This window comes from Manduca sexta, chromosome 16, assembly GCF_014839805.1.
Source record: "Manduca sexta isolate Smith_Timp_Sample1 chromosome 16, JHU_Msex_v1.0, whole genome shotgun sequence".
Taxonomy (NCBI): domain Eukaryota; kingdom Metazoa; phylum Arthropoda; class Insecta; order Lepidoptera; family Sphingidae; genus Manduca; species Manduca sexta.
In genome coordinates, this window is record NC_051130.1 from 9,611,574 (window position 1) to 9,755,752 (window position 144,179).

At 34.5% G+C, this 144,179-nt stretch overlaps 8 protein-coding genes across 12 annotated transcripts in view; 6 read left to right on the forward strand and 2 right to left on the reverse strand.

The window, feature by feature from the left end:
* The window catches only part of LOC115446511 (ninjurin-2), an 11,634-nt gene extending 11,312 nt beyond the window's left edge, over window positions 1–322 (forward strand). The window contains exon 3 of the mRNA XM_030173186.2: window positions 1–322. This exon is cut by the window's left edge and continues 363 nt beyond it. The gene's annotated coding sequence lies outside the window, so the exon portion shown is untranslated.
* Window positions 323–1,433: 1,111 nt separating this feature from the next.
* On the forward strand, window positions 1,434–2,901 carry LOC115446510 (dihydropteridine reductase). The gene has a single exon (XM_030173177.2). The coding sequence runs from the start codon at window positions 1,683–1,685 to the stop codon at window positions 2,385–2,387; it is 705 nt and encodes a 234-aa protein (XP_030029037.2). The 5' UTR covers window positions 1,434–1,682; the 3' UTR covers window positions 2,388–2,901.
* A 2,434-nt stretch (window positions 2,902–5,335) lies between these two features.
* Window positions 5,336–66,775, reverse strand: LOC115446505. The gene is made up of 5 exons (XM_030173173.2): window positions 66,407–66,775; window positions 21,884–22,090; window positions 16,992–17,112; window positions 10,896–11,018; window positions 5,336–6,740 (listed from the first exon to the last, which is right to left on the reverse strand). The coding sequence occupies exons 1-5, from the start codon at window positions 66,627–66,629 to the stop codon at window positions 6,548–6,550; spliced, it is 867 nt and encodes a 288-aa protein (XP_030029033.2). The 5' UTR covers window positions 66,630–66,775; the 3' UTR covers window positions 5,336–6,547.
* On the forward strand, window positions 27,241–28,391 carry LOC115446506 (glucose 1-dehydrogenase-like). The gene has a single exon (XM_030173174.2). It carries the CDS (start codon window positions 27,437–27,439, stop codon window positions 28,190–28,192), a length of 756 nt encoding a protein of 251 aa, XP_030029034.1. The 5' UTR covers window positions 27,241–27,436; the 3' UTR covers window positions 28,193–28,391.
* LOC115446507 (uncharacterized oxidoreductase TM_0325) lies at window positions 30,218–31,166 on the forward strand. Its single transcript, XM_030173175.2, has one exon. The coding sequence runs from the start codon at window positions 30,252–30,254 to the stop codon at window positions 31,002–31,004; it is 753 nt and encodes a 250-aa protein (XP_030029035.1). The 5' UTR covers window positions 30,218–30,251; the 3' UTR covers window positions 31,005–31,166.
* A 27,161-nt stretch (window positions 66,776–93,936) lies between the features above and the next one.
* Window positions 93,937–106,439, reverse strand: LOC115446520 (uncharacterized oxidoreductase YjmC). Of its 3 annotated transcripts, none has more exons than XM_030173200.2 (9): window positions 106,376–106,439; window positions 100,801–100,956; window positions 98,691–98,879; window positions 98,000–98,115; window positions 96,773–96,871; window positions 96,097–96,183; window positions 95,573–95,681; window positions 95,011–95,171; window positions 93,937–94,151 (listed from the first exon to the last, which is right to left on the reverse strand). In XM_030173200.2, the coding sequence occupies exons 1-9, from the start codon at window positions 106,422–106,424 to the stop codon at window positions 93,993–93,995; spliced, it is 1,125 nt and encodes a 374-aa protein (XP_030029060.1). In that variant the 5' UTR covers window positions 106,425–106,439; the 3' UTR covers window positions 93,937–93,992. The 3 variants fall into 3 exon arrangements, with proteins under 3 accessions (XP_030029060.1, XP_030029061.1, XP_030029059.1); XM_030173201.2 differs by lacking the exon at window positions 106,376–106,439 and adding an exon at window positions 102,010–102,094; XM_030173199.2 differs by lacking the exon at window positions 106,376–106,439 and adding an exon at window positions 101,897–102,060.
* Window positions 106,440–107,636: 1,197 nt separating this feature from the next.
* LOC115446521 (uncharacterized oxidoreductase YjmC) lies at window positions 107,637–114,232 on the forward strand. Of its 2 annotated transcripts, none has more exons than XM_030173202.2 (9): window positions 107,637–107,775; window positions 109,962–110,126; window positions 110,601–110,789; window positions 111,170–111,285; window positions 111,743–111,841; window positions 112,365–112,451; window positions 112,972–113,080; window positions 113,347–113,507; window positions 113,996–114,232. In XM_030173202.2, exons 2-9 carry the CDS (start codon window positions 109,976–109,978, stop codon window positions 114,158–114,160), a joined length of 1,077 nt encoding a protein of 358 aa, XP_030029062.1. In that variant the 5' UTR covers window positions 107,637–107,775; window positions 109,962–109,975; the 3' UTR covers window positions 114,161–114,232. The 2 variants fall into 2 exon arrangements, with proteins under 2 accessions (XP_030029062.1, XP_030029064.1); XM_030173204.2 differs by lacking the exon at window positions 107,637–107,775 and adding an exon at window positions 108,863–109,023.
* Window positions 114,233–116,466: 2,234 nt separating this feature from the next.
* The window catches only part of LOC115454885 (probable beta-hexosaminidase fdl), a 122,122-nt gene continuing 94,409 nt past the window's right edge, over window positions 116,467–144,179 (forward strand). For both annotated transcript variants that reach the window (XM_037439110.1, XM_037439113.1), the window contains exon 1: window positions 116,467–117,030. The gene's annotated coding sequence lies outside the window, so the exon portion shown is untranslated. The remainder of the gene's footprint in view (window positions 117,031–144,179) is intronic.

Consider the following 144,179-nt stretch of genomic DNA (forward strand, 5'->3'; position numbering starts at 1 on the left):
GTAAAACAATAATATCAAAATTATCTTTTGGCGTCAAATGTATTGGTAACATTTCTATATCTACTATACCACCGCACTATAATCTTGGTGATGTTACAATTCAATTATGATTCACGAGTCATCTTCGCGGTCTGATAATTTTAAAAATACTTTAGAGTAAATTTTATACTTTGCTAATAAAACAATAAATGAAAAGTCGTCTGGTCTATCCCGTGATGAAATAAGTACTTACCCAATATTCTAAATAATAAGCCTTTATCATCGCCTTTGTACCTTTGTTTCTATGTACCTACTTATTTAGTAATAAATGAATTTTGTTATATATTTTGTGTTTAATTTTTAAATAACTTATTATACACTTCGTATACATAAAAGATATACAGGCAAATTTATTGCTACGGGCATTCGCACGTAGTCCTCTTTGGGGTAATTTAAATTTATTTCTTAATATAAATCAAAAAAATAGAATATAGAACTTAAACAATGGAGAGACTAAATACTCCCTTAATACGTGTTGAACGACTATCTACATAATATCTATCTAATTTGTAATATCATTTATCTGAACGCGTTTTCTATCTATAGGTATAAAGGGGTGACTAGACAGACAGAGTGAAGGGAGCACAAATGGTGAATTTCTCGTCATGTCTCGTGTACACTTTTAAATCGGAACATTGCTATGTTTATGACCCGTATAGTTAATTGTAATTACTTATTGAAAATATCATATACATTTTATAGTTGTCCTTAGGAATCGAACCTCGGAGTCCAATAAGTACTCAAGAATGACTCGCCGCCAGCAAACCTATGAGGTGACGTCATGTGGACTCGTTTTAATTTTTCTTTTTAATTTCTAATATGATTTTACTTTTGTTAAAAATGTTATTGTGTAACTATTTCTTTTACTTTTTTGTTAAATAAAATTGTGTTATTATATTTTTTTATTCTATATTCATAGTAGCGGATGTCCTGCACCCGTCATGCGTGAAATGGAACGGTACTTGTCACTCGGCTGTCATTAGTCAGCTGTACTGTCTAGTGTGACCAAGCTTAGAAAGATTCTATGGTTTTAGTAGAAACGAATATTTAATCATTTTTGTGATAGGTTTAAAAAATATATTTTCCATCTTTTACAGAGTAAATAGAAACTGTAAATCTTACGTGAATAAAAAGAAATGTCGAGTTTAGCATACCACCAAAGTTTACAGTAAGTTTTAGTAACAGATATAATAATGTGTTTTACCCGAATTTCAAGACGAGATATCATTAATGAAACGGATATGGATATGTTCATTATGATATTAAAAACTATGTTATTTCTTTTATAAAACACAAATTACACACCATTTATGTAACTAGTAATAAATGTGGTCACACTGGTACTGTCAAATGTCAAAACAATTGTCATATGACATTTGACATTGACATAAAATCAATAACCTGTTGGACACTGTTGGAGTTGTTATATTATTAGGTATAACTTTATAAAACTTGATTGTACGCTGCATAGTCACGCACAAGACCCTACACTAACCGCTCGGCCGGCCGCGCTATAACCTTCATTGTTTACGCTAATTTACCTCAGGCGTTTTTGTGATAATAAAGTGAGAGGTTACCGCTAGAGCCTACGGTACATTACGTTATTAGTTACTCCCTAGCACTGAAAGTGTACAGACGTTATTATGGCCAGCGGAAGAATCGTTGTGTACGGCGGCCGAGGCGCGCTCGGCGCAGCCTGCGTCAACCACTTCAAATCGGCTAATTGGTGGGTCGCTAACGTCGATCTGAACCCGAACGAGAAGGCCGACGTCAACATCACCGTGCCTAAGGACGGCTCGTGGGTGCAACAGGAAGAATACGTCGTGAACGAACTCGGAAACGCCCTGCAAGGTCAGAAAGTGAATGCTGTGATTTGCGTGGCGGGCGGCTGGGCCGGAGGGAATGCCGCTAAAGAGCTTAGCAAGCAAGCGGATCTTATGTGGCGCCAGTCCGTGTGGAGCTCCTCTATTGCCGCGACTCTGGCCGCCAAATACCTGACTCCAGGTGGACTCTTGGCCCTTACCGGTGCTAAAGCAGCCCTGGAAGGTACCCCAGGCATGATTGGTTACGGCATGGCGAAGGCTGCTGTCCACCAGCTTACAAAATCTCTGGGTGCCAAGGATTCTGGTCTTCCAGAAAATTCTTTAGCAGTTGCCATCATGCCAATCACATTGGACACAGAAATGAATAGAAAATGGATGCCGAAAGCTGATTTTAGTTCGTGGACACCACTGACCTTCGTAGCTGAGTTGTTTGATAAGTGGATCAAGGGTGACGAACGCCCGGCGAGTGGCAGCTTGGTTGCTCTTGTCACTAAAGACAATGTCACTAACTTAATTGTACAATAGACAATAAGATAGCTATAAGGGAAAATGTATTCTATTTAATTAAGGCATTATTTTGTAATGTTTTATTCCTAAAATGTAATGAGAATGATTCTGAATCGTAATATTGTTTGGGAAAGAAAGTTAAACTTGTTTTTTATGTGGTCAAATTTGAATGTTAAGTATTTGTTTGTCATTGTTATATACACATTTAATGTAGGTTGAATTCATTGTCTTTATAAATATTATATTGTATTATGTCACAAATGTTAAAATAAAAAAAAAATATCAATGCATTTATTTGCATTTTTTGTCTCTAAAATTATTTTCTTTTGTATAAAAGAGAGTACTTACCTAGATACAACATATTATCTCTATTAAATCTTGCCAACTTTATTTGTTATAGAATTCTTGATTCTAAATGTATCCAAAATAATATATGACAATAAAGAATGTAATCTCAAAATAATAACTGATGTATGGTGCATATAATATGTGTTAGATATGATAATAAAAATATATAAAATTGAAGCAAGAATACTGTGTTTTTTTATCAGACTATTGAGTGTAAAAGGTTATCTTGCTTAACCAATATTCAATTATAATTTATACAGTGATAATGCTTATGATAATAATTATTAATTTGGTTTGATTGTATGAAGCTTAAAGTTATTGGTTTATAATAAAGAATCATATGAAATTAGACTTAAAATAAGTTTATAGGAATTTTTGTAATTGTTATAATTTATATTATTTGTGAGATACAGGAAAGTTTTTGTGAATAAAAGACAGAGTAAATTATTTAAAGACGTGATTTGCATATTAAATAGTTTAAAAAATACGCGGAATTTTCTATCCGTTATGACGCATATTACGAACAGGTAATTCCTATAAACCCAAGTTGTTTTCCTGGTGTCAAGTGGTTTTGTAAATTATACAGATCTTTCTTTATAAATATCATTGCCAACTTAGTGTGTCGCCTATTTTAAAAATAATAAAACACTGATGCTCACGTGGCCAAGCCATGAAGGCTGCAGTCTTCGAAACGTCGGGAGAAAATAATAATGTAAATAACCGTGAAAAAATCTGTAACTAGTTTTACTTCAATGTCTAACATTCGCGTAATCATATGAAATAGTTATAATACTTAATAATCGATAGAATATGCCTATACATACGTCAAAGCTTAATAAAGTTTTTTGCGGCAGATTTTTTTCGAGTTAAATAATTAAACTAATTGTTTGAATGTCTTAATTGAGGATTGTTTCGCTTTTCTTTTGGTATAAATAATATAACTTGTGTTTACAATTTCCAGCCGTAAAAATAAACGTTAAAAATATGTAAAAATAATCTTCAAGACCGTGCAGTTGAGCAGTAAATAGTAATAATTAAGTTTTTGTCCACGTTTTCGTTGTGGTGACTTCGAGCGTAATATACTTTCACTTTTTAAACGTAGGTAAGTAGTTGGAAAGTAGAGCTTGTTACATTTTGATGTGGTAAAAAGTTTGCTCAATGTTACGTCATAACTATCTACTATTGAGTAACACCGCAGATAATTTTATATAATAATGTGATCAATTTGCGGTCATTGATAAATGACTACAATACCAGCATAATGATAAACATTTTGTATTGTGGATGCATTTTATGTCGATGTTGAGTTTATACCTACTTAATTATATTGTCATTTAGCAAATGAAAAGTTAACTACAAAACACGAGGACCGGGTTGAGACTTGAGATGAGGTCAAGGCGGTTCAAACATGCTTTCCGTTTCTTGTGATATAATAACTTAAACTTTTCAATTAAATTGATACATAAATTCATTTCCCTTAAAACCAACATAGATACAGAGTTTTGTTATTCCTTACGGACCTATTCATTAAAATAAAAAAAATATTTTGCCTAATTTTGTAAAAGCGCCTGTATAGTAATCGACATGAATAATTGCTACAATGTTTTTACAAGGATTCATGAATTGCTAAAGCTAAGCTTACATTTTGTGCTCGTAAGCCAAGTTAGTATAAATCATACTACACGAATATTTGTATTTTAGGGAATGACGCAAAAATCCATCTACGAGTGGTGTCGTGTACCTGATATCTTCTAGGTAGAGCTTGAATACTTTATGGCTGCCGTATGGTACTTACTCGCATGCATGAAGCATGCATACCACTACACTTGGCGTATTTGAGCGATTTTTTATATGCCAAATGCAGTATCATCTTTGTACTTAAAATACACAAAGTCGATATTGCTTTGTCGGAAAAGCGCAAATATTTTGACGAATAGACCAAATGTAGTATGAATTCTGGACTATGTTTATTTGAATTATTTAACAGCAGTGTACACGCATGAATGCGTAATACCACGTACAAGTAATCTAACATTTCAGATTCAGTAAAGGATGTAATGTCATCCAGTATTAGATGTTGCTAGTGTTTATTGGCAGGCGTTACGCAAACCATTGAGCATACGACGTATTGTAAATCATGTTTTAAACAAAGAGACCACATCAAAATACGTCCATTCTTCTGCTATTTTTGATGCTACAGTCATACAGATACAAAGGACACCCTAAATGCATAGGGACCGCCAAGATTAGTTTTAGTGAGGTGCATTATCATCGCACTTACATAATATCATTAAGCTTATTTTTAAAATTCAAATTGCGCGGGTTTTCGAAAATGTTTTATCGTTATTTATATTGGGCGATAGTTCCCATTGTTACATATTTATTTTGTGACTTATATTTTTGTGATTTCTTTATTTATGGGCAGTGGGGGTGCACATGCACCTATCAGCAGCCCCCTCCCGGCGTCTATGTTCTGGTGGATCATTGGATGGTCTGATTCTTAATTGTTTTTCACAAATAAGAACCTTATTTGTGAGTGCTATAGGCGACTTTTCCCCAGAAACAGTTCTTTATCCGAGGCGTGAACAGAAGGAATAGTAGGTTAATGAAAAACAAAATTGATATAAAAGCATTTATTTAGTCATTGCACTGACTCACATCGTATAAAAATCAAATTATATATTCGTAAATGTATCACTTATTCGATTTATAACTAAATATAAATAATTTAACACTTAAATGTACATGACGGGTATTATATGTAATGAGAATATGTCTTACGAACTATGCTAATAACTATGTTTCTAACCTGTGTTTAAAAATTCTAAGTTGCTAAGAAGTTCTATAAAAATGAGTTCGTTTTAAAGGTATATTGGAACATTCATTTCTACAATAATGTTTAATATAACATTTCTATTTAATGAATCTCAAATCATTTTAAAGTATTAACCAACTATTAATTTATTTATTTCACTTTTGATTCATTTTTTTTTTAATTCCGAAAATTTCGGTGGTATTTCCACTAAGTTACGATAAAATCTCACATGTTTCATTACAACAAAATCTTATTTAGCGCTAGTACGAGCGATAAGTAAACTATATAGAAAAAAATCAGACAAAAATAATCTCATTGTGTTAGCTTTGACGGTACAAATAGTCATAAGATTGTATCATATTTTCTTTCTTTCATATTTTTATAGTGACGAAACTGACAAGCGGACCCAGATACGCAAAAAGCCCACAAAATTACACTTTTAATATAGTGAAGATTGAAGTTTAATTCGTATTTTTCCTCATTGGTATTATATTTTATATTTTGTTAATAAAAAGTTCAAATTAACATATTTTGATTAAATTTTTTTACTAATGGAAAATATAGTCCTTATAGGCTAGAACTAATTTGGCATACTCGGCTCATTTTCGACCATTTGGGTTGGATCATTTTTGCGTATCTACGTATTGCTTCTGAATTTTTAACAAGGACATCTGAACTATGAAAAATATTTTAACGGCAAATTTTTTGGTCTGAAGTTTTCCCTAACTTAATGAGTAAAGCCACCCTTTAAAAACAACTTCGACGTCAATTGCCTCTACCTTCATTGCGAACCTAAGGATCACTGCCCTTCTTATAAAGACGAAGAAAAGCAGTTTATCTGATGGTAACTTGGTTTAATTCATATCTGGTGACAGTAACTAAAAAAAACCTGCGTTGCTTTTAAGGAACATACTGATTTCTCAAATACTCCTAAACATAAAAACAAGAAGCTAAAATTGGCACACATTTCAATCTAGCTCGTCTCAGCGCTAATAAGGCAAGCTGTTCATCGTATTTACCGTCCAACAACAGCCCGCACTGTGTTCTTCAGTATGTCGGTGACGAGTTCGGTCGTTCGGATGATCTTGATGCCGATTTGGTCGATGAACGTGATGGCGGTGGAGTAAGGTATAGGCAGATCGGACGTGGACGTCGGACGCAGTGTAAAACGCGTTGGCATAGCGTTACTGCCGGCCCATGTCGTTGGTCTGAAAAAGGTGCATTGTATTATTAGTTAGGTAAGTATTTATTTATTAGGTTTTCCAGTTGAATTAACTCTAAGGACTCGCCGTATACAACCTACTGACGTCAAAGCTGTCTACTTTGGTTAGCCGCTTAGATACAGCTCTTTACAAATCTATAAAGGTTTTTAGCTTTCTAAAGCCAGTCTTATTTTTCTTAATGAAAAGACAGAAACATTCATTTAGATAATGCTATATATCTCATTTTACATGAAATATATGTCAGAATTCTCTCAACAGAATTCTAGCGTATGCGATAAAAATAAATGACCAAGTTGAAATTGTTACATTCCTTTCCCACCAAAGTGATAATTAAATGATAGATGCGCCCTTTGTGGTCACGTATAACAATTATTATTTACCACACGCAACATAATTTTGATAATTTTCTATCAATATTTATACTGATTTAGCATCAACATTTTATAAGGACAGAATAATTTTGTCCCTTATTAAATAGGCCGCCGCTATAGCTGCTTATATGGGTATATTAACTTTAAACTTATATAAGCGGCGATAGCTTATTTAACTGTGAAACGGACTGGCGAAACGGATGTCTGCAGGTTCATAACTCAAGACCACACAGCTCTGATTTTTCTGAAATAATGCGTGTATTGTTTGCGAATCATTGCTGGTTTCAACGGTGAAGAAAACACCCCGAGGAAACCTGCATACCTGAGAAGTTCACTATAAGAATTTTCGGGGTATATGCCAATCATCACTAAAGGAGCGTGTTTGACCATACTCCTCTCAGTAGTAGAGGAGGCCCCTGCCCAGCAGTGGAGTAGCATATAATGCAGGGCTGATATTATAATAAATTAACACCGAGATTTGGGATACGCTGTGTATTTTCGACCTACGAATTAATTACCAAAACCCAAACTAAGCATTTTTAACAACTTCATGCTAGCTTCTCTAGGTAATAAATAACAATGCACTCAGCTATGTTAAATAGAATAATTACACGTGTGCACTTATAATATAATCAGATACGAAAATAATTTACGATATGAGCAGAAATATGCGAAGAGCCTCGTAATTAATGGTAATAAAACTAATTATATTATGATTACCTTTGATGTAGGAAAAGCAACGTCTAAATAACCGCGGAATTATTTTAGGGTTCTGTATAAAAACAGTATTAAATAATTAGGAGGGGGGGGGGGTTCTTGCCGTCTAAGGTAGATTCAAAATTAGGCGTCCGTACAAGGCAGGAGTAAAAAAAGTTATTTTAACAAATAAGAATTATGCGTGCGCTCCCTAGTCATTGGAACAAACGACAAAAATAATTATTTTGTATAGATTTTATTTTATGCATTTTGCCGCCCTGCTGAAAAATGACAACTATACTATAAAATAATAAAATCTTTTGAATAAGTCGTCTAATAGTGTTTTGTCTAAGAAATATTTTCGAGGTGTTTTTTGAGCACGTCCCTTTGAAGTAAAGCCTCTTCAAATTATCCGTTTAAGCTCTACGAGTACCATACATTGTATTGTGATTTTCCATTAGGAATCGTATTACCTACTTTTTGCTACGGATACAAGCTTTAATCAAATCGGTGAATAGGTAAACTTATTATTAATAATAAAAGCCGGAAAAATGTTCGTAGGTTTACACCATTTTTTGTTAGTACGGAATCCTTAGTCACTAAGGCTTATTGTGTTGGACTGGTTGGTATTTGGCAATTTTTTTATTCTATAGTTTTACTAATAACTGATATAATTGGACATATTATGCGGTTTTGGTGTTGCTATTTTAAAATATTTCTCAGAAGATGAAAATATCAGTATTTCCCAAGATACATAATGTTTTGAGGATGTAGTTTCTGGAATTTTTGAGATACTAAATACAGCAGGAAAGAATCATCAGATTTTCAGACCTTCCTTCCCTAATCCCTATTCTTTTCCCAAAGAGAGTGCAGCCATAATACATTTAGGTTTTATGGGCAGTAGATATCATCAATCAAAGCACTTAACATCAAATGTAGCAATTGGTCGTTTGTTAAAAAACTTTCATATTGCTAACCAGCAGTGGCGAAGGGAGAAATTTTTCAAAAGGTAACCCGAAGTAAATAAAAATTGCCTTAGTTAACATATCGCGGCCAATTTCACAGAAAACCAAAACTAAGACAAAAGTAAATCAACCTAAAAGGGAAGCCGGTAGGAATCGAGTTATATGGACACTTCGCCACTGCTAACCAGTGGCGGCCTTAGCAGGCACGAGGTTCCGAGCGGGAGCAAATAAGTCCTAGATTCCAATAATGTCATAGGTGGTTAAACTGACTTAGTTGGTTAACGGGGTGATGATCTAAAAAAGGTTATCTAGGCACTGCGCGAGGCCTTGAACCGCGGCCCCCAAGATTGCTTCTGTTGCTAACTTAGATAAGTACCTATTAAGTTACATCCTAGAACAATCTTGTAAAATGCGTAAAGAATTACATCGTAGTATCACAAGGTTTATGAATTTATGCATAAATTCCAAGCTTGTTCATGTTTTTGTAATCAAGCACCGTCTACTCACATAGTAGATAATTGCAGTGTAAGACGCACAATAATTCGCCATATAGCCGTGGGAATATATCATTGCTCAATAAAACGCAAGCGACTTCGTATTCATAACTTTTGACCGTCGATTTGATTTATAGAAATTACTATAATGTCATTTGATTTATTGAGTTATGAGCGATGATTCTCTTTGATTTCATTTAGGAATTTTAAAATGTAGGGAGTGCCGTGTTTAGTAATAATTGACCAATACTTATCTTAAATTGACACGGTTTTTATTGCTATTAAATTCTTGATAACATATTTTGTTTGATCGATAATTTCATATGTTGTAATGATTTCTTATGTTTACGCGATATTGATATTAAAATAAAACTGTTTTAGGGGTTTTATTCCGGTTATTTTATATTTTTCTTCGTGTCGATTCAAAGACTTTGAAGCCTTCGTAGTCATGGGGGGACTGAGGTGTTGGTCATGCGAAAAGTCAAACTTACCATATCTACGTACGTTTTACAATTATGCAATTTTAATTTTGTTTGCTGTTGATAGTCCGATTTACGCATGTATTCATATTATGCTTTGTCACCTATTTACAGACTATTTCATACTTATTATTTTTATTAAATGTACTACGTACGTATACTATTTCGTATGTAGGACGAAATCCATTAAGTAAACTATCTTTCTTCTTTATAGTAATTTAATCTCGGCCGGCGTCCTATTGTGTTTGTTACAATGAAGTGCACTCAACTACTCGAAGGATCCGCAACTAAGCCACTTCGAAAGCTTTCTAGAGATAAATAACTAAATAAAAAAGTCTTAAGGCCTTCTACTAAGCAAATGACCTTGAGAATTCGTTCCATACATTTACAGTGCATAATAACGGGAAGAATATGCAAATATTTACTAATAAAGATGGCAGGAAAATCAAATCGCTGAACGCAATCAAAAATGTTAATATATGTTAATGATTGCTAAAAAATATACTATTTGACGTTTTGGTTAATGCCTCGATTAATTCTAATGTAGCAAAAACTTACAAATGATCTATTTGGCAACGGTTAGGTGAAGGCCGTGATACGAATTAATATGGATGTATACGATTTATTTTATTTTTTCTGACATGCAAAGACCCTGGGCGAACAAGTGAATAGTAGGCTGATATTTGATGACTCTTAACATTATGTTGAGTTTGAGAAAGATTTGCAGTGATTTATTGGGATGTTGATGTTATAAGTTTAGGGGTTACCTATGAAACTAGTGCCCCGATTTTAAAATTTCAAAAATTCCTTTCCTGATATGAAACGAAGTACGTAAATTTATTTTAGTAACACTAGATGGCACTGCCGTGATTCCTTCAAATTTTAATTTACCTAAAAGTAACTTATAGAGATCTTCTCAGGTATGCAGGTTTCCTCACGATATTTACTTCAGCGTTAAAACAAGCGATAGCTCACAAAGAATACACACATAACTTTAGAAATTCAGTGGTGACCTTAAGTTCAGTACCTGCGGATATTCGTCTCGGCAGTCCATTCCAGCTTCAACCAGAGTACCGCCTGAAGTAATCTAATCTATAACCACGCAAACGCGCATAAGCTCAGGCATAAGTATTACCTAGTCGGCATAGCTGGTCGCATAGTCGTAGTCGGCTTCATGGTGGTCTGCGGAGATGTTGGTCGAGGAGTCGCGACCCCTGAAGACGAGCTGCCCACCATCAACTCACCATCGCTACCGAATCTGAAATTAATAAACAGCATGAATTAGTCAATAGGTAAAGTCTAAAAAACTATAAAGATATTGTATATCCGGTTTCAAACAAGCCGGCATAATTGTGTCGACTTGCGAGGTATAATCATCTCTCGTCAGTCGACAATCTGTCTGGACCCTACTATAAAGTGTACGTCGATCAAGACAATTTTATCTACTTTCAAAAAGGCCTACATAGTTACGTGGAATGCTGAAGGGTAATCATCTCTCGTCAGTTGATTCTATCTGAACCCTACTCCAATTAACATCAGGTGCAATGAGATCACTTTGCCGTGTCCATTAAAAAGATATTGTATTGTAAAATGGATGCGGATTGTTTAAAAAGGGTTTGGCAAAATGCACACTGCACCAGATGGCAGCCCCGGATCTTGAATTTTTTCGAGGCGGGGCAAAAATTGGAAAATGTCGCCCCCACCCAGCTATATTTTTACTTTCATCATCATTATTTCGCGTCCAGCGGGAAATAATTTTAGTATTGAATGTACTGGATGTCTCAATAGTCAAAGTTGCGTTAATGATGAGTTATGTATTCGTCTGCCAAGTTTGAATTTTGCCGCCCTTTCAATTCGCCGCCCGGGACATAGGCCCCGACTAGTTCCGGGGCTGCCAGATGGTAAGTGGAGTTCTAGATAGGTACCTACTACCTAGCTAGAGGATCGTCTTACTAGGCAGACTATTCCTCGCAGTAAATACAACTTCAACTAGATTCTTCTGAATCATAATCAAACATGTTCAAATTGTTGTATATATTTGTGGCTTCAGTTTAAATAAATTTTAAGAAAAATCTCGTATTCTGGTCAAACCATTGTACAAACCTAAAAATTAGGATTAGCAATGGTCGTGACTGACCGCACACGTCCCATTAGTCATTGTAACACCTATTAATGATCATCACGGCACTAAATCAAAACAAACATCATTGTAAACCTCCATCCAGGGTCGCCACGAGCTGTATTTCCTGACGTTCCTAATATTTAAAAAAAAAGTTTCTCGCTGTGTTTATTGGACTATAATTCATCTATATATAATTTAAACAAAGTCCCCTTTTTTGGCTGTTTGTATGTTATCGATTTTCTCAACATCTACTGAACGGATTTTTATGAAATTTGGTATGGAGATAGTTTAAGATCCTTGGAAGGCTACTTTTATTCCAGGAAAATATATAGCGGGATTTATATCCCGGAAAACTCTTTCACGTGGGCGAAGCTGCGAGGAAAGGCCAGTGTATAATAATAATTATTATGACTTCATTAGCCTTTTAGTTCTTCTTTTTTTTTAAAAAAAAATCCTCACGTCAGTTTTGACTTAATAATATTATAATGAATGCAACTCAAAGTATTATAATTTTAGATTGGAAGAAAACTTGCAAGTTCACTTCTGCAAGAAATTTTTACCGTGCAAACAAACACGGCAGTCCGCCATTTTCAAATTTTGAATATTGCAGGACTTCCGTCGAATAAATATGTATAGAATTATAGTAATATTGCCGCTAGTGTAAACTCATCTGGAACTTTCCATGCAATATTTCTATTGCTGCGAGAACTTGCTAATCTAAATGTAGTATATTTGTCATAGACCCCAAACATAAAAAGCGTAAGTGTGTATTTTTAAAATTCAAAGTCTAGTGTCGAATGAGGGTCAATTTCAATCCCTACCTACTTACGATTATAATTAGCGAATAGCTATGGCATATTTTAAAACAGATATTCATCTCTCATCAGTCGAAATTCTATTGGAACCCACTCCACTTACCATCTTGTACAGTGGGATCATTTTGCAGTAGCCGAATAAAAAAAGCTAATATAGTTAAGTCTTTATTCAATGTAATTCAATTGACTTTAAAATGAATACATATTTAATTATCACGCCGATTAATCACACTTCATGTATTAATTTAGATTTATATTACACGTGATTATAAGGAATAATTTGTTTTGATTGGCTAGCAATTATTATCATCTTGTATTTATGTTATTGTGGGATGGTTGCATTGTATTGCAGCACTTATTTTTATAATACATACAAAAAATAAAGAAATACTTTTTATTTGGATAATTGGACCTACTTATGCAAACAGGAACCAATACACACATGTGCCAAAATCGAGTTAAGTATGTAGAGAGCTTTCAAAATGTACCTTCTATCCTCTCTGTAAAGATCAAAATGATATGACAATTTTTACTGAACAAACCGTTTTCAACACAAGTTTACCAACCCACATAACACTAGTTGTTGAATAAACTAACAAGATCCAAGCCCCATGGTAACCGGAAAATCTAAAAAAATCTACGAAATTGTTTTGTTTTACAAAGAACCATCCCATAAGACTCACATGATTTTTACGTCAAGCTTGACGGAAATGCAAATATAGAAGACGATCTGGAAGGTTTTTCGGGTCAGTCTGATTTTGAAGTAGAATAATATTTAGATTAAGTAATTTTGATATTCCACAAAACATTTTAATATAAGAATTTTTATTTTACATAACTATTGTACTACGCTATTGTATTGGGTATTACCTGTAAAATAGTTGTATGTGGAAATAAATAAAAATATTTTTTTCAGTAAAATATATTAAATAAATATGACATTTTATATTTTTATTATAGAATTATTCCAAGATAAAAAAATTAACAAGAGATCAATCCACACAGAAATAGTTTTGCTAAAAGGAACCATTGAGTTATTTTTAAATTCCTTAATTATGTTAAATGATTTTCATCAATATTATATTTGTATAGATAGAATAAAGTATTTTTTACAATATTGTAAATATTTTTCGTCCAAAATAACAAACAATTGTCTTGTATACAAAAATTGGACAAAAACAGCTTTTTCTCAAAACTATCATTGTGTGGGTTGATTCCCTTTTGCGTAAGTAGGTCCAATTAATTTTTCATTTTTTAATAACACATCTCGTGTTTTTCGCAGGAACTAATTACGTACTGATGTTGAGGGTCCTTTGTGTTTTATAATTGTTTAACAATATTAATAGTCAACATATTTTAAATATTTTTCAATTGTTAAATGCGGTTTGTGTTCACTCGTTATTTACTCGTTATTTTGTACATTTGTAATTGAATTATTTTTAAGTGTAAGATAAGTGAATTATCAAGTTGTGATCCAATAAAAAACAATATAACATTCATATTTTTGGGTTATGCTCATTTCAGAAAATATATTTTAAATAGTAGCATAAATATCTAATATTTTTTGGTGTATATATTTTCTTTCCTTTTGTCAAAATAAAGACGTAGTTTAAAAAGGTTTTCATATTTTCATCGATGCCAGGAGTCAGGGGACTTAATTATTATTGTTCTTGAGGGAAATAAAATTATTATTGTACAATATTATGTTAATTAACATCAAGCCAAAACATTATTTCTTTTTAAATAAATTTGAATAATATAGCGATCTTCTATAATCTCTTGCAAAAATATTCAATATTATAATATTTTTATGAATTTATTAATTCCGTACTTATGACGTGAGAGATTGTAATTATTAACGTCAGCGTAACTACAATAATTCTTAAAAAATAAGTAAATTAAAAAGGATGAAGGATGTATGAATGTATGGATAATAATTGTGGTAATGTTCATTTTAAAAACAGAGTTTTTTAATACTTTAAATGATGAGACAAGCTTGTTTTTCCCCTCATGGTAAGCGATACGACCGCCCATAAATAAACAGTAGAAGCACCATCCAACAACTTAAATTACAAAGTATTGTTTGGTATTTCATTGCGCTCGCCATTCTGAGACATGAGGTGTTAAGTTTTTATGCCAGTAATTACACTGGATACAATATCTTTCAAACCAGAAAACAACAGTGACTACAACACACTGCTGTTTGGTGGCAGAAATAGACATTGCGTTGGTACCTACCCAGGCGAACTCTTACATATGAAATGATTTATTTGAATCCGTAAAATGTTATACATTAATTAGAGAGAATATTAACTCTATCACCACTTCGGAAAGCAGTTCTCACCAGAGAAGGACGGGTAAGAAACACCAGTGTTGCTCTTTTCAAAATCAGTTAAAGGTAAAGACTACAGTACATGATAAAGAGAAGCGAAAAAAAAAAATACAATTGGTTTTATATTGTTGTTTAGAGCAGTTCATTTATATGCTTGTAAAATAAGGAATAAATTAATTTAAATTTTCATATGAGTGCACAACTCTCTCAGGAATCATGTGGGAACTACCACCAGTGGCCAGTTATGACATTAATATCCAACAACCAGACCAAACAATATTTCTTACAGTTAAAAGTTTAATAACAATATGACCTGATACAAGCAATGTTATTGTCACTCCAATCATAGCAACAATTGTACAAACACGTGTTTCTTGCAATAACTAGTTGCCAAGCCGATAACTAGAGTTTGAAACTAGTACCGTGACCGTGTTTCGCTAAAGAAATGTCGATTATGCCGCGTTAAGCACGCGAATCGAAATTGGTACGAATAATAGTGATGTAACTGTGAATTTAATCGGCATATTAGCTATTTGGCGATTAGTGTGTTTGCGTATACGCTTAGATTACAGCAGCCTTTGAATTTTAAATACTAGTTCTTTCTTATTAAGAACATTTAAGTACACGGTGATTTCGCGCCATTTTTCCGTTTTGAACCAGAGGCAAAAATGTTAATTCTAAGCATATATTTTCAAATTTATATTTCCCAGAAGCAGATTAAGGTCAATAATCCAGCTCAATAATCATTACTTAAAACCAAGACACTTATTATGTACCCAATATCATAAAAAAAAATACTTTTTACGTACATTTCGCCAGCCATGTTAAGGCCCGAGTAGGAGAGAACACTTGGCGATTTAGCAGGCAGAACTCCAGGCCCCGATATGATGCTGAATAGAAAAACTGACTATCATGCTTATCCCTACATTTCGAGGTCTACTCTTTATGATCACGAGGCAGACAACAGTCTCTTTGTTCCAATAATTTTGAGGCTACTAATGAGTTTGTCCATAGGCTAAAATAGGATTTATATATTTTTCTTCTTCTTTTTTTATACGCGCACGGCTAACTGATCCCACTGCTCCTGATGGTAGGTGGAGTGGGGTCCAATAGAAGGTCGACTGACCAGAGATGATTAACCCTCGGCAGTCAACACAGTTATGCCGGCCGTTGGAACCGAATATACATAGGCTGAACCTGGAACGCGACAAACGTGGGCGGCGGCAACACTATGGCGGGTTTTAAGACGTTGAGTATGGTGGTCGCCATCAGGGCGGATGTAAAGTGTATCTTACCACCAACAAAAATCATTCATCATTAAAATCTTTTTTCTTTAGTTGACTATGACTAAACACTCTCTTGTTCATAGACGTTTTTATCTAAGGACCTCAGCTAAGGACGGAGCATTGATGTGATAACAAGTCTGTTTCTAAGCTTTATTTATCTGACAGCCAACTAGATTCGAGTTGTATCTCAATATTAGCCAATCACAACGGCCCTATGTCTACGCACTGCGAAGGCTGCCATGCCGTTAGCACTGAAAAACAGACTTATTATCACAGCAATGCTCCGTCCTTATGTAAAAAAGTCTATGAATAAGGGGGTTGTGTCAGAATGACGTACGCACGCGGCCTATGCTATAATACGTAATTCCATATTCTAAGCAGTGTTTCTATTGTTTATAGGGTATGTACCTACCAAACAAACAACGTGCCTATCTCATAATTGTATTATATAATCCTAAGTACAGACTAGCAAGTTCTTACAGCATTACACCGGCGCAAGAACTTTCAGGTGCGTTGACACTAGCGGCAATATTTCAGGAAGCTACATTACTCTTGAGTGTTATAGGCTACTTCTCATCCCGTACAAAACATTTTTACGCAGGCGGAATCGTAGGCAAAAGCTAGTTTATGATATTAGTGAGATTAAGTTAGATAACACATGATAGTCGTTACTCACCTATTAAGAACAATCGGTCGTGGCGGTGTGGACGGGGCCGACAGTGGTATCACTGATGGTGGCGGGTTGGTGAGCGGCGCGGGGGTCGCTGTGGTCACCGCCACCTCGTTCACTGTAGACCCTGGACAAAACCGTTACGTTTAAATCTGGAGAGTAATTGGTCGAGGTCGTTTTTAGACAATACTGATGATTGTGTGGCTGTGCCAGAATAAAAAAACAAAAATTTTGATATTAGGTTCACTAAACTAGTCGATAATACAAATTCTAAATTAAGAACGTATACATTAGAAACAGAACTAGGTACACGACTTTCATAATAAACATAATAATAATGAATAATAATAATATCAGCCCTGTATTATATCCTTGCCCACTGCTGAGCACGGGCCTCCTCTACTACTGAGAGGGATTAGGCCTTAGTCCACCACGCTGGCCTAGTGCGGATTGGTAATAAACATAAGCTGGTGATAAATTCTCGATGGTGGTAGGATATATTTTGTATCCGCCCTGTTAGCGACCACCGTACACAAGGTGTTAAAACCGGTCACATTGGCGCTCATAAGAGTGTCGCGTTCCGGGATCAGCCTGCGTATATACGGCTCCAACAGGTCGGCATAATTGTGTCGACCGTCGAAGGGTAATCGTCCCTCGACTGTCGACATTCTATTGGATCCCACTCCACTTACTATTAGGTGCAGTGCACTTTGCCATTCATGTATAAAAAAACGTTTACAGTTATAATCAATGATGTTTTACAAACAGACGCGCCATATACTAACAAAATGGCACATAAAAACGACGCACTATTTGCTATAGTCACGTACCTGTACATATAATTACAAATTGGCTCGAAGTATGAATAAAAATATACGACAGTTACATAACAACCTTAGTGCCGCACGCTCATTGGCCGTTAAGTCGGGCAATTACCTTACTTTCGTCTTGCCAGTATTGAGCTCAGACAATGTATCTATGTAATAAAAACATCTTAGGTTATAATGCAATTTACATAGCTAGGTTTTTTAAAATACAGACAAACAAAAATGATATCTGGTGTTCAAAATCTACATAAAATAATTATCTACTTTAAATTAGCTCTTTCGCTGTTTCGTTCCGTAGAGCATTTGTAAATAGAATAATTTTCCGATCATATTAATAACAAAAACATCTTGAAATATACACCCACGTCATTTATCATGCTATTATCGAATGTTATGGACGTAAATTATAATTAGCCTGGCGACATCCATTACAGTTCAACCTAGAGACTAGAGTCACATAGCATATCAATGGAAAAGCCTGACATACTTCCACAGTTCCCATCAACAGTGAACTGCGTTTCTTTCTCAGCTATACTTGAGGACGTAGTCAATACACCTCTCTAAAATCGTGAACGCAACAAACAAACAATATATAATGCGAATGACATCCGTTAGACAAGTCCAAAGAGAATTATAATATATATGGGACAAGTCTATCGCCTGGATATGTAATTCCCATCAATGACGTTTTACAAAAAGACGCGTCATACACTAACAAAATTGCACATAAAAACAGCACAGTTTTTACTATAGTCACAGCCCAAGCGGCCCGCATTGATACGGGCCGAGTGAGCCCGAGTACGTCCGAATGGGTCCGAGCGTCGACCACCCCGTCGCCATGACGGTCGAATAGAATGCATTTATTAGTTAAACAATAAGTTAAATAGTGTAAACTTATTACTAACGTATGAAATGAAACGTTTTTTTCATTCACAGTTGGAGTACAATTTGTACATCGTCTAAAAACACAGGAAGGCATGTTATTTATAAAAATACAAAAGTTAGTAAGCCGACTAGCGGCGACAGTGGTTGGAGGTTGACTAAGTGAATATCGGGCAATTACCTTACTTTCGTCTTGCCCGTATTAAGCTCGGACAACGTATCTATGTAATAAAAACATCTTAGATTCCCATACTTTTTTTTAGCAACCGTTGCTACATTCATAGTCCTAAGTACAATAAGCCAAAAATATTTAAAATATCAAATGGTCTATTTTCGTTTCTTTTTAAATAAATTGATTCACTGATTATGATCATTTCACACAATTTCTAGTTAACTTATACCATATTTTTTTATCGAAGGACAAATACGCGGTATAGCTACTACCACATGGCGGTTGAGTGGTATGGTTATGTTGGTATTACCGGTCTGCATAATGATTGAATAAGCAAAAATAGTAAAACATATAGTGGTCATTATCATAATGAAATAAAGTGCTCTTTAGCGATATGAAAGCGTACTTATTGGCACAAGTACGCGGTATTTTAGCATAACCAGAACGATGATTAAATTAATAAAACTCAACGAACCTTTTTGATCATTGAACTCGTTTTATTTTTAGAGTTGTGAGTGCAAGTTTTTATACGATATTTCGTAGTGTTTACTAGATCACGGCTTCAAGTAATTATAATGTTGTAAAGCTCCTACTCGAGCAAACGGCCTTGCGGGATTTGTTCATGGCGGCGCGCGAGTTCGGGCGGGAATATGCAAAGATTTACGAATGTTTTAAAAATCAATTTAAAGTATTTTGAACCTTAAACTACCAAAATATGTTATAAATATCAGTCTCTATATATATTAGGTTGTCTAGAAGAGATACATTTTTAGCGATAAGATTATTGGTGAACATTATTATGATAATATAATAATTGTATTCATTTTTCTGTTTTTGGTGTATAAAATAAAGTGTTTCATACATTCATTAATTTAAAGATTTACTTATGAAATTGTCTGTCAGTGTTTCGGAATTAAAAATGAGTCGTACTTTAGGAGGAGATGCACGGAATCAACAATTTAAACAGTTTTGGGTACGCGAGTCGAATAAAGTGCCACGTAATACATAATGCAATAATAAAACGCTGTTCTTCTAGATCTAATGAGCTCTTAGATTATTTTTTACCAGACTCCTGCGCACGTGGACCAATTTAAGTTTACGTGATGGTAAATAAAAAGTTCATTTGATAACGTCTGGGTTTTACATCTTAATGATGGTAAAAACTCCTTAGCGCACACAAAAACCTTATGTGTTTCAATAGCTGTTCGCGTAATGATAGTTATTAAAGTTAAGGAAATCAATCATTGTCGAGTAGTTTTGATATCTTACTCCTTGTTACTATTGACAGATATTTTTTTAGACAAATTAAATTCTACATTTCAATGTAATTACATTGTTCATAAATTTATGAACAATACCTTTAGTAACCTTTTATTCTGTAACTAGCTTCCGCTCGCAACTTCGCCCGTGTGGATTTCGGACTTCAAAAATGGAGGAGGTGCTCAATTTGTCGGGATGTTTTTTTAAGTATGGTGGTATGCAGGTGGTCCGATTGTCCTGTCAGGGTCTGATGATGGGATCCTGGTGAAATCGAAGGAAGCTTATAGCATGATTCAGTATTCACGCGTGATGGCTTATTATTAGCGTATTTCATGTATAACTTTGGTGTTTCTATACCGATTTCTATGAATCTTTTTAAGGAATATTTAATAATGTTAACTTTTTAATTAGGGATGACTGAGAGTGTTATAAACGTAAGAGTAGTCAAATATAATGAGAAAGCTTCGAACTGCTAAGCTATCGGGAGTTACACGTGTTATTGTGAGTCAACCATAAAAGATAGACATATGCTGTCGTGGGATATTTTTTTACATAATTTTAAGGAGAACATTTCCGTCATACATGATTTCTGCGTAGCTTTAACCATTAAGGTTGCACACGCGACGGAAGCTTAAAAATGGAGTAACTTCTCCCGTTTTCCCAACATTTCCCTTCACTGCTCTGCTCCTATTAATTGTAGCGTGATGAAAAGTATACTATAACCAGCACAGGAGTATGACAAATAATTGTACCAAATTTCGTTAAAATCCGTCGAGTAGTTTTGTTTCTATAACGGTTATACAGACAGACAGACAGACAGACAGACAGACAGACAGAAAGACAGACAGACAGACAGACAGACAGACAAAAATTTTACTAATTGCATTTTTGGCATCAGTATCGATCCCTAATCACCCCCTGATAGTTATTTTGGAAATATATTACATGTACAGAATTGACCTCTCTACAGATTTATTATAAGTATAGATGTCAACTAGATATTAATGTTTAAACGAGTAGACTCGCATGAAGAAAACAAGAAATCAACCATATTGCTATGTGGATAGCGATCGTGCGCAGTAAACGTTGACCGGTAAAGAATGCCTTTGGCATTAAGTCCGCCTTTACACGCTTTATATAAAATGCGGGATCTTAAAGTGATTTTCCCGCGAAAAAAACATAAACTGGTAGAATGAGTTTGCATTAACTGCTATATTATGTTTAATAAGTGCATTGAGAACCCACCACGGAACGCCGAGCAGGACCGCAAAAATAAACGCGATTAAATTACCAAAATTTTGTTTAAAAAATGTCGCAATTAAAAATGATAAGTATGTATTTTAGGAGGAGTTGCACGGAATCAATAATTTTCACTGTAAAATCACTACATAGTATAAAACAAAGTCGCTTTCTCTGTCCCTATGTATGCTTAAATCTTTAAAACTACGCAACGGATTTTGATGCGGTTTTTTTTAATAGATAGAGTGATTCAAGAGGAAGGTTTATATGCATAATAATAACATCCATTAAATAGTGGAGAAATACTGTTATTTTGTTATGTTATACCCGTGCGAAGCCAGAGCGGGCCGCTATGTTTTTATATATAACGTTCACAGTTTTTCTGTAGTGTATTTAGTATCAGCATTGCACCCATGCGAAGCTGGGGCGGGTCGCTAGTTAACAACAAATTATAAAAAACAAGGCTGCATATAGCAGCGGTTCGTTACATAAACTTCTAATAGATAACTCCAACTAACCTGAACCAGGTATGGTATTGAAGCTCTCCTTCGCGAGGAACTCTTCGAAGTACCGCGTGAAGTCCCCGGTGGGATCCCACCGTGAGGACAACTTGGCCCACTCTTCAGGGTACTCGTATTTTAACCGCTTGATTATTTTCACAGCGGTTATTTTCTGCCTTTCGGTACACCGGATGCATTTCGTTCTCAACGCTTCTGGCAGTATCCCTGTGGAGAAAAAAAAATCTTAAAAATCTTCAAAAAATATATTAAAATAAATCTTTCAATAGTTGTTCGCATTATATTTCTTAATGTTAAGGAAATCATTTATAACTGTCTAAAGTGGTTTTGATATCTTACTCCTTGTAACTATTTACAAATAATTTTGTTCGACCAATTTAAATCCTTTTAATTCATAGACAATGTTTTTACATACTAGACATAAAAAAAGACATTATTATTAATGATTAAACTTGCATGAAGAAAATAGGAAATTAACACGATATTGCTATGTGTATAGTGATTGTGCGAAGTTGACTGATAGAGAATGAATGAATGAATTATACCAGTAAATATTGATACGAGATAATGTTCGATCATGTTCTTGTGAACGAAAATGAAATGATTATTCATATCTAATGGATATTTTATCATTGATAATTTAATGCTTGCTTAATTTTTAGCAACTTATACAAGGTATACAAAACAATTTTGAGTCTTGACTTACTCGCAAATAAATAATAATAATAAAAAACAATTATAGTAATATATAATAATAATAATAACAAAATGGACTCAAAAACACTTATAGTACATTTCTTTAGCAAAGTGACCCCACTACACCTCACGATAAGTAGTAAAGGGGGCCAATAGAATGCCTACAGACGAGAGATTATCTCTCGACAGTCAACATAATTATGCCGGCTTGTTGGAATTCAGTATACATAGGCTGATCCCGGAACGAGACACATTTATGTGGGCCACTATGGCGGGTTTTAACACCTTGGTGATCGCTGTCCGGGCAGATGTAAAATTAATCCTACCATCCGCTAAAATCCAACCTCCTTATTCAAAGACGTTATTTATCTAATGACAGAGCATTGCTGTGATAACAAGTCTGTTTCTCAGCTTTGTTTATCTGACAGCCAACTTGATTCAAGTTGTATCTCAATATTAGCCAATCACAACGGCCCTATGTTTACGCACTGCAAAGGCTGCCATGCCGTCAGCACTGAGAAACAGACTTGTTACAGGAATGCTCCGTCCTTATATAAAAAACGTTTATGAATAAGGGGGTAAATCTACATATAAAGTAACATTAAATATAAAAGTAAGATTTATATATTATTTTCCAATAACTGTGTATTATGAGATTTAATATCTCACCAAGTCCATTCTGTAGTCGTGTTTGTCAGCAGGAATTAACATAATAAATTAAAAAACATTTGAAATAACTTACATTAGGTAAACTACTCGCTCTTTCCGCTTATACTTGATTTATGTTTTATTTTTTTAATTATCATGACTGTTCTATATAAGAAACATATTTATTTATTGCAGGAAGTGTAATGTTTTAGATTGTCTTCTATTCCGGATATGTTGTATGTACTTGAAAAGTATCCGGTCATTAAGGTTGTATTTTTTTTTTAAATTCACGGGCTATGCTATATGAATATTGAATAATTATAATGCCATGGTAGTCGAGAGAGCATTAAGTGAAAAGCGATTAATTTCTATTCATGATTTTTAGTGTACGTTAAAGGAATTTTCTTCGTATCTAGGTTTCATCTACGTAAATTATAAATGCATTTTTTTGTTTGATTAACTGCAGTAAGAACCATAAGATAACATAGCCACATAATAGACCAGCATCACCTTTTCTGACTTACTTATATATCAATTACCAAGACAGCATAATAATCTAAAATGTTATGCACATTTTATATAATATATACTAATTAGTCATTTATTTAAAATGCAAATTACATGCATCCAAGTACAATAACATTGACCATAATCTTATGTAATACCTATCTGGCAATGTACCGGAATTTACACTGAGGTAAACTGTAATTATATTATCGAGTAGAGACTATTACTTGCGAGTATATATCATAATTTATTATCCATAAATTGTTTTCATATCGATTCATAATATCCATATTACAAAATGTGCGAAAGTAACTCGGCCAGTCACAATTCCACGGCCAACTCGATTTTGATGAAATTCGTTGCTGAGTAAGTTTGCATCATTAAAACTTTAAAAGGGCTATTCCCTTAAGGGAAAATACATAATAATAATATATTTAGGGGTTATTACTTTTATTAAAGGGAAAATAATAATAATATGTTAATAGTAGTGACCTTGTATGATACACTGTCCCAGTGCTGGGCACTGGCCTCCTCTTTTACAAAACGGGTTTCAGGCTATGACTATGGTCAACCTCGCTGGCCTAGTGCGGATTGACAGACTTCACACATCTTCTAAAGTAGAATTCTATGTCTGTATGTATATTATGTCTCAATAGTAATTTCGAAAATTCAAGCGTGTTCGCCATGGATTTTGAACCTGACCTTCATCTAGGGAGATCGTTCAATTATCAACTAGACTATCGTGCCACTTGATAATACATTGCGAGTTATTTTTATCTGATTTAGCGCTGATATCATATAAATAGCGTAATGGATCATGGAAAGGCTTTTAATGCAGGCGAAGCCGGGGACCACCTAATTTAAAATAAATTGTCTCTTATGTGATAAATATGATGTTTTGAGTTTACAAAAAACTTGAAACAATTTTTCAAGTACTTTATTATTCGTTAAGTAATATAATAATATTATGTAAAATACAGCTATTATTTGTAGTATAATTTACGCGATACCAATTAAAATAACGCACGTATACAAAATAATTATAGCACTTTGCATTCTAAACATGTAGCGCGCGGACAGCAACTGTTTCAAATGACGTTTTGTTTTACATAAAACAATTTCCTTGTTTATAAACAAAAGAAAAACTTGATAAATGTCATTGTGTTTTTTTAGACTTATGTTTGCCTGGGGCCTTATTCTCTATCTCACACGTTATTTTAACAGTGCGTAACAAGCACGTAACACAACGCATCATGTTTAGGATTATAGAAATTTGGCTTACAGAATACCATTCCACGCACATTTCTCGAAGATAACATGACTCGGCCGCGTTACGCGTTTACTTTACTTTCATACAGAATAAGGGCCCTGACAAGGGTCGTTTTATATAAACACACAGGATGTTTGGGTGAGCGTTTTAGGCACTCGCAACCCTTTGAAATGAAATGATCATGCTGCGGGCAACCAACTAACGGATTACGAACTTCGACTCAGGTCGGTCATTGGGAGAGGATGAGATATCAACGATTAAGGGTCATTGCATTGTTACATCTTGTTTAAAATTATTAGATTTATTGTAAAATTTATTTTACTTACTGAAATTATGTTTGTAAAACCTGAAGTGGAAAATTAAAGTTCCAAAGCCAATTCTACTTTTTGTTTTAAAGTTAAAATTTTCAGTAGAAGAAATCAATTCCATATTTTACCTTAATAGATATGTTGGCTAACAGGTTTTTCATTTTCTTAGTATAAATAATATGTTTAAATATTTCGGAGTTTGGATATAGAGAGAGGCGATGTCCTAGAATTTTATTAACTAGGTGTCGTTCGTGGCTTCCCCCGCGTGAAAACTAACCACCTACAAAAATACCTAAAACAAATATCTCCACGTGTGCGATAACAACGTCACTGATTAAAAAAAAATATTCATTAGTTCCCTTGGGAAACATAACCGGAATAAAAAGTAGCCTATGTCTTAATCCAGCACTTGGTTACTCTTATCCTAAATTCATCTAAGTCCGTTCAGCTGTTTCTGCGTGTACTTCTAACAAAAACATCGGAACATATTCACAAACTTTCTCATTTATTATAGTGGGTTTAGATTAGGGATTTAGGGTTTAAGTTAAGCTTATAACATAATAGTAATTCGTCTTCTATTCGTATTATTTATTTCTTTGTTTTGCTGCCAATTTCTAATTAAAAAAACACTTTAGGACGTAAAGAAGGTAGAAAATAGTTTGCGAGCATGGCTTGCACATGGCCGGCTCTTCAATACTGCCAATATTAGATAAAACATTAATTATCTGGAGTGCCTAAACCACTTTGATTCCTACACTCTAGAATTCAGAGTGGCATGCATTAATCTTTTCCATTGCAAATAATATAATTAAATACAAATAATAAATTATCTGCGAGGTAATTATAACATTTCTACCTACTACATATTATGAATCATTTTTCCGTCAATCAATCAAACGCAGGTGCATGCAAATTATGACATCGTAGTGATTCATTATAATATGTAAGGATAAATACTTACATCATTTTTTAACAAGAAATATTCGATCATTTTTTAAATTAATTTTTACTATTTCGCGTCTTCGCCGGCGTGAATGTGTTTTACCGGTATAAAAGTCCCGTTTTATATTTTCCCGCGATAAAAAGTATTCTATGTCTTTAGTCCTAAGTTCCATACTAAATTAATCGAAAACCGGTCAGTATTTTTTGAGTTTATCGCTTTCAGACAGACGCAGCGGGGGACTTTGTTTTATAATATGTATGTAAGGATTATGTTATTATATCAATCACTCACGAGTGGAAAATTAACAAGGTTCAAAAAACGAAAATCAATTAATTCATAAAAAAACTGTATGATTTATGTTTTGGGTAATTAATTTATTTTTGGTTAAGAAATGTGCAATAAAATCTATTTAAAGCGTAAAGGTCAATTACGATCGTGTTTTTTTTTTGTTTTTGGTAAGTACCCAAATTATCAGGCATCGATCTTGTATCAACCAGCCTATTTAGAGCTCTGCGTTAACCCTTGTTTTTTTGTCAGTGAGACCACGTTCTTGTGGTCCTTTAATTGTTAAGTTCAATGCATTGTTATTTACTTTATTTAAGCCGGGCCGGTCTGTTGTATTGACAAACAACGAAAGATTTCTTTAAACATATTTGGTATTGTTGTACAAATGACTCGGTTAACGATAGACAATTATCAACTTGTTTTACATTACTAATTACTTGTATCTATGTACATTGTATTTCAGATGTAATCGGGTTCATTTAACCGTTTTATAAATAGATGTTACACAGCTCACTGAAATAGTCACGCTCAGTCAAACAACATAGTGCTTGTGACGCCGCCACGTGAGATCATCTACCTCTTTTTAAATATATTTCCGGTATCCATTAGGTGCCTGTGAAATTTAACATATCATTATGCTTTAGTGTATATTGGAAATAATTACAAGAATTTAATAAAAAAACCGACGCAAAATCATAACCTCTAAATTCAATCATCAGATCTCGGCGTAGATCGCATTTTGTCTCGCGATTTCCCATTGGCATACTAAGCCCAGCTGTGACATAATATTGTTTGCGCAGATAACAGTGTCATCCTACGTTATCTACATTGATAAAATCACTTGTGTGATTGTTAGGAGTTCAGTGCAAATTTGTATTACCTACAGCTAACACAATATGGCGTGCTTCGTTAATAAAGTGGTGATTGTGACCGGCGCGAGTGCCGGTATCGGTGCGGCGACAGCAGTGCGCTTTGCTCAAGAAGGCGCCAACGTTGCCATAGTGGGAAGAAATCAAGAAAGATTGGCTAAAGTAGCTGAAGACTGTGCTAAATACGGAAGAAACCCTCTCGTTATCAAAGCCGACGTGTCCAAGGACGATGAAGCGAGAAGCATCGTTGCCAAAACGGTGGAAGCCTTCGACAAACTCGATATTTTGGTCAACAATGCCGGTATTTATAAATATGATGATATTCAAAAACCGGACTTTATGGAAATATTCGACTCTATAATGACCACTAACATGAGAGCCGTTGCATTCCTCACTAACTTAGCTGTGCCTTACCTCATAGAGAGCAAAGGCAACATTGTCAATGTGTCAAGTATTGCTGGTAGATGTGTTGGACATCCTCACAGAACCTCTTACAAGACTTCGAAAGCCGCTTTAAATCATTTCACGAGATGTATAGCTTTGGAGTTGGCTCCTCATGGCGTCCGAGTGAACAGTGTGAGCCCTGGGCCAGTCGCTACCGAGATATTCAACACAGCCGGTTTGCCTGACGCTTTGACAACGCTTAAGGACGCTACTGCTTTGGGCCGAGTTGGGGAATCCGAAGAAATTGCGGATTTGATACTGTTTGTGGCCAGTGATAAAGCAAAGAGCATTACTGGGTCTGACTACGTCTCGGACAACGGTATGCTCCTTAAGCAATAGCATGTTTTCGATATGTTCATTCATTCTAGAATAAGTTTTATGTTTTTCATCAACTACTTCATAATTTCTTTAGCAATAGTTTGTTGAAAGGTTTAGTATTAAATCTTACCTTTATTAATACGTAATAATCTCTGTTTGTTAAAATTTAATTGTCAATTACAAAACAATAAATGTATTTTTCCACAGTTGTTTTACATTACGAATGATTGAATTCATATTGCCTATCATGTTTTTTATACCCATCCCAGTATACCCATATCCTCCCTGTCTTTCTAATTGACTGTCGTAGTGGATTTAAGCCGAATTATTCCTTCCAGAGAATTGCCCACACCATTCGATGTCCTACAATTAGCGGCACTGTCCATCCTAGGTTGTAGAAGTTGCAGTGGCAGATGTGAGGCCTGGATAGACTCGTTACACTTGAATGGTTTTCTATCTTGTGAAAATTAGATAAGAGGCAATCTGAAAAACCCAAAATTCTTCAATTTTTTACATGTCTGTATTCATTGTGACATACATTAAGTTTGCGGAGCATCAATGGCAAATAATCGCAAAGAATAATAAATTATTTGCGTAGTAATTGTAACACCTCTGTCAACTACATACGACGTATTTTTCTGTTAATCACGACAACCCAGGCGAATGAAGACTTTCATATGACATTGGTATGAAAGGATGAACGTTCGCGTATAATCAATATTAATGTACGGTTACTTATAAAAAATTATCGTACATTTTGTAGATTATATTTATATGAAACCATCGATTTAATAATGTTTTGTGGAGATTACTCCAATCACTCAACGGGATCAAGACGAGTGGAAAATTAATGATGTTCAAAAACCAAAAGTTAATAAATTTTTTAAAAATAATATTTTGTATACATGCAAATTCATTTATTTGTGTAAAATTAAATTTGTACAAATACTTACGCGTCACATACTATTAACTACTAAAATCGACTATATTTCGGATATAATAGAGTCCATTTAAATATTGCATAATTAAGTAATCGCGTTCAGTCAAATGACAATAGCGATTGAGTCATCGCAACACGACGCAAAAACAAGCTTTCTGAAATTTATTTTACTTATCTATTAATTAGTGAGTACATGTAAATTGGTGAAATTATATAAACGATACGATCTCTTGACAATACATTTATTAGATATATTAAGACTACATATTTAGACATGACCAAGTCGACGCTATCGGGACGTAAAGTGGGCGGAACTTACATTAGCCGGAAGGATTCGATATAGTGATATCACTTTAGTAAGTTAGACTACATCATTAAGTATCAATTGGATTAATGTGATTTTTTATTATTGACCTGGTTTGATCTAAAGACATATTAACAATAAGGAGGATTCTCATCTTATAAATGGTATACATACACGTGGGAGGGATGATCGGGCAGATGTTATTTCCGCCACAATCCATGGAACTCATGTCTTCAAAGGAAGCATTTCATGAACGAAGAAATATTATACATTGTTACAATTGTGGACACCACCGAACACTAAACGTTACCAAATTTATCAAAAAATCACTTCGAATAAGTTGGCTTGTTACGTGTATTATCAAGGCGAGTCGAACAGATATCACCATCCACACTATCGTAACGCGACCAGTAACGTTACGCGTAACGTAACCTGTTGGCTTATTCTGTATGATAGTGTAAACGCGTAACGCCGCTGTGTCATGTTATCTTCGAGAAATGTGCGTGGAATGGTATTCTGTCAGCCAAATTTCTATAATCCTAAACATGATGCGTTGTGTTACGTGCTTGTTACGCACTGTCAAAATAACGTGCGGGATAGAGAATAAGGCCCCTGTAACGTAACCCATTACTTCGCGTTCGCGATAGGGACCCATGTAACTGTGTGCGCAGCATATCAGTGTCATATTGACATAGCAGTTAAGCCCGGTATATTGACTGTGACATAACACCGTGGTTGGAGATAGTAGTGTCATATACATTATCAAAATGGATAAAAACACTTGTGCGATTGTTAAAAGTTTAGTGCGAATTTGTATTACCTACAGTTAACACAATATGGCGTTCTTCGTTAATAAAGTTGTGATTGTAACCGGCGCGAGTTCCGGTATTGGTGCGGCGACAGCAGTGCGCTTTGCTCAAGAAGGCGCCAACGTTGCCTTAGTGGGAAGAAATCAGGAAAGATTGTCTAAAGTAGCTGAAGACTGCGCTAAATTCGGAAGAAACCCTCTCGTTATCAAAGCCGACGTGTCCAAAGACGATGAAGCACGAAGCATCGTTGCCAAAACAGTTGAAGTCTTTGGCAAGCTTGACATTTTGGTGAACAATGCCGGTATTTTTAAACATGATAACATCCAAAACCCAGACTTCATGGAAATATTCGACTCTATAATGGCCACTAACATGAGAGCCGTTGCCTTCCTCACTAACTTGGCTGCGCCTTACCTCATAGAGAGCAAAGGTAACATTGTCAATGTGTCAAGTATTTCTGGCAGATATATTGGGAATCCTTACAAAATCTCTTACAAGACTTCGAAAGCCGCTTTAAATCATTTCACGAGATGTATCGCTTTGGAGTTGGCTCCTCATGGCGTCCGAGTGAACAGTGTCAGCCCTGGGCCAGTTGACACCGAGATATTCAACACACCTGGTCTACTTATTAATTTGGCTTCGCTTAAGGACGCTACTGCTTTGGGCCGTGTTGGGGAATCCGAAGAAATTGCAGATTTAATTATTTTTATTGCAAGTGATAAAGCAAAGAGCATCACTGGGTCTGACTATGTCTCAGATAACGGTTTAATCCTTAAATAATAATGTGGTTCAGACATGTTTCTTTAAATTTTAACGTTCTTTTATGCACTTACTTTTGAATTGCTATTATCTGTATTAGCAATGTTAAATTTTATCCAAAATTTTTCGTCTGTTAAAATTTATATTCGTTTTATAATCAATAAATATTGTTTGAACAGCAGTTTTGGGTCATTACAAATTATTTACATTAATTTGATGATAATCATTTAAGAATATTGCGAAAGTAGTCGGAATAAGAGTATACACATTTTGAATGTACGTGTTATAATATACCTACTACTCATTTCTTTGGCTGCCTCGGTGACGTAGTTGTAATTGTACACGGTATAAGAACGACTACCGGTCCTGGGTTCGAATCCCAGGTCGAGACAAAATAATTGTGACTGGGTTTGTCCATCTTCAAAAATGACTCAGTCGTAGCTTGGAGACAGAAAATTGGCGGTATGATAGCAACAGGGCTATCACACCGCCGTGGGCTATCACCTCATGCCTTTCTGACGAGCCACGTGAGAAAGGCACGGGCCTCGAAACCACGTAAAGCCGTTAGTCCTTGGGCACGCCACGATAGCGGCGGTAAGTCCCCTCTTCGAGGTGTGGCTGACGAGACGTCACGGCGTCCTCTCATTCCGGACGACGCAGGTACTGACCGGTCACGGCTGCTTCGGCAGGTACCTGTATCGGATCCGGGTGGAGGATACGCCCGCGTGTTTGTACTGTGCGGATCGACCGGAGGACACGGTGGAGCATACGGTGGAGGTGTGCCCAGCTTGGGCTGAGCACCGCCGTGTTCTCACAACGGCCATCGGTGGCGGAGACCACTCGCGTCGGGGCCTGGTAGAAGCCATGCTCCGGGGCGAGAGAGAGTGGGATGCAGTCACCTCCTTCTGCGACGACGTGATGCTCGCAAAGGAGGTGGCGGGTCGGCTACGGCGCCAAAGCGCCCAACGTCCCATCCGCCACGGCAGACGTACAAGACGCGGGCGTCGGACGTCTGCTGAGGATCGTCAGCCTCCGTAGGCACGGACCGTCGGGTGACGAGCATTGGGTAGCTCGTCGCCCGAAACACCCCAACGGCCCGTGTGTACGGCGCGTAGTGTTCCACGCGCGCCTCGCAGAGCAGTGTCAGTGTCATTGACGGGGCCCTTTAGGGCCGGTGCCTGCCTAGGTTTCAATGCCATCGGATCTTGGACCTAGGCACATAGGCAAAGGATGGGAACACCGTAGGTTTTTAGTCAGTAGAAGTCTGACACGCCCTCCCGCCCATCCCAAGGCGGGAGATAGTCATCTGATGATTTACCTACGTTAAAAAAAAAAAAAAAAAAAAGAGCCGTTAGTCCTACACTTGATCTCCCACCGGTCATGTCGGACTGCCGTCTCATGGTATTATGTGAAGAAACAGAGAGTGCACCTGAGTATTGCGTACATACTTGTACACTATAATATGTCCTGCGTACTTGGCTGATCTCCGTTGAGATTGGCCGCCGTATCCGAAATTCGCTTATAAAGGGATCACTTACTTTTGTTAAAAAAAAAAAATAATTAAATATGTTGTTTAACTTTGCCAGATTTCAAAGATTTGAACACGGCCATACCAACTTGACAAATAATATAAGCTACTTATATAATATGTTTTGTAAAACGTTCATATTTCTGAAGAAAAATGATAATATTTAAAGTATTTACATTAAGATTACAAGTGATGTTATCGGCTTACATTATCTGTATCGTATACTTAAGAATTGCAGATGTAAGACGCATTTACATATATTGTCTGCTGCATTTTTATAACTCGTACATACCTATACATTTTGGTCTTTACTTTCCCTATTGGTAAATATACGTGATAACTTTGCCTTTGCGTTTTGGTAGTTTACCAGGGTCCAAATGTTTTACGAAAAACAATCTTTATTACCCTACAGGATATATAAAGCTCAAGAGGTTTTTTGTTTGCACGCGTTGTGTCAAGAAGCAAGAAACCGATTTTGATTTACTATTAGGAAACTACATTACTCTTGGGTGCTATAGGCTTTTTATCCTGGGAAAATATAAAGCAGGAGTTTTATGTTAGGAAAGCATTTTCACGCAGGCGGAGCTGAGAGCGAAGTCGAGTCATGAATAAAGAGCAGTTATGGGAAGTCCTGATCAGAAGTAAACCCACATTATTACCCTCAAAACCAAGCATCATCGTCCTGTCATTGTTTATAAAAATCAATCATTTATCCAGAAGTGATCTACATTCTTCTTTTCCAACTATATGGTTTATACTTGCAATTATAAATTTAAATATAAACACTAAAGTTTGCATGGGCTCATTAATAATGTAATTTTTTCGCCTTTTTTATTTCTATTACATTCATTTATTATTTGGCTTATTAGTTTCGTCACGTTATTATAACATCATTGTAAAAACACACATTAACCTTTCTGTCTACAGCCCATTACTTACATAACCTATGTTAAATTTACTTGCATTAAATTCGCATCAAATATGCATTATAAATAATTTTCGTTATTTATCTATTAAATTTTTCTTGGAATTGTAAATAAATCTCTCTATGAATGTGAGAACGTCAAACTATTGGTTATATATCTTTGAAAGACAAATAGATCTAGTTAACCCTCTATTCGCCCAATTTTTTATTTCATATTGTGGTAGAGGGCGAATTTTTCGCCATGTATGGTACAAATTGTACTTCTAACTCCGGGCCAGTCTGTGCATCATTCAACAAATAGTTCAGTAAATTTTGATGACATCTACCCAGTCTTTGTTTGGAATACATACAGGAATTTCTAATTCCGCAATTTTTTATCTTTACCTCTGTTCCTTTTTTCCTCATAGTAGCTGAAGTTTTTGTTTCAATCGGGTAATTTCTAGAACATCTATGATACTAATTTTAATTTATCTAATAGTAAGTTATATCACCAATGATAAACGGCATTTTTTATTTCTTTAACGAACTTTCTCGCGGACGCAACAAAAGCTAGGTATTAAATAATACACCTAAAGACTATAAAGAATGGATCTATTTTTGGAATGCTTATGTCCATGACACTGGCAATTTTATTCCATTGAAATTAAACGGGGGGATCCCCCCCGTGACCATGAAGGCTGCAAAGTCTTCGAAACGTCGGGAGAAAATAAAATACTAGCACCGCGATAGAATCCGAAAATTAGTTTAATTTCAATGTCTAACATTCGCGTAAACATAAGAAATCAATTTTATTCCAATTCTCTAACCGTATAATCCATTAGTACAGACAGCTCCAAATGTAAACATTTGAAAAAAGAACATTAACTTTTCAAAGTCTGTAGAGGGCAACGTCTCCCAATTTATAAAATGGCAACTCATTTACATGTGAACTGAATTTACAATTAAATACGTAATAATACATTATAGTTAATTTAATGTTTATAAGGTTTAAATTCGGAAAAATGTGATGATTTATTATTTATTTTGATATGTTAGTCAATTATTAATTATTGTTTTTAATTTTTAAATCAACCAAAAAACATTTTTTTTTTAATCGCATCATATATTAAAGTATTCCTGCTTACATTCTTAATCAACACATTCACTGATACATTAATTCTACTATCCCTATATAATTTGAACGTATAGGAAGGAATACTTGCTTTTAATTTACCTGTCAACATTTGCAGCAAGTGGCATAAATTCATGTTATAAAAAAAAATTGTTTATTTTTTTATTTTTTCGGAGTGCGGCTATAGATATGTCGCGATATAAATTTCTAGAATTGAAATATATACCGTGTCTTTTCAAATTTAAATAAATTAACAGCTAAATTAAAAGCAAATATATCCTTTCGATGTTTTCGAATAATCCAATATGTTAAAAATTCTTTTTTTTATAACCAAAACTAGACAAATGAGTTTGTCCGGCATAAAGTCCCGTTATATATTATGTTCCCAGGATAAAATAGCTTATGTCCTTCCAAGGGTCTCATACTATTTCCATGCCAAATTTCATGGAAATCCGCATGGTAGGTTTTGAATTTATCGCGTTCCGCCAGATGCGGCAATGGGCTTTCACTTTGTTATATAAAATGAATGGGTTTAAAAAAATAAAGAAGTCAATGTCCATGCAAAGACAACTGGATAAGTAGATAATACTTCAGTTCATCACTAATAAGGATATGGACAATCGACTAACAGGTATTGAAACAATGACTCGGTTTCTGCAATTATGGTCAACGCTAGACGGAAATACGCATTGGGAATATAACTGCTTAGATCGCTTTGGTACAAGACAACCACTTGAAGTACTAGAACTATTTTTAGCAAAATAAATGCCACTAGAGACAGCTATTAGTAGTTTTAAACCATAAAATGTCATGATGGCTTTTAAAACAATATTCTTCATACATAGATTAATTGTCAACGCACCGTAAAAGGCAAGCTCATTGAAGTTTTTTGAGAAATAATTCAAATCCGAGGTCGATGGACAGTTAGCCAGCATACGTTGACCCAAGTCTGATCTCAATAACTCGTATAACCGTTACTGTAAATACATTATCATTACTTCATAATCGTGACATTGATTTACAGCAGTGAAGAGTGAGAATTTGCATACGTTTATAATGATTGACAGGTCAAATATTTGCTAATAGAGACATTATAAAGAGCATTATTTGAGTTACGAAAATATTATTTGACTGGATTTTATGTTCGAAATGCGATAGGCTAGACATTGTAGCCAGTGTAATTACTGGACATAATAAAACTTAACATCTTATGTATCAGGACGGCGAGCGCAGTGGAATAACAACCAATACTTTGTAATTCAAGGTGTTGGATGGTGTTTCTAATATTTATGGGCGGTCGTTTCGTTTACCATAAGGCGAATGGCAAGCTCGTCTCGTCATTCAAAGCAATAAAAAGATAAAAAGGCTCGTCGCCTATCATGTCAAGGGGCGGAACACACAAGGCGAAAACTGGGTTGATGTTTTAAAGCCTCATGAAGAAGATGGCCTCCGAGGATTAAGGTACGAATGGTTTTTGGAAATATTTCGACACGTAGGCTATTTTATTTCAAGTATGAATGGGTCTACAGATGAAATATAACTCTCAAATCATCCAGAATAATCGTGCACTGTCAACTTAAATTATATGAGATTATTTATTTAAACACTTAAAATATTATACATTATTTAGATTCCGTCAATATTAACTCTACCACCAGTTCGGAAAGCAGTTCTCACCAAAGAAGAACGGGCAAGAAACTCTGCTGTTGCTCTTTTCGAAATCAGTTTAAGGTATAAACAACAGTACATTATACAAGAAAAAAAAAATACAATTGTTTTTTTCATTGTTGTTTAGAGTAGTTTTTAAGAGATAGGAGTAACGCAAGGGAGAGGGAGTTTTGGGATTGCCGATATCTCACTGTAGATACCAAACTTATCAGTAAGCTGTCATTTCAAATAATTATTTGAGACGTTAATACCCCGAGCTAGTCTTTATTGTAGTAAGTTCTATGTAAATTTTTATTTATGTTGATAAAATGAGGTTTAAATTTTACATGTTGGTAAAAATTGGAAAAGACAAGAAGAATATGTCCTATATAATGTAACATTATAACATAAAACCTTGTTGTAGAGAGACATCGAAATGTCTACCGTGTTACTAATAATACTTCGAAATTTTAAGTAAAATTGCAATTTCGTTTGATAATATCGAATGAATGAAGTCACCTTTAACTTTGTAAAAATAAGATTGACAGTTAATACGTTTGTATATAATTAAGATGACCTTATAAATCACGCAGCAGAAGTAATTACAGACCGCGTGTTTACCACACAATAGTTAACCGCAGATTGATCTTTAAAGCATCCACAATGCTTCATTGAGCAAATCCCTCGTGCATTCTATTGTCTCGTGTTACCGCTATTACTTCATTGCGGTTTTCAATCGAGACCATTATATGAACTAGATGTTACGTTATTTTATTTGTTTTTATTATGAATTATTATGTCGCTAAGTTCGCCTCAACTAGGCTATCGTTCTTAGGTGTGGAACGGAGTGCCGAGACGAATACCCTCAGGTTCAAATCCTAAGGGCACTTCTGACATTTAAAAAAATAAATTATGTGTGTATTCTTTTTGAGTTATCGCTTGCTTTAACGATGAAGTAAAACATTGTGAGGCAACCTATTTTTTAATCTTTATTTAAAGACCTTGTTTCTCAGAAAACCTTCATACCTGAAAGCATCTTCATCTTGCAGACAACTGCATACCTGAAAGCTGAGGAACTTTTAGGGTGTGTGAATAATTACAATACATTTATGTGACGAGTACTATTTTTTCAGTGAATGCGAAACAGGCCCAATCTTGTTTATATTGAAAACAAAGCCGTACCTAATTCCGTTGCCTCCGAGATCTAGTAGTAGTTTTTATAGGCTGTGTGCTTCAGGGTTTGATTTCCAGTTCTGGCCACATTAGGAATATTTGAAACATGATTTTCCCAAATTCAAATTGTCTGGTTGTCATGCGTAGAAGTATGCCGCAGATTCTTCATTAAAGTTCCAAAAGGCTTGAATTACAATGACGCAAATGCAAAAAACCGTTAAATTAACTTTTTTTTTTAAATCTTTATTTAAAGAGTTTGGTCGTTATAATTTATTATCCACAACATTGGACAAGTGACAAACTATCGAAAGGCACATCGACTTTCGTGTCAACCTTTAATACCTTCTATTTTGCATAATTTGGTGAACGTTGCATTGAATTTTTATAATTGAGGAGTATTTTCACAACCAAAATTGTGTTTATGTTAACGTACGTAAACAATGCAGATAATTAGAGCGTGGGATAATTAACGCAAGGCCGGATATCTTGCATCATATCATTTTACATCAATTAAAACTGAAGAATACTTCCGAGGTGAAGTCATTTTACATTTAGATATATGTAATTTTTAATATCGATGCAAATAGCTAAGAGTAAAATGTTTGTCTTCGATTTCGAAACAAAAGCTTCTTTCTTAATCGTTGTAGTAAAGAAAATATAAAACGTGTTAACTTTTTTACAAGCTGGGAGCTATTCTCTGAAGCAGCTGAACCGATTGTGATAGGTCTCTCATTGGAAAGTACAGGAATTTTCAGAAAGTAACGTAGGCAATTTTAGTGAAAATACCTTTTAAAAAAATAATAATAGTAATTGTTATAATAACATGTTAAATGTCGCTACCCTTTATTAAGAGGTATGGGATATGACAAGTCAGATTATTCTTCCAAACTTCTCAATAATCTATTACCTAATAGGCTATATAACTTTTGTGCCGAAGTCTCGGGTTCAATTCCCGGGCTAAGCAAAGTGAAATATCACCTTAGTAATAAAGTTTTTCTGCTCAGCATTAGCCCAAACTCTGGCATCTGTAATCGATATGGTGACAGGCTGGCTATCACATCTTGGGACCGAATACACACGGTGGAAAAGAGTGTGCACCTGGGCCCTTATTCTGTATGATAGTGTAAACGCGTAACGCGGCCGTGTCATATTATCTTCGAGAAATGTGCGTGGAATGGTATTCTGTAAGCCAAATTTCTATAGTACTAAACATGATGCGTTGTGTTACGTGCTTGTTACACACTGTCAAAATAACGTGCGGGATAGAGAATAAGGCCCCTGTTGTGCCTCTGTCTACCCCTTTAGTGACAAGACGTGAGAGCGAGTGTATCCCACGTTAGTTACCGTATTATAATGGAATTGTAATGGAATACAATAACTCACTAAACGGTGACTGTATATTTCTTTGTGACGCTTGTAAATTAATTTGTATTCAGATCGGTGCTTCTGGGTGGTATAAACAAGAGTGATGCAAGGATGAAGTAATCATTACTTATAAAGTGATTTTTAGAATAAGCTGTGTTAAAAGATATAGTTAAAATAATTTTCCATATTGTCGTCTGAATATTAATTAAAAGCATAAATAAAACGCATAAAATATATATTTTTTTAAACTATAAAAAATTGTGAAAATGGTCGTCGTCTACATAATAATATACTAAATATGTTGATATTTCTACATATTTCTAAGGTGGTATTCTGAAATTATCAAGTTTAATTTTATTGGTAGGTATTCTTCCGATCTTGATTCTTTCCAAACAATATTATTTGATCAGAATATTAATATATTACTTATTATTATCGCTATACGTATTAAGTAATTACTATTCTTAAGAATCCCCAGAACTTCCTAACTGATTTCAAAGGAGGAAATCTGTTCCTTGTAAAACAAATCTATGATTTAAACGATTCTGTGTCAGATTTTGTATAGGTTCTAAAAAGTCCAATTAATTACATTTCTATAGAACCTGGCACTGCAGAGGTGCAGGGGGAACTCCTTAAAGTAAAATCGGATAAGAATTATTGTATTTGTTTTGAGTTCATTTAAATAACTTTTATAACTTACAAAAAAACTGACTCCAGAAACCACTACAATCCAAAAAATAACTTTATATCATCTTCATCATGATCATTATCAGCCAAATAAAGCCCACAGCTGAACAAAGGGCTTCCCTAAAGATTTCCAGATGGTCATGTCGAAAGCGGCCTGCTTCAAACGTTTTCCTACAACCTTTATCAAGTCGTCGAACTTTATATACAAAGATTTAAATACAAGTAATAATGCAATCTTCATTCCGAATCGTGTTTTTATATTTTTATGCACATTCAATATTTTTTCGGAGTCGGTGCCCTAAGTCAATACCCAAATAAATATTAATTTAAAAAAGCCACCGCCTCGAATATAAATTTAAAAAAAAAATAGATAACAAAACAATTTAAATATTCGATATATACAAGTCAGGAATCCAGCCGCCAAGCGCTAAAGGCCAACCAGTTCCGATACAGATGGATTAATAGACTTGATACTTATTGCAGTGTTCGTAAAGTGTGGAAATTATGCGTTAAATCTTGCTGTGGGCAGTAAATCCGCGGCATTTTGCGTCAATTATTCGATTTTATTGGGCTTTTACATTAAAAGAATCGATTTCATTCCACAATTCGATTTGATCTCCAATTTTATGAGCGAGGATTTATAAACATTCAAATTTATAAAAAAAATAAAAAATCTACTGCTTTAACTGAATATACATGTAAATTATTTTGTCTAGACATTTTTGTAATGGTATTCATATTTTTAGTAATTAAAAAACTTAATAAAAATAAATTCAAGATAATATAATCTCTTGGATATAATATATTTATAGCGATATAAACTAATTATTATACATTTTACACATTATTTTTATATACAATATTATACGATCTTTTATTATTCTAAATACTTATCACATGGAATATTTCACATCAATTCCTGTTTTATAATCATGTTGTTTATTGGAAAATAAGTCGGATGTTTTAAATTTTATGTAAAACTATAATTTTATTTGTAGATAATGGTTATAGTTGAATTAAATTTGTGTAAAGAAGGTTACGATTTTTTTTAGTATAATAATAAACTTTATTTAGTACAACAATGAATTAGCAACAATATTTTCATATAAAACTAAAATATACATAATATATAAATGTTTGTTCTGACAGAAATTTTAAAACTTTATTCATCAGGGTGCCCTAAACTAGGCAGTTTGTATCTTGGAGACAGTATACAAAATCAAACGAGAGGAAACTTTTTAAATTTCTCATGTTAAAATTTACTTATAAGTGAAATTAGTTTGCAATTTTTTCTTAAAAGTCCTTTTTTAGATAAAACTAGAACTGTAAAAGAAATCTGGAACTGGCCATAATTTAATATTGGCAAAACAACTTCTTAAAATTATGTTAGTTTTTTCCGTATGGAATTCATAAGTTTGCGAGTTGAATGACATTGTTTTCGAAGGCCCCACTTTATATGCTAATTTGTAGTATTATGCAAAATAGCTTCTGTTATCATTTACAGAACAAAGCTTATTTAGTAACGCGATTAGTTGAATGTTGATTTTATATGTAAAATAACACAAAATTTAGCACATTATGGTAATAAAATGTGTTTATCGATAAGAATCAATATCGTTTTAGTTTTGAGTTATGGGTTCAAACCTAACTCAAGCTTTCTATTGATATAAAATTTAAGTGTTAGCCAAATCCCACGCAAGTACCTGAGGACAAAAACTTTACTGTCATTAACCCCGCAAAGACCTATTTACATTTCCTATAGCACAATTCACTTGACTTCTCTTGTCAATAATAAAAATGAGCCAAAGTATACGAAGCTTTCTTATCGAAAAAATCTAATATAAAAAATAATTATCAAATAACAATTATAAACAAAACTAAACCTTCAAAAAAATCTGAGCGTGACTTTATTTTTTATTATTCTGTTTTTGGAACATCGCGTGAAATGTTAAATTTACGCTTGTTAATTAAATTATTGTTTATTGACGTGTTATGTAGTTATTGTTTTGCTTAAAGTGTACGTAACTGGTAAGACTTGGCTTTTCCCCCTTCTATTAATATAAGGGGAATGCTATAATATAAAGCAGTAATCAGTGTATTTTTGCATTAGGATGTTGATAAATGAAAATTATATTTGGGTTTTTCTGCTCAGTATCAGCCCGGAGTCTGGAATTTGTGCCCGATATGGCGATAGGCTCGCCCCCTATCACATCATGGGACGGAACATACTTGGCGAAAAGTGGGTGCCCTAGTTGCACCTCTGCATACCACTTCCTTATGTATGTAAATGAAAATTCAAAATTCTAAACGTAGCTCAGTAACCCAGCAGGAGTTTATGTGTTATTGTATAGTATTCGTATCGAGTTAGTTATCCTTTACGTATTTCTCGATAGTTTGTTGACAATAGTATACGTCACAAAACAAATTCGTGCTGCCGATTCCCACATATTTTAAGACTTAAGCGATTTCGAAGATTTCAAATATTAAACACGCGCAATATTCACTATGTCGTATTTTAGTTCCAAATACATTTACCGGGCACTGTTCAAGTTTCCCGCTGAAGTTTCCATTCTAAAATTTTGATAATAGAAACCATCGCGTTAACTATACGACAGCGCATAAATTCGTGTTCGGGATACTGTGCGCAATAGAAAATATAGTACAAAAATTACAATATTTTAATTCATGCTAATTTCATACAATTATTGACTAAGATCAGGACTTATTCTCCAAAAAACAATATCTTAGGCAAGGTCAGGCACATATACAAGTAAATTCTGAAATAAAATTGCTCTCAATGAATAATACTTCCAAAGGATGAGAATGCATCATCCAGAGCTAGGCGATGACGTCACTGTTCCCGGAATGACCGCAAACAATGAACGGCATTGGTTAGAACATTTCCTATGCGCTTATATGATCGTAGTTTATGATCCATGTCAGGTACGCTTCGAAGGCGAAGTGAGAAAAATTGGGTGAGCCATATTAATATCTGACGTGAGCCTATATACATAAGAGTTAATATGCAGTTTATAATAACGAACATAAATATATCCTCTTATAATATCCTCCTTTTTTGAAATCGGTTAAAGCAATATAATAGTGTGAAAACGTTATATATTCAAAGACTTAAAATTGTTTGTTTAGAGCTCATTTTTATACTGACATAATTATATAGTTATATAGACTGCATCGTAAGTGCTGCTTTCAAAGGGACAAAGCGACTTTGCGGCCAATACCTGTGTTTTCTGTATGTTTGTAGTGTAGATATTTATTATACGCCGTACGATCGCTCTATCATTCTTTGATTCTTTAAAAAAGTTAGCCAAATGTTTCATTACTTAAATTAAGGTTTATAACATCTTATAAGCCTTGAAATTAAACTAATTTTCGGATTCTATCGAGGTTTTAGTATTTTTTATTTTCTCCCGACGTTTCGAAGACTTTCATCACATCATGGGACGTAACACACAAGGCAAAAGTGGGTTCACTTAACGCACCTCTACCTTTTCAGGGATAAAGGCATATGTATTATTGTTAATGCTTATAATATAGGTTATGTATAAGGAAATCCTGTGCAAAATATCATGTCTCCATAACCACCTTGGCTATGGGTTGTCTGTTGAAATGAAATGAAATTTTAATAGTAAGATTTACTATGCACATTGAAGACCGTGAATATTTATTATAATAAATCGTTTGTTGGACGTATATGGTCGTACGCAACTTTAATACGATGTATGACAGTTGAGGCCGTCTTATATGCGTCAACAATAGTCATTATACAATCATGTGTATAATAAATTAACATATATTGTACATTTGACCATATTTTTTTTTTTTTTTTTTTTTTTTTATTTTATTTAGGAAAACAAACAGCACACATTAATAACATTTGAATTAAACATAATAATTTTTACATTAGCCAAACAGTTTCCACAAATATTTTTTCCAGATTGAGGACAGTTTTTAGGTTTTCGATGTAGAATAAATAAAATTTACACAAGAGCTAGTACCAGAAAAATAACACCAAATTAACTTACACAGAATATAAAAAAAAAATCAAAAAAAAATACAGAAAATAAAAATAAGTCAGTTAACTTTTCTAACAAGCTTTTTGTATCCACCAAGTCTACTATTAAACAAATCAATGTGATAGTAACGATTATTGTGTGTACTACATGCTCTTACCAGAAATCGATTTGTGGCATAATTTGTTTTTACAAAAAGGAACTGAGAAAATAGCATTAGAACGAGCACTCAATCTAGGGCAGTTGAAAGATATACGACTTAGAAGGTAGGGGAATCAATATAATTATGAATTATTTTATATAAAAATAATTGATCTCTGTGTTCACGTCGCAATTCCAAAGATGTAAGTTGCGGTAAAGGACCTTTAAATTTATGTTTCAATCTATTCAAAAATTTGTATTGGATTCTTTCTATTTGCTCTTTATAAGTAGAATAAAATGGATTCCACACAGTGGATGCATATTCAAGATGACTTTTAACTAATGAATTATATAACAAAATATAGGTGTTAATGTTATTAAAGTCTTTACTTTGACGCAAAACAAAGCCAAGCATTTTGTAAGCTTTAGTAGTAACATTGTGGATATGGGATGCAAATGAAAGCTTGCTGTCAAGATATATCCCTAAGTCTCTTACTTCAGTTACTCGGTTAATACAGATATTGTCAAACATATAGTCATATCTAAATGGTTGTTTTTTACGAGAAAAAGTTATAGTGTGACATTTATCTATATTCAAGATCAAGTTGTTCTCAGAGCAAAATTCATAAAATTTTAATAAATCATTTTGAAATAACCTACAATCCTTGACAGACTTGACAATTGTAAATATTTTAGTATCGTCGGCGTAAAGCAAGATTTTAGAAGTATGAAAACAACTCATGACGTCATTAATAAATATATTAAAAGCAAAGGCCCAAGATGGGATCCCTGAGGCACACCTGATGGAATTGGTACGAAACCAGAAGTAAATCCCTTTACAGCAACAGCTTGGGACCTCTCACGCAGATATGATATTAACCATCTGAGTAAATCGCCATGAATACCCACCTTCTCAAGCTTATTTATTAATAATACGTGGGAAATTTTATCAAAAGCCTTTGAGAAGTCGGTATACACGACATCCACTTGATAACCTTTATCCATAGTGTCCAGAACAAACTCTAAAAATTCACACATATTAGATTCAGTTGATCTTCCGCTAATAAAACCATGCTGATGTGGTATAATTCGTGATCTGATTGCAGAAAACAAAGAATCAAAAATAATTTTCTCAAAAAGTTTCGGTATAACCGACAATTTGGAAATCCCGCGATAGTTGGCAATATTATGTTTGTCGCCATTCTTAAAAATTGGAGCAACAATTGACTTTTTCCATACCAAAGGCATAGTCCCATTCCTCAAAGAAATATTAAACAACAATGAGAGAGCACCTGCTAGCTTATCTTTGCATCTCTTCAAAAATATTGCATGGATTCCGTCCGGACCAGTGCCCTTTTTGACGTCCAATCTATTTAAATATTTTTCAACAATATGCTTGTCAATAAATACACTACTTATAATACAGTCATTATCATCATTTCTAATATTAGAATTGTTCGTTGGAACTGATTCAAAAACCGAGTGAAAAAAAGAGTTAAAAAGATCAGCTATATCTTGACCACCAGAAGCATATTTGTCACCTAAGAAAAGTGTGTCAGGTATATCGTCGAGACCCTTTTTAGACTTAATAAATGCCCAAAAATGTTTAGTAGAGAAACGAATATTATGTTCTGTACGAATAATGAACTGTTTATAACATATTATTTCTTGTTCCTTAGCCTCACGGCGCGCATTAGAAAACGCTTCATAATCAATAAGTCTTCCGTAATTTTTCCACTTCTTGTGTAGTTTTAGTTTTCTGTTCACAAGTTTTATTAATTTTTTGGTGAACCAAACTGGGTAATTTTTATAAATGTTAGTACGCTTTGAAGGAACGAACTTCTCTATTATGTTATTAATAATTTTATAGAATATGTCAACAGCCAAGTCTATGTTATCAACATCTAGATGATCTTCCCAATAAATTTTATCTAGTTCGTCATTTATTTTGTAGTAGTCAGCATAATGGAATTGTCGAAATACTCGTGTTGCAGGACGCAAATGAGACTGATCAAAATTCAAATTTAAATCTATGCAGAGGGATGGGTGATGAGCATCTTCTGGCAATGATATTGGAGCCACTCTGTCTACGGTACAGCATGTGTTGGAAATGACAAGATCTAATTTTCTATTATATGCATTATCTACATTATTATATTGAGTCCAACCATTAAAACATAAAAAGGTTGATAATTGTGAAGTTAGTATATTTTCTTGTGGGTTTTCAAAAATATGTTTCAGTTCTTGTATTTGTTGCGTATATTTTTGCAAAAAATAAGACAGAGATTTTCTTGACCCGTTATTATGTATGTTTTACAAGAACTTGAATATTTATTTTTGATTTTTTATCTCGTTCCACGGAGTCAGTGACATTGCTCTGGCAATCTCGCTGACTGGTTACTGGAAGGGCTCTGGCCCTCAAACTATAAATACTTCGTATAAGATGTTTTCCAGAACCAAGGGTGATCAATTAATTTCAAACCCAGTGAACCTAAGCGTAGTCTTAGGACCATGTTAATAAACCAATTTTGCCACCGTAGTAAAGCGGGAGACGAATTAATGAACTAGAAAAGGTAATTATAAACTTAATTTTTTTTACAGCTTTGAATGACGAGACGAGCTTGTCGTTCGGCTGATGGTAAGCGATACGACCGCCCATAAACAGTAGAAACACCATCTAACACGTTGAATTACAAAGTATTGTTTTGTATTCCATTGCGCTCGCCATCCTAAGACATGAGATGTTAAGTCTTATTATGTCCATTAGTTATACTGGCTACAATTTCATTTGTACGGAACACAACCGTGGCTGTACACTGCTGCTTGGTGGCAGAAATAGACATTGCAGTGGTACCTACCAAGGCGGACTCTCACATATGAGAGACCTACCACCTAGGATCATAGAGATATTTACAACTGGAAACAAATTAATACACCACGGATAAAATTGAAAGGGTCCGAAGTTTGTTAATCAAGTTCCTATAGTAAAATCCCGGTCAATTCAAATAGCAGCCTGCTTGATTTACCAAACCCACACAAGTTATTGCGATCTCGATCGATGGATTCAATGATCATAGTGCGTGACGCGCATGCGTAATGCACGACCTTTCCTTGGCTGTATGACTGTATGTATGTCGCGCGGCGGCCCGCATACAGTTTCGGCGATGAAAATGTAAACAATAGCCGGCTGTTAATGTTTTGCTTTCTAGTGAGTTACTTGGAAAGCTTTGTAAGAGAAAACTAAATGCTTAAAGGTAGATTGACTGATAGCCTAGTTGTAATGATTTCTTATGTTCACGCGAATGTTAGACATTAAAATTAAATTATTTTTCGGATTTTATCGCGAACTTTGACTTTGCGGATTACCAACACCTCAGTCTCTCCCCTGTGACCATGAAGGCTGCAAAGTCTTCGAAACGTCGGGATAAAATGTAAAATAATAAAACCGCGATAAAATTCGAAAAATAGTTTAATTTTAATGATAGCCTAGTTGTTAGATATAAGGATAGATCTTTATAGTTTAGTTCGCAATACATACATATAACATAATAAATTACATTATGATAATATGTCTAATCCTTTTAAGCACTCTTATTTACAAGATTCATACAATAATAAGCCTTGTCCCGTATAAAATATGATCATGTCAGCGACAAGCAATCTACCCATACATCTTGCTTATCTATATCGGCGTAGATGGCGCCGATATGCTTATTTTATTTTATTATTTGAGGCCAACAAAGTTTACAATTACACATATATAATAAAAATCAGATAATAAAACTAGTTACAACTCATACTACAGACAACCACAACCTGCGTACAATTTTACATTACTTAATTAAACATTATAATGAACTATACAGGAAAAGGATAGATTATTAGAATGTTAGGACCTATATAATGAATCTCACTTAAAACAGTTTTCCTAAATGTGGACTAATCATGAAATTCTTTCTCTTTCTCGTTTTTATATCCATCCCATGGTTGTCTGGAAGACATTGCATAGAGCGATAAGACCGCCATTTGTAAATGTGCCTTTTGTCTCTTTCTTCTTATTAGTATTATTTATTCTGTTTTGTACAATAAAGAGTATAAATAAAATAAAAAATAATTATTTTGTTCAATACCTGATTATACAATCCAGATAGTAGAGGTATAGAGGAATGTTTACCTATGATTTCTTATGTTTACGCGAATGTTAGACATTGAAATAAAAACTAAAAACTATTTAAACGGATTTTATCGCGGTTTTTTTATATTATTATTTTCTCCCGACGTTTCGAAGACTTTGCAGCCTTCATGGTCACGGGGGACTGAGGTGTTGTTCATCCGTAAAGTCAAAGTTACAATATCTACCTACATTTTTCAAATATACAACTTTTTAAAATTTTATCTGTTGACGGTCCGATCTACGCAGAATGAGCTCACAGTGTCTTGAGGTCTGGCAGCCGGTCTTTTGGGATCCGATTTAATTAAATGTAGAACAGGATCCCAGGCTTGTGCAAGCTTCCAACCATCTTCCCTATTGAAATTTGGGTGTTTTTAATTTCAATAGCCTCGCGAATTATCCTAGGCAGGAATCGGTGTTCTTTGGCAAGGATTTGTGGCTTGTCTAATCGCAAATAATGATTGGAGCCTCCTTCAGAATGTTCAGCGACTGCAGACTTCGTAGAGCGTCGGTGTTTCACGTCAGCTATATGTTCTTTTACGCGGGTCCCTATATTTCTTTTTGTTTGTCCTATATAAGAGAGGCCACAGTTGCAGTCTATCTTGTATACACCCGGTTCTTGCAGAGGTATATGGCACTTGACAGGTGGTAAAATTGACTAATCTTCTTAGGCGGCTTGAAATAGGTTTTATGGAAGCACGCTTCAGGATGTAGCCAATCTTGTCGGTGACTCCTCTCACATATGGTAGTACAACCGGAACACGTTCAACTGTGGCTGGTTTCACTCGGTCTCTGTGACGGCGGCGTGGAATTTGGAGCTTGTTGTCTCGCAGTACTTGCTTGGCATGTTGTAGCTCAGCGGCCAGGTGTTTCTCGTCACAGATTCCTCGTGCTCTCTGAAACAATGATTTGCCCACGGTAGCTAACTGTTTAGGATGGTGGTGAGATTCACCGTTCAGATATTTATCAGTATGGGTCTGTTTCCGATACACAGTATGACTTAAGGTCTGATCAGGATTACGAATGACTAAAAAATCCAAGAAAGCAAGAGATTTGTTGTGTTCTAACTCCATAGTGAATTGGATTTTATTATTGATGGAGTTAAGGTGATTTAAAAATGCAGATACTTTGTCCGATGGTGTCTCTTATATAGGACAAACAAAAAGAAATATAGGGACCCGCGTAAAAGAACATATAGCTGACGTGAAACACCGACGCTCTACGAAGTCTGCAGTCGCTGAACATTCTGAAGGAGGCTCCAATCATTATTTGCGATTAGACAAGCCACAAATCCTTGCCAAAGAACACCGATTCCTGCCTAGGATGATTCGCGAGGCTATTGAAATAAAAAACACCCAAATTTCAATAGGGAAGATGGTTGGAAGCTTGCACAAGCCTGGGATCCTGTTCTACATTTAATTAAATCGGATCCCAAAAGACCGGCTGCCAGACCTCAAGACACTGTGAGCTCATTCTGCGTAGATCGGACCGTCAACAGATAAAATTTTAAAAGTTGTATATTTGAAAAATGTAGGTAGATATTGTAACTTTGACTTTACGGATGAACAACACCTCAGTCCCCCCCGTGACCATGAAGGCTGCAAAGTCTTCGAAACGTCGGGAGAAAATAATAATATAAAAACCGCGATAAAATCCGTTTAAATAGTTTTTAGTTTTTATTTCAATGTCTAACATTCGCGTAAACATAAGAAATCATTATGCAAACCAGTACGGACTGGAACTTGCCAACAAAATACGCCGGTTGGAGAATTTGAAAACCAAGCGCGCAAGATTCAGCACATCATTGAATTTCTTGAAGAGATGTCGTGACCACAATCTCATCCCTACGTGTGTAAAGCTATCACCTAAGAAAAACATACGAGGGAGCGCTAAAATTCTAAACCAGGCGAGTATAAAACTGTTACGAGCTACCATACATGGAACACGATCCGACCTTCATTACATAAATAATTGTGTTGAGATTTTATCCAATGAACTAAAGACAGAGTTATCAGCATTTGATTTTAAAAATTGCATAGATATCTTAAATAAGCGCGAAACTTCTAAATATAATGAATGCAAAAATAAACACATAATAAAATATAATAAACTAACATCAAAATTAAATGCCAAAAATATTAAGAACACCGAGTGTAGGAATGGAACGCGCGCGACCATAGATAACATACACTCCTGCGCCAACCATGAACAACGCGCAGTGATAAATCTGTCAAAACAAACATTGTACGAAAACACAATTCAGGTTTTATCCAAAGGCTTAAATTTTGCTGTTACACCACGAAGGATGCCGTATGAAGACATTATTTGCAATGTTGAGAACAGTCTTTTCATGAATAATATAAAAAAGGAAGATTCGGAGGCAATACGCCAAGACATTTCGTCAATTTTGCGTCAAAAGAAAATGCCGAAACCAAATCTTCCAAAACATCAATATATCGCTTTGAAGAACTTGCGATCAAGGAAAGACCTTACCATTCTCCGTGCAGATAAAGGGAATGCGACAGTAGTAATGGATACGTCAGACTACAATCATAAAATGGAACAACTTTTATCGGATGGAAGCACGTATAGAATAGTCAAATCAGACCCGACTAACAAGATATTGAAGGCTACTAGCACTTTAATAAAAAAATTACTCCGATAAATTAAATCTCGACGTAAACTTACTCGTTCCTTCGTGTGCAAAACCGCCTAAACTGTATGGACTGCCGAAGATACACAAGTTAAATGCTCCACTACGTCCCATTGTGAGTCAGATCGACACACCAACCTACAGATTGGCTCAGCACGTAGCAAAAGTGCTTTCACCCCTCAGAGGAAACACTAGAGCATCTGTGAAGGATTCATACCAATTTGTCAGCGACATTAAACACCTACAGTTAGCTGACAATGAAACAATGGTCAGTTTTGATGTCCAGTCTCTCTTCACGAGCTTACCATTACAAGATTGCATCAAAATTGTGTCTAAGAAGTTAGTAGATAATAACATACCTGTGGAATATGCAGAACTACTCCAACACTGCCTTACATCTGGCTATATGTTGTGGAATGATCAGTTCTATGTACAAGTAGAGGGTGTAGCGATGGGCTCCCTGTATCTCCGGTAGTCGCCGATATATTCATGGAGGACTTCGAGGAGACAGCCCTGACAACATCACCGGTCTCTCCAAGGTTTTACAAACGGTACGTAGATGATACTTTCACAATTTTACCATCGGACAAAGTATCTGCATTTTTAAATCACCTTAACTCCATCAATAATAAAATCCAATTCACTATGGAGTTAGAACACAACAAATCTCTTGCTTTCTTGGATGTTTTAGTCATTCGTAATCCTGATCAGACCTTAAGTCATACTGTGTATCGGAAACAGACCCATACTGATAAATATCTGAACGGTGAATCTCACCACCATCCAAAACAGTTAGCTACCGTGGGCAAATCATTGTTTCAGAGAGCACGAGGAATCTGTGACGAGAAACACCTGGCCGCTGAGCTACAACATGTCAAGCAAGTACTGCGAGACAACAAGCTCCAAATTCCACGCCGCCGTCACAGAGACCGAGTGAAACCAGCCACAGTTGAACGTGTTCCGGTTGTACTACCATATGTGAGAGGAGTCACCGACAAGATTGGCTACATCCTGAAGCGTGCTTCAATAAAAACCTATTTCAAGCCGCCTAAGAAGATTAGTCAATTTTTACCACCTGTCAAGTGCCATATACCTCTGCAAGAACCGGGTGTATACAAGATAGATTGCAACTGTGGCCTCTCTTATATAGGACAAACAAAAAGAAATATAGGGACCCGCGTAAAAGAACATATAGCTGACGTGAAACACCGACGTTCTACGAAGTCTGCAGTCGCTGAACATTCTGAAGGAGGCTCCAATCATTATTTGCGATTAGACAAGCCACAAATCCTTGCCAAAGAACACCGATTCCTGCCTAGGATGATTCGCGAGGCTATTGAAATTAAAAACACCCAAATTTCAATAGGGAAGATGGTTGGAAGCTTGCACAAGCCTGGGATCCTGTTCTACATTTAATTAAATCGGATCCCAAAAGACCGGCTGCCAGACCTCAAGACACTGTGAGCTCATTCTGCGTAGATCGGACCGTCAACAGATAAAATTTTAAAAAGTTGTATATTTGAAAAATGTAGGTAGATATTGTAACTTTGACTTTACGGATGAACAACACCTCAGTCCCCCCCGTGACCATGAAGGCTGCAAAGTCTTCGAAACGTCGGGAGAAAATAATAATATAAAAAAACCGCGATAAAATCCGTTTAAATAGTTTTTAGTTTTTATTTCAATGTTTACCTATGTTAGTTCTAGGAGTAGAACTAAATATAGAATGTCAGGTCAATAGCGTGCTACCGAACTGGTTTGAGAACCTAGCTTTTGATAACGTTTGCTACATTATGATGAGAATGGCAATAACCCTGGAAATATTATAAGCCGCTGCAGGTAAAACCCATAATAACCTAGGATAAACTGTTTACGATTACGATAAATTACAATTGATATTTCAACTTAGTTTAAAACAGTGACATCAGCAAATATTATAATTTTATGTCGCAATAGACTTACACAAGAAACTATTTAATTAAATGCTAATATACGTTTTAGCATTTCATTGAGCCAATGACATTAATATAAGTAAGCAAATACGTTATAATATCCAATGACTATTTTAAACCAAAATCTAAGTGTACTCGTGTTGAATACCAATTTGTCAGATCCGCGATTTTTCGCGATTGAGTCAGTTTCTACAAAGGTAACGTGCTTAGCAATAAATTGGTAACTAACAAAAACTGGGGAAATCTGTATCGTACTGGCCATAATCCGAAAAAGTTATAATTACACAACCGAGAAAGATATAAACTAGTAAATACCCATTTTTTATCCATTGATTCCTATGAAACATAAAACAATTATTGAGTAAAATTGACGATGATAGAATTAAATCACCTGAATATACCGCAATAACATTTGAAATAAATAATGAATTATATTAGTATCTTATTTGTTTAGTTTATTATGAAACTAAGCAAATAAGATGCTACTGTTTAGAATATTATGAATGCGACAGTTAGTGAAAATGTTTGTTAGAAGTAAAAAAAGAAACAGCTAAACGAATTTTTATAACATTTGGGAAACAGATAGACCACATCCTCGATTAATACGTAGGTTACTTTCTATCCCGGTAGTTTGCTCTCCTGGGAAATATCTTTTATCTGTTTTTGCTATAGGAAAGGCTTTTCACGTCAGCAAAGGCGTAAACAAACCTATTTTATAAAGTTTATGTAAAGGTCTTAAGTATGCCGATTTTCTGGCGACATTTTCCTTTATCATTAAACATTATTACGGTGTCTACCACGGTTAATTTTTCCGAAGGGACGCGTGATAAATCATTATCGTGGTATAAATATTGAATAAACATTTAATGATTGCATGAGAATTGTCTCTTAAATTAATTGACATAAGGAGTAATATAGTAAAAAATGGTTACATGAATACTGTCACTTAAATTATTTAGCGAAGGGTTGAGAGGTCCTGAAGCGCTCACTTTAAATTCCGGTGTATTTGTATAAGCCGGCCTTTGCCAGGCTAACAAACGTATTGTAAGGTTCAAAAAAAGAAACAAAAAATTAAAACAATGCTTAATAACCTTTATTGCCAAGGAAATAAAGGCCGTAGACTGTACTATATAATAAACATTGTGTTGTAGCTCCATGTTCTTAAGCTACTAGATAACTGCTTATTACCTCGCCATGGCGAATTAAGCGTGTAATAACGTGATAAATTAGAAACAGCAGTCACCAGAACACATTTCAACAACTTCCTGTATCACAACGTGCAAGAATCTAGTAGGTACAACTCTCTTTGTCTTAGATATTTTTAACTAAAGGAATCAGTAAAGCCCGATCGAGACGTTCTTAAGTGATGCTCTTACAAAAATATGGCAATTGATTTTTATTTATATAGATCCCTTAATTTAACATATAATGTTTCTAATGAGAGCAGTGTGATATCATGCAACGTTTTGTAGTCCATAGAGCTAGATATTATTGCCCAGTTTAAGATAAAAAGCAAGTCTAACATTATAATACAACATTAAAACTGCGAACGAACTTACGTCTAGCGAATAGTTAATATGTCATAACAATTTGATTAAATACCGAATCATTGCCACCAGCGCCGTATGACCGTGAAGGAGCCGATAAAATCGATTAATTGCCAAATTAATGTAAATTAATCTTCCTAGCTATTTCGTAACGATTTTGAAATGGCATGAATAAATCTCATTTTCACATTAATGTAAAATACTCACTGATAAATACTGACTAATAAATTTATTGGACATTTTCCAATGTCACTTAAGATTGCAATAGTCTTGCTTTAACTATGACATCTATACAAATATGTGAAAGGAAATCGTTGTACCCTTTTTTAATTGCGCGCACGCAGGAATTTGAGATTTGGTATGATTAAAGTTGATATAGAAGAGCACAGAAGAATAAAATTGATATGTAATAATAAGAAATATTTTTAATTCAAAGCTTGAATTTCAATCACTGAACGACTAGTAAACTAATAAAAGCATAACGGTTTAAAACCTTTTATCGAAAAATATAGCATTCAGAAAAATATGTATGAATATAATATTACTCAGTATGCGTTATGTTGCAAGAAATCACGTTCAAAACTGCACAATATATTACACCAAATATTAAAACATATAAAATTTTCTGTTAGTACATGATGAAAAATAAAATACGCCAAATATTTTAATTATTTTATCTTTTATTTATATCTAACATTAAAATACATTCCCATTATTGCCGTCAGTATTGGATTCTGAATTTAAAAATAATCATTTGAAGAAGTACTTTTTGTTGAATATGCCTGTAAAACTTGGTTATCTTTTGGTTTACATCCGTTTCTAAAAAAAAATGACTTCTATTTGACTGAATAGGTTTAGTACAAATAAATGAGTATATTTTCTTGACAATAATACACACCGAGAATTACCATAGGCAAATTATATTTAAAGAAAAAACAAATTATGGAAATAGAGGCAACAAAAGTATATATTTTCCAGATAACGTCAGACCTTGCTGTAACCGGTTTATGGGACGTTATATTAATTAATACTAAATTAATTTTATAAAGTTTACGTATTTTGTGTTACATCATCGTATAAATTTTACATAAGTTTCCTTATTGTCCACGTAGTTAAAATCTAAAACAGGATTTACTTCAAACAGGTAAAAACGGTAAACACTTCCAAAAAAAGATTTCAACGCGAAACACGTCTATGTATGACGCAAGTGCGTAATATGCTCTACATCACAATTCTACAGCGTGTTATTGCTATCATCTAGTGTTCTGTATTTAAAAAAAATAAAAATTAGCCAAAGAGGTTTTTCAATAGGGATGTTCTATTTTTAAATGTACATAAAACAAGTTAGTAAATAAAATGTATATCCAATTTTTTTTGCTTTGAATGATGAGAATGAGATGCCGCGACCACAGATGTAAACAAAATATTGTATTCTCCTAAAGTGCTTTTACAGATATTTATTCTTGCCAAAAAACATTGTCATTTTTGAAAATGTACATTAGACAAGTAAAAGATTTGAAACATTTAATTTTGGCCTTGACACTGAATATGGTCCCCTCGTGACTATGAAGGCTGCAAAGTCTTCGAAACGTCGGGAAAAAATTATAATACCAAAACGACGATAAAATCCGAAAAATAGTTTTATTTCGATACTTTTCCTCTTTATAATATTAGAATAGATATGTTTTTGTAACTCAGAGATTCGCTCGGATCAGACATTGAATTAATTATTTTTTATTATAATTTCGTCATGTACCTATTATGATAGACCTTGAATTAACATTCAGTTGCAAAACGGAATGTAGGTAAAATTACAGATTTCTGTCAAATCAGTTGTTTAGTTACGTATCTATGTACAATCCCTTTTCTAAAGGTCGACAATGACGTTTCTCATGCATATTAAACAAACACTTTATTTTTCTGCACTAGTAGGTCTTTCATATGTGAGAATCCGCGTAGATACTAGCGCAATATCTATTTCTGCCGCAAAGCACTAGTGTGTAGTCACTGCTGTGTTCCAGTTTGAAGAATATTGTAGCCAGTGTAACTACTGGACATAATAAGATTTAACATCTCGTGTCTCAGGATGGCGAGCGCAGTGGAATAACAAACAATACTTTGTAATTCAAGGTGTTGGATGGTGTTTTTGCTGTTTATGGGCGGTCGTATCGTTTACCATCAAGCGACGGGCAAGCTCGTATCGTCATTCAAACCAATAAAAAGATAAAAAAAAACTCTTTAGATATATGAATTTTCATCATGTCAAATTTCTTCTTCGTGTGTATGCGCAATAAGGGAACACGTTTTCTTTTCATGTATTAATATAAAGATATTTGAATACTAATCAACTAAGGAACGTCGGTCTAAGGTCTGAGTCTAAGAAATTAAAAAACAAAAACTGCGATAAAATCCGTAAAATAGTTTAATTTCAATGCTAAAAGTCTCTTAATTAAATCAGCTATCTAGCTGTTATTCAGTTGTGTTGTGGGTAATTTCTTGATAACAACTTTATAAGATTCATCGTTTTGTATTTTGGTGCCATTTAATTATTAATATTATGTATGTATACACGACTTTCACATCTCTATTTACTTGTATATAAATCTATATTTTTGTGTTAACGCGTTATTTGAATCTACTGCTTTGACAATAAGGGCGTATGATCATTATCCCAAAACGATTTGTAATTATTCAGTCGACTTTTTGCACATTGGAAGGTCACAACATAAAATTGATTAGTCGTAATATACTTGGAACCTGAACAATTACCGATGTAGTATTTCTTGTATTTTTTATTTGAGATCAATATTAACTTGATAATTATAATTAGTGGTGATATTCTAGTTGGGAGTGGAACGGACTGCGGAAATGAATGGGAATCCAAATCCCTGAGTTTTCTAGATTTAGTGGGGTATTCTTTATAAATTATCGCTTGCTTTAACGGTGAAGGAAAACATCGTGAGGTTGCTGCATACCTGAGAAGTTCTCTATAATAATTTTGAGAGTATGTGAATTCTACCAATCCGTACTAATCCACGTGGTGGACTTGGACCTAATCCCTCTAAGTAGTATAAGAGGCACGTGCCCAGCTGTGGGACATTATATAAAACAAAGCTCACATAATTATTATACTAATTTGAGAAACCCCATCTGTTGGTTTGGTGTTATTTATTAGGGTCAATCTATTCATTTTATGAATGAAACCAAATACAATTGACGATACCCTCAATAGTAGGAGAGAACTGTGCTCAGCAGTGGGAAATATAATGATTAATTATAGGGCTGGTATTATTATAAATTTTTCTCCCCGACAAAGGTTGCAGAAAGTTACAGCATGCAGGCTACTTTGAACAAGTCAGTATGGAAATCTTTGGCAGAGGCCAGCAGTAGTCATTCTCTGGTAGATGGTAATAAAATGGATAGAAATTGTATGCATCATAAAATGATAAACTGTTGTTAAGTTATCACTTCTCTCTTGAGAAACTTGGAGATCTTTTGCACTGACATAAGATAGTCTCTACCTTCTAGAACTTTCATTCCTTTCTCTTTACGCTGCTCTATACTTGATCTCTTGTTTTTCATTATAGTTTTGGAAGATATTTAATATTGTTTAAGACGACCATAACAATAAAATAAATAATAACGACACAAAGTCTTTAGCATTCAATTTCGACGAATATATTTAGAGACAATATATAAAAAAATTATGATGGAACAAAAAATGGAATTCAAAGGTCAAGGACAGTGGAAATGTTTCGAAAATACTTACTTCAGTCGTCATTTATCAATCAATATCTATACATATAGAAATAAAAGTGTGTATGTGTTTTTTATGGACTCCAAAATGGTTGGATTTTAATGAAATTCTTACGTAATATTCAGATAAATCTAGCAGATGATCTAGAGAAGTGTGATACATAGATAGAGTCATTTGGATATAGATTATAATTGCTCTACGTGCGAGGCCGGGGCGAATCGGTAGTTAATTATATTTTTATACGATAGTGATAATGTTATTGGAAAAAGTGAGATAAGGTTCTGCGCAGACGCCTCATACTAAAGTGAGGTAGTACTCTAAAGAGTAATTGACGGAGATTACCAATTTGTAAAGAGTTTATAAACAGCTACTTATATCTACTTAATATATGAAGCTGAAGTTAACTCTTCAGCAGTCTATGTACATGTACATAAATCAGTTTAGCCGCTTCCGATGTTGGTGAGAGAAAATAGTTTGAAATCCACCCACATCGAAAGAGTTTACGTTGAAACGCGCAATTACTCCTTATCTTCTTGCACCCATGGATGCGCTCGTTACTCACTCCATTAAAAAATATTGAACATCCCTAACTCCTTCTAAATTTCGTTATCTATATTTTTCGAATATACACATATCGCTGGACGGCATAAAACGAGTTTCAAAATAATTCTTCCCTAACATAATTTAGGAGTTATTTTTGTGTAACAGAATCAGTACAATAACCTTATTGTAAAGTTACTGCCAAACAACACAGGGCAATGGTATTTTGACAAGGTAATTTTATGTACCTATGCATGTTTATTTTTACCGCACTCAAAATGTTGTTGATTGGCTGCTCATTAAAATAAATGCATGGTACATTTGGGTTAACGTACTATACGCATCAACTTCGTGATATGAAGTAAGAAAAAATACACTCGTAATTCATATGTTATTCTACAATGTATGTCTTTTTTAAATAATGGAAAAAATTGCATACATGTGTACAGGATACGTAATCTAAATTGACACTTTTTTATACTCAAACGGTAAAGTGACCCCACTGCACCTGATGGTAAGTGGAGTGTGATCCTATAGAATGTCAGCTGACAAGAGATGATTACCCCTCGGCAGTCGACACAATTATGCCGGCCTTTTGGAACCGGATATACACAGGCTGATCCCGGAACTATTTAAGCATACAAATTAAAGAAGACAAAGCAACCACAATATTCGAATTCAAAAGGAACATAACACTACCAACTTGCCAATGTAAAGTTACATTAATATTGTGATAAAAATAAGTAAAATAAAATGTCGTAATAACGCAAGGCTAATTTTGTCTGAGTCGAATAAAACTAAAATGACATGGAAGTTATTTTTGTTTGTTTAGAAGAAACAAAGTTATGCTTGATAGTCTAGTTGGGTGCGGAACGGACTGACGCAACGAATGTCTGCAGGTTCAAATACAAAGGGCACACACCTATGACTTTTCTTAAATTATGAGTACATATTCTTTATCAATTATGAAGGTGTATCAAGTCTACCAATCCGCACTAGGCCAGCGTGGTGGACTAAGGCCTAATCCCTCTCAGTAGTAGAGGAGGCCCGTGCTCAATAGTAAGACAGTACACAATACAGGGTTGATATTATTATATTATAACACGGAAGTGTTAAAAATCGAGTGTTCTGTATACTAGCCGTGCGACAAAAGGACAATGCTGGAAAGTTACAAGGTATTTGTACCTAAAAGGTATTGTGATCCTGTTATTTGCTGATAAACGGGCTGTATTGACCAATAAAGGCAAACGGTAAAGTAGCTCTATTACATGTTAGTAAGTGGAGTGATATCCAAATACCAGATAGAGAAACAATTGACGAGAGATAATTGTCTCTTTGATAGTCAATTATATTGTTCGAAATTGAAACCACTGTACAATTCATTTAAATGCCTCTGGAACACACAAAAACACACATGCAAAAAATATTGTTTATGGTTTTTAACACTTCAACCAAGTAGCCAGGTATGTGAATACCAAGATGTTTAATGCCTTTGTCCAAGTGTCGAGTTAAATTACACATTATTGAACAATGCTGTGTAGCAATTACTGCGATTGTTAGAGGCGCTGCTTCTAACCGTGTATACATCGTGGTACTTAGATATAAATATCGTTTTAATTATACATATTTGGCCTCTTATAAACTGGTTCCATTGTTATTGATTTACTAAAGGAATATCTTTTTGACATGTTAAGTAGATGTTTTGTTGGTTGTTGATGTTTATTTCAAGGACATCTAATTTTGTGGAAATAAAACGTTGATTAGTTCATAATTCGGTTAACTAACCGCCGCTTTCAATAAACGCTTTTATCGGTCCATCTCTGAAATAAACCAATCATAACACAGTTTTTCTTCCATATTCCAAATCGGTTTTTTTGATCTATCTCAAAAAGGACCAATCACAACAAAGGTTTCTTTGACGTGCTTACAAAAGAGTGATATTGATTGATTGATTCTTGGAATCAGATTAAAGATTGAGATTGGGATCGTTCATTAAAACACATGTAAACTGCTATGGCGATTCAAGTATTGTATTATAGGAACTTGTATTGTTATAAAGTATTTTATAGAGAGATTCCTTCCATGCTAGCGGAAATGCGAGCTTCTATCTAGCATTTATATAATTGTACCTCTTAAAGGATAATTAAACCAAGTATCTACAATAACTAACCGACCTCTAAAATCATTTTCGTCATCAAGTTGAAAGTGCCCGCGAATTAGATTGCACCGTACCGTATGGATTACTTGATGGAGGTCACTGCTGCAAAATGCAGTTCAGATACAGGTGAATGGTCGTTGTGGTGAAATAGTTGCAAACGCGAAAATGGATTATAAAAAAATATTGGAATGCATCGCCATTATCATAAAATGTTTTTGCAATAGGTTAAAATTATCAAGGATGGATCATTTACTTTAAGATCTGTTTTAAGTATTGTGATTAGAAAGGATAATTGATGCCTCAAAATGAGCGTATGTCAATGGCATAGAGAGCTATTTATATTTAAAAATTTAAGTAGTGTTAAAATAAATTTGCTAGAAGTATTTGGTAAAATTTCCTATCCAAGCAATCTTAACATGTAATTTTTTTAATCATTATTAAATTCAGGGTCTTTATGCAACAAGGGTGTGGCAACTCGATTATACCTTTATACGCAATGAAATAAATTAAACTGTTAAGTGCTCTCTCCAATTTGGTATATTTTGAAAAAACTGAGCTTTGTATCTAAATAAGTTTGTGTTTTTCCAGTAATTGTCGATAGAACAATGTAAAAATATTATTCACATAAATTTAGACATGCAATTAGTAGAGTAATAATAAAGAGTTATTCCAATATCCTGTAAACTCTCTAAAATTAAGGAAGGTATGTAGACCTCACCACAGAATATGATTTTCTGTGGTCCACACTTACGTGCGCACGTGCATAATTTCATCACCACGCGACCACTATATTAAGGTTACTAACGTGGTTTAATTTTTGATTAGTTAATTTATTTTATAAGTTGAGCTGAATTATTTTAGGTATGATAATTAAGAGATAGCAAAAAATGCTTTTGAAGTCTTTTTTATGGACTGAGTGCCACTTGCAATAAAATTACTTATATAATTATCTTCACATAACTGTTACGTATCATTATAATGAAAGGAACATAATGTAATAAAATAAACGCAAATTTATAATTAAACAGGTTAAATCAAATTAAAAAAGAACGAATATTCTAAATCTGCTGATTATTTTGTGATACTACTTTTGTCGACAATTTTTTTTTTATTTATCCCTCCAAACAAATGTACAAACATGACCCCTTTATGTATCAACTTGCATTGCAATTTTAAAACAATTTTACCATCCATTTAATGTCACATGGAGAATAAATTATAAACCAAATTATATTTAGAACATCAGATAACATCGGAGCCCACGTGAGTTATATAAAAACCAGTCTCAATGTTTATGTTTTCGTTTGCAAATATAGCGGAAAAATACAAAGCAATTTGGGGTTTTCATAATGACGTTAAAAATAGAATAGGTGCATGCACCTATTGTAGTCTAGGCATCAGGAAATACGTAATATGCATAACCTTTCGACGTAATCTCAATAATAAAAATAAAAAGTTTGTTCAAGAATAATCGTAGATATATGTTTAAATATGAAAAGAGACTTTGCGCGTAAGGACATGATATATTACAAAATATTTTTCAATCACATATTAGCATACACTCACACCTTTAATCTCCGAAGAGGTAGGCAGAGGCGAACTGGTGCACCCATTTTCTGCACATTTCGTCCTGTGATGTGATAGAGGGCGAACCTAACGCCATATCGGGCACAAATTCCAGACTCCGTGTATCGACGTGCGAACTCAGTGTCTGAGTAGAAAAACCCAATACCACTTTGCCCGACCCGGGGGTCGAAGCCGAGACCTCAACACTGCAGTCGTACCGTAATACAACTACCCTTTTTATCCAAAAATCGATTTTTATCAAAAGATTTTTCATTTAAACGGAGCGCGAACATAGAGGTATTTATCAATACGATAAGAATGTCTTATGATGCTTGTTTGATGAATGATAGATGAATAATGATACTATCATTAAAGTTACAAAGCCAGAAATTATTAGTATTTGTGTTTAAGGCATTTAACTAATTTTAAATTTATGCAGTTACAGCTTTAGATTGCGTTTGCGCATGCTCTTAATCATAGTTTCGATAAGATTTGATTGAGTCCAATTTAATACTATCTAGAAAATATTTGTCAGGTTCGAGTTTAATATTATCTCACATGTATAAAGGTCTAAATATACTAGTTACAGAGGAAAAGTGGTGATGGCCTAGTCGGGAATGGAACAGACTTCCGAGACAAATGTCTGCAAGTTCAAAACCAACGGTACACATCACTGATTAAAGTTATGTATGTGTTACTCTGAGTATTATCGCTTGCTTTAACGATGAAAAAAAACATCGCATGAAAGCCTGCATATCTGAGAAATTTCCTTAGAATTATCAGAGTATGTGAAGTCTGCAAATCCGCACTAGGACATCCTCTTGGACTTAGGCCTAATCCCTCTCGATAATAGAGGAGACCCGTGCCCAGCAGTGGGTCAGTATATAATACAGGATTGGTATTTATTATTCTAGTAACAATCAATGTGATGCTTTATATAACAGGTGCTATCCATCATTCTCTGCTAACCCCGTGTCGTTTTAACCGACTTAAAAAAGGAAGAGGTTCTCAGTTAAAGGCGTGTGTTTGCGAATCCCTTGTACACATAAAAAAAGCAAACAGAAGTTATATGTATTTTTTCTTTAGCTTTGTAGGTCGAAAAGGTTTTAAACAATTAAAATATAAACCGGCAAATAAACAACAGTACATCGACAGAGTAATTACTACCAACAAAACTTTGATGATTCTCTTCGTATTAAATAACTTTATGTTTTCGAAACTAAATTATTTCATATACATAATATGTACTGTTTATTTACGTCATTAGGACTTTATTTAAGAATAATGGTTACTTTTTATAACCATCATAAAATGTATAAGTAGTTTTGAGGTAAAATGTATCTTTTTTGTTTCGTTAAAATCTGTTTGGAATTTTTAAATGGGTCATATATCTTCTAAAATATTTTGTACTATTCAAACGATAAAAGATGCAATCGTCGTGAAATATATTGGTTGACTAAAAATTAACGTAAAACAGCGTTAAGTCTATCGCAAACTTACTAGCAATCAACTATCTATGGTATTGGTTAGAAAAATATTTTTCTTTTGTTTAGAACTACCTATACATTTTTAAATTTTCTAAAACATACGTGGTTCGCCCTGACCGATATTGGCTTAATTTTTATTTAAGTATATGTTTTTTTTAACAATACGCGGGTGGTACTTTGCGACGAACTTAAATAAAACGGGCATAATTCAATTAAGAAATAAAAATGAGTCTACAAAGAGCGCTTATTTTATACAATACGATGTTATACATGTTTTTATTATTCTATAGTTTATTGCATACAATGAAGCCGGAAGAAATTAGTTAACCAAGTTTAAAAAATTGACGTAACACTGTTCAAAGACATTTCCTGGTATATATTTTAACTTGTTTGTGTTATAATTTTATATTATTTTATCCCGGAACATATTTGACTTTGTTCTGAGAAGTCTTCTAAGACCACAATTTAGTACTAGTAGATAATAAATATCTTATAGTCATACATTTTATACTTCCGATGAAGTTAAAGCTCTATTTCAAGGCTTCCATTGTACAGGGGACTTTCTTTTCCACAAAACTCAGACTTAAAACAAATCTTCTCTTATAATCAATTATGTCAGTGATTAAAAATAAAACCGTCAAATTAAATGCGGGGATATCCTAGTTGCAGAGTCAGTCAGTTGGGAGTTAAACGGACTGCAGAGACAATGTCCGCAGGATCAAAACCCAATGGCACACACCTCTGACTTTTATAAAAGTTATATGTGTATTCTTTGTGAATTATCGCTTGCTCTAATGGTGGAGAAAAACATCGCGAAGAAGCCTACATACCTTGAAAAGTATTCTATAAGAATTTTGACGTAGGCCAGCGTGGTGGACTTGAGGCCTCATCCCTCTCAATAGTAGAGACCCGTGCCCAACAGTGGGACGGTATATAATACGGGGCCGCTACTATTATTATTATTGTCAGTGGTTGTCAATATTCCGTGGACCGCAACCCACCTAATTTAAACATTTAAATTCTGGACTCACCTCCTACGAAGTCATTTTTAAAACTTAATGTCCTACATAGGGACTTTTTAATGGACTTTTTAATTACTTATCTCGTCTATTAGTGCTCATCCGGTTGTTAGCTCGGCTGGTGGATATATTATCCTATTTTTCAAATTCCACCCAAAATTCCCTCACGACCTAGAGTGGATCGCGATCCATAGTTTGGGAAATGATGAATTATGTATTATTTATAACCATGATTTAATTTTAATATTATTTGCCGGTTTTTACTGTTTTAATTAAGCTAAACTCGTGAGTATATTGTAATCTCCCACGTGACTACTTGAAATAAATTAGCGAATTAAACATTTAAATAAAACTATTTTGTGGATTTCATCGCGGTTTTTATATTGTAAGTTTTTATAAAATTGTAAAATGTAAATAGTTATTGTAACTTTGAGTTTTCGGATGAACACCTCAGCCCCTCCCCTGACCTCGAAGGCTGAAAAGTCTTGAAAACATCGCGAGAAATTTTAATATAGAAACCGCGATAACAGACGCAAAATATAATATTTTTAATGTCTAACATTCGCGTTATCATAAGAAATCATTAACGAATTAAAATTAACTTTACGTGTTGAAGTTTAATGACTAGAATTAAGTGCTATAAACTGTTCTTTCTTGTTCATTTTGTCCGTTTAAAACATAAACTATAAAATTATAAATTATTGCGATAAATAATAAGACGAAATGTATTATTAAAAATAAATTATTTATAAACAAACGTAATACGCAGCACGCCTTTATTCACAAAGAGGTAGGCAGAGGTGTAAACATGAAACTATTTTTCACCATTCATATTCCGTAACGAAATGTGATAGGGGCGAATCTATCGCCACATCGAGCACAACTAATAATTAATTTATGTATACATACACTTATTTCAGCAAAAAATTGGTAACTAAACTTCTTTTAGAAATAAATGTATAAGCATAAGCATAAAATGTAGGAAGACCAAAGGTATAACAAGAAGTATTTATCCACATATTTATAATGTTATTTTGGTATTGATAACAATAACCGCAGATTACGGAGGTCACGCGATGGCATAATCGCATAATTAATGGATGTTTCCTAACTCGTTATGATTTTCTGGTAATATCTATGAGATGATTGCTCGGTAATGATAAAAAATGAGGAAGGGATGATCAGATGTAGAGTAAGTCTAATTAATAAAAAAAAAACATTTGAATCAAATAAAAAAAAAAATTATTACTTATTATAAATATTTATCGAGGCAATAGACTAAAATATAATTTTCACCAAAAGTTAGTTCATAGTTTTAGAATTAAATAAATCCTTCATATAAGTATAAACATAATATTTTTAATTTTGATTTGAATACATTTTGACGTCATTAACAACGCATAATTCGAATTTTAAAATTTAATCTTCGTGAACGTATAATGACATAATAGCTATTAAAGTTACATAATAACCGCAATGTTAAACATAACAAAAAAGTAAAGGTGAAAGTCTAAAGGAATGAAAATAAAAAAGAAGAATCAGATGCTGGCAAACGTACGTCGTCAATGAATTTCGCACGTTTGTAAACAACAAACCTTTCAAAGACATTACACTATATAGTTATAGATCGGAAATCAGGGCCAAATTTTTGCTCCAAAAGTTATTACCAATTAGTAATAATTTTCTTATTTGAAATATCCGTGTTACAAGATGTCACAGCGTCCAAGATATTAATACAGAAATGATATATTTACAGAAAATATGCTAATATTCGCATTAAAACACGCAAATCATGATATGGAAAAAATATAAAGAATTTTATATTGGTGTTTTGCTATTTTACGGCAGTTGGAATATCGCTCACAATTTAAGCGCAAAATTTTGTATATGACAGTCTTCCCAATGTCCACTCTATATAATCTTAGAACTCTTTGCTTTCAATACAATTTTAAATGTTCTACTTACTTTTCAACGCCTTTCCTTCAGGAGAGCACCTTTGCGCATTGATCAAACAATCCACATAGTTCCTCACAAGTCTTTTATTTGTAAATATAGCGTCTACATCTAAATAATCGTATCTTGAGTCGTATTTTGGCATGTTAGCCATTTGATTTATGTCTTGTCCAACTACTACATACATACACACACAAAACACCAAAACACGAATTGCATTCATTGTGTCCAACATAACAAAATCACATGTCACAAATTATATGCATAGGAACTTTCCCGCGCGATTTTTAAAAAAAGAACGTCATCCGTGCTAGCGTGCGGAGTTTGCGTTCGGTAGTGGTGCGCGCGCAACACTGCGCACAATTATAAGGTAACGTTTGCGCGCTTGGCTCGACTACTTTCTTTGCCGCGCTCTATGTGAAACAAGATATGATTTGAAGGGCGATCGGGAGATGTAAGTATATACAGTTGTATGTTAGGACATCCGGTATTTGCAAAGATGTCGATAAGAAAATACATACTTAGTTGCTAGACAATTTGTGTATGGTCACAACCAAGATTAATGATTGCAAACTATTTAGGTAAATATATGACCTACTTACGTGAAAACATCTTATTCATCTAGGTAAAATAGGCAAAATTCTGACCATCTGACTCTACGTTCCAATAATAATTTTTAACGCAAAATAAAATATGTATTCTCGGAATCCTAATAAAGAATATTTACAATTAATAATTTTTATTATTTTCCTTGTATGAAAATGTTCCATATCTAACTATTGGTGTCAAAATATGTCGACCATGACTCGAAAATTTTAAATGGCAATCTTCGTAGTTCGGTATAATTCTTGAAGCTAAATGTTGCTTAATATTTTAGAATAACTTATTAAATTACTTGTTGGCATGCGTCATGTAATTTTAATGTTTCTAAGTACAAAACTTCCGAAAACAGGGGAAAATGGCGCATATTGGAGGAGTAGACAAAGATATAGGAAAATGATGAGATACAAAGAAGGTTTTTACACACTGTATCAAGAAGACTTTTGCAGGTAGGCCACGTAGGTACATGAGTACTGAACCATTATAATTTATAACGATAAGAAAAAAATACCATCTTTAAAAATCACTAAAAAGCAAAAAAAAATATGACCTATATACTAAGCTAGTCACCAATTTTGGAGTCTGTGACTCACCTAGTGGAACATGGTTTTCGTATTTTATTCATGTATAATCTTAGCTAGTATTTTTAGGTTTGTCTGCCTCTAAAAAGGGGAAAGGTGTGATGCTATGTATGTATGTATAAAGTAAAGTCAACTAATCAAATCTAAAAAGTTACAGAAAAAAAATAATTCATTTTCGTTTATTTGGACGATATATTTAACCCAGTTATTTTGGTTTAAAAAAATCCATGGAACCAATCTGGAAGTGTGTTCTATCAAATATAAGATTAATTTTCCAAATCGGTTAATAAACGACGCAGTTAGATAACAAAAATAAAAAAAAAATTACGTCGAATTAAGAACTTCCTTTTTTTTTGAAGTCGGTTAATAGAGGTCATACATAAATAGCCTAAAATTTAGTTTATTTGTAGCAACCAAACGAAGTTTCACAACATTTTCTCACGTCTACAACAATAAATATCTACTTCATTAAAATACCTAAAAACCTTATCCACTACCATTTACACGTCGCAAAAAAGATAACGTTCAACGTAGTCGAACTGATAGTCGACATAAAAGCCATCTTGCGTTACAATATGCAACAAGGAAACAATTGTCCGTGCTCAGCCGTCTAGAACTACGGTCATACGTAAATTAAGACAAGTGGTAGGGGTTATGAAATGCGAGATTCTAACGCATGTTTTTGTATTATTCCACGCGACGGAGCGATATATTAATATTGCAAAAGGTAACACGGAGTTTGGTAATATAAAATTGTCTATTACTGGCCAGTATTTTTGTTATTCTTTTTTTGAATTTCCTTTTTTAATTTAAATGCCTAGCATTTATGAATGCTTGAACTTTATTGTTTAGTTTTTTGCGCAATCATAAACATTGCATTGCTTATTGTTCGGAGGTTGCAATTCTTCCCAGGTTAGTAACGAGCATTATATGATGATAAATAACGCCAGCAATTAATTTTGTGGGATTGAGTAATCTAGACTCAGGGTTTCTATGTTAAAGTTTCTGAATCGGCTAGATAATAGATATCTATTATTTCCAAAGACATTAAACTATATAGTTTGGTATATACCGGACATCAGGGCCAAATTTTTGCTCCAAAAGTTATTACCGATTGGTAATAAGTCGCTGTCTTATTTGAAATGTCCGTATGACAAGATGTCACAGTGTAGTTAGATCTTAATACAAAAATAATATATATATATATATATATATATATATATATATATATATATATATATATATATATACAGAGATATGCTAATCTTCGTATTCAAAAGGTGAAAATGATATGGAAAAATAGGAAGTATTTTACAATGATGTTTTGCCATTTAACGGTAGATTGAGTAACCATAACATAAGCGCAAAATTATTGTAAGACAATCTTCCCAATGTCCGCTCTATATATCTTAGACCCTTTGATTATTGCTCAGAATACTATAGCCCTCTTTGCCCTATACGCCTCTGTGAAGCTATATCTAGCCGGAAAATGAATACTTTAATACAACCCAAAATAACCGAGTTTTCTGACGTGTACGGGAAAACCACCGTTATTTCTAGTTTTACAATAATTTGCTTTAAGAGGACAGAATAAGATAAAACTTAAATTAATTAAATATAACTTCATACATGACCACGCCTTAGAAATTAACAGAAATAAGACGAGTGATCATATTAAGAGAATGACAGCCTCCATTCTAAATCATAATTACCAAATACATCATATTAATCGTTAGCACAAATCATAGTTGGTTATGAAATGACCACTGTTTATTTTTTTGATTGCTTTGAATGACGAGACAAGCTTGCCGTTCGCCTGATCGCGATACGACAGCCTATAAACAGTAGAAACTGGTGTTTCCAACACCTTGAATTACAAAGTATTGTTTGGTATTCTACGATCGCCATCCTGAGACATGAGATGTTAAGTCTTATTATGTCCAAAAGTTACTTTGGCTACAATGCCCTTTAAACCGGAACACAACAGTAACTAAACACTGCTGCTTTAGTTTCTTTCTTCTAATATTGTGTTGTTAAAGATGGTGCAAGGTTATTTATATTCGTGTTACAAGTTACTTGTAAACCAAATATTCTTATATATAAATGACATCTGAAAGTGAAAACTTTATTATGCCGGGAATCAAACTAATCATGGAGTTCGGAGTCCATTATACTCACACTAGGCTAATAACGCCGCTAAAAACTTTTAGCGTAAGTAAATTAAATTCCATAGACCACATCCTCAGCATTACTTAATTAGTTACTAGATTTTGCTCGTAGCTGTGCCTGCGCCAAAAGCGTTCCCAGCGTAAAAGTAATCTTACTTACCCAAGGATAAAGCAGCTTTTTATTAGTGATGTAAATTATATATTCTATTTAGTAGTTTTACATATTTCACTCAAAATTAAATTTAATGTATATCTTTATATTATAGTAACGGCTAGACTCGTTTCGCGAGACCAAAATTAAGTTTTTTTTTGTAACATATTAATATACCTTATTAATATGTTATATTATATCTTATCATCTGCCATCTGCCTGGATGCACCAGTTGCGCCTCTTCCTACCACATCGTGAACTAAAGGCGTGAATGTGTGTGCGTTTTGTTCCTTAAGCTATATGTACTTCATTTCCTACTTACCACGCTGATAAACGAAATTCATATTATAAATGATTTTTATTATCAACATATTGGTATATACATAATAGTACACAGTTCGATGATCCGAATAAAAGATTTGCCGAGCATCCATGTTCCCGAGTTAATTCGGATAATCAATGTTCTACTGTTGTATTAATATATGTAATAGTGTAGGTTTTTAGATGGAAAGAAAGAAAGAAACATTTATAGATGGCTTATTATAGTTCAATGATTCGAATAAATTATTTTCCCGTTTCCGAACACCCATGTCCCCGAATTAATTCGGATAATCGATGCTCTACTGTAGTACTAATTAAGGAAATAATGTAGGTGTTTAGATGGCTTATTGATAGGTATAATATTGATTTCCCCGACACTTGTCCTGGTTTAATCTATCTTCACGTAAACAATGGGTTTTCGCAATAACTGATGATACCTTGGGGATTGCCTTGTCAAGAAAATGTTTTACGATAATTTCCTCAGACTATTTTACTTACTATAATGATATACGATGATAATATGGTATATTGTATAATACTTTGAAGTTATCTATATATTAATACAAGGAGAAAAATATTTGTAACCCCTAAGCACATTACGCGCACGGATGAGTGTGAGTTTTGGCATAATTAAGGGCAATTTAGAAGAGTGCAGTAAAAATAAAATTTATTTTTATATGTTACATATATATTAAATTCGACAGTCAAGTTTCGACCACTGGACGACCATTATATATTTTTAAATTCAACTATTCACGCCTTTGAATTCAAAAGTAATACTGCTATCCTCTTGAGACTAAGGATTTATGTTTCATAATTCATAATACTCACAAATGATCACGATGTCAACTGAGTATATTATGTACTGCGACTGGTCCTGCAAAGCGACTTAAAACTTTACAGGTACTAATCAAAATAATCCGTGTTTTCAAGAATCAGTTCCTTATCTCAAGATTCATAAAATGTACAGAAAGTTAGTTCCTATTCTAATTTGTATGATCTCGTGTGTCTCAGCACGTAGGCACCATGCATAACAGAACATTCTGCATTCCACACAACTGTCTAACGCTTTAATAGGCGATAAATAATTCTTTCTTGTTTATAGCATTTTATAGAATACGGAAGCTTGTGTAATTACTATCTTACTAACATAATTTATGCAAAAGCTGGTAAATACGTTTGGATCTTTGTCAGAAGGGAACGTAGTAATCCTGAACAGATTTGGGTGGAATTTGGCACAAAGATAAACTATTTCATGTGTTAACACAATGTAGTCGAGAAAGCAGTCTTTTGCGTACAACTGCGTGTTCTAAACACAGAAACAGTGCCCGTAAAGTCCAGAACGTCGTCGCATCGGTGCGCATAAAATACATCATCTAACAGTTTATCTCCGGTCATGTCGGATTGCCGTCTCACCAGACTATGGGAGTGAAGAAACAGTGTGCATCTGTGTTTTTTGCGCACACATTTGTGCACTATAATATCTCTTGCGTACCTGGTTGATTTCCATCGACATTGATGTAGCCCCGCACACATTTGTGCACTATAATAGCTCCTGTGTACATGGCTGATCTTCGTCGAGATTTCGTTGAGATTTATTGTCAATAAAAGTACACATATCATTCATTAAATAAATCTATAAAATCGTAATAATCAATTTATTGATGAATTAAACCCATTACCTCCTTAGGACCATGTCAAAACCATAAAGTTTATGGCGTGTCATTCCGCGGGCAAATAACTTTCTCTCGCAGACGTTAATTATTTTATACACATGATTTTATAAACTTCTGTGTCATTAAATGGTGTTGAATAAACATAATAAACTTCGAATAATTTAATTACGGTATATGTTGTTTATTGAACGGTTTACTTCTTTATTCTTGTCGAATTGTATGCCAAAGCCTGCGCTGGTCAATATCGCTGTGCTGTCTATTTATGTTGCTAAGCACCAATGTGCAAGAATTAATGTGTTTCGTCTTAAAATGCATCATGGCGCATATATCCCGACATATCTAATGTCTTCAGTGCTGACCGCAGTGTTGAATGGTGTCAGTAAACGCTTTTCTTTATGGTTGTAGCCTTTGAATACATAAAAAGTGAAATGTTTGTTTATATATTAACTCAAGTAGAAAATGTAAACCAGCACGAAAACAACTTGCAAATACCATACTTTTGCATTCATCAGTATACCATAAAAGGCAAAAGGCGAGGTTACCGTTTAGCATTTGGTCTCAAATAAAGCATTCCGCTCTTTAGAAAGGTGGTACAAAAAATTGTGAATTTTATTATTGAAAAATGGTTTAAAAACCACTAGCCTCGGACTGCCACCACTGACTGCCTCAGTGGCGTAGTTACATTGCATGCCCGGTACAATAACGCTCTGAGGTCCTGACTTCGAATCCCGCGTTGGGCAAAGTGATATTTGGGTTTTTCTGCTCAGTATCAGCCCGGAGTCTGGAATTTGTACCCGATATGGCGATAGGCTCGCCCCCTATCACATCATGGGACGGAACATACTTGGCGAAAAGTGGGTGCCCTAGTTGCGCCTCTGCATACCCCTTCGGGGATAAATGCGTGATGTTATGTATGTATGTAAAACCACTAGCTTTCGCTCGTGGATTCGCTCGCGTGAAGGAGTTTTCCGGGATAGGAAGCTTCTTAAACTATCCATACCAAATTTAATAAAAATCTGTTCAGTAGATTTTAAGAAAATTTATAACTTTGTTTTATAATAAGTAAAGTTAGTTATGCCTCTAACTAACTATACTTATTATACCCTAAAGGATAAACAGCAGTGTAGTATTAGCAGTACAATAGTATAATCTATAATAACAAGATCATAGGTACAATCCATAGTATAAGATATTTCGTGTTTTCTAAAGTCTAGAATCTGTTGGCATAATTAATTATCAATATACCTTTTTTGTGAGTCTATGTTGGGCCTGTTTCTTTTTGACCCAGTAGCTGATAGTCTGAAATTTTTCTACTATTCAACTTTTCTTAAAGTACATAAAGGACAGGTTATAGACTTATAGTATTACCTTGAAACCAGGCAACTGATCTACCTCGTTATGACTTTTTGCATATTAATAATGTGGTCCTTCCACATGAAGACTACGCTCGGACCTTCAATATAACAAAAGAAAAGAAAGTGCAAAATAAACGGTCACGATATGTAAATAATAGTGAGAATCTCGTTGTTTCTGATTCAAAATAGGTAGTTCCTTTTGAAGTTTGTATGTATTATTTATTTAAAAAAAAATATATCTTCAATGACACGTTTTTACGTCTGTAGAGATATTTAAATTTAGAATGCGACATATTATAACAAACCGTTACTTTTTTTTTAATTAAAGGAAACATTTTATAGTGCCCTAAGACACTTTAAAGTTTAATGTGCGTGCGACACTTTTGCTTTTTTTATTATTATCACGACGTGTTCTGCGTCATGCCATAATGATCAAGGTCGGCAGTAGGGAGGTATGTACATACATACATCCGCATTTCCTAGTTTAGTATTCTAGTCTAGGTATTTGGAACACTATGTCATAGATAAGTATTCTTATGATTGTTTAACGGTATTATATTTTCTAGTGGCAACTGTAAATGTTCATTGAACTGTAGGTGTAGATAGAAAAAAATAATTGTATGTAGATGTTGACATTTAGAAACCATACTTTTAAAGGAATGCGGTACGTAGAAGTAAGATATTTTAATGTGCTGTCCGATTTCTATGTGTATGTAAATGATAAAGGTATGATAAGTTAAATTTTTCACAAATCCTGCATACAATTATGGACACAACACATAAGTTACAAATACTATGAAGATCATACGTCAGACTGACGTTCATCAATGATTACTAAAAGTCAATAAGAAACGATTATTTAATTAATTACAATAAGACAGTAACAAATATCAAGCTGTATGAATTGACTTACCGACGACGGTATGGACTTAAGAAAACCAGATTTATGAATCAATGTAACTTTTCCCTTTATCGGTAATTTTGTCATCGTATTTTTGTTTTTATTTTTTTTTATTAAATATGAACTAGCGGTGTATATTTTGTATTTCACGGTAGTTTATTTTTATATGTGTTCTTCTTGCTCTACTCCGATATTTACATGCATATAAAGCTATATGACTTTTATGTAAACTAAATTATATACTGTTAACATTTAAATGTATATCAGTAATTTATTAGGTCACATACTTTTGCATACGTCCTTTTGACATTATCGTAAATGGAATGTTTTAGCTCCTTGAAAACTTTAAAATTATGTGAAACTAATAAAAACTTTCGTATAAGTCGCCGTAAGGTCGACACGAGGGTCAGGTGATTCATAATAATTAATAAGTCGTGTCTAGATATTCGCATCTTCCATGAGAAAAGTACGTAATATCGGTGCATTACATAAGGTTCCATTGCCCATTACTTAATTAATACTAAAACTATACAAATATTTGTAAAAAAATAAATGTACTTGCTCAGTTTTTTTATTTTTATTTTTTTTGTTGATCACAGGTTCCGTTAATGATATCCTCAAACAATGGCCCTTTCATTATTTTAAATTTATGAATACCTAATGTTTTATGAGAAACAAAAATCACTGTAGTAAGTCATTTTGCAAAATACATTTGTTAAAGTTAATGATGCGCCGCTGCCTCGCCCGTCATCAAAGTTATTAATCATATTGCTAAAATTACATAAATCGTTAACTTTGGTGCATAATTAGTAGGACAGTCTGCATCTCCTTAACAAATATTTTGCAGGTTATCAACTTTCGCTGCCAAATTCTCAATTTTAAAAAGGTTGTTTAAAATTATTATTCATGATTAATATTTATAATGTATTTTGTTTTTGAAAACATACATATAAATTCGTAATTTCTACTGTATGATATTTTATTTTGATAGTTTATTATGTATATTAATTCGCAATTTCTGCAATATGTTATCTTCTTTTGCTAGTTTATTTTTTTACTAGCTTCCGCCCGCAGCTTCGCCCGCGTGGATTTCGGAGAGCCAGTCGCGAACGTTCGAGAATGTTCGTTTTACGAAGCTACTCGCTAGGTGATTCGCTAGCCTCTAGGTGCCAAGCAAGCCGCCTGCCTGTACACTCGCGACCTCATACATATACAAAAATAATCCTTATAGCATGGTTCAGTATTCATTCACGCGTGATGGCTTATTATTAGCGTATTTCATGAATAACTTTGGTGTTTCTATACCGATTTCTATGATTCTTTTTTATGGAATATTTAATAATGTAAACTTTTTTAATTAGGGATGACTGAGAGTGTTATAAACGTAAGAGTAGACAAATATAATGAGAAAGCTTCGAACTGCTAAGTTATCGGGAGTTACACGTGTTATTGTGAGTCAACCATAAAAGATAGACATGCTGTCGTGGGATATTTTTTAAGGAGAACATTTCCGTCATACATGATTTCTGTGTAGCTTTAACCATTAAGGTTGCACACGCGACGGAAGCTTAAAAAATGGAGTAACTTCTCCCGTTTTCCCAACATTTCCCTTCACTGCTCTGCTCCTATTAATTGTAGCGTGATGAAAAGTATACTATAACCAGCTCAGGAGTATGTAAAATAATTGTACCAAGTTTCGTTGAAATCCGTCGAGTAGTTTTTATTTCTATAACGGTTATACAGACAGACAGACAGACAAAAATTTTACTAATTGCATTTTTGGCATCAGTATCGATCCCTAATCAACCCCCGATAGTTATTTTGGAAATATATTTCATGTACAGAATTGACCTTTCTACAGATTTATTATAAGTATAGATAATGTGGATATTGTGTCATTATTTGTACAACTAAAATGCCAGTAAAATTGTTCCGTGAATCTCCTCCTAAAATACGGTTAATATTAATTTCAACCATATAAAATAGACAATTTACTAAACAAAATTTAAGTTCTATTTGAAAATACCAACTAAGACAAATGTTTTTGTTTGGAAAACTCTGTATTCCCGCCGCAACTCGTGCGCCAACAACATATAGAACGATTGCTCAAGGTCGTCTGCTCGGTGGAGGGTCTTAATATAATATCTTGAAGTAATTATAATAATGGGCTAAACCTTTAGTTGACACGACAGCATCACGTATTTAAATATCAGCAGGGACAATACAGGTTGGTATAATAAGTTGTAATTTATTCGTTTTTTTTTTACTGCGATATCTCACGTGTTTTCGCGTGAGTTTCTTTTTTGTTTTAAGACTTTAATTTACAAATATTACGTTAAATAAATATTTTTATTGTAATTTGGTAATGGTTTCCTGCAATAGACAAATTTTATGTCGATTTAATAAACCGGGTCTCCCGATTAGGGTGTCAAAACGTTAAATACAAGTGGATATAACACCTGCGACTTCGCTTGCGGGATTTTTATAATGCTGGCAATCATCGCATGTAATTTTGTAACAAATTGAAGATATGTAGGTTTTGCTGGGAACTTTACTGTTTGTGGATCGCTTTGTTTATTACAGATATTAATCTTACAATCGAATTTAAAAATAGATGAATTGAATTAAAAAATAGATGATTTGGATTTAGTTGATGACGTCGTCACATGTTAAAAATACTACCGAAGTAATAGAATACAACATTTGAAATCGATAAAACATGTGAAAGTACGTAAAGAGCTGATGATCTTTGAACGCCTGAGAAGATGTTCTTAATTATAGCTAAGGACATATTCAACCACATCTGCTTTCAAACAAAAAAAACACATCAAAATCGGTCCATTCGTTTGAGAATGTCAATATCACAGACATACAGATACACACCTAAACTTAAACACCCGTATTGTTACGTCAAGGTTTAAAAATAGTCTAGTGTCAGCAAATTTTCTAGTCTAAAAATGGACAGTATTTCTTTTTATCATTATTTAAGGAGCTAGGTCGATATTTCACGACTATGTCGCTCCATACACCCACTTTTACCCGTGCCTACTAACTTTTTGTGATATCAAAATATTTTAATAAAGCCCCTTCCGAGGCAGGAACCGATAAAAAACTATTTACAATGCCCACATTGAAACTCAAAGTATGAGGTCTGCTCCTCATTCACATTTCTCCTCAACATTCTTTAGCAGGGAACATTTATTGGTTAACGTGCCAGTACTTAAAAAACAATAATAATATGCCGGTAACATGCCATCCAAGGCCCCTATTCGAGTGCCCGTTTTAGCGACATTTGTTATGTCGAACAAAATTTTTTACTTGCCAAAGGTTCGCCATCCCTGTTCTTTATTATAATTACAGGTAGCCATTACGGCTGACAAATCACTACGTGTCAACGCTCACAAGCAATTGCCGTACACAATTCAAATAACCCATAAATGTATATAATTGGAATACAACTTCAGAACAGCATTAAATGAGTAAAATGGACACATAAACAGAAGGAAATCAAAAAAAGGGCAAAAAAATAAAACCGGTTCAATTTTTTTTTTTTAATGAGACGGGTTTTTCTTTCTATTCCTGTGTCCTTCAGGTTTTTAAATACGTTTAATTATTCAATGAAGGACTTTAATATTTTTATGATATCACGTCTTATCAGTCGACTTCTGGACCCCACTCAGCTTACCATCGGTGGTGGGGTCAATTTAAAAAAATGAAATTACCATCAATATTATCAAACATATCCGAAATGAAAATTCTGTCTCAAAGGTACATGTTTTATTTTTTGATTTAACTCGACCGTAACTGCTATTAGATATCGAAGTTTTGTCGATAATATTAAGTATATTAATGTCACTAAAATCATTTAAAATGTACACTTAATTAATCGTGAGAATGCTAAATAAAAGCGTGTCCTTGTTAAAACCAAAACGATTAAATAAATATTTAAAATGGCAAAAGCAATTCGGTCAGGGCTAAAAAATTGATGAACGATATATTCGCCTATATTTTATATTTATTATGTAATTTGGTTATGAAGATTTAGGACGAAATTCGAAGGTCATAAATAAAACTATTATAATCGATGATCAGACAATTGCGAATCTAATCGATTATAATCGAATTAAACTAACGGTGATCGATTCAAATGGATAGGCTTAGCGATGTTAACATATTTATTATTGGTTAATGAAAATACGTTATTAAGTACGGAGCGGGTTATAGACGTGTAATTTTTTTAACGAATCAAGATTTAGATGTCCTGGAGCAATAATAATTATTACGGGCCATTTAATTGTAATCAAGTCAGTCAGAATTACAATTACGAGATGTGATTTATTATTAACATCTATCCGTGTTGCTCGCGGATATACAGCACCCCCCCCCCATACACCCGCTTGCTAACTTTTTCTGAAATATAAGTCCTCGTGTATACTTACCTACTTTTTTTTAGATACAAAAAATAATATCCTTCTGAATATTAATTGTACTAATTCGCTGTTTAATGGTAAAAAAAAAATATTATTAAAACTAGAAATAATGCGGAATGAACACGAAATACACAAAAACCGGTGAAGGAAAACATCGTTAGGAAACTTGCATACCTGAGAAGTTCTCTATAAGAATTTAGAGGGTGTGTGAAGTCTACCAATCCGCACTAGGCCAGCATGGTGAACTAAGGCCTAATCCCTCTCAATAGTAGAGGAGGCTCGCGCCCAGGAGTGGGACAGTATACAATACAGGGCTGATATTATTATTATTTTATATTTAAACAAAAAACATACAATACGTTACATAAAACAGTAATATCACGATATTTTTGCGAGTGGCAGTAATGACCTTTAAACTGTTACGCTTGAGTACATTTTTTATTTTCTAGGGAAAACCGCAATATAGCACAATATATGACATAAAAACTACAAAATTAGCAACGTGTGCGTCAGAATTCAATTCAACGAAAATCGTTCCATCTCTGTGGCTTTTAGTTTCATATCTATTCAAAATATTTAAATTGGACTACCAACGTGTATGGTCATAAAGTCTATTTTCAATTGTTTTGTATGTAGCAGAACTACTGATGAGGCTTGGTCGCGTTAGTAACAACGTTTTATGAACATCATACTATTTTTCATTTAAAAATTAATACAAGACATTCAGAATGGGCTGTATTGATATCTCTATATTATATCCAAACTAGTTTAAAATCCATTTGTATTTTAATATCTTTTATTACATACTAGCTTTTGTTCGCAGCTCTCGCATGATAAAATTTTTCCAGGAAAAATATTTCAATGTAAAATAGTAGTATAATAAGAAGCCAATAGCATTCAGGAGTAAGGTAGCTTCCTATTAGAGAAAGAATTTTCTAAATCGATTTAGTAGTTCAAAAGATTATCCCCAACAAACAAAGTTATAAATTTTTCTCTTTACCTATATATCAGTATAGATTGCAACTTTGGGAATTTGGGCAAAACCTCAATATATCGTGAAAATAAAGCCCGAGTTTATATACAAATTCTATTGAAATAAAGATTAGCTATGTTGAGATCATACTGTCAGACGAAAATATACCCATTAATCTCAACCCAAAATTTCATAAAATCTCTCACAGGCCCTTTTGAATCATCATGAATCTACCACCGCCTTACCTTAAACTGTACCAACCAGGGTTTAGTCAACAGTAACACTTGAGTATGACTTCTTCTTCTTCTTATAGTGCCTCCCCAACTAGTGAAGATTGGCGGTCAGCTCAGCATACTTTCCCTTGTCCTTTGGAAGGCGAAATATTTCTTCAGCGCTTGCAATCCCCGTCCACTACTGAGTATGCTTCATTTGAATAAAAAACAGCGACTACACACTTTCGCCAATTTTAGTCAAGCGACAAGTCGTAGGCCATCACGTAACACGCGGTTCAGCGTCACGTAATCTAGTAGCACATCCGCGTAATCTTTATTACCTAAAGTGAAAGTTTTTGCCAAAATATATATCGACGGTTGAAAGGCTAATTGTCATAAGCGACATTTTTTACGACACTAAGTTTCATACGTATTTAAAATCAGCCTAATTTTTTTTTTTCTAAAAATAATGTAGCTTAAGTTATTTAACCTTTTAACCGTCGATATGTAAATAAGAATGTGGTATGTAGAATAGAATTTGCGTATGTATGTCCATCTGAAAGCAATAAAATCAGAAACTGCCGAACCGATTTCGATGGAATTTCGATATGCAGGTTTGAGACCCTGGAAGTACATAGGCGATTTTTTTTCCCCGAAAAATTCTTTCACGTAAGCAAAGACGTGAGCAAAAACTTGTTATATAAATTCCTTGTAAATAAAGTAGTAGAGAGATATAAAGTAATGTAGAGAACTTCATCTCCAAATAGGGCTTATAAAATGTTGTCATTATTTAATTTAAGAATAGCTGAGAACATAACTACGCTTAGAAATTATGTTTGATATGCCCAACTGCCTTGCTGGAAATATCGCTGTGTTCTGCATTTTTACATATGCACTGAGATATTTAGATTTTGAGGGACTATTTAATACATACGAAATCTTCCTTGCGAAATACACGTTAAAAAAAACAAAAATCGCATAATCAAAATTACAATCGCATGGTCCAAATCCATAGATCAAATGGTCTGCAATAAAAAAAATTAAAACAAAATCATATACTTAAACTCAACCATTTGCGATATAATTATATATGCATTTCAATTTTCTATTCGTCATTAATATATGACCGGTTTGCATACAAATTACGAATTTATTTGTAAATTGGGATTAATCAATGCAAAGACATATAATAAAATTCTTTTCTCTACAGCAGAAATAAAATATCTATTTCATACGGGAAAGTTTTTATGTTTATAATACAACCCTAATGTCTAGTGATAGTTTTTACTTATTGATTGTTATCTATCATTAACGTACATAATTATAAAAAATATTTATTTTGTGTATAAGTGTTTGAAAGAAGTTGTATAGGCATGAACCCTTAAAATATTTTACAAAATAACATTCAGACATTTCGGTCAATATTTCATAGTAAACTTCATAGAAGTTAAAACGTCAATTCTCCTTTATCTTGCACTCTGTATCATAAATACGAGTATAACAACACAAGTACATTAATAATAATATATTATACTACCATTAACGGCCTGAGTTACTTCCGCACAAAGTTTTTTCTCCTCTTAATGACAATTAGCTACAAAGCATTATGAAGTAATATTTCTTAATACTACAAGAAGACTAATAACAGGAAACACATGAGAACAAAATTAATTTACTTATGTTTCCTTGTTGAAGATAAGTGAATCCTAAAGACCTATCACAATATGACTGGCTTCCTATGTTAATAAAGTAAAAAGCATTTGTTTGCTTATTCTTTAATGTCGTGGGAATAATGTTGCCAGAAAGGTCAGTGAAGTTTTGATGGTTCCTAAATTGCGTCATCTGAGATCCTCAACCTACTGATATCACTTCGAGACGCCTGGAGGCACCAGGAAGGCGCGCAGGCTCTAAACATCTAGCGGAATTTTTCGTCACACATAATGGCCCAAATTTTTGCAGGTTCATTGCGGAGAATAGAAACCGACCGAGTGAGGAAACCTGCATACCTGGGAAATTCTCTATAGGAATTCTGAGGGTATGTGAAGTCTGCCAATTCGCACTAAACCAGCGTGGTGGACTAAGGCCTAATCCCTCTCAGTAGTAGAGGAGGCCCGTGCCCAATAGTGGGACAGTATATAATACAGGGCTGCTATAATATTATTATGTTAAATAATAAAAGGACGTCACAATCGTCACCTTCATGGTGTGAGGATGCCAAATGAGAACATGCGACGTTTCCCAATGACTTTCCCATGCAACAATTAAGCAATTAGTGGCCGCGAAACTGCACAAAAGAGCTCGTAATTTATGATTAATTATAATACTTTATACTAATATAATAATTATACTGAATGCGAAAGTTTATGAAAATGTTACAATAAACGCAGGAACAGCTGAATGCATTTGGATGAAATGTAGCACACAGTTAGAACATGTTCTGAAGTGATAAATACCGTGGCGAAGGGATTTTTTTTTTAAAGGGAACCTGGCACTACTTTTAGTTACTAATAATATACAGAAATGCGGATCAAAGAAAAATCGTTTTATTAATTATATTTTACATAGATTACGAAAGGGAAGTCGGTAAGAATCGAATTATATGGACCCTTCGGCACTGATATACTTTCCATCACGGAACCGAACACAGAAGTGCTTTTATTTCGGTAAAGATCTTTTACAGAGATGAAGCCGCAACCAACACCTACTTACCACATAAGACATAATTCATAACCTATAATTCATGTTGCTACGTACAATAACAACTCATCTTGTTTGCGGTTATAACGCGGATTATGATTGCGATGCAAAATATAAATTATGACAAGCGGTTTCTATAATTAACTCTGAAATAGATAGCTTTGTTAACTGATAGCAGCTGTGACAAGATCAAGGCCATTTACGTCGCGTGAGCGGTATAGGGTGTCTTTATGTAATAGTTATATTCTGATATTCACACAGAAGTGCTCGATAGCCTAGTTGGGTTTGGAATGGACTGCTAAGGTTAAGTTAAAACCCAATATTTTGATTGCCACATAAGCTGCAATGTCATAGCAATCCTTTTTATAACTATAAAATAACTAGCTGACCCGACAGACGTTGTCCCGTCTTAACTATGAATTTGCAGCGCGCATTCTGTCAATCGCTGACAGTTATTTCAAACAACTGACAGTTCTATAAAATTAATATTTTCTTAAATTTTTTAATGATTGATTATTTTATTCGGCTTTCTGTCACGTTTTATAATTTACCACGTGTTATTCAAAAATCCCTAAATCAATTCAGCGGTATATAGCGCCATCGAATACGTTCCATAGGAACTAATTATAAGTAACCCATAATATGTAAATTCAGGACATGGTCTGTCCGTGTGAAAAATTAAATCCGATCAACAGTTACTGTGTTTACTGCAAAAGCATCCAACCATTTTCAGATATTATACTCGCATTCATAATATTAATAAAATAGTTAATAATTAATAAAATGCCTGACTATATAGAAACGCCAATAACAGCGACTAGAACTGCAATCTTATCAAATAAAGCAAAAATCAAAATGTAGAAAACGATAAATAATTTTTTTTACGGGTCGTTAACAAATAATGAACCTTTTTACACAGCTGTATTAAAACTAGTTTTATTTTTGTCAAAAAAATCCTAGTATGTTATCCGTAGGTCATTTACGTTATGGTACAATAAATAAATCTAATTCATTTCAGGGACTTTACCTATTGCACGATCTATGATTATGGACACTAAACTGCTAATTTAAACATATTAGAGACGTGTTGATAGCTCCTCTATTATAAATATACGTATTCCTAATTTGCTATCCGCATACATTAATCTTGTATGGAACAGACTTATGATTACTAGAAATAACTATGCTAGTCTAGCAGCCGTTTTCAATAAGTGATCCCAATCTAAATCTTCAATCCTAGGTCAGACAAAGTGATATTTAGGTTTTTCTGCTCAGTATCAGCCCGGAGTCTGGAATTTGTGCCCGATATGTTGATAGGCTCGCCTACTATCACAGCATGGGACGGAACATATTTGGCGAAAAGTGGGTGCCTTAGTTGCGGCTCTGCATACTCCTTCGGAAATAAATGCGTGACGTGTGTTTGTTTATTTTTTAAATCTTCAATCCAAGTCCGAGGATAACCCAATCAAAATAATTCATTTGTAAGCATGTCAAAAATCTTTGCTCGGATTGGTCCATTTTTGAGATAGATTAAAAAAAGCGATTGTTTATTGAAAATGGCGGTTAGTCATAATGGTATGGCGGATATACAAACTTATTATCCCGGTCCCCTTTTTTAAGACAGGGAAATCTGTTTACGGATTTCTGCTGTTCTCGACTGTATAAACTGTTCTACTGTTAAAAGCCCTGCCATAATACTCTCTCTATAACGAAGCCGTTTCTTATATCGAAGGTCGCGGGTGACGCATGTGCATGCAACCACAGCCCCTTGGGCAGAGACTCCTTCAATTATTTGGCATGCATGGAAGCAGTACGCCAGGTTCTTATGCATTATTTGCTCTGTAGTGGGTCACCCGCCCGCCACTTAACCCTATATCCACGTATAATCGCTGTACTCTAAACCCTAAAAAATAAGGATGTGTTTCAACGCGAGTCCGTGGGAAGTATTATGATTCAAGTGTAGCTTTTAAAATGTTGACTGCCCCGGTAGTATAGTTGTATTGCGTACGCGCTACAACACTGCTCTTAGGTCCCGAGTTTGAATCTCGGGTCGGGCAGTGATATTGAGTTTTTCTCGGTATCAAATCGGAGTCTTTAATTTGTTTCTCATGTGGGAACAGATTTACCCGCAATTACATCATTAGACGAAAAACATACAGAAAAAACCAAGCACTTTTACCACCTCTATCTAAATTATTACATTTCCTAGCAGGCTTTTTGTTTAATTACTAAAACTGAAAATATTGTGACACCTTCGCAAAGTAGGCTTTTCAAGACTACAAATCTTAATAATAATATCACTCATGACTGTGACACGTGCATAATATAATTATGTATTCAAACACGCAGTTGCACACCTGAACACTGAGTAAGACAAATCAATTAGCGATATTTTATATTCCACGGGAAAGAATTTGTTTACGTTATGTCGCTTATGATAATAAAGTATGTCGCTTACGATACATCGTATAAAAGTAATTAATAACTGATGGTAAGTAATAAACATTTCAAACGAAGTGTGGAGAATTCTGAGAGGTGATTAGCGTAGCTTGGAGATATGCATTGTATATATCTACATCTATATCTATGTTTATAAGGGCAATCTTTAACTACCGACTGGATTCACTCAGTAAGTAGTACTAGCAAAAAATTACGCATTATCATGTATAGTATTCGTATCGAGTAAGTTATCGTTAAGTATTTCTCGACAGTTGACAATATGTCGAAAAAGAAATTTGTGCTTCGTTTGTGCTGCCGATTCTCATACATTTTAAGTTTATTATTACCATGGTTACGAGATTTACTTTTAGCAGTTCAAACCCCCGCATCTTCGCGCTGCCGCATTTTAGTTCCAAATACACTCACTGGAGCGCTGTTCAAAACAAACAAAAATGTACTTAGTTGAAACCATTGTGTCAATTATACAATAGCGCTTGAATTCATACTAGAGATTAGGGGTCGCAAACCGGTATCCCGGATTTCGAAAATACCGCAATACCGGACCAAATTAAGAACTTCAAAATACCGGTATTGATTTTCCAAATACCGGGATTTTCGGTATTTTCGGTATTTTATTTTTATAAAATTCAGTACAAAATGTGTGTATAATTATTAATTTTTCGAGTTTTAAATCGCAAAAATTAAAGCTGCTTGCAATTTCATTCATTCGTATAGGCGTATATTCTTTAAAAAGCGAGCAAAATACATGGCTTATGGCTATATTGCTACATTTGTTTTGTTCTAAGCATAGCGGTGTTAACTGATAATTGTTATTTTAATAGAACTTATAAGAAATATTTTTTGTTCTTTAAAGTCTATCCTCATTATTCATAGACGTTATTTATCTAAAGACGGAGCATTGCTGTGATAACAAGTCTGTTTCTTAGTACTGACGGCATGGCAGCCTTCGCAGTGCGTAGACGTAGGGCCGTTGTGATTGGCTAATATTGTGATACAACTTGAATCTAGTTGGCTGTCAGATAAACAAAGCTGAGAAACATAACAGGGGGAATAGATGTAAAATACAACCTGTTTAAAAGCCTTGAGCTGCCTACAATAATGGCCTGGTATTTCGCGGGGTTTACCGAAAGGCCGAAATTGTCCTTATTTACCCTATCTACAGTTGCAGACACACTATCGACTTGCTCCTGAGAATAAATTTGCAAGTCGTCACCATACAGATGGTACGCACATTGAAGATTTTGTGTTTAGAAGTTTATGAAGTTAGAGAACAATAATGGGGAGATTATGCCGCCTTGAGGGACGCCACAGTCTATATCACGCCAACTAGACGAAGAATCGTCTAGGCGCACCAACTGTACCGTGGGCGAGATCATAAGGTGGGAGAGGTTTGCAAGAAGAATGTCGTGACTGACTGTATTGAAGGCGTTGGAAAAATCAACCAAAGCCAAAACAGTGGCATTGGAATCCTCCATGCCCACCTTAATATTGCCAGTCACTTTGAGGAGTGCAGTAATAGTGCTATGGCCAGGCATGAAGCCAGACTGGAGTGGGCACAGTAGGTTGTTTCGGTGCACATGCTCAGACAGTTGCTTGTGAGCACAGGCCTCGAGCACTTTCAAGAGAAAAGGAGATTGGATATGGGACGGAAATGCTTAGCAAGTAATGGGTTAGGGATTTTAGGAAGAGGGATAGCAATAGCTCTTCGCCACAAAGATGGAAGGATACCAGTGCTGAGGGAGGCGTTAATGATATGGGACATGATTGGTAGAAGTTGGTCCAGGATAGGGATTATCATGCGACGACTGATGTTGTCACAGCCAGTAGCATTGGATTTAATGGATAGTATGACTTTTCTAATTTCACCCAACGGGACAGAAGAAAAATGAAAAGTATTAATGTTAGGCCTGGATAGAGCCGCTAAGAAATCTATGGTACGATGCCTAGTTTGGTGATCAATCATGGTAACAGATGTGAAATGTTAATTAATGTCATCCAAACCAATAGTTGCACCGTGAAGATCTATGTTTTTAACTTTGCCAATACCCAGAGTTCCGTGGAATCTCCAGATACTGCCTGGCGAGGAAGAAGAAATATTACTGGAAATGTGTCGGCGTTTAGCATTACGGACCATCTGGTTACACCAATTCCTTGCAGTCTTAAAAAGGCACCAGTTCTCCTCCGAACGATCCCTTCTGTACAGTCGAAAAGCCCGATCCCTTCGTCTCATCGCCATCCTAACCCCATGTGTAATATATGGTGCAGGAGGACGTTTTAATTTAATTTTCTTTAAAGGGGCAAGGGTATCAAAGAGTGCAGTTACAGCGCGGTTAAAAATTGCGACTTTATCGTCAACAGAAGTGGCTGCCAATAGGTGATCCCAGTTAAAGTTAGTAGCATCTCCTTTCAGCTTATCCGCATCAATGCGACCAAAACTACGCAAGTGCAATATCTTAGAGGGGAACTTGGGAGGTTTTAGGGCCTAAGACCTGTAGATGAGATCATGGTGAGTGAAGCCAGGAGCGGGAAATTGACCGTGGGAGAAAACAGGGGAAGGAGCAGAGGTGAGGATAATGTCAAGCCAAGTGTCGTGACCATCCATATTATGGTGGGTGGCTTGCAGTAGTAGGACATGCAGTTTAGCAGAATCAAGGACAATAAGGAGTTTACGAGATCGATAATGATCCACCCATGATGATGTGATGAACATATTCTGATCTTATAGATTCCAGAACTGTTTCCAGACCGGAGAAATAATCAAGAGATGGGGGACAGTAAATAACACCTAGTAAGGTTTTCACTTTCTTGACCCAAACCTCAAGAAACAGAAATTTCACATAAGCAGAATAAGAAGCAGAGGAAGATATTACAGTTATATATTTCAGGTCGCTACGTAAATATATAGCGACTCCGCCCCCTCTCCTGTCAACTCGATCATTTCTAATCAAAATGAAACCAGGGAGAGGGTAAAGGGTAGAAGGAAAGTGAGTTTAGAGCCAGCTCTCAGAAATCAGAACGGCATGAAAGTTGGCTTACGAAAATAATCTCTTTTCATTCAGCCTTTAACTAACCACTAAGCTGTCATTAAAATTTGACATTTAATTACTAACTTAAATGTATATTTTCCTATTTTTCTAATATTTCTTCAAATACCGGAAATACCGAAAATACCGGAATACCGGAATTTATTTTAGGTCAATACCGAAAATATCGGTTTTGAAAAATGGTCCGGTATTGCGACCCCTACTAGAGATACACATAGCTACTCTCTATTTTATTTTAATATTCTTTATGTCCTTGTATTTTTTAGTTAGGAATATATTTTATGCGCTTACCAATAATTATTAATTAGCAAAATAATCTCGATTGATGATTGACAGTTGTGGCGACTGAAGCCGAATGCCATACGGTGCTTTGTTATTCAAATTAATTAGTGGTTGTCCCTACTACTCTTTATAAGTACTTGTGTCGCTAAAAATCGCGCAAGCGCCTTACACGTCTCATCAGTTATTTGCATAAAAAAACGCAAAACTATAAATAAATACCTTCATATCAGTTTTTTCGAACAATCTATTCTTTTTATAGTTCCTTGTGTTTTTTGGCAAAGTTAAAACCTTGCTTCTGTATTAAATTAATCCGATTGCTTTTTGTCTAAATATATAAAACTAGATTCTTTAATTGTATGACCATCCGTCATAATTTCAGCGCAAGCCGCAATTACTTGAATTTTGAAGTTAATAATCGTACTGCCATTTTTTGCTAAACACTAATTATTTTAATCACAAGACAGATAAGATACTTTACTTGGAGTCGGCCATCGGATTTTAATATAAGTGATGCATATTTTTGTAACAGCCTTTTATGAGGTATAATTTAAGCAATAAGCGCCAATGCTACTAATTTAATTTTGTAATAAATTGATGGCTGAATTTTTAAAAAATATAACTGTATTTATTATTTTTTCTGACTAACAGAGCTGTAACAAAGAAATATTCTTATTCAAATGTCACGTGAGAATTTAGCACATGCATAATCACTTATTTAAAAATGATTAATTATAACATGTTTTATACAATGCCGAGCAACGGCCTTTTGTGTAATGTAATGAGAAAATACCTACAATAAAAATAATATAGGAAATATTAATATTTAGTCCTAAGCACCCGTCCTTGACACCTGATTACAATTAAGGTTAATATGGATTGCGGATAAATCCTATTTGCAAATTCTGTGTAGTGCACCTGGATAGTGAAATATCGTCGGAAGTACGAAACGCACACTACGAATAAAAACATGAAGTAAACATAGCATACTAGCTACCAAGTAGAGGTCAAAAACCTGCACTGCATTAAGAAAGCGCTAAGTTTCTTGCGGAAGAATCCACGTATATATTGTGCTAATAGAAATCATGTTTCTATTAAATTGGTGATTATTCTAATAACTAGCTATGAATAAAGAATAAAGATCTAAATGCAATCTGTAGTTTCGATAATCAAAACTTATAAGATTTTAATTCGAAAAACCACGTGCGAAAAACCATTAGACGACGGATGTAAGCTTTGCAAACCACGGAATACTAGTTGCCCTGCCTTCAAAGGAACTAAGCCTGAGCTTGTTATATCTACTTACCGTCATTACCAACCTAAGGCGCAGTACAAATATTTTTGTAGAAAGTGGTGAACATGCTCGACGAATGCGCTCCTTTCTCCTTGCGGTTTATGTCGCATGTCAAGTTCCGTGTCATTACAACCGTTGCATGAATCATGATGCATTCGATATAGGAGATGTCTGTTATTGTGGTGGTTGGATATATTCTATATCTACCCGGGTAGCGACCACCGTACACAGATGTAAAAACGCCTTATAAATGTGTCAGATTCCAGGATCAACCTGTGTATATCCAGTTCCAACAGGCTGGTATAATTGTATCGACTTTCAAGGGGTAATCATCTCTCGTCAGTCGACATTCTATAGGACCCCACTCATCATCAGGTGCAATGGGGTCACATTGCTGTGCATTTATAAAAAAAATGAGTTAAAATCAAGCCTTGCAGTGTACAAGTATGTAGTAAAAATTACACTTGTATTTAGCAATAAAACAAAACACAGAACGTCTGTATCCCCGAAGGAGTTAAACAAACGTGCAACCAGAGGACCCACTTTTCGGCAAGTGTGTTCCGTCTCATGATGTGATAGGGGGCGAGGCTATTTCCATATCGGACAAAAATTGAACAGAAAATCTAATATTACTTTTGTAGAAAAGTAATATTAGATTTTCTGTTCAATTTCTGGGTGTAGACCCAGGATTAGAAATCTTCTTCTTAGTCAGAATGACAGAGTAGTAGTGTTTGTCGCGATGGTAATATACAGAAAGTTGTCAGAGTCGTCAGTCTTGCTAGGTTTGTTAATGCTTCTCCATTTTTATCGGTTAGTAACGCTGCATGTACACTCTGTTGTGGATGACTGTGTTGCCGCTTAGATCAAATTATTCCAGCGAAAGAATTAGCTGTAGAATATTCCATTGTTCAACATAGATCTCCAGAAAGTTGTTTTACAGCGACTTATTGGAATTTCGTGATGACACTTTCATGAAGTACTTTGTAATTGGTAATTTTGATTTCTGGTTATAAGGCCGTAACATTTATTATCAAGTAAGCGGATTATTCATCATTCATTTGTTACAAAATTGAATTATCAAATTAATGTAGGTTTAATTTGCAACATAACTAGCAATGATTAAATGTATTTAGTTTTTGTTCGCATAAAACCTTCACGAAAACATGATCACTGAAGGTCGATTTTGGGACCTCCTATTTGCTGTTCTGTGCTCTTCAATTATTTATGTCGTACACGAGCATAGTTTGTCATGTTTTGTTACTTGTCCTTTGTTGTTTGTAAGCGCGTTGTTTTTTCTTTGTGAAACACAATGTCCTCTTGATATTACGGAACTTGGACTGCCTTGGTATAAGGATTGTCGTCGACATAATATATTCGTCGACATTATAAGGATTGTTTTTTTTTTGCGATATAAAACTATTCAAGGTTTGACTGTGATAATAGTTAAAGGAATAATTCACGTTAAAAATGAATAAATATGTAACAATAAGAATGTATGAGAAAGCAACATTTATTCGAACAATATACTAGGACGTATACAAACATTTATAACAACGTACAAAAATAAATAAGGGTAACGGGCCCTATTCCGTCACCTATTTATTTGTATATCTATACGGCTATCAAAGCTGTCCTTCGCTTAGAACGCCCGTAATTGGACATAACTTCGTAAACGGAATAGGGCCCCCTGATCTTAATACAGAAGGGGAGCAGGAAAATGCATCTTATCTGCTGAAAACGTTCCAACTCTACACAAAATGCCGGGCGAGGTGTGCCTGGCGTTGGTTTGCAATAGAGCTCCTTCCGTATCTAAAAGACCATTGCCAATTAATACCGGAATATTGTCACTCCTTATAAAGCTTGGTGTTTTAAAGTCTGTAATTACAAATCAACTTTAATTAACGATTTGTGATACAAATACAAATGTAAAAGGATATCCACCTTATTAAATTCTGCATTGATTAAATACTAATAGCGACAGTCCATTATCTTCTGAATTGGAGAATGTGGATTATTTTAACCTTTACCGAGTCATGTATTCATTCTTTTTACATTTCTGTACTATACATTTATATGATTAAGGATTTACATTGTTCAATATGTCATCGCTTACGCTGTCTACTTACCGTCGCATGGCGAGCCAATGGAACTCGCTAAATAATTCGGTTACGCCCAAAATAATTGAGAATGTATGCCAAACAAAATAAAGTTCGCACTTAAATAAAAGTTCACCAGAAAAAGAGCGCCTTAATAGCTAAGGCCAGCTCTGAATGGCATGTTATAAGCACGGCTAGGCCCTAAATGCCACGTAACAGTCTTGTAACGGATCTAGATAGCATGTATTTTGAAAAACTTTTGCCAATCATTAAAAATAACTATAACAATTACCACTTAAAAATGTTTATTTATTTCAAAATTAACGAAATAAAATATGTTATTGTACACTTAACCTCAAAACTTCTTTGTAATTAAAAATAAAAATGTCTTCGACAACATAACAGGAACGCCAATAAACAGTTAGAAAAACATAACCTCCATACAAATAACTGTGATACAAACATTTCAATTGTCGAACGAAAACTGTATGTATGAATGAAAATTAACCTTTGTGTGCTAATGAGTAATAAAATACATACTTAGGACAACTTCTAAGCCATCTACACATCTTCGGGCGGAACACGAACACGAATTTATGTGAATATTTGTCGAAAGTTTGCGAATTACTAGAAAAAAAATAAATAAAAAAAAACTGTACTAGTAATAATGAGCCGATTTTACCTCTTTGAATATACAAATTCCGTCTTCTTGACAAATATTTTTTATTATGAAGCCGGTCTGTGTTTCACAAATTATTCATATTCATTATTAGTATAAGAAGGTTAGGCAAAGTGGCAATAATTATTAAAAATTCTGAATAATACTTCATTAGAAAGAGGGTATATATTATGTACATCTCATGGAAGGTCGAGCCCGTAAGCCTTATTCTCTATGCCACAAGTTATTTTGACTGCGTAACAAGCACGTAATGCACCGCGTCGTGTTTACGATAATAGACATTGGCTTACAGAATACCATTCCACGCAAATTTGACGAAGACAACGTAACACGGCTGCATTACAAATTTACACTATCATAGAAAATGAGGAGCCTGATTACTATCGCGTGACATTACCTGGGGAGTCGACACAATTATGCCGGACTTTTTGAAACCGAATTTACAAAATTAACAGATTGGACTGCTCTTAACAAAATTGTTCGCAGGTGTATACACGACTTTACCGTCACCTTCCAAAGGTCGCGTTAATGCATGTTACTCGGTCAAGTAAATATTGCGGTTATAATAATACTATTTCTTTTAATACATTTTTTATTTAGTAGCTATAAATTAGAGAACCGAAATTTCACGGGTCAATTTCCAGGTTAGACAATACTTTTGAGTCTAAAATAAACATCCTTTTACAGTTTTTAAGCCAATAACACATTCAATTAAATATTTATTTTTTATATAAAGAAGATTCTATACTGTTGGAAGTTATTGTTCTTATTGAAAATTTCAATCAAGGTGCTGGTAATTTAATTTCAAAATTCAGAAATAGAATTTTATCCTCGTCTCTTTTATAAATGCGAAAGATTGACAATTTAACCTTAGAATTTATCTCAGAAATAGCTAAACGGCTTGAGATAAAATTTGGCATTTGAAAGATGTCCTGGATTGGCACAGATGCTACTTATATTTCGATAACTTAATGGGATTTTTATCTGAACTCTTAAATAGATGATGATGGTGATAATGTAACTTTTTAGCCGTAAAGGCTATTTACACGGGCGAAGACGCGAGGAACACCTAGAAGATTAAATTAATCTACAATATTTTTATCGGAGGCAACTCGAGTAAAACAAGACTTAGTAAGTATCTACTATTATTTTTTCGTGCTTAATAAAACTAGTAAAGTACACCCATGAATTATGGAATTAGTAGCTTATAGTTAACTATACTAGAGCACAATTTACACGCATGTAAACAAATGATGCAAGATTATTCCACAAAGAAACCGGGTATAAAACAGTCAATTGTACCAATCAATGGAATAAAAACACTAATAAATTTACATCCGCCCGGATAGCGACCACCACAAGATGAATATTACAATCAATGCAATAAAAACACAAATAAATTTATATCCGCGCGGATAGCGACCACCGTAAAGTTAAAACCCGCCATATTGGCCCACGTAAGTGTGTCGCGTTCCGGGATCAGCCCGTGTATATCACCAACAGGCCGACAAAGTTGTGTCGACTGCCGAGGAGGAACCATATCTTGTAGTCGACATTCTATTGTATACTCCACTTACCATCAGGTGCAGTGGCATCATTTTCCCATGCACGTATAAAAAAAACAATGCAGTATTAATATTTTTATTAAAAAAACAACAATATTATATTATCATTTTGAGTTTCATACAGTCTCCATAGGTTGAACTCCTATCCTCTTCGCAATGTTGAAGTATCGCTCGTACTGCTTCTGCGCATAAATGATTGTGCCTCTCTTGGTAGTCTCTTCTGAGTTTATGCGCTCCTTGTCTCCTGGTGCTAACACTGGGAGAGACGGATCAACCTGCGAATGAAAAAAATCGTGAATTATGCTTTATCGTTATGCCTGGCTTGGACTGTGAGGTCCTGGGTTTGATACCTAGGTGGGGGAATTATTTGTATTATATTCATTCATTATTGCATTCAGAGAAGTAACTGGTTATAAATACTTAAATTTAAGTAAAAAGAAAACCCGTTTATAAAAAAACCTATTAATTGAATATGTCTTAAAAATTGTGTGTTTATACTATTTATGTTCTTCACCATGATTTGTTTATGAATCGTCCCAAACAAGTTATTTTAAATAATTAACAACGCAAAAGACTTTGACCTTCGTTATCAGTACCTAAACAAGTTTTGTAAGTGGAATAAACCAGAAAAACTGACGAAGTAACGAAATCTTATCAAACACCCATACCAAAATTCCCCAATGTATTTTCAAAAATGAGGTTTACATTTAATCGTAAGTCTTTCATATGCGAGAATCCCGCTGGTACCTTTAAAATGACTATTTCTGACACCAAGCACCAGTATGCAATTTCATCCGGAGTCAGTCTAATTATAGAACATTATGGACTATTAATCTAGTTTTAGGCTTTTACTAATATATGATCTCCCGAATGCGATGAATCCCGAATGCAATGTAAATTTCACGAGAATAGTAACAGGTGTCCTAATTAAGCCTGCGCATTCTGTGGCTGCACCTATAATATATTTTTAAAGTGACGGGTAGAAATCTGGTAATCAAATCCTCTACTACTGAGAAGGATAAGGAATTAGTTCACCACACGAGCGTAGTTTGGGTTGGCAGACTTCACATATCTTAAAAATTCTTAGGGAAAACAAAATATTAATACAAATTATTTATATGGACATGTATCTACCGGTTCCATACTCCTCCAATGGTGTAGACAATCGGCGATACGCTCCGCGAATCCTGGGGCGAAGCATTCGGGGTCTATGGCGACGAAGCAGTGTCCGAGGTCCGGAGGGCCGCCTTGACTGTTCACTTCCCAACCACGGATGTTGTGCGTTGATTTTGATCCTATACATTGAGAAAATTAATTAGTTTGCTTAAAATTTGTTAAATGGAAACACCATGGTAGGGAGAAACACCCTGGCAACACCAGTATATTTTATATTGCGACAGTCTCAAATTTTCCTTTGACCTATACAAAGTCTCAAACTATGCGCCTTAGTCGAACGTTAAAATGTACGACAATTGACGGTGACAGGTCTAGGGTTCAGGACGATTCCAACACGAACTAGTGATAATGTTTCATAATTAAATGTTTTATTTTAATGGAATGTAATATAGAATATTTCCTTTTATTCTTGAAAGTTCAGATGGTACTGCTACTGTCAATAGACAGTCGTATTAAATACCATAAGGTTTGCTTAAGAGTAGCTTAGTCATTACGTCATTCAATCGCTTAAACTATGTACCTGATAATCCACTGCAGAACACTTCGACCATGGCACCCAGCCCGTATCCTTTGTAACCGCTGGTCTCCTCCAGACCACCCAGTGGTAATAAATTAGCTGTGTCGAAAGCCTGAAATTAAATAAAGATCTTTTTGTGACTATCGTTTGATAGACAATGTCCGCCAGATATTTCAATGCCTCAATTGTTGCGTTACTGATAATATTATCTAAGAGCAAAATTGCACTTTGAAATGTTATCCAAGCGCCTACTTCTTATTTGTTAATTTCTTTTAAAGCAACGCTAAGTGATGTTTACCAAAAGAATTGGTCAAAAAGATGTGACGTCTGATCTGCAAATATTATTGATTAAAATATATTATTTTACACCGCTTTGTATTATTTCATTGAACATTCACAACAACTAACAAAGTAACCATTTATTTAAAAAAACAGCTATACATACTTATATCTTTAGTACTCTAATAATGCAATTTTTTATCAGGCGTTTCTAACCAACAATAATATATTTGTAACAAATCACTTACCACTTTGGAATCTGTGGTCAATTTTCCGTCTGGACCCAGCGCCCAACCCTCAGGGATGGGTTCGTCTTTGTGCATTTGCACTTCTATCTACAAAGGAAACGTTTCAATATTAGCTATTATGGTAAATTAATATTTCATCCAAGATCGAGCGGTGACCAATGCATCCAATGAAATGCAAATAATCATAAATAGACCACATCAAATTTATGAATACATATGTATATTTAATTATCGAATCAATATTACACAATAATAGTAATATTTTCTATAGTATACGACGAGAAAAATTGATAATAATTACGAACGTTCAACGAAAAACAGCTCCTAGCTGAAAGTACAACGAACTTTTGACATTCATACGGAAGCACACCTTGCCCAGTTTAAGCTGCTGTTCAAATATAGCAAGAATGTAAATCGAAAACTAAATCGTGCGCATACCACATTGATCCGGCGGATTGATTCGGTGGCATACTTGTATGTGCCGTACGATTTTCAATCTGACGTTCTAACTCTGATCCCGAGTCGAGCAGTGATGTTTGTTTTTATTATTAGCCCTTTATCACATCTGCATCGACGGAAAACACATGGGAAATAAAAGTGACCTGGTTGCACACCCCTCTCCTGCAAGGACAAATGCGTCATGTGGGTGTATTTTTCATTAATATGTGACACATACCTTCCCAACAGCGACTGCAGTGGTAGCCATGTCGACCACGATGCTGTCACCACCAGTCGCCGGGGCTGCCATTGCTATCGGATTAGTTCCTAAGGCACTCTGGAAATACATCATTATGATTATTAATTATGTGTTTTTTTTTTTCTATTACGAGTTGGGCAAGTGACCTCATTATCCTGGTGAAGGCGCTATTAAATATTGAGCAGCGAGACAGGGATTAACAATATGCCAGCCTGCTTATTTGCTCCTTGATTTAATACTCACAATCATCAAAATGTAAAGCACGAAGCAGCATAACTAGATACTGCAAACATATTGATTTGTCTTATAAAGAATGTATGAATGCAGTCGAAGATTGACCTTCGGTTTCCATAATCGATAAAAACGCCACGCGCGGTACAGTTCAAAAACAAACACAGTAAACCAAAATTAACGTACGCACCAATAAAGACTAATGTTTGAATAATTAATATGGAACATCTATAGTCATCAAAGTCAAAAAAGTAATCAACACAACTGAGTAGGCAATGGCTTGGGTGTGCCCCTGGCATTGATACAGTCCATGGGTTGCTGATGCCGCTTACCATCACGCAGATCGCTTGCTCGTTTAAGTATTAATGCAATAAAAAAAGCAAAGGCTAGTCATATCTGTCTGATTAATATTACAAATGTAAAATGTTTGGATGTTTGTTAGAAGTAAACATAGAAATAGCTGAACGGATTTGGGTAAACTATGTTCTGAATTAACATATGGAATATTTTTCCCGTTAAATTAATCCCGTGGGAAATGATGAGAATTTTGAATAAGATTTTTTGAACAGATGGTACTAGCGTCATAGAGATGACACTAAAAATTGTTACAATGTTTGAGACACTTTTGTAGCCAAAAACGTATTTCACGCCGGCAAAGCCGCAAGCAACATCCAGTTCACAATAAATTAGCAAGAGTCAATCACAACACCTTATCAGATAGTCCGTGGTCTCCATTCGTATGACAATGATGAGATACTAGAGACCGTAGCCATGATGCTATTCTCATGATAATATATACTAGAAATAGACTTATCGATCGAATATGTTATTTAGACACATTTTTACATGTTATATTAGCGTTAACGATTGTAGGAAGGCATCAAGATACCTTCGCAGATCAAGACGCCTTGTAGTCAAGACTACGGCCTTAGCAGTAACAGTATAAGAGATGAAAACATTCACGAAGTCAGGTACCTTCTTAGCTCTTGTAGGCACCATGATGGGTGAGGTATTTGTAAAAGCCATTCCGATGAGACCCTCGCGTTCTGCCTTCAGTGCCCAGTAGCCGGCCATTCCGAAATGATTGCTACCTGAAAACAAAACCAAGGAAGGTGAGATTGAATAGGAAAAACGGTTATGAACGCTATGGTCCCATAAATAACTTTTTTGGAGAAATCAAAAACTTACCAAGTTTTTTTAGGGATTTATTTAACTTACAGTCCATATGCTGGCAAGGTTACAACTTGAGCTTAGTCCTCCTCCAGTGACGCGTCTAGGCGTTGTATTTGATAGTGTTCCCCGTGTGCATTCTGACCCGTTGGGGAATAGGTCTGGTTGTATCATTATATTCAATGTTTTAAAATTATTTTACTACGTACGTACGTAGCTTTGTCACGTGCTGATTAAAGATGACATCACCCTTTAAATTGCGCGGCGAGCAACCATTTAGATTAAGATCATTATACACATGTATTTAAACCATACTTACCGCGGAATACTTTTACCTTCCCAAATAGATTATAATCTATTTTTATAACTTAGCACACCTAACATGAATCATCAGCTCTGTACCATATCTTAGGATATGGCACTTGTTAGGCACGGGCCTCCTCTCCTACTGAGAGGGTTCAGGCATCCTAATATTAGTAAAGTTAAGATTACTCACGTTTAGCAGCGACCCATCCCACGCCTGCTTTCTTCGCCTTCTGGATGGCGAGGTCCATGGCGAAGTTGCTGACTGTTGCGCCGAGAGCATTGCAACCGTCCACCCACGCCGTAGCCTCTGTCTCCTTGAGTATCACAGGCTTGGCTGTAGGAACTGTCGCCTTTGACAGAATGTCATTAATGTAGAATTCTGGAATAATCCGTAAGAACAATGAGAAAACATTTAATGGATTTCATAAGAGGTAAAAATCTCAAGAGTGGATGAACAGTTCTGTAATATTTATTTCAGTCTAAACAATATTGTGTTTCATAGGGTAAAGAAAATTATTGAATGGCTGAACACACCCACCGTTTCCTAATAATTTCCTTTAATTGTATGTCTTATGTTGGAGATCGTTGCCATATACATACTATAAAAATATTAAATAACAAAAGTTCATTGTTCTTTGACTGTAACCTGCCGTTGATATTTCAAGGACATATATTTCGCAGCTGACTAACATCATGTACGCGCAGAAACCTGTCCCACTAAACAATCCTACGTGCGGTTTGGCAAGTAGCAATGATAAAGAATCGTAAATGAACAGGAAAATATTTCAAGATATTGATTTTTATGAAGAATGCGTGCAAATGAGCATTTAATAAGAAGAAAGGTAATCTCTGACGCAATAAATACCAACAAGCATCGAATCCTGAATACCAAGAATACTAATTGCCATGATTGATTTCAAGAATGGGGTAATTGAACATAAAAACATAGTATATGAAGGTAATGCTCATGATCTCACTCCAAAGGAAGATGATGCAATTTATTGCCTTCGAGGGAAACTGGAGGAAATTTCTTGAGCATCTGGCAATCATTAGCTGTATGAAACGCCACTTGACATCTTTTCTGTGAGACGGTAACATGGACTTGATAAAACAGTTTATTCACACTGTAGACAATATTTACAACTCTACCATGTGAATGCTGGTGGTAAGATATATTTTATATCCGTCCAGATAGCAACCATCATACATAAGATTAAAACCCGCCATAGTGGCCCACGTAAGTGTATCGCGTTCCGGGAGCAACCTGTGTATATCCGGTTCCCACAGGCCGGCATAATTGTGTCGACTGCTATCGTCTCTCATCAGTTGACATTCTATTGGTCCCCACTTCACTTACCATCAGGCGCAGTGGGGGCACTTTGCAGTGCAAATATAAATAAAGAAATGTATTATTGAAGACAATAATGATACAGTTAAATAGTAATAATGCTTATAACGGTGAAGGAAAACATCGTGAGGAAACCTGCAATCTGAGAAGTTCTCTATAGGAATTTCGAAGGTGTGTGAAGTCTACCATTCCGCACTAGGCCAGCGTGGTGGACTAAGGCCTAATCCCTCTCAGTAGTAGAGGAGGCCCGTGCTCAACAGTGGGCAAGTATATAATACAGGGCTGATATTATTATTTATTATTAATGCTTATAATACCTTGACTCTTCTACGTAAAATGTGAATTAATGAAAAAAAAAGTTGTAATTGCAATGCATTAAACACAAAGTTCATTGATATCAGTAAAATGTCGATCACATGACAGTACCATTCAAACAAAACCTGTTTTAATATTGTTTACTAACATAACAAATACAAAAGGCTACAGCAGTTGCATTATAACGTTTTCCTTAAACAAATTACTAACACGCGACGTCAAGTGTAATTTCGGACTAACAATTTAACTTCGAATCGCTACTTCCACGACTGCAATCACTATGCGGTAAATTGGATAGCTAGGTTTTACTAAGTCACTTAGGTCACCGCTTATCTACGCCTGAGATTACCAAATTACAAGTCATATGTCATATACAGTGTCATTTGACATTGCGTTAATAAATGAAACCACATACTCGTCTTTACCTGTACTAACATTGTGCTAAAAAATATCCATAAATAACAAAACATTTCACCAAAATCTCAGTATAATTTTCAATTTCTTTTTTAATCATTTTATAGTTTAGTGCAAATATAGCATTTGACAATATTTGATTGGCTTAAACATCTGTGTAACGAGTAGCATTGATTCGGAAGTATGAAACAGGCCCTAATTTACAGTAAAATAAACAACTCACCTAATCTATTGAGTCCGTGGCTGAAATGGCCCACTATATCCGCGTGAACCAGTAAATCAGCATGAGCCTTGGCTTCCGACTCAGGAGTCTGGACAGCCATGAGGCTCTGCTCCATGAAACGACGCGCCTCCTCGATGCGCACCTCCATTGTGGACGCTGCGTGCGGACAAATTATGCATTTATACTCGCTTGATGATTATATAGAGTGTATGTCGTTGTAGGTATTTGGTTTCTATATATGTGATCTAATTGTGGTGTGGTTTGAGTGTCGTTTGTTAATTAATTTCATCGTTTGAATCATTACTTTAAATAAATAAGTCATTAGGTGTAAATATATATTCAATATTTTATGTAATAAAATCATAATTTTCCTCGTCTGCTCGTTAGTTTTATTTATGTAAGTTTACAAATAATAATATACAAATGTGCAAATAAATAAAGTCTTTTTTAATTTTAGTGCAGGAAATACAAATGAGACTATATGTTGGTAAAATTAGTCAGCGTTTATTTTAATACAATTGTAAGTGTATTACAACCTTGTAATGGAAAAAGCGAGACGTTTGTGATGTATCGAATATTTTTTTTTATTTTTACTAATAAACCGATTACGATAATTATATTATATTATACTTAATATATTTTTTCTTTTGTATTTTAATATAGTAACTTCACGCAGTGAAATAATGCCCTAATATTTGAAACAGCCTGTATATTGCATTGCAAGGAAAGATCGTATGTCAACCAAGGAAATTGGATTATGCCAAACAATTAAGTAACTTGTAATCGATACTTGGCTATACACTGTATAAAGTATCAATGGAGAGTATTGATAAACTTTGTACGAATTAAATTTACATTATTTTTCATTAAGAATAATGTGTTTCGTATAAATGATGATATACTTTTAAATAAACATTCAAAGATAATATAAAACGATGCCCCGATGTTATCAGCTGATTTGTTTTACAGAAGATAAGGTGAAATTTATTTTGCGTCGTTTCCAAGCATTTAATAATTATTTACACGAATGCATTAAGTATTAACAGAACTACTAATATTCCTCCATCCTTCACTATAATACAAATTAAATACATACATAAATACGCGCGCAATGAATAACAATTTCGTAGAGTGGGGCAAATATACCGCAAAATGTTCGATTGTTTCGTGAGCAACATTATGTACGAATTAATCTCACTAAAAAATCACCTTGGACGCCACTAAAACGTGTGGTTGCGCAAAACGCTCACCGATAACTGTTTTAAATGTATAGACGTTACACACCGGTCGAGATAACCAGGACCATACACTGCAAGGCAAGAAAAACGGGTATTTAATATAAAAGCGAAGGCCACGGTTGTGTCAAAGATACTGAATTGTATTCAACTATATGGAATTTAATACCACAGAACCAAAGCTGGCATGTGGAGTACTTGTTCTTGGATATCTCTGGTAATCTCTCTCTTCTTCTTTTAATTTAAAATATTTTCCGCCTGGTAGGACGTATTAAAAAATAATAAAATGATCTACGTAAGTTAGTCTCTTCATTACATAATAAATACTATTGTATATGCATTACACTGTTTTGACCATCACTGCAATCTAATAATAGTAACTTGCCTGTTTTTTTTCACTAGTAAGAATTGCTTACCGAACTGTTGGTAGAGTTGACGTTGACGAACCTAAATAATGTATAAAACTTTAGACCAATTCATAATAAGATCTTATTGATCATTATTTTTAAATAAATTCGTCATTTATTCTGTCTGGCAATGTAACTACGTGTCCGTTGTTTAAATTATGTAATTATTGTTTCGATAAACGTCAACATAATTATCTTTTAACTTGTTTTGCTTCTCCATTGTATCGCATTTGACATAGACCTATTATCGTTCTGGTTAATTCATCTGTCCTCTGTCTCTTAGGCTTGATTCACACATAATTTACAACGATATTTAGACCGCAAAAAATCGTTTATTATGAAAGCGTATTTATGAACAACGGACTGGCAACCTTAACCTTTTAATAGTAGTTCTAATTTATAAACGTGTGCATAAACATTTGCTCTTATACTTTGGCACGAATGAAACATCATACAAACGTCTTTTTTATATAAACTAAAACGTATCTAACCACACTGCCTTCCTTTAAATCTATCTATATATATAAAAATGAATTGCTGTTCGTTAGTCTCGCTAAAACTCGAGAACGTCTGAACGGATTTATCTTATCTTGGTCTTGAATTATTCGTGGAGGTCTAGGGAAGATTTAAAAGGTGAGAAAAATTCGAATAATTGCCGGGAAAATCCTCAAAACAGCATTTTTCTATTTCCCATACAAACGTTTTCTAACTAATACGTAGAGTCAATTTGAGCTTTATTGCTATTGTATAAAGTTCACTGTTGTCTAAGCAATGTAGGTGTGTTCCTAACATCAAAGCAGTGTGCGTTGGAGCACAGAATATAATAATGTAATGTCGCGTTCTGAAACTCAACAAAAGTGATATCGCGGACCCGACTAAATTGAACAGTCACAAAATTTAATATATCATTAGTTATTTGGTTGGCTTCACGACATTATTTCTTTTGTTTTACTTTAAAATGCATGTTTTCGTTATGGACAATTTTTGAGCTACTTTTGCATATCTATACTTATAATAAATCTGTAGAGAGGTCAATTCTGTACATGAAATATATTTCCAAAATAACTGGGGGTGATTAGGGATCGATACTGATGCTAAAAATGCAATTAGTAAAATTTTTGTCTGTCTGTCTGTATAACCGTTATAGAAACAAAAACTACTCGACGGATTTTAACTTAACTTGGTACAATTATTTTTCATACTCCTGAGCTGGTTATAGTATACTTTTCATCACGCTACAATTAATAGGAGCATAGCAGTGATGGAAAATGTTGGGAAAACGGGAGAAGTTACTCCATTTTTTAAGCTTCCGTCATTTCGTGTGCAACCTTAATGGTTAAAAGTTCCTTCGATTTCACCAGGATCCCATCATCAGACCCTGACCGGACAATCGGACCACCTGCATACCACCATAAATTAAAAAAACATCCCGACAAATTGAGCACCTTCTCCATTTTTGAAACCCGAAATCCACGCGGGCGAAGCTGCGGGCGGAAGCTAGTCTACAATAAATTAAACCCACTACCTCCTATGGTACTGGTGGTAAGTCTCTTGTATGCGAGAGGCCATCTGGGTAGATGTAGACTACCATCACAATGTCTATTTCTACCACCATGAACCAGTGTGCATGGACTGTTGCGTTCCGGCTAGAAGGACACTGTAACCAGCGTTATTACTAGGCATTATAAGACTAACATATTACGTCACAGGGTGACGTGCGCAGTAGACTACCACGCAGTACTTTATAATTAGTTCTGTGTGGTGTTGTTACCAGTGGCGAAGTGACCATATAAGTCGATTCCTGCCGGCTTTCTTTTCGTTACTTGTGTAAAATCTAATTTTCACTGGAACGATTTGCAAACCACATTTATACATCTTAATAGTACCTATATGTTGTATCGGGTTGCCTTTCGGAAAATTTCCCCTTCGCTACTGCTTTCTACCCTCAAGCCTCCCTAGATGCACCTTCACCTGACCTGGAGTATACTGCAAAAAATCGTTACCACTCTTTTTCTTGTAACCAGAACCTCGTTTTCTTGGTTGCTGGAAGGTCGTTTCGCTTACCATTAAGTGATGCTAGTCTCGTCATTCAATTGCAAAAAAATGTGTATAACCCGCATGCATTCAAAATCCTTATCGCAGTCGTCAGAAAACCTTGAACCTCATGTGACTTCAGTAAGTTCGGCAAGGTGAACGACATGACCGTATATTTATAAAGAGACAGACGTGAGTACTTGTCGCGGATATCTTCATACTGATTATTTCTTATTCCTTTTGTGTGCGAGTATATTTTATGAAATAGGCCGAATAATTAGTAATGTGTGTGATAATTGACTTTAGGCGACGAAAAGTATTGGGAAGGAATCAAATGAAGATGAGATTACGGTGGTAAAAATTATCGTTGAACAAACTTTAAAAAATACTACGAGTTGAGTCACCTCCTCTTTTCATATCGGTTAAATAGGTATTAGGATATAAAAGACCTTTGAAAAGTTATATTCCTTTAGATAATTTTAATGCAAGTTAAGGTAGTTGTTCATTGTAGAAACAGTAGTTTTGCAGATTGTTAAATAGTCTTAATGAGGCAATTTATAAAAAAACAGTAATTTTGTAGATTGTTAAATAGTCTTAATGAGGCAATTTATAAAAAACCGTAATTTTGCAGTTTGTTAAATATTATCTCAATGAGGCAGTTTGTAAAATTACGGATTACACATTAGGTATACGAAAGCAAAAAACGGTCAAGAACTCAGAATAACACAAAACCTTTTAACATTATCTACATTTGTGATCGAAAATACTTGACCCTTCGAATGACCATAGACACTAGAGACTACCTGGTAGAAATGATCATTATCTTAAATAAGGTGCTAATGGATAATATATGTTCCGGGCAAACGTATTAAAACTAAAAGAGTGTATTTAGAAACTCATTTTGTAAAAGACAGCAAATATTCTTTACAAAAAATAACTTATAAATACATAGCATATGTGGATACAAATCCTAATATCAAAGGTGTTTTAATAAATTACCCTAAACGACAACTTGACACGAGAATTTCGAACCATGACTACAAGACCACAGTCATGCTATCACAAATCCCAACGAGCGATTAACGAAGAACAAACAAAAAACAAGCGAACACACATCACGAAGACTAGGGAAACCACTTTTCGCCAAGTATTTTCTGTCTCATGAAATGAATGTGATAGGGGGCGAGCCTATCGCCATATCGGGCACAAATACCAGACTCCGGTCGGTACTGAGCAGAAAAACCTTGCCCGAACAGCAATTCGAACCCAGGACTTGAGAACGCTTCCGTATCGCGCAGGTAGTACAACTACGCCACCAAGGCAGTCAATTTACTATTAAGGAAAAAATAAATGAATAACCGTGACATACGGTCTAATATTAGACTTCAAAGAACTACCTAAATAAGTAAATAAACAGAAAATATTTAAAGTAAAATGAATCATTCATTCGTACGTGCGACGCGCACGCATCAATATCTCTGAAACACCAAATTGAATGAAGACCTTCAATTCATGTTAGATTATTGCTCTGACGACGTATGTACTTCGGCCATGAACTCTTGTTTACTAACCGATATTAATTAACGATCCCAATTTCTATCCTTGGATCGATCGCGAAAATTGTGCAATAAATAGTACTTAACCAAAATTAATTTTGTTTAATTTGATTGTATACTTACTCAATATATCTCAGGATACCTCTCTATTGACTGGATGTCGTAATTGAAGACGACGCAAGTTTGGAACACAATGAAAACGTAAAATAATGGTAAATCCTTTCTCTTATAGTCTGTGGTACAAATTGTCAGTGTCAACAACACATTAAAAATATAAAATCAGCGTATCCATTGAGCGTATCAATAGTTTTCATTTACTTTATTAATTTATTCTACAATTTACCTGCACGAAAATTCGCAGAAATCTTCTTAATAAATAGTCTTCTAAGCATGTTTTTAATATTATCGATAGAGGTTATCCAAATAGTTCACCACTATGAAGTATGAAGCGATTCTAATTCTTGGATAGAAGCCAAAAAATGATTCGAGTATGGCCATATAAAAAATACCTAAGGAAGAGTAAAATACGTGATTTATTTCTTCTAATTCTTAATTATTGGGAAAAGCTATTTATACAATTTCTGTTAATACATTTTTTTTTCATATCTAATTTTGAAGGGAATTTTCGTTAAGAACATTACGTAAACGTAAATTAGGGTAAATCTGTAATGTGGTATTAAAGTTTAACTATTCACTATTGTTAGAGACCTATCGTTATTTTCATGTCAAATTCCAAAGTAAAATAATTCGAGTATTTTTAATCGGAAATCCCAAAAAAATTAAGTGCATATCTCGGACCTCATAAATATCGCAATACTATGCCACCAATAAGCCAATTGTAAAATATACTGCATGAACCACATCATAACATTTTCAAATTATTATTTATTTTAAAGACATACTTAATACGAACGAAGTTCTACGAACGGTGGAGCATTTTAGGTGCTTCTTCCAAATGTATACTTAGTTCTTATGTAGTTAACATTCTTAATTCTTAGTTACAAACGTACCCAAGCTTAGCATAATTATTGTTTATAACAATGAGTATAAATAACCACGGAACTCTAACACGGAAAAGCATTCTGACCCCAATTTAACCACTGATCAGAAAGCGCAAAATTGTTCATAGAAATATGATCCTCCGAACCTGTTGCAATTTGCCACATTTGTTACGGATTAAGTATCGTACTGCTAGCGCTTTAAGACATGTTTACATAGAAGGTAAAATATTATATTAGAACATGATAAAAAAAATCATTCATCAATACAGTAATATTAAATAGATATGATATAATTGTAAGTTTTGCGTTGTACCTAGTCGTAATAATTACAACAGTATTTTGAGGTAGATATGGAAAAACCAAAACTTATTTAAATAAGGAAAAATGATAATAACAATAGAGAATGACACAACACAGTCAACAAATTGAAATAAACTATTGTTTATTTATTTGTCCTAACATAAACCTAACAAAATGTTAATCTCCGTAAGTTTGCGCAATCCAATCTAATTTCACTGTTTGGCAATCAATACCAATCATTACTATCGGTCATTGACACTATAAATGCATCTATAACACCACAGCAGGTTCACATAATGCCCCATTTTGCTTGCAAACAAATGTTCTAACGAACTACATTAGCGTTTAGTTTGAAGAATCGCGTGGCGGCGACTGCACGCGCCGATTTTAAATCGTGGTTTATCAATGAGTTTGTATTGTGAAGTTTTTATGCTGCTGGCAGGTAATTTTATACATTTAAAAAAACAATTAAAAACCTATAGGTAGTTTTAATTTAAACAATATAATATATTGAAGTTTGTTGTGTATTTTAATGTGTATTTTTTTCTCTTATTCAGCGATCAGTGATCACTCACAATTCAAGGTTAAGTTCCATTTGAGCGTGTTATTCTCAGCCCAATGCTAATTTCACCTTTTAAAGACAAAATAAACTTTCGCTTCTCTCGGCTTACATAACAGCCCTTTTCTTTTAAACAGGTTTCGCTTATAACCCAAGTGTCACCTCATGAATAATTGTTATGAATTGGTGATACAACTCACGAATGTGTTGTATGTATACACTGTTTGTTTACATAGTTACGTTTCGTTACACGTAATTTAGATACTATTACCACTTAAGTGCGAGTGTTTTAAAAACATTGTTGTAAATTATTGTTTCAAAACGGTATTTTACTTATTCACAGTGTCGATGATTAGTCAACCAGAATTCAGAGAACTTAAGCACAGTGCAATTACTTCACTATGACATCTGTTCTCTTCTGATATCATTCTTATTCCCTTCACAAAATCATTTAAACTATTTTATTAGAAAAATGAATACATTGATATATGCATGCAAAAATCAATTGTTCTTTCAGATGCATATTAGGACCCTTAATAATTTAGAAGTAGAATTAAAAGGACCAGACTGGTCCACGAAAGACCGCCTAAGCCACTTTAGCTGTATCTACTTCCACGACTAAGATGACGATGTATTTTTATATTTTTTTATGAATAACGCAAATGCCTTATCCAACTTCTTAGCATGTTTTTAAACTAATATTCGCCTCCATACCTCATAAAAATCTTGCAGTAAGTATAAATGAATCAAGTTAAAGGTGCGGAAGATTCATTTGTATATTTTCAAATACCAAACTCTATGAATACATAATAAGATGTAAATATGTACAACTTACATTTACCTTTACGTTTGTATACGCCACACTTCTCAGCAGGCACAGGCAAAACCATATGAGCGTAACAAGAAAAAAGAATTTATGCTATACTTTTTTCTTTATAAATGTAACTGCCAAGCTTACATCAAGAATTTTACTTTTAAGGCCGTCAAACTTACGTTTTATATGTCAATAAATCTTTTATAGCCGATTATAATATTCTGCAAATTTAATTTTATCATGCAGCATCCGAACGGTATTGATTTTTAATCATTTTTGATATATCCACGACGTTATTTAGAAGTGTTATATATTCGGTATGTTATAATTTTTCGTCTATTTAAACCTTATTACTTATTACGCTAGAGTTAGAATGTCCGAAGACTATCATGTTATTTTAGTAAAAACAATAATCACAACCAAAACAATACAGGGCGGAGAAACGACCTAACGGTCACAGGAACCTGCTGCATGCAGGCGGCTAATAGGTTGGTCTGGCAATCTTTAAAGGCGTATGTTCAGTAGTGGACTCCCGTAGGACAAAGAAGAAGAATAACCATATAAAATCCATGGTTTTAAGGATCTACAAGACAACATGTTTTGAACGTTATTTGTACTAATATAAACAGTTTTAATAACTTTACTTGAATAACATTTTCGTTAAATTCGTTTCAGTATTTAGTCATATTGTTAATTGACATAATTCGAAACTTAGTTATAAATTATTGATAACATCTAGACCAGTTTCCACAAGTTAAGATGAATTTGTAAAATGTTTTAACTATCGATACTATTATATAAAGCTGAAGAATTTGTTTGTTTGTTTAAACGCACTAATCTCCCGGACTACTAAACAGATTTTGTTTTTTTTTCAACAATTACTAAGATATTTTAAATAATTACTTACTAAGTTGAATTTTTTTTTTAAATATTATTTGGTAGCCATATATAAACACGAGTCATTTAACCTAAACACAACGAACCTTGTGCCCGAAATGGACTTGCATACCAATGCGCGCAATTTTAATACAAAGGAGTCAGGAAGAGTATTCTATTTTTGGCACACCAAATAGCTTAAACTTGTAACTTTTAATAAAACACTTATAATACGCCATTCTTGCTACTAAGGTCTCTGTTCACTTATGCTTCTTGATTTTTAAATTTATTACCATAGGTATAAGTTAAATTTATTTATTTAAAATATCAATATAATCTTAACAGAAATTGTCACCAATGCAATATTTGTTAATTTCAGAACACAGCTGAACGATGGGTAAAGTAGCGACTAAGGAAGTGTTGAGGTTCATGACTGACTGTCTAAAGGCGGCAGGAGCTGGTCCCAAACCTGCAGAGTTGCACGCCAAACTTCTGTTCGAGGCTGACAGAATGGGCCACCCTAGCCATGGACTCAACAGACTTGGTGAGAAAAATTCTAATTCTAATTAAAATAATGAAATATTTTTTGTAATATCCAATTAATATTGGAAAATACAAATAATTAATTACATCAATAGAAACGACTAAGTAGGTATGTGTTATCTACTGACGCGTCAACCACAAACTGGATGGCAGAGGCGAACGGTCCCTATAACCCGATTCCTGCCGGCTTCCTTAATTGATGTAAAACTAATTGTCATTAGAACAAATTCCAAACCGCATTTATGCATATCAATAGTTCCTTGAAGTTTTGACGGTACCCTTTCGAAAAAATTCACCCTTTGTTACTATTGGATGGTAAATACTTGACTTAGGTAATTGCCGATATGATATACTCATTATATCCGTTGTCTTTTAGGAATCTTAAATTAAAAACCCAAAATATAAAGATTTAATAAAAAAATAATAATTTAAAGGCAAAACATACAGATAACGAATTTTATTCCAAATCTTTCAGAAATGTACGTGAACGACATAATCAGCGGCGCCTGCCAACCCAATAACCAGCCCAAATTGATAAAGGAGAGTCCGTCGACGGCGCTGGTGGACGGCTGCAACGTCCTCGGTTCCACGGCTAGTGAGTTCGCGATGAATATCGCTATCAAGAAAGCCAAAGAGACTGGAGTCGGATGGGTCACTGTTAAAGGTAATTTCTACGAGTTAAATGTAGAAAACAGCAAATGAGCAAAGAGTATGAAATGCAATAGGAAATTGTGATTGCATAGGCCGGCATCCGAAATCAAAATTCAATTTGATAACATATGGATTATTCACCTGACTAATTAACCGACGAAGTAAGTACTTAAATGTCACTTTAATTTGACGGCATGTCCCGGAAGTAAAACTTTGGAGTTTCACTGATAATACATCAGTCAAAGACCGAAGTTACCTGTACATTCCATTTTGAGGTTTGCCGAGAGACGTTAGTCAGATGTATGTAGGACAGTAGGATAGTAGTATGTAGGAAATATCTCTGACTAAAACTAAACACAAACAATTTACAAAAACAAATTGTCAATATTCCAGGGTCCAATCACCATGGTATGGCCGGGTACTGGGCACGACTAGCAGCCCTTGAAGGAATGATCGGAATGGCGTTCACAAATACTTCACCATTACTTGCGCCCACCAGAAGTAAAAAGGTTAGTTTTAAATATATTTTTGACAATATTCGGTTACACCCAAATACATTAAACAGTATAGTTAGTTATAGACCAACATAAGGGCCAAATTTTTGCTCCAAAAGTTATTACCATTTGGTAACAAGTCGCTTTTTATTTGAAATGTCTGTATAACATGATGTCACAGCGCCCTCATATATTACTTAATACAAAAATAATATATTTACAGAAAATATGCTAATATTCGCATTAAAAACTTGTAAATCATGATATAGAAAATATAAGAAGTATTTTACATTAATGTTTAGTATTTCACGGTGTATTGAGTAACCCTCACATGAGCGCAACATTTTTATACGAAAATCTTCCCAATGTCCGCTCTATATAATCTTAGAACTCTTTGGTCAACTCTTTGTTGATATAATAAGGAGTTTGAGTAAGAAAAAAGTACGCACGGTGTGTCTTTTTGTCACTTCAGAGCGCACTTGGCACAAATCCTCTATCCGTGGTGGCGCCAGCGTCAAAGGGGGAGATGTTTTACTTGGACATGGCCACAACGGCGGTGGCTGTCGGAAAGGTGAGAACGTTTATATTTTCTAAATAGAATATAATTTGATGCTGTTGATATTTCATAACTTTATTTTAGCAAGCGAAAACGGTTTTTAAGTTTGAAAAAACTGAGTACACTGGCGTTTTAAAACGTTACTATTTTTTTGGACTGAGATAAACTCCCCATATTATGGCTATAGTGATAGCGTCTATGTCTACACTTACAGAGATATAACATATAATGATTAAATAAATTATCTTGTTATATCTACGACAAACTACTATCGTCGAAGTAAGTATTTTAAAGCTAGCAACACTTATTTGGAGTTCATAAATCTTGACTTAAATATTATAAAACACAGTTTGAAATCAGCTATATTGCCTGTATGGATATAATGTTATTCACTTAGTTTCATTTCGAAAACGATAATAAATTATCCCATTGATGGAATTATAATTACTCCTCTATCAATCGTAAGTCTTCCAGTATCGATTACTCGTTAAATAAGATTTATTCAGTAATATGTTTTTTTTTATGATTAATTTTCCAGTTAGAAATGCAGCGTCGCAAAGGGGAACCCCTGCCCAGTGGTTGGGCGCAAGGTCCTGACGGCAAAGAAACACTTGACCCAGAATTGGTATGATTGCAATATTGCGAACTTACAAACACAATTCGCGATAGTAAAGTTGTATTATTGTAGAAAGTAGATAAATGTACTCGACGCTCCAAAAGTGGCTCGCCTGATAGTTCACCAATACTCTTGAATATGTCTGATAGTTCACCAATACTCTTGAATATGTCTTATAAATCATGGTTAAAATTGTTACGGTTGCGTGTTTCATGGTGAGAAACATTTCGCCACAGCGTTCTGGCCCTTTACTTCACGTCGAAATTCAGTGGAAAGGTGTTGTGATCTTATGTCCGATTTCAATAATCGATTCTAATCGGCACTATCAAATCGATATCGAAAACGGACCAATCAGAATTTAAAAGTTTGTTTGACATGCGTAATGAAGTATTTTGATTAGTTTATTCTTGCTATTTATTCGAAATTTGAATTGTTGATTGGAAACGGACTATAGTTGATTCGATGTTATACGACTGAGACTAAAAATAAATTACTGTATCTTATCTTTAAATTAATTCTGGTTTTTCAGGCGATAAAGACAAGCTGTCTCATGCCTCTGGGGGGTGGTGAGAAAACGTCTGGATACAAAGGTTTTGGACTAGCTGCCGTGGTAGAATTGTTCTCCGGTATTTCATCGGGTAAGACTTATGTGAAGCTTTTCATTAGGATAATTACAGAAACGTAGTTTCTGATAGCAAGAAGATGAAGCTATATTAAATTTATCACTAAAATTACCTATGTATAATATTAGAGCCCCATATGCTAAGAGTTGCGAAACGAGTAGGGACAGTATTTATTTTATCTCCGTTACTGCCACTTTGAATGAAATAATATTTTTATGTTCAATAAATAATTTAATACTTTCATATCAGCCAAAAATGACTCCGCATGTCATGAATTTCAGGCGCCAACTATGGTCATAAAATTCGGCCGTGGTCTCACAGCGGATCGGGCGGTCCTGCGAACCTGGGACATTGCCTCGTCGCAGTGAACCCGTGTTGCTTTGCAGAAGGGTTTGGAGACCGGCTGGCTGACATGATACAGCACTGGAGGAAGCTCGAGCCGGTAAAGGATATAAAACAATGAAATATTGATACTACAGTTTTTGTAAAGCATTAGTACTGTTACTTTTTTTTTAACGTGCACGGGAAATTGACACCTGTGCACCTAATGACTGACGAGAGATGATTATCCCTCGACAGTCGACACAATTATGCCGGCCTATTGAAACCGCATATACACGGACTTATCCAGGAACACGACACACTTACGAGGGCCACTATGGTGGAATTTAACATTTTGTGTACGGTGATCAATATCTGGGCGGTTATAAAATATTTCCTACCTCCAGCTAGAAGCCATATCTAACCGACCCACCCAAACTGAGGATAAAATAGACAGAGCTCTATTCTTCCAAAAAGTGATATTGTTACGATTCTAACATAAGACAGCACTATTTCCTTTTCCAAAACGGGTCTCTGAAGAATTTAATTACTTCATACTTAAATATAAAGAAGCGCAACACGTCATTAAATTGTATTTGTTAATTCCAGACGGATCCAAAGTTACCAGTGATGGCCCTCGGGGACAAAGAAAAAAAAGCGGCCAAAGAAACCGATTGCAATGGAACGGTATCATACGTAAAACAAATGATCGAGTCGGCCGCAGCACTAGCGAAGAAATTAAAAGTTAAACCAATGGAAGTGAAGCAATGTTAAAAATTAACATAGTGAAAATGTGTTGCGATAGTAAATTTAATACTTATTTAATATATTTTGAACAATTTTGTATGAATGTGTTTTTTTTTATACATGTCTTATCTAACCAACCTATGGAATAGAAAAATATTTTTGTGAAACAACCAAAGTAAAATAATTTTAACATGATTTTTTTTCAAAAAAATAAGTTGTTGATTTAAGGCAATTAAAAAACAGACAAATCTGGTCTCATACCAGTATTAGGTTTGTTAAAATCCGGCTAATGCGCTGCAATCACGCGATTCCATACAGTTCGCATATTCGCAAGCCATACCTGTCGCTCTAACATTATCGATATTGTTTTAATGTGTGTTTAGATAGACGCCATGAAACCATCTTTTATGATTTGTATAAGAAACAGAACTGCACGAAAAGTGCATACGCCATATATCTTCGAACTATAAAGTAAAGTAGCATTTACAGTAACCGTTGGCATAGTTGTAGATTTTCTCTAAGTCGGGTAGCTGGCGGGAATAAAAAATTGTTCACCGAATTCATCGACAGGCTTATAAAGGCCTATACCCCATAAACACAAGTTTTTTCTAGGGCGGGCACCCTTGCCCTAACACGCGAGTACAAAGCAGCGCATACGTCGTGTATTGCCTAAATTTTATAACCTTCTTCCAAATAAAATGAGCGCGTATGAGCTATTTATAGCTTACACGCGCAACATATATACCAAATCCATTCAGTGTTTATTTTTCCATTCCATTCCTTTATTCCATACAGTGCAAGCTAAAGTCTTAAGTTTTACTCCCAGTATTTTTACAACCTAACATTATTAACTATTAGATTCTTTAGAATCATGAAGTATTGAAAAACAAAATTGTTCCAAATATTGGTCTTCTCATTCCTTGAATATTTCTTCTACAACATAAGTGAACGTCATTGGTCTTTCCTTATTTCTGAAAGGAATGCTAAGTGCCTGACATGACATTACGAAAACAATGAAATGTTAATCATCTGTGATAATTATATTATTAATATACCTACGACACGTGCCTTCCCAAAATGATTATTTTTCTTTATGTAATAAATTCGAAATAAACAATTTTACGAAATCTATTGACTGTCATTTCTAATTCCTATTCAGTATTCACAATAGGGTATTCACATAAAACAATCACATTCACATAGTTACATTCATAACATGAATGAATGAATCCAGAATTGGTTGCGCGAAGAAAGAATGCCGTCTATAATATATTTTTTTTAAATAATTCTCCTTCAATGTACCGCAACTAAAAAAATCTTTTGCCACAATTATTCGAATAGTTTAAAGTATGTAGATTGGTAATCAATAAAAATGAAGGTACAAGCACGATTCAGTAAAAAAAAAATATTTAAAGAAATCACGCAATCATATAAAAATAATCATATTTTTCCAATTGTCCTAATCAATTCTTTTGTAGGGTCAACGTCATTTATGTAAATTATAGTAACGATTGCACACAATACTTACTACGAGTCTCCTACCTACAATCGCCCCCGCTGTCGCGTCGGATCAAATATTAAAATATTTAACTAAATGAAAAATTGTATAAAGTAAAAAATAAATTGTAAGTTTGACAATCGAACCCAGGACCTCCCTATCCAGGCAGCATCCACTAGACCTAGAATTCGAAATATACTTACTCATTTATTTAGGTGTATTAGGTAATAGTATACATAGGTATGTATACTATATTTAAAAGTCGTAAACCGAATGAAACGTGAGGTGTTTTGCTACAACAATCACGCAACTCAACTTTGCGTTGGTTAATTATGAACATTTTTATATCAATTATAATAACATTCATAATTTTGTTATTTACATAAACATAAAGTTTGTGACGGCGCGGTTTTTATAAACATAGCAAACGAACTACTTGCACTATTTTATTCAGTATCATCTACTGTAGAGCGCTGATTAAGAGAGGATTGGCAATAATGCAAATTATTAAAGTACATTGATATATTTTAGAAAATACTTTCTTTCCGACTTCTCTTGAACTTTTAAAACTAGAAATATACGGTCCATTGGTTGGGGATGTCAGATTAAGTGCTTCTGTTTATTGAAAATGTAAAGGATATTACAAATTACAGGTTTACTGTTTTATAACGTTAATTCATCATATTTTCACGACTTATATCTAACATATTTTAATTACAATTTTGTTCGATGTGTGACTAGACTATGTTTTTGATATTTATTGAATTTATGGAATTATAGTCATATTCCACATTTTTTAGTCTGACAACATTATTTGATAAGTCAACTGGATCCCGCCGTGTGACGACGGAACGGGTCTAGCCAATCGTCGTCTGTCCCACTCGCTCGTGTGTGCTTTTAGTTTGCAGATCGCCCGCCCAGTTAAAAAAAAACTACTTTTCGCGTGCGCATTGTTTCTTTTTTCAACCTTTATAATTTGGCAATTGTTTTAATATATCTATACTATTACATTATTTATTAAACTGCGTTTTAAAAATAAATTTAACACTTAAATACTCCGGGTACTTTCACTTTCCCTAAACGATTAAACATTTCATATATGTGAAGTGTCAATCGGTCATCGGACCTATTTTGTTTTGATTTTCTATAACAATTTTTATATTTTTTATAATATAATATTGGATAAGAAATATTTTTAACGTGAAATCTCTTCACGCGGACTTACGATTTGTGTGTCGAATTCTCAACGAGTGCAAGAAGTGAATAAACATCGGCTCAGTGCTACGATATTTATAGTAGAATAAGTGATTTTATATCAGTTTACGTCTGGAGGCGGTGTTCATTATTTGGATGCACGAGCTATAAAAAATCAAGGCGCCGATTTTTGGCAGTGTTAAAGGTAAGTCCAATGTCCATAAAAGTGTTATTGTTCGAATATAAATTACTTTTAAGATAAATCCATGAACGTGAGAACATTTAACGTTATTTGAACGTAACTTTATCAAATATATACGACTTAATTAAAATCGCAAAAATTTCAAAAACATACGAGTTGAAATCCTCAGTGAATTCCTCATAATTGTGTCATAAATCGTGTGATAAATACTGACTATACTTAACATTGACGCACCCACTCTGTGTGCATATTGTAAAGTTAATTCCCCAGTATATTGTAAATGATAACCTCAATGCAAGGAGGTCAATGGGTTCTCTACTTAGTATTCAGAGTATATCAGACCTTGACAGAGACACCATTGTCAACACTTGGCAACTCACATTCGGTTTTATTAGTTTTTTTAAGTACACTTTCGAATTTTCATTCAATATATTTGTAGCAACAGTAACAATGTCTATAAATATTTAATGTGAATTTAAATTATCTTTGTTATTTTTACTAGCTGTGATACAATTTACAAAAGAGGTAACTCATTTAACCACTAGTAACAAAATCTCAATAACCATAAAGTTTATAAATTTCAACACTGCATAAATATATGTATTACAATTATTATTGTAACTCCAATCAACAACCAAACAATAAATTAAAAAGAATTTAATTAACACATAAAAAGCAATTTATAATATTAGTTAACTCGGGTTTTTTAACAGAAAACAATACTAGTTGCTTGGAAATTTATAGTTATTTAATGGTAAAGTAACTACATAATAGTTTTTTATTTAACTGTCCTATATTTCTTCTAATTGATAACAGTAACCAGTAACTAACAACACAGGCCTTAAAGTTATTCCAAATTTAAACTAAATTTGGAACAAAATTTAAATTTATTAAAAACCTCTGAGAAAGAAAACTTTTAAACAAATTTTACGACCTTTATAAATAATGTCTTTATAAAAAATATTCATAATTACTCTACATTATTATAATAAAGGGCACAGGAAATCGCTGGATACAGGCCTCATCCAACTATTCAATCTGGAAATCTGGAGGATGCCTATTTTGAGCAGTGAATATCCTGTGGCTAATGATGACTCCTGATTAAATATGGAACATTGATACATAATATTTGTTTTCAGTAAGGTTTTTCTTTCCATGACTTTCCGTGGCTTTCATGATGGCTCAAATTATTCCCATAATAAATCACTATTATTGTAATAACATTCTCATGGTATTGCATGTTTAGTAAAAAAGATTTATGTATGACAGTATGGGAATCAAAGACAAAGGTAGAAACTATGCAATAGATATCATTGATCAATGTTTGTATTTTGAAATACTTTGTCATATTTATTTAAATCTCATTTTATATTAAAGTATATAAACTTTTCCTACTGCTGTGAGTGGTGTTTAATCAATAAAATCTTGACAAGTAATGAATTAATATGACCCATAAAAATGTAAATTGATGCTGAAATTTCGAAAGAAATTACAGCATCAGTAGTAGAGGCGCCCTGGGCCCAACAGTGGGATAGTATATAATACAGGGCTGATAGTATTATTATTTATAGAGACATCTATGGTACCAGTTAGTAAAAACTGAACCCAGATCATTTTGAGTCATCCCATATGGCTAAATTTAATCTATTTGAAATCAAGATTTTCTGTAGGTCTATAACAAACAACTAAAGATTATGTCAATATTCAGTCAAAACTCACATTTTTATTAAATACTATTATACAACTGACTAAAAATCCATTAAAAATTACACAATTCTAACTGTAACTGTTGCATTTAAGTGAGTAATGTATTGAGTTATTACAAGTAATGTTTATTTAACAACATCACAATAACAGTTAAACATATTGTGCAACTCGTAAAATAATCACTTGACCATACAATGGGCCTTAGTTGACATAGTATTCAATTTATTTTATGCACAAAAGTACAGAAATGAGTGTGAATATTATCTTTAGCTGTTATTTATTGTTATGTGAACATATCCAGAAGCTAGTCAGGTCTTAATACACCAAGTAGTTACACTGGTTTTATATCCTTTAAATTATAACTTACGTCATTCTCATACAAAAACATGGCTATTATAATTAACTAAAGAGAAATACTGCAATAAAAATATTTGATTACAAATTGTATAAGAAATGTCGAAAATTGGGTGCACTAGTTGAGCTTCTGCCTACTCCTGCAGCGATAGACTTGATGTAAATTTTTTATTATATTGTGTAAGAACAAAAATCTTTAATGTTTTTACAATCCATAAAATTAATCCTATCAAAACCCCTTCAATGACTATAAACTGAAAATTGTGTTCAATTGGATTTGATTGTTAACTTCAGGAAAGCAATCAGTTGTTATCTATATTACATTCCATTGTTTCTGAGATTAAGAATAACTTTTATACATGTAAAGCTGTTAACACAGATTAACTAATTAAAATAATTGCTGATATAATCACATACAATAAATGGACTTATGAATTAAGAAAAAACAAATTATGAAAAATAAATTAAATTATCTTCCGAAACCTATATAGTTACTGATCCATGCTTGGTATTATAAATCAATTATTTTATTAAATCAGCAGTCGGGAGTCTTATCAGTAACTGTTGCCGTATGGCTTGGTTATTATTGTATGTGCCACTGTATATAAATGATCACACTGTTGCAAACATATGTTGGATAACATTTTAATTATGTATAATAATAATATCAGTCCTGTATTATATACTGTCCCAGTGCTGGGCATGGGCCTCCTCTGCTACTGAGAGGAATTAGGTCTTAGTCCACCATGCTGGCCTAGTGCACATTGGTAGACTGCATACTTATTATGTATGCAGTTTCCTCACGTTGTGTTCCTTCAACGTTAAAGCAAGCGATAATTTATAAAGGCACACATAATTCGAGAAAAGTCAAAGGTGATTGAGATTTGAACCTGCGGACATACGTTTCGACAGTGTGTTTCACAACCAGCTAGACTATAGCCGCATCATAGCATTTAAATTATTATGAACAAATATTAATTTGTAAATAGTCATTTATTTCATAGTAGAAAAAGATACTCTTGACAACATTAATAGTTGCATTCAGCAATAAATGAATTTCATTTGGTACTTCCTACCAGTGTCGAAGGGTCCATATACCCGAATCCTGCCGCTTCCCTTTCGTAATTTATGTAAAACCTAATTATAAATAGAATGATTTCCAGACCATTTATGCATTATTATTAGTACGTACAAGTTACATGGCGTTCCGTTTCAGAACATTTCACCTTTCGCCACTACTTCCTACCCTCAACCCTCCCTAGATGCACCTTCACCTGACTTGGAGTATACTGCTAAAGATCGTTACCACTCGTTTTCTTGTAAAGCGTCAATCCGCCGGCTACTAATTAATACTTCGCGAATGTAAATATCGATACAATTTCCGATTATTACCGTTATCGTAACTGTTTCTGTATCGCATATATTGCAACGGGTCAATGTCTCGATTAAGTTCATGAATGATACGATAAAGTTTTGTAGTGTTTACCCGGAATTCGTAATGTCAACTTTATTATAAGTACATAAGTGCGGTATTGCGTCGTAAATATGGTATTGGGGTTCGCCGCACTTTCAAGGGTTTCTTCATTTGAATACGCGTGTTTGTGTATGTCCAGTTACTGTGTGAAATATATTATTGATAATGTATTTATGAGGATACAAAGTCTCTTTGTTACTACATTTTTATAAAAGCGTCTCTGTGTACACTTCTTTTGGAGGTATGGTACCTTCTACCAAGCTAATGGTAGCCAATGCTGGATATTGCATTGAGTTCTTCTAATTCCGAGTTAAATCATCCTTAAATAAGTCCAAAGGTTGCTACCAGTGTCTATCTAAAAGAGTAGAATTTCATATTTATTTTATTTCTCGTTGGGTTTTGCTCGTAAATTTTCCCTTGCAAAACATCTAAGAAATAGCCTATTATGTTGATCTAGGACATCGTTCTTCTGTGTCACAAATCCGTTATTAGGTATGTGTTAATGTTACTTCTAACAAACATGAAACATCTAAACATCGTAAAAATATCAGTTATAATAGTTTCCATACAAAGTCATGGACGAACACTTAATTTGAATACTACGAAGATGCTTAGCACTGCCCATTCGATGTAAATGTTCTCGAAAAAACATCGCGATTGACCTCAACCGGAATACGAATCGATGTGAGCGCTTTGTTTTCAAGGCGAACGATTATTCAGACAGCGGGCGCTCCCACGATCTATCGAGACGAAAGTTAGAAAAATATGTTTGTGAATAATTTGTTATTGAGATATTCCCAATCTTTTTGTAATAGCTTTTGTTGGAGACTCAGCCGGCGTGATGGTATTTTTCACGGAGTAAAGGAATGAGAATAAGTATATTAGGTTGTCTAGACTTTTGAGGTACAAGTACGATCCTTAATATGAACTATTAAAGACTAAAAGATAATAAGAACAAACTGGTATGTTTTAATTTTTGTGTTGCCTATTTTGTTCACGATTGTAGAGCACCAAACTGGATCATTTCGACTTGTTGGCAAATGTTTCTCATAGCATAACAGTTCATCTAAATTTTAAGCGAAAATATAGTTCTATATAGCCTTCGCAGACAGACTAGCAAAAAATCCACCCGATGGTAAATTACCGCCGCCACTCAAACATTGACAGTGTTAGGCAGAACCAGTACTCTGTATACCATACTGTCAATATTATATATGAGTATGCGTCAGATTTCGTATAACGCTTGACAAAACATTGGGTTAAAGTACGTCTTCATCGCGCCTTATGATAAGAGTAGTTCCAAGAGCAACGCCAAATAAAATTGCAATCTCTTTGTCTTTAACCATAGCCCGATTTCCTTTACATTTAATTTGCAGGAAACTGGTGACCTTGCTGTTTTTAATTCGAATCCTTAATTTAGTTAATGGTATTTCTTTTATCCACTCTATCCTTCCAAATTACACCTAAAGCAAAGAATATTTCTGCTTCCCGTCTTTCCCGTATTTCAGTCTCTCACGTGGTTATTGACAGTGAAGGGATAGCTTCGGGAGAAAATAATAATATAAAAACCGCGAAAAAATCCCTAAAATAGTTTTATTTTCAATTTTCAAGGGATAGCTATTAGTTTTCTCCTTCATTATTCCTTATCAGATTATACAATGTCCAGTAATATGATGCTGTAACGGCGATCTCTCGGTATGTTACGAGTAACCTACCAACACACTGCACGCTTGGTTGCCTGGACACGCTCCATCGATTTTTACGACAACCATATTGGTTTCACGGCTGGTCAACTACCGACGTCAGTTCCATGAATCATGTGTTGATTGATGCAAGGAAACTGATAAAAGCAAATGTTATTCGATATTTAATTTCCTTATTGACAAATAGCTATAATTATTGAAAATAAACGTGCTTCGCTAGACTTTGTTTCTTTTGTAGTCGAAATTATTAAACTTAGGTTGATATCTGCTGATTAATCGTGGAAATAAATCTTTCTAAGTAACCTAGAAGAATATATCAGTCAAACTTTATTCTGTTTCGTAAATTTTTGCTATCGAACAGATAATAGCAATTCTGATCGTTTATTGATTTTAGTAATTAGCCGTCAGTCAGCAGGATAGAAAACAAACGGGGGTTGGTTGTAAAAATCCGTAAACTACCACGTCTGCACCTCTTATTTCATACAAATAGCGTCCACAAAAGTTCTTTTTCACAATGCCGAAGAAAATTAAAACCACCAATAAACTTATTAAACATGGAATGTAAAATATATTGACATCATAGTTGATAGTGACTTGTATATTATGGCCTCGTCTCACCTGACTATGAGAGTGAAGGAACAGAGAGTGCACCTGTGTATTGCGCACACACTTGTGCACTATAATATATCCTGCGTACTTGGCTGATCTCCGTTGAGATTAGCCGCCGTGGCCGAAATTCAGGTAGGACGAATCATATGGCCTTGTATTATTCGACGAACACGTTTTTTTTTATTGCTTTGAGTGGCAAGACGAGCTTGCCATTCGCCTGATAGTAAGTAATACGACCGCCAATAAACAGTAGAAACGCTATCCTACACCTTGAATTACAAATATTCTTCGTTATTCCACTGCGCTCGCCATCCTGAGACGTGAGTTGTTAATAGGGTACCGGACTAATTTTTGTTCATTACTATTATCAAATATTTACATAATATAAATTATAACACAGAAGGAATTATTAAAATCCGGTAAAAAATCAACAAGTTATAAGTCTTTGAATTTCGATGGAAGAGGTAATTAACAAGAAACAGAAAAGAGACGAAATACCCACTTGTGACGTCATCGGGAATTAAGACGCGTGCGAAAGAAAGAGATGAAGCGATATCCCCACATCGCGCCTACTTCTGCACATCACAATATTTTAAATATGAATTACTCGCTCATTTTTTAACCAATTTTTATGCAGTTTTCGCAGGAGTGCTTCTTTTTCGTATTATTAACCATTAGATATAGAATAATGTACAAAATCAAGCATAGGCCGGTCCCCTATTCTTATTATGTCGAATAGTTACACTGGCTACAATCTCCTTCAAACCGGAACACAATATTGACTACGCACTGCTGCTTGGCGGCCGAAATAGACATTGCGGTGGTACCTATCCAGGACTCTACATATGAGACCAGTAAATAAGTAAAAAATTACCAAATAAAGCAAACCTCGCCTAGGTAGCAGCATGTATTAACTCGCTCTGTTGCCTTATTCACGACTTAATAATCATATAGTTAAAACTATGTAAAATAGGAGTTGAATAGATCCAGAGCAGGAATGAAATCAGCGCAGCCGCCTGCAGGATGCCGGTCTAGTGATACGCGTGAAGCGGCCCGCTTCCGTCTTCACACGCGCTCCTGTTTACCGACGCCTGTCCATCTGACACTTGTATACGGATGACGTCACATTTTTTAAACAATGCACACGGTGAAGGATTCGTGGAAGTCTGGTCTTATCAATAGATTCGTGTACAAAGTATTCTATTCGTAGAAGCTCCCTGGTCGCTTCGCGTGATAGGGATTTCCCATATCTATATCCCGAACCGGCAAAGTTTATAAGATAAGCAATAATAAACATGTTGATTTAGGATGTGGTTTATGTGTGTACCAAATTTCATCAACAACAATATAAGTATTAATGAGTAATTGGCTAACAAACTTCCCAAACTAACATTAATTATATTTGTAATATTTATATCATAAATCTCAATGTCTAGTCTTAGCTAGAGTTTAATTTCCATATAGGTACAGTATGCGAAACACAATCCGCCCGCTGCACTGATCTCATTTCCTCTTTAAGTTGAAACTGTGTCACTTTGTACCTGTCTGCGTACCGCTATCTTATTATTAGTGTTTTACAACGTTATGCATTTATTTGCGGATAAACTTTTCTGGTGTAAAGTGACCCTAATCCGGTTGGAACTTTGTTACACAAACTATACGTGAAACGTGTTACATGGAGGTTGAGGCGATGTTGAGAAATTGAAAGAGTCTAATTTAGAAACTAATTTACTAGTTGATAATGCTGGTTGCAGACCACTAACTAACTAAGGTAGCAGCTAAGATATGGTCTTTATTGCAGACCGCACATACAGAGTTATTTTGATATTGCATTAATAAATAAAACCATGTACTAGTATTAACAATAACAATTTCCAATAATGTTTGCAGAGATAAAGACGTATATGTGGTTTAATGTGCAAGTATTATTGTGATATAGCCTAAAAGATATTGCAGCCAGTATAATTTCTGGACATTATGACACATCTTTAGATAACAAGCGCGGTGTATATTAAGCTTTATAATTCAAAGTTCTGAATATTGTTCCAATTATTTATGCATAATGGCGTTTACTAATGGCAACTTTCTCATTTCGTCACTCATATAAATACTAATTAATATTTAAAAATAACATTAATCTCAGTCTATGTCTACAATAGCAAATGTTTAATAAACGTTGTGACATTTGTTCCACCGATAAACAATTGTTACGATAAGGAAACCATTCCAGCGGTTCGCACAAAACATCGAGCTAAAAAATATAAATCATATAAACATAACGCGGCAAGTAAAGATGGCCTTGTCTCCATCTCAAGGTGAATCGGTTTTACAAATGACCGAAGTAGCAAATAATGACTTAATAATGAATTTAAAAATCATAGAAATGGTAAAGATTTAATAATTAAGATGTTTTTATTACCGATTGTCCGAGCTCAATATTGGCAAGACGAAAGCAAGGTAATTTACATAGTCAACCTCCAACCACTGTCGCGGCTAGTCGGCTTACTAACTTTTAATTAATAAAATGCCTTCCTGTGAATGTGTGTTCCTTCCTTTTAGACGACGTACAAATTATACTCCAACCGTGAATGAAAAACACGTTTCATTTCATACGTTAGTAATAAGTATACACTATTTAACTTATTTTTAACAAATAAATGCATTTTATTCGACTGTCATGGCGACCAGAGACCAATAAACTAGATGGCCACGGCGGTCGACGCTCGGGCCGTACCAATGCGAGCTGCTAGGGCAGTACAAGTATGTGTCTATAGTAAATAATGCGATGTTTTATGTGCAATTTTGATAATCTATGACGCGTCTATTTGTAAAACGTCATTGGAATATAACTTCGTTTTGTTCTTTTTTTAAAGAATGGAAATGTTGCAGTGTCGAAGGCTCCATATAAATTGATTCCAGCCGGCTTCTCTTTTGTAATTTATGTAAAATCTCATTATCATTAGAACGACTTGCAGATCGCATGCATATTCGTAGGTACCTATATTATATTGTGTCAGGTTCCCTGTCGGAGAACCCTTTCCCTTCGCCACTGAGATGTTGTAACCTATACATTTCGCCAGCTGTAGTAAAGCCTTTGCCATACGGGATGAACCGGGCGCAATTCCTGTCTCCAGGCTTATAGCAGAAAGGCCAATATGTTTTTACCCAAGCAGGTCGAATCCATGACCTCAGCATTGCAGTCCAATCATATATGTTATACAATTAAGCCAGACAGTATTTCAGAAGTAAATAGAATTTTCGGATGGAAAAGATTGGGGTTTCAAACAAATTGTCATGGGTGGTAGAGGAAGGAATGAGGACCACACACATAATACCCAACTGAAGATCAGATATATTTTGCTATCTCACTCTATAGATAATCTATTTCTAATTAGGTTGAAGTCCAGTCTAAGGGAAATAACTTTTCTATAGAAGTTACTAGCTTTTGCTCGCGGATTCGCTCGCGTGAAGGGGTCCCACTATATATTTTCCCGGAATAGAAAGTAGCTTATAACCTTCCCAGGGTCTTAAACTATCTCCATACCAAATTTCACAAAAATCCGTTCAGTAGATTTTGAGAAAATCGATCACATACTGACAGACAGCTTTTGGTGACTTTGTTTTATATTATGTATAGATTTGAGTTCGCATATTTATTCCCCTCTTTAAATATGCTTCTTGGCCCTAGCAGCCCGATGTGAGATGTCATATTTGCGTCATTGATACTATATCTCAGAACCTATATTTGTCAAAATAACGCAATGTTGCCAAAAACGTGCCTACGCAAACAGATAAAAATTTTATCTGTAAGTTAATAACTCCTTGCAACGAAGCGTGCAATTCATGTTATTTTAATGCAGCAAATTTATCCACGAGAGAATTTCATAATAAAATAAATAATATCAGCCCTGTATTATATACTTGCCCACTGCTGAGCACGGGCTTCCTCTACTACTGAGAGGGATTAGGCCTTAATTTTTATTATTCATAATTATTACTACTCATTAATTTTATAAAATGCATGAGTGGCAAGTTACGTTATAACCTGAAATTACACGGTATTTCTGAAAACAATGAGCTTGATATAAATACGTAAAAATATATCCCTTTTGTTATTTTTTTTTCGCTGAGAAAACACTATTTTTTGTCTACCACCATATGCAGGGTGAGTGGAATGGTTATATTGGTATCACCGGTCTTACGGCCCAATATCGACACTCGAGAGTATAGTTATAACATCATCCGAGCGAGCATTGGACTCAGTCCCTAACACCTGTGTAGGGACGGCCCCGGATCCCTAAGATTAATGCTAATACATTCTTAATATTAGGACATATTACATTATTAGATACATCTTCATTATTAGATATTTCTTTTTTCCTTTGTAGTCGACACCCTATTATATCACTCTACACTACTACACTCTATTATATCCCAAATCTTGTCCATTCTAAGGTTGTCTGGAAGAAATCGCGGAATGCGATAAGACGGCCGATTGTAATCTTCTATCTATATCTATCTATCTATCTATACTTATAATAAATCTGTAGAGAGGTCAATTCTGTACATGAAATATATTTCCAAAATAACTATCAGGGGGTGATTAGGGATCGATACTGATGCCAAAAATGCAATTAGTAAAATTTTTGTCTGTCTGTCTGTCTTTCTGTCTGTCTGTCTGTCTGTCTGTCTGTCTGTCTGTCTGTCTGTCTGTATAACCGTTATAGAAACAAAAACTACTCGACGGATTTTAACGAAACTTGGTACAATCATTTGTCATACTCCTGTGCTGGTTATAGTATACTTTTAATCACGCTACAATTAATAGGAGCAGAGCAGTGAAGGGAAATGTTGGGAAAACGGGAGAAGTTACTCCATTTTTTAAGCTTCCGTCGCGTGTGCAACCTTAATGGTTAAAGCTACGCAGAAATTATGTATGACGGAAATGTTCTCCTTAAAATTATGTAAAAAATATCCCACGACAGCATATGTCTATCTTTTATGGTTGACTCACAATAACACGTGTAACTCCCGATAGCTTAGCAGTTCGAAGCTTTCTCATTATATTTGACTACTCTTACGTTTATAACACTCTCAGTCATCCCTAATTAAAAAAGTTAACAGTATGACATATTCCTTAAAAAGATTCATAGAAATCGGTATAGAAACACCAAAGTTATACATGAAATACGCTAATAATAAGCCATCACGCGTGAATACTGAATCATGCTATAAGCTTCCTTCGATTTCACCAGGATCCCATCATCAGACCCTGACAGGACAATCGGACCACCTGCATACCACCACACTTAAAAAAACATCCCGACAAATTGAGCACCTCCTCCATTTTTGAAGTCCGAAATCCACGCGGGCGAAGCTGCGAGCGGAAGCTAGTATACAATAAAGTGTAATAAATAAATGAATAAATTCTTGGTAATTGTTACTTTGCTGCTTTATTTACATGTCCACGGTGTCGTGTCTGTTGTTGCGCATTATATACTCCCACTCAACAATAAAAATCCTTTTTTATACTTGTACCTTAGCATTTTTTATGTTTAAATAGCCATTATAATTGATAAATAATAAACGCCACATAATCCAAACCTGTTTGATAGTAATCTTCAGTTACATTTCTTTAATAATAATATTTGAGAATTTATTTATTTAGATATCTATTTATTTATTTAAAATTTAACATAAACTTACTATGAAGATACACCAAAACGCACGCTATATTTATTTAATTTAATTTATCATATAACGGTTATTAAGCCTGAGCAGAAAAATAAAAAACCTAATTAGGGCCACTTTAGTTTCTCTATTTAAATTAAACGTTATTAGTACAACAAAAACCATATTTTACATAATGATTTCCTATGTTTAAGCGGATGTTCGACATTAAAATTAAACTATTTTACGGATTTTATCGCTGTTTTAATATTTTCCTTTTCTCCCGACGTTTCGAAGACTTTGCAGCCTTCATGGTCACGGGGGGGACTGAGGTGTTGTTCATCCGCAAAGTTAAAGTTCTTCAAAGTTCCTAATTTCAATAGGGAAGATGGTTGGAAGATTGCACAAGCCTGGGGTCCAGTTCTACATTTAATTAAATCGGAACCCAAAAGACTTGCTGCCAGACTTCAAGACACTGTGAGCTCATTCTGCGTAGATCGGACCACCAACAGCTAAAAAATTTATAAAGTTGTATAATTGTAAAATGTAGGTAGATATTGTAACTTTGACTTTACGGATACCTCAGTGCCCCCCGTGACCATGACGCTGCAAAGTCTTCGAAACATCGGGAGGAAACTAAAATATAAAAACCGCGATAAAATCCGTAAATAGTTTAATTTTAACATATTTTACCACAACATGGCTAGGTTTTTATTGTTTCTACTCAGGTTTTAAAGGTTCACACATCACTGGTCAATCGTGATATAATGTTATCTAACTGATATCAGTATACACGCATCATGGAACTCCTAATCAATACGCTCTCGTGAAAGCAAACCGATGCTTGCTAACAGCGTGAATTTTCCTTATAGAATCTAATTATATTTTGTTGGCAAAATATTTAATTCCTGTTTTTTTTTATACTATCACGCCAATGTGACCCCACTGCACCTAATGGTAAGTGGAGTGGGGTCCAATAGAACGTCGATGACGAGAGATGATTACCCCTCGGCAGTCGACACAATTATGCCGGCCTGTTGGTCCCGGATATACACAGGCTGATCCTGAACCGCGACACACTTACGTGGGCCACTATGGCGGGTTTGAACACCTCGTGTACGGTGGTTGCTATGCGGGCGGATATAAAATATATTCTACCACCACTGTGATTTAAGGAATTCATGCATCCTTCCTGAGAGGGTTATGAATGCAGACTAGTCTCAGGCAAGGTTTTGGAAATCTTGGTGTTGGCGTTGGAGTCGGTGGTTGTAACGAGTAATCAAGCCATGATCACCGCTTCCTTATTATTTCATTTAGTTGTATAAACCTTTGTTGTTAACCAATGCCAGAATGTTTGATTTATCCATTGCTAAAACAGTTTTTTTTTATAAATAAAACTCGCTTGTGCGCCATATACCAACAACGCATTCACTTATATCTCGACCACACAGCGCGCAAAGGCGATGAAAATTTAGGAAAACAGATTGTGGTGGGGATTACCGAAGGCAAAAGATTGCGCGGTCGTACACCAACAAGATGGACCGACCAAGTAAAAAACTCATCGTCCTCTAAATTCTACGCAACCGTAAGACACGCGCTGGATACAAACCGGTAGACAGATTATCCGCTCCAGATGCAACCCTGATGCTGACCACGATCCTCAGATATGAGGGACTGACCCAAGACAGAGAAATATAACTAGCTTTATTTTTCAATATAACCAACTAGGACAAAGACAGCCGTATGTAATACAGTCTAGATATAGGTTACGTACAACAAAATAGTTAAAACATTGCGGAAATGTGATAATAGATGGGTGTTTGTTATAAGTACGTTTGATATACTGGTCAAGAGATAGTTTTTTATCGTACACAGTGGCGTAATGTGGGTCACCCGATCCGCGCGGACCTAATCGTTGCCTCACCGCGGTAATTATCAGTAATTGAGCGAGCAAATGTTAATTGCTCGGCATAACAATACGAGCTATTAATGTCGATACGACAAGTTTCTCGAGAAAAATATTAGGGAATTGTTTTTGTGCGTTTTTATCGGTTTTTCCGAAACAATGTGTACTTCTTAATAGCCATGAAGATATGTTTAAATGATTTTTTTATTGTTCTTGTGTTTATAAAAATAAATATGACTCACGATAATAAAATTTTATTTATTTCTGAGAATTAGTATTTGCAAATTTTGTACCACTGGCATTCCTCATTTACCCCTATTGCGTAAAGACGCCATCTGCCGGTGCGCGGCAATACGACGAGGTTTTATCCCCAACAAACCTACCCGTGGTTAGGTTAACCTACGCTATGGTTTCAAAACGTTTCGAACCATAAACAGCCGAGATATTTTTATCCTTAATATATGCAGCGGACTATGTTTAAAAAGTTAATGATTTATGTACGGCTCATGTGGACAATTTAATGGCCGGCAATTAACGTGTGCAAGTCCACAATGTCGTGTGTTATTTTACGTGACGAGATAATTTTGTTGTACATCAGCGTATAAAATTGGTTTTGTTGTCACGACTTCAGTAATCGTGGAAGGTATAAAAATAAATTGCTTCGCGCGTGCATTTTATTGAGAGAGTGCGCCATCTGTACAACTTTCCTGAAATCGTGTGTAGGTTGGTCCCGGTAAAGCTCTGAAAGCTTAAGTTTCAGTACGTTACGAAAGCTTTACGGTAGATGGCGGTTTTCAGGATTCGCTGTCGTATTGAAAAAAAGTATATTAGAATTCTCTAAACAAATATATGTTCTATGAAAGATGTTTACAGTTAACTTATAATTTCTCATTAGTAGAAGTCAAAATTACTCATTTATATTATACATATACTAAGCGGATAAAATTGTGTTTGCATAAATTTTATTCAGTCATGCTATTAAAGGATATTCGCATGTGTTTGCCAAATATAGGATCTATAACACGGGCCTGCAGAACATATGGTCACACAGAATAGCGTCTACTGACTTAGTATTACGGAAACTTCCATTAAAATTCAGTACTGACTATTAATATGTTGGAGATGCTAAACAAATTTATAAAAAGTTCGGAATTCCAAAAATCCTATAACTTAGTCTCTTTATGTTAGTGACTAATGTTACATAGTGTGTATATTAAACATAATAATTACAAACGGAAATGCTAACCCAATTGCAATTGGTTTGAGTTGTATTTATAAAATTAAATTACGATTACTTGTTAATTGTTCATACCTGTTTGCTATTGTATTCTATTTATTAAGTTTTCTTGTGTAACCTAAAACGTGTTTCTTTTACGTATATTTCATAGTTCGATAAAAACTTGGATCATATCGTTAAAATTGGGTATTGCTATAATTGGCAACGTGTAACTTTCTACTACATAAACGCCGATAGCCTAGTTGGATGTAGAACAAACTGACGAGACGAATGTCCACAGGTTTAAAGACCAAGGGCACGCATCTCTGACTTTTCAAAAATAATGTGTAGTCTCTGTGACTTGTCGCTTGCTTTAAGGGTGAAGGAAGACATCATGAGGCAACCTGCATACCTGAGAAGTTCTCTATAGGAATTTCGAGGGTGTGTGAAATCTACCAATCCGCACTAGGCCAGCGTGGTGAACTAAGGCCTTATCCCTCTCAGTATTAGAAGAGGCGCGTGCCCAGCACTAAGACAGTACAGGGCTGATATTATTATTTATTATTATACTACATTGAAATATCGCGTAAAAGATATATGAGGTACTGGGTGTTGTTCGCAGCTTCGCCCGAAAAGTCAGAAATGTGTGTCCTTAGGTTTTGAACCTGCGCGGCAGACATTCGTCTCGGCAGCCCGTGCCACTCCAAACTAGGCAATAACTAGTCAATGTATTGAAATGTAAGAATTGAGTATGTACCCGTTTGATTTGCTAAATTATGGCCATTAGCGTAACTGTATTTACTGAATATCATTAGCAGCCATTGCCCTTAAAATGAATCGGAATGATTGCTCGACTCGTCTACTTAACTAGCAACAAATAAGATAAGATAAGATAAAGATAAGAAGAGATAAGATATAATATTTCGTTTGCAAGAAAACATATATGAAATCGTTATCTACACACAATCGGAGAGTGCAATAAGGCGGTGAAATAACCAGCGATGCGCAATTGTTTATCATATTCGATTGTTCTAGTCTTTCCAATAGCTATTTGCTGCTTTAGATATAATTTATTGTGTATTTTCTCCATTGTTGCATACGGAACTTATCTAACGCAATAATCGTCTCATTGGTTGTAGCAGTATACTTGCCAGAGTTGTAAACCACGGGATTCAGGGTTTGACTTAGAAACTTCCCGCCCTCACACCCACCAACCACTACAACTCTTGTAAGCCAGGATCAGCAGTGGCACGCATTTTATGGCACCGAGCGGAGATCGGCGAGTCTCAGGCAGCACTAATTTGTCTTTATCGAAGATAATAACAGAAATTCGTAACAAATACACCTTAGTTACCCGGTATTGTAATTTGTCAATATCACATTAAAGTATAGGTGAGGTTGTTTAAATATGAATTTAGTGATTGTCTATTTGCCGAACGCTTAGAGATAGAATCATAAGGACTCCTATGTATTATTTCATATATAATACCATATAAACGTACCTTAGTGGAGTCGCTATCAGAAAGAAGAGAGAAAGATTTTATTATTGCACACAAAGAGTATAACGTGCACCTAGTAACAAAAAGAGAACAAAAACATTAAATTAGAAAAATAAATTATACCTATTGTGCTAACAATAGGAACTCTCATTCAGCTTCTTGCAGTACCAGTCTGATACAGCAGCGCTAATTTTCAATGAGGCCCCTCGGGTGACTATTAAAATACATCAATAACAAACGCGTCAAAACCTTTAGCAATTTAATTCCGAACTTCCCCTGACATGCTCTCGCATTTTTTCCCTTTGAAAGTGTCGTTTTAATAATGTTTTGTATCCTAATTTAACTTTAACAGTGTTGGCGTGTTGTCGCGGCGTTTAATGAGAAATGTGGGCAGGCAGCGGGCTGCCCGACCGTGCCTAAACTAAGTCGGTCGCCGCCATGCGACCGCAAATTATAAAAGTAGTTTTTGAGTGCAATTTCGCCGATCCCATGCGGTTTGTGTCAATTGCTATACGACATTTGTTTCGAGTAAATTCGCCGCGATAAACTTTAATTAAAATGGTACTGTTTTCTTTCGTTGTTTTGGGAGAAACGATAATAAGGCATTGTTGTATTTTGGTACGTCTGCACGAATTTTCGCTGTTTTTTTATAAAGCTGACTAGAACAGCTTGTTCGTTTTGTGGTAAGTTTACTTAAAAAACATCAATGGCACTGTGTTGCGATCATCAACATAAGCTAGATTTTATAACAGTGGGACACAAAGGTGCTCTAGTATAGGGAAACTTTGATGAACTTGAAAAACTGACGTACTATTGGACTCTAGCACACAAGTCTCATTATTACTTTTAAGTCATTTGACAATCATTAAGCAATTTAAAAAAATAAAAAAAAACTTTTCCCCAATGTTTATGAAACAAGATGTATGTATAATATACGAGATATCTTACGCATTTTATCCCCAAGGGTTAGGCAGAGACGCAACAAGTGCACCCACTTTTGTGTCCCGTTCCATGACCTGATGACAGACGAACGTATCGGCATATCGAACCCGAGACCTCAGAGCGGTATTGTATCGCGCCCGTATTAATCTACACCAAAAAGGCAGCCTAGAATAAATATATACCTCCTTATTGTGCCTTTTAGGAATTTTACATTTCCATACAATATTTTAACATCACAAACTCTTGTCATAGAAACTTACAGAAACTACTAATCATGTAATTTTTAAACACGTTCCATTATATTATTTAAATGATGTTTGTTCACCTAATTTCTACTAGTTGATTAATTATAATCATAGTTAAGTACTTACTATAAATAGCATTGTTTTCTCTTTGCAGCTAACCACTCATGTTGTAACTTTTATAATGGCAGCCCAAGATACAAGCGGAGTTTAGTTCGGGTACTAGCAAATACTGTATGCCCAGTGAGTTTGTATTCGAAATAAATTATATTACAGAATTTTTCCAAATTGCCACCGTTACGTTTTTATTATATTTCACATCCACCACCACATTAAGTAGAACATTAAACTACTTGCAGATCGTAGATTCGTAAAAAAACATTTTAAAGTTTTTCTCCGGTACGGAAATCGAATTGCCAACATCGGACGTTAAAAATATAGCGCCGCGTTTCGCTGATATTTTTAACTTTAATACGATGCCGCGTTTTTTTATTTCTAGTAAACGTGCAATATCATCCAAACTTTATTAAGAGTTTGTGAAGCGAGGTTGGTTAAGGCAAAATGCATCATATATACGAATTAATTAATATATACTAATATAAAGCTGATGAGTGCTTGATTTAACACGCTTTTTTCGGGAACTACTAAATCATTTTTTTTTACAAATAGGAATTTACATTATTAGTAGGTTATAGGCTACTTTTTATCCCGAAAAATCCCATCATGCGGGCAGAGCCACAGACAAAAACTAGGTATATATTTATGTTATTGAATATTTATCTTAGTGCTCATTTATTTGACTGTTTTAGAAGTTATGACAAACTTCCGTTTTCATAGTATAATTTAATGTTTTTATTAGCGCTCATTCATTTGACTGTGCTAGGAGTTTTAAAAACCCCCCCTTTTCCTACTATAATAAAGTCTATTATCTCTTAAACTAGATAAAAAACGTGTCATAATTAGTAAACATTTACGTACAAGAACAAGGAGTAAATTAATAAGCTCAAGGCTGATACGTATCAAAATAGTTGCTAACGTTAATAAGTCATTGTTTGGAAGTGTAATATGTTATAATACTCAGGAACATTGTTGAAATATTCCCTTATTATCCATATTCCCATTTCCCGTGGCAGAGTGCGGCAAACGCTTGATTATTCAAACACAACTATATGAATAATTAAGTCTTGAATTAGGCGACAGAGCGAGTTAATACCTGCTGCTGCTTAGGCGAGGTTTGCTTTATTCGGAAATTTTTGACTTAAAATGACTCAAATTGTAACTTGTTGATTGTTGTTTATTAGAGTTTTGTGTGTATACAAATTAGATATATCGTCATTTTGTTGAGTTAAAACAATAGTAGCATTAAACGAGGTTTAAATATTGCCTATGTATAAAATAGCATTCCTTTATTCAGTTACAATATTTTTAAGGTATACTTCATAAGTTTCAAATTTTATGTAATAGGTATCGTTTTAAACAAGTAATGTAGATAGTGCTCATTTTATTACAATTTATTTGGGAGCTTACATAAGCGAACGTCTTTTGTACTTGGTCGGCTTAAACAATATACATTTATGTGACAAAGGGCATTTACCTTAAAATTTGTGTAACAACCCCTAAACTTTTAAATCTATTATAACAGTACCTAATATCCTCTCGTATTGTTGATGTTTGTCATGGCGGCATTTTTTCTAGAACTACCCTACATTGAAGTGCAGTAACTTGCCATGCCGCGATAAAAAATACTTATATTAAAAAGTAAGTCATGAAGTTCTTAATCCAATTCCAGAGTTGTCTCATTACTCACAATTAGTTGCATTAAACAAGACTGAAGTTATTTCATCTGGTGCGTTGTGTAGTCGCGAGAAAGTGATATTCACTGCGCCTCATGCCGGTAGTTTACCGTTTGCTGTTTAGGAACACTTATTTCTTTATAAGCCTTAATATTTTTATACGTATAAATATATATACTTTTATACAGAGACGACAATGTTACTCTGCAACACCTTGGTAAGCGAAACGGAGTACAGACAGAGTGTCGATTAACTACAGATGATTATCCCTCGCCAGTCGACACAATTATGCCGGCTTATTAAAAACCTGATATACACAAAATTTCAAATGTTAAAGTAATAAAGTTGAATTCATATATTTTTGGTAAATGTTTTAATTAACAATTATTAATATGTAACTAATTAAATCTATGCGGAGTGTTAAAAAAAAATCTTATTTTCTTAATAATATAAATGCGAATTTTAAGATGTTTGGATTATCAAAAGTAAACGCAGAAACCTATGAACAGATGATATTTGCACACATTGACATCATACAGGTTTATCATATCGGATGCTTTTCATACTAGAAAATACATAGTGTAACTACTTCTGTGAAAGCACATGCGGGCATAGCCGTGAGAAACACCTAGTGGGTAATAAATGCTTGGGTGCGGAGTCAACATTGTTTGAAGTTCGTAAGTCAAGTTTACCAAACTCTAAAGGTCACGCAGAACATTTTGAATAGGTCAACCTTTTTAGCGGATTTGTATAAGATATTTTGAAGAGCTTTCCGTGTCGATAGAAGATGATTTAAATTAAAGATATTTGTTATAAATAAGTTCATGCAATTATTCCCATGTTTTGATCGGATTTGTGGGCAAAATATGAGTGGCGCAAAGTCCATACAACCCGATTCTTGTCAGCTTCCCTTTCGTAATTTATGTAAAATCTAACTATCATTAGAACGACTTGCAGAACTCATTGCATATTATATTGCCTATATGTTGTATCGGGTTCCTTTTCAGAAAATTTAAACTTCACCGCTGTAAAATATACACATTCATGCCTTTTATTCTCTGAAGATCTTACAGTGATAAATTTATATTTTTGGACGTCAATAATTTTAGTGAAAAATGTAGTTTAAGTTTGACTAGGGATACAGTGTATCTGACAAATACTTGTAGACATTCTATAGCTACATTGTTAGCATATAATATTAAGACAGTCATAAGTACTATGACGAAGTCCTCAATTACTACATGTTTTAGTAGTACTACTAATACTATTGTAGTCAATAATTTAAACATTTAAGTATGACAACAGAGGAAGATGACTTGTTTTTAATGTTAACCCACCAAAACATAAATCGTTTCTCTGGCAAACTTTTTGACATTGAGTTATTTGTGGAAAGGTATGGTATAAATGTTGATATTTTATGTTTTACTGAGACATGGTTGAAACCAGATAGAATGGCGTTTAGTGTCAATGGCTACAGAGTTGCCAGCTCGTTTATTAGGATTTCAGCAGAAGGTGGAGGCACCATGATCCTCATCAAGGATGGTATCTCTTACAAGGATAGACAAGATATAACAAAACTTTCTGTTGAACGAGTGTGTGAGGTCTCATGTGCAGAGACTAGTGATTATATCATATTGTGTGTATATAGGCCTCCTTCATCCAACATATTAGCTTTTATCTCTAAAATGGAGGATATTCTAAAAAACTTAAGATGCATAGTAAGATTTTAGTCTGCGGAGACTTTAATATAGATTTACTGATAGATACAACAGACAAAAGTTTATTTTTGACTTTGCTCCAATCATTTAATCTTAACTGTCACTTTCTCGAGCCAACTAGACTAACTACAACTTCGGCCACGTGTATTGATAATGTTATCTCAAATTTTAAAATTGACTATAAAGAATTATTAACCGGTGTTCGCTCAGACCATACTTGTCAAATGGTCAAACTTAATTGTGTAAAACAAAGAAGTAAAAACATTATTAAATTTAGACCACTATCCCTACGTAATTTGCAGAAATTTAGCACAAAACTTAATTCCGTGCTGCCTATGCTGACTTGCGACTCGGACAACCCAAATAATATGTTTGAAACATTATTAAATAGTGTGACAAATGTATTCAATAAAACATGTAGTGTAAAATCAGTAACACTAAAAATAAAATATCTTTCAGTGCTTGGGCAACCAAAGGTATTAGGCGTAGTAGAGATGTTCTATACGAATTATATGACAGAAGGTCCTTTACACCTGATGTCAAATTTACTAATTATGTAAGAACATACTCTAAAATTTTTAAAAGTGTATGTAGGTATGCCAAAGCTGCTTATATTAGTAGAAATATAAAAAAATCGGATAATAAAATTAAAACAACTTGGAGAATAATTAATACTGAAACTGGCAAAACTAAGTGTAATGACAAGATTGTATTAAACATTAATGACGAACTAGTTTCAGACAATAATTCTGTGGCTAATTACTTCGAAAAGTTTTTCAATAACATACCATTTGAGACGACAAAATGTCTGCCATCCTCACCAGAGGCAGCTGAGTCATTCTTAAAACAATATTTAGATTTATCAATTCCAAGTTTCGAATTTGAATGTGTTACTCATTATGATGTTATAAAAGTATTCAGGAGCTTAAACATGAAGAGTACTGAAGATCTTTGGGGTTTGTCTGTTAAAGCGTTGCAGTCAGTGATAGTTAGCATCGCCCCAATCCTTTCTGATATTTTTAATTGCTGCATAAGAGACGGCATATTCCCTGATCTTATGAAGATAAGTAAAGTAGTACCAATTTTAAAACTGGTTGCTCCAACACCCCTCCAATTATAGGCCTATTTCTATTTTACCAGCTTTAAGTAAAATATTCGAAAAGTTAATGCTTAATCAAATGCTGGTGTTCTTTAATAAAAATGAGATTCTACATGACAGGCAATTCGGTTTTACAAAGGGTAGGTCCACGCAAGATGCAGGACGTGCATTAGTTAAAGCTGTGTTGGATGCCTGGGAGGGATCGCAGGATGCTTTAGGGTATTTTGTGATCTTTCCAAGGCGTTCGATTGCGTTGATCATGGAACCCTCATTTTAAAGCTCCACTATTACGGCATCAGGGAGTGGGGCTTAAACTAATATCTTCATATTTATCGGGTCGGAAACAAAAGTTTTTATCAACAACGTTTCCTCTGCAGGGTCCACAGTTGGGATTGGGGTCCCCAGGGTTCAATTTTGGGACCATTTCTGTTTTAGTTTATATTAATGATCTACCGTACATTATTAACAAAATGGCTGAAGTTGTATTATTCGCTGACGACACTTCACTAATATTTAAACTAAATAGAAGGGAAGGAAATTTTGTAGAGCCAAATAAAGTATTTAAATTGATTTCTGACTGGTTTTCTGCCAATAATCTTCTATTAAATGCAGCAAAAACTAAATGTGTTCGATTCTCGTTACTGAACAAGATTAATGGAACTGATATTGATTTAGACGGGAATAAACTAGAATTAGTACCCTCTACAGTCTTCCTTGGGGTTTCTATCGATAGGAAATTACAATGGGGACCCCACATTCAAAGAATTTCGAGTAAATTGAGTTCTGCAGTCTTTGCTATTAGGAAGATCAGATATTTAACTGATGTGGCTACGGCAAGGTTAGTATATTTCGCTTACTTCCACAGCATTATGTCTTATTGCATTCTTCTGTGGGGTACTGCAGTAGATCTGCAGACCATTTTTATTTTACAGAAAAGAGCGATTCGTGCAATTTATAACCTTCGGTCTCGCGATTCCCTTAGAGAACTGTTTAAGGAGGTGAATATACTGACTATGCCAGCTGAATACATTTTTCAAAATATTATGTATGTCCGTAAGAACCTAGGTACTTTTATGAAAAACAGTGACTTGCACTGTTTGAACACTAGAAATAAGAATAAACTAGTTGTTCCAAATTTCCGGCTCTGTAAAACAAATAAATCTTATCTAGCGAATTGTATCAAATTCTATAATAAAATCCCTCTTGAAATAACCAATCTGCCCGGCTACAAATTTAAGTGTCATGTTAAGCGCGAATTAATGTCAAAGGGGTATTATAATGTAAAGGATTACCTCGATGATCAGACGGTTTGGAAAAACAGTCCTGCACACCCTGTCCAACCCTATGTTAACGCCAATATTATAAATTAACTACATAAACGTCTCATGTGTACCTTTCTACAATTTTGACATTATACTGGGTAACAGTTTTAAATTTATGTGACATATTTTATTTTATATTGACTCATTGAATTATCAATGTATAATAGACGACCGACCGATCATTTTGTTGCACCAGCCTTAAAATTTATAATCTTAATTATATTGACCAAGATCTGCGACAAAATATGAAATGAAAATATTATGTTTGTAAATGTAGGCGTATGCACGCTGTACACTGACTGTTTCATAGTTTTTATATTTTTTTTAGTATTATTGTTTTTTTCGTTAGTTTTTAGTTATTGCTAAATACTTTTATGTGGATTTTCTCCGCAATTTTACGGTGATGTGCGTGTATTAGCTTATATAATTAATCAGACTTTGTATAGAAAAGACTTATTAAAAAATATATATATATTTAATAACAATATTATAAATGAATAGACAATTGATGACAAAATATAAAGCCCGGAGTTTCTTTCTGCCTTTCTTCTTCGGGTAGTCATCGCTTAGGTAGTTAGTGAAAGGCTGGTAGGTTAGCTAGGTTAGGGCTTTTATTGTCCTCACCGGTGAGGATCGCGACGCGTTTCTCCCTTATTGTTTATTTAAAAATACATACATACATAATTTTATTTCTTCTTCCCTGCCAGCCCGAGCTGGCTTCTTTGTTTACTAAGTATATTTTTCATTTATTTTATTGTCTTTGTTTATATAAGCTAATCTAATTAAGTAATAATTGAATATTCTCATGTACCTTGACTTATCATAAGTGCAACTATGTTCGCCTACGTGATGAATAAAGCATTTTTATTTTATTTTTTATTTTATTGAAGAAATACCTAAGCGAAGAGCAATTAGTGAACCTGCATGACAAAATATAACCTTGCCAAATCCCAAAACATTTATACCTATAAAACACAGTCCCCTTTTCTGTCTGTCTGTATGTGATCAATTTCTCGAAATCTCCTGAACGATTTTTTATGAAATTTGGGATGGATATAGTGCAAGACCCTAGGAAAGTTAGCTTACTTGCTATAAAGAAAATATTTGGCGGGACTTTAATCAGAGAAAACTCCTTCACACGGGATAAACCGCGAGCATTTAAAAACACAATTTTAGGCGTATAAAACTTTTTCATTCCGTTTAGGCCAAATTATTTAAGAAACCCAAACGTTGTATTTAAGATATAAGATTAAAATAAAAAATAATGATTTTCATTGCGTGAATGGTTTGCCCCATATCATCAGTCGGCGAGAGATAAGCGTTCATGTGGGAATTGTTGCGGAGAATCCCACAGTTTTCCTTAACTGATATTGAAATTAATGAAATGAACTGATATTTAAATAAATTATCATTTGTTTGACCGTATAAAATGTTATATATTATTTAGATTCCATCAATATCAACCCTACCAGCATATCGGAAAGCTATTCTCTCCAGAGAAGAACGGGCAAGATACTTGTGATGCTCGATTCAAAATCATTTTTTGGTATGAAGTACAGTGAGGGATACAGAGAAAAAATACATTTTTTGTTTTGTTTTTTGTTTAGCGCTATTCATTCATTCAATAACTAAATAGGTATAACTTTTTGTATAGCTGAATGATGTGCTCATTTCTCGCTTAATACTAAACTAGATCATAAACAACACAATATAATCTTTAATCACAATCAATTATATGTCATATTACCTCGCTCAGGTCCAATAACGATATAACTAAATATTTGAAAATGATTGTAAAAGACCAAAGGCATTCCTTTTTGGAGCATGCAATTTCGTACCGGATATACCTCTAAGTTTCGCCACACCAGCCCAATAAGGCTCCAACCCCTTGACATATTAATTTAAGTATCGATTTTTATGACTGCCGTTATATACGGGAGCATTCCGCAAATATGCCTCTTCAAATATAATAAAACACGCTGCTCGGACGTCTCGCAGCCTCCGCTAATAAACTGTGACTGTTGAGGCAATAAATTTGGCTAATGTCGACTCCAATAAACAGGCCTTACGACTGAAAATAGAAGAATATACAAATATGTTTGGGTGCGTATGAGTGGGTGTATGCGATTTTCGACTTAATTAATGCTGTGTAAGTTCACCCAGTTGTTAAAATATTATAGGCCAGTAATACTTTAGTATTGTAACGATAAGGTCTAAATTTGAACATAAAGTACCTATACAACTTGGCTGTGTGGTAAGGTATCCTTAATCCACAGTAACAATACTATTAAATTAGCAGCTAGCTGCCCTCTCCTCTATGCTTGCAAAAATATCATAAATTAACTAGCTTATGAACGCGACACTGTTCGCTATAAAGTTCGTTACCGTTAAAATAATGATTATTTGACTACATAATAAAATAATTTTAGAATGGCATCAATAGTTGCGGAGATTAGCGTCTTCACGAAAAAATAAAACAACCATTATACAGTGTTATAAAATAAATATTACTATAGAAGCGACAAGGTCACCAGAAATAATCTGTTAACAACAAACGTAGGTTTATAAAAACTCTGAAACAATAAAAACAATGATAACTTAACGCTCGAAATAATTAGTGTATGGATTTACCCACTAGTATCAGCAAAAACCATTACCATTGAGTATTATTAAGGGTACCTAAACAATATTTATTTTTTATAAAAATAAAAAGAACATCGAATATTAAATCTACAGAACTTCCTTGTCACCTTAACTATTGTCTCTAATTTTCTTTATACTGAAAGAAGGAAGAAAGAAGTTTATTGTTGGAAAGAAAAATTTAAAACTTAAAATCCTACATAACATAAACAATTATTGCATCAGCAATGGGCTTCCCATTCAGCAATAATACTGCAATACTGCAGGATAATTATAATATTTCGTATAGTGGTCGCCATTTTATCCAAATATGTTATAGGGCTGGTTATGTGTATGCTAAAATCCAAATTCATCCAAAGCCGTTCAGCAGTGCGGGTGATTTTCTAATATTCAAACACCTTTATAATATAAATTTAATAACAAATATGGCAGATTTGCATTCGAATAAATACAGGATAACAAACAAAAATCTTTCATATCCACAATCTGAAGACTCTTGAATAAGTTAAATTGCATGCGATATTTCCTTGCTGTTTGTTCGTTCGGGAGTTATAACGTTATAAACCGAAACTTTTTTAATAGCACTATTATCTGCAGACGTCGGCAGATAAATGAAACGTCACGTCGGGAGACCACCATACATCATTTCGTTGTCGCGTCACCAGCTAATAAGATGGCGTTTGTTGTTGCTTGTTTTTGTTTTTTTGATGCTCGTCTGGAGTCCAAATAGTGTGGACTGACGAGAGATGATTACCCCTCGTCAGTCGATATAATTATGCCGGCCTGTTTGAAACAGGACATAACAGGCTGATCCCGGAACGCGACACTTATGTGGGCCACCGTGAAGGGTTTTACTGTAGAGGCTTTGGGTATGGTGGTCCCTATACGAGCGGAAATAAACATCCTACGTAATAAAAACACCTGGCAGGAACAAGCAGGCCGCTTGTCCCATAGTAAGCCATACGGACGCCCATACATATATACCATAATATACCATCTAAAATTTGGATTATTAAGTTCATTACACTGCACTGCGCTCGTCACCGTTAGCCACTGAATTACACAATGTTCTGTAATTACATTAGCTACAATGTCCTTCAAACTGGAACAAACAGTGCTCGCACAATACTGTCCGATAGCAGAAGACTTGCAGAGGTACCTATTCAGCCGGACTCTTGTATACAAATACTTGCTAGTATTGAAATAGTGTGTTTACGCAAAATTTGCCTTTTGTGGCCCACTAACTCCTTTTACCAGC

Bases quoted from the DNA above. Each gene is read 5' to 3' on its own strand.
- LOC115446507 (XM_030173175.2), top strand. From the start codon at position 30,252: ATGGCGTTCTTCGTTAATAAAGTTGTGATTGTAACCGGCGCGAGTTCC.
- LOC115446506 (XM_030173174.2), top strand. From the start codon at position 27,437: ATGGCGTGCTTCGTTAATAAAGTGGTGATTGTGACCGGCGCGAGTGCC.
- LOC115446521 (XM_030173202.2), top strand. From the start codon at position 109,976: ATGGGTAAAGTAGCGACTAAGGAAGTGTTGAGGTTCATGACTGACTGT. The intron at 111,286-111,742 runs GTTAGTTTTAAA...TTGTCACTTCAG, and splicing joins CGCCCACCAGAAGTAAAAAG to AGCGCACTTGGCACAAATCC. The intron at 113,508-113,995 runs GTAAAGGATATA...TGTTAATTCCAG, and splicing joins ACTGGAGGAAGCTCGAGCCG to ACGGATCCAAAGTTACCAGT.
- LOC115446505 (XM_030173173.2), bottom strand. From the start codon at position 66,629: ATGTTGGACACAATGAATGCAATTCGTGTTTTGGTGTTTTGTGTGTGT. The intron at 22,091-66,406 runs GTAAGTAGAACA...TTTTCTCCACAG, and splicing joins TGAAGGAAAGGCGTTGAAAA to GGATACTGCCAGAAGCGTTG. The intron at 11,019-16,991 runs GTGAGTAACGAC...TATTAATTTCAG, and splicing joins CGACCGATTGTTCTTAATAG to ATTCGGTAGCGATGGTGAGT.
- LOC115446510 (XM_030173177.2), top strand. From the start codon at position 1,683: ATGGCCAGCGGAAGAATCGTTGTGTACGGCGGCCGAGGCGCGCTCGGC.
- LOC115446520 (XM_030173199.2), bottom strand. From the start codon at position 101,978: ATGTTGCTCACGAAACAATCGAACATTTTGCGGTATATTTGCCCCACT. The intron at 96,872-97,999 runs GTACCTGACTTC...ATGTATTTCCAG, and splicing joins TGCCTACAAGAGCTAAGAAG to AGTGCCTTAGGAACTAATCC. The intron at 95,682-96,096 runs GTAAGTGATTTG...ATTTAATTTCAG, and splicing joins TGACCACAGATTCCAAAGTG to GCTTTCGACACAGCTAATTT.